Below are 110,427 nucleotides of genomic sequence, written 5' to 3'. Positions count from 1 at the left end.
CCCCCAGGTTTTCTGTTTTCTCCCTGTGCGCACACCTAGATTGTTTTTCCATTGAAGTCAAAGTCTATCTACAAGGAATGCCCTTTTACAATAGCCTGCAGCTCTTATTTCTAATAAGAAAGAGAAAATTATTTTTTGTTAGTAAAAATATGCATTGTTTGTTTGGAGCATTAAGTAAACATATCAAGGATTCTGATGTTTTGTGGTAATTTGTATTTCTCAGGTGATATTGCACATTGCTGCCATCCATGCAAAATTGTTCCTTTTACAGTATTTTCTCTGATATCACAAATGTGATGAATTATGATTTACACATTTCATCCTTTCCGTTTAGGTGAATCCAAAATTCAATTTGGAGCTTACATCTAAAACTCTGAAGCCACTCAGAGCTGGATGTTCATCATTGCTCTTTGAAGTGCAGAATGCTTTCTTCAGTGTGAGGCCTCACCCTGGCCTTGCCTTTCACCCACCCCTTTATCTCCTTGCATCCTGATTGGTTGAAAAGCAACCAATCCAGTTTTTTCTTTTTTTAAAAAGGATATATTTTTTTTAAGCAACAAAGTTGAAATGTTGGTGCATTAAAAAAACAATCTTGCAAGTTTCTTAAGTCTGTCTGCTGCAATATGGCTAAGAGAAATTTTAAGAATGGACTAAAAAGTGTGTTGTGTGTGCGCGCTAACCTCAGCAGTAAGAAGTAAAACCTTATTTTTTAAAAACAACAACGTTACAACATTGGTGCATTAAAAAAAACCCAAAGGCCTTTGCAAGTTTCCTCAGCTGATCAACTGATGAAACAGAAAGCCCGCAGGAAAAACGGACATTTTTCTTGTGCAGATAGCAAAGTAACACCACTTGGGTTCACTTCCCTTAAGTGCGGAATTACAGAGGCCCAAAGTGGATCAGATCCGTGTGGATCAAATTAGCCAGAAAAACCTGTGTGAGTGTGCATGCAGAAAACACCAGGGCATATCATTGTCCTGGTATTTTTTTCATGCAAATGAAGCCTCTTGAAGCTCTGATCTCTTCTGTACTCTTTCTTTTGTCACTATGGAACTACATGGGCTTACTCCAAACAGCCTCTTGGTCTCTAGGGGAGTTCTTGTGCTTTTGAAACAGATCTTTTGCCCTTCAAAAATTGCTTATACATGCATCTCTGAAATTACTTTGCAAAAGTTAAATTCTACATCAGCAACAGAAGTGAGAGATGAAGTCTAGTGTCCTGCTTGGCTTTATCAGCTTTATCTGTTGGGCTTCAGGTTGGTAATATGAATAGAAAGGAAAAGGAAAGGATCATTTTCCTTTTAAATCCTTTTCAAGTCATAGTGTCTGTTTTGTTGGGCCCATGGATCCTAGGAATCTGGGCCCTGGACTTCCTCTCCAAGGTCTGGCCCTGATGGCATCACTGATTTTCCTGTCCAAAAGTCACAAATTTTCTTAGCTGACAGATAATCTCTTTAAGAGGGTTTATCAATTATTTGGCTTAGCAGAGTCACTGTATATGCAAGTTGGTGGCTCACAATATTTTTTCATGTATCACTATGCTGTAGCATGGTGGTTAAGTGGTTGGGTTGCAAATCAGCACTCTGCTGGTTCAAATCCCACTACTGCTATGAGCTCAGCAGGTTGCCTTGGATAAGCCACTTGTCTTAGCCCCAGCTCCTCAGCTGTATTGTTGGAATAATAACAACACTGACTTTGCTCTCCTCTATGAGTGGGGCATTAATCTGTATAGAAGAGCAGTTTATAAGCAGTTATTATTTCACAGTACAACAATTCTCACTGTCATGATGACAGTCTTCTATTTTCTCTGAGCAGTTCAGCTCCTGATTGAGCTTCAGCCTATCTGTACATTCTTATGCTGTTACCCTTATAGTCCTTTCCCCCATGTATTGGACTATGTTAATGAGTCCCTTGGTGGTGGAAAGTGCCATCAAGTTGCAGGTGACTTATGACAATCCCATGAGGTTTTCAAAGGAAGAGACATTCAGACGTGATTGTCATTGTCTGTCTCTGTGCAATGACCTGGATTTCCTTGGTGGTCTCCTGTCCAAGTATTTATCAGGGGTGACCCTGCTTATCTTCCAGGATCTGATGAGATCAGGCCAGCCTGGGCCATCTGGGTCAGGGCAATGAAACCATTAGCCCCAGACAAAGTAATGTAGCCTAGACAGAAGGTACTTGCATAAATAGTACAGGTGGTTAATTCATCCTTCCTTTTTTATTTCAATCACCCCTCTGATCATGCTACCACATGCAAGATGTGTCACAAGGCAATAGACTGCAAAAGTAAAAGTTCTGCAAGGAAGAAAGTAAAACAAGACATATCATCTCCCACTAGCAGAATCACCTGATATAAGGAATAAGTCAGGTATGGTGTTCTGCTACTGTGAACATGACTACACAGGAATCAAAGGAGCTGAAGGGCTGCTACTTGCTGGAAATTTGGTTCCATGGATGTTTAACAAGTGGATGCCAGTGGGTGGCACTGTTTTACCATGTCTGTCCCAAAGGCAGGTGACAGTCTGTACATTCAAGCTCTGCTTCTTCTCTTTGTGTGTGCAGAAACAGGACTGCACAAGGAAAGAATGTGAATCATGCAGTAGGTAGAGGCTGCCATTTCCAGGACTGCAGTTGTACTTTTTCAGCCTCTGTGCTCATGGAGATTGTTGAGGGCTTCTCCATATGTCTCCTGATTCCAGACTAATTTTTCTGCATGCAGTTGCGCCCTCTTGAACACAGCTGTGTGGAGAATATGGAGAGGGAATACAGTCCCATGCACATTGTCCCTAAAACAGGAAAGAATGTAGTGATGGTGTTCTTTTGCTAGTGCTTACACTCTGATTCGGAGATAATGGTGGAGAAGCCCGTGTTGCTTCCAACCTAATCCTAAATTTATTTATTATGTGGAAATAAGACCTATGGATTTCAGTGAAACTTATTTTCACTAGCTGAGACTATAGAAATCTACTTCAGCGGAGTGTGGCCCTGAATATACTTTGCACATAGAGAAATAATATTAGTAGTTCTATTGCTCTCTCTCTCTCCCTTTCCAAACCATTTCCTCCTTTTCCTCTTCCTCTTCCAAGCAGTACTTTAGAATGCTGTGATCTATATGCATTTTTTTGCTGGCCATACTTCTTAGCCTATGCACACTGGCAAATCTCACTGGAGTTCAGTGAGACAGACTGGAACCAATGTAAATCAATGCACCTCAGTGGGAGCCAGTGGATCAGATCCTCACTGAAACAGATCCATGGCATGCTTCAGTGGATTTTGCCCACCATCTAAGGGGGCAGGCTGGTGACTCTGAATCTGCAGTGGGCCCACTGCATTTTCTTCTCTCATCTTGTGGCAATATCATGCCAGTGGCAATGGGGAAACAAAGAAGCACTATCTGATATGTAAGTGTACATATATAGAGAATTATCTATAGATTCTATTTCTATTGTATATTTTATTCTGTAAATGTTGGTGTAAATTTTGTTAAATGACAAACATATTCCAAAGTGATCTGTGAACTATTTTCATTCTCAGTGCTGTACAGCTCTATTTTGTTGTATATTTGATATATTTATAATTTTTTTAGTGTATGATTGGTGACCACACCCTGCTGAGCTGCCCACATGGGGATGGGGAGCACACAGGGGCACTGCCTTCATTCTTTTTGTGGAAATATAGCAGTATTATATTGTGGCATTTGCTAGGCATTAGACTGGGGAAGTGGTGGGATTAAATGTTAGATGCCTTGAGCAGTTGCTCCATCAAGTTTGTGTGTCTGTGTTTTAGGGATTGTTGTGACTACTATTGTGTTTATGTTTGTTATATTAGGGCTAGCTTTTCATATAATCTGATCACGTTCAAGGCCATTCTGTAGCTTCTGTTGTTACAGATGTTCCCTGTCTGCTGAGTAGGGCCTGTGGGTGTCCCCAGATATAGGGATAGTTCAGGCAGAGATGAAACCGAACGGCATGGTTTGATGATGATTGTGCTGTACCTCATAGCTATAAAATTGAGTCGAATCACACGTGCTTTTGAACTGATAAACAGAAAAGGGTGGAATGAATGAGGAACTTCTGAAGTTAACATTATCACCTCGACTTGCAGTGCAATCCTAAGCAGAGTTACTCTCTCCTAAGCCCATTGATTTCAGTGGTCTTAGACAGGTATAAAGCTGCTTAGGATTGCATTGTTAGTATAGGAAAAGTATAATATAGACTACTAATTAAACATAAGCAGTTGTTGCATAACATAATAATAATATAATAATAACTGTGTGCTTATATACCACCCTCCGAGACAGATTAGTGCCACACACAGAGCGGTGAACAAAGTCAGTGTTATTATTATCCCCACAATATAACTGGGAAACTGGACTGAGAGAAGTGGCTTACCCAAAGCCACCTTGAAAGTTCATGGCAATAGTGGGAGTTGAACTATGAGAATACTGATTCACTGCCCAACCACTTAACCACTATGCTACAGCAGCTCTCTTCTTCAGATGTCCACACTCTGCAAAAAAAAAAAAATAATAACATCGAATGACAATGGACCGAATGAGAGTTTAGGCCTCTCCCTCAGTTCCTATCTGCCCATCTGAGGGAAAGCTGATTTGTTACAGCACAGACTACAGCTTCTTGAAGCACAAAGGCCCAGAAGGGAAAAACAACATTCCAATGACCCTTCCATCAGCATGGCCTATCGGGAATATATCCAAAGCACCTGGGAGCTAGCCCAACATGCAAAATGAACCCATTTGTCCAGGGTTACTTTTCCTTACAGTTTTCTATCTTCTGGCCCTTTAGGCACAGTCAGGTTTCTGCCTATTTATATATAGTCACATAATACCTAAGCTGTTGAAATGGTTGCCTTGAGCCAATCACAGTCTTGATAAGCACACTTAACTCTATACTGTTAATTCCACTTGTCCAGGAAGCACCTTTAGATAACAGCACACAGGAGATTTATACCCCAATGCAAAGAATGTAACCCACATGAGTAGACTTCCATGTGTAGATCTTCTCTGGATCAGCCACTGTAGGTGTAAATTGGATGTACATTCAGATACTCGTTCAAATGTGGGTGCCATCTATCCAAATTGTATTGCTTTCAACTGAATGCATATGCAGGTGCACATCTCTGTCCATAGTGTAGTGCAACTCATCACATGTGGCTATAACTGGATTGGGCTGACAGAGTCCAGGAACAAATAGATTGGAGTTTTATCTATTCATGAGGATGGCTTGAAAAAAGGCCTTCATATTTAAACCACTGCATATTTTCTGATTTAGCTAAAGACCTGGGCAGAAACACTCTTAGTGGTGTCAAGGAACCTGTGATTTTAAATGAAAACTGCAAGCTTTGATATCTGATCTATAGTTGATATAAATCAGAATCTAGTCTTACAACCATTTCTAGCTTGTTTTAGACTCTACAAACTTCATCACTTGGTGAGCATGTTTCATAATTTATTTAAATATGTATCCAAATGAAAAGGTTCTAAAATTGGTTTCAAATGTGAGTGTTGGATGAGAATATGGCCACCAATAACTTGAGTTCATCACATGCTAAAAGCAAAAATACTTGTCTGAAAATGTGGAAGGTAGGAGCATACTCACAACCTGATTCTATGCAGTCAGGTGTACCTAAGTTGGTTAAATGGGCTTAAGCACAATTAACTCTGCATGTTCTGTCAGTCACATATCCAGTCCATCATGCAAAGGTAATTGGTTAGATTTCACTATACTACAAAATGGTCATCTCAGCTTCGTTCAACAGAGCAAGAGCAGAATGATCAGTATTTGTAGTTCTAAAATTGTGACACTGGATTTCCCAGGGGCTGAGGAAGGTGCCACTAATCATCTCTCCAAGAATACCTGGAGCTGCTTTAGTTTTCCTTTTACCAGCTGACAGTTTATTCTCTTTTCAGAACGATTTGATGATCTAGTAAACCCTACCCATACACATAATTGTTTTGTGCTGCTGCAGCTAAAGCAGAATCTGTAGGCTGCTTGTAATATAACATTCTGCAGTTTCCATAAAATATCTGGCAAGATAATGCAACAACATTTGTTTTATCATCAGAGAGTACTAGATCGTCTTATTCTAGCCCTGCTTTTTAGGCTCAGGTGCTATTGGTGGTGATCTTGGAGGCAGCTACAAAACAGGAACTCTGATTTTTTTCCTACTTTACTCCCAATAAATCCTCTTTGAATGGTTTCTCCGCTCCAGCTGCACAGTTTTTTCTTCATACCGATACTAACTTTAGCCCTGTTCAATGGGCACATTTGTGTAGTGAGACTACAGGTCTATGGAGCAAAGATATTTTCGCAAAGGAAGAGCTCACAGGTGATGTTAAGTTGATCTGGGAATAGAAAACATTGTAGCATATACACTTCAGGAGAATAGTAGAGGTCAGGAGACTACATTTCCCACAATCTACTGCTGAGTTCCTGATCCTTCAACAAAATTGTCTATCTTCTTAGTAAAACCTGAAGCAAGAACAGGATTATTAGCCTGAAGAATGGATACAACTGAAAAAGAAAAGGGGACAGAATGCATTGGTTGTTAAACTCCTAGTGGGGCTTGGAGATCTTCTGGAATTACAAGTGCTCTCCAGAGATCAGATGACAGAGATCAGTTTCCCTGGAGAAAAGGACTGCTTTTGAAGGTGGACTCTATGGTATTATACCCTGCTGAGATCCCTTCCTTCCCCAAGCTCCATTCCCAAATCTCCAGGCATTTCCTATTCTGGAGTTGACAACCTAGCACAAAATGCTTCATGGGCCCACCTGATTAAAAGGGCCCTGAATCCCCCAGGGATGTCTCTAGCTACAGTGAAGAAGCCATTTGGGGTGGGCTCATTAAGTTTTCTGAAATGTTGTAATGCCAAGCCATGGAAAGCACATGTTTCTCATAAAACTTTATGGAGAGTGGTGGTGGGGGAGCATAGATCACAATGGTTTGTTTGATATATAATCTAACTTGTGTATCTACCCTATGCACCCCCTGTGTCAGCAGGAGAATTCTGTTGTGTGGAAGAAATAATGTAACAATCTATAACACCCTGCAATTAAAATAATTTCTTCTTTACCATACAATGTCTCTGGGGTCTCCTTTCTTGTTTGTAATAACAGAGCACATAGGCACAATCTTCACAGACTGTCAACGAAGGATGAGGTCTGGAGCAAAACTGTCTGACTGAAATATATTTGTGCAGCACCTGGCATATTCCAGCAGCATTCTTTAAGTATCGTTGCTGCTATGAAGCACACCGGAATCTGTTTGAGTGCAGTGGCTAAGTGAATGAGCTGTGATCCAGGGAAGTGGCAGGTTCAAATTTCATGTCAGATTGCAATTCACAGGATGCCTTTAGGCCAGGGGCGGGCAATTGTTTTGGCTCGGGGGCCACTTTGTGGGAGCGGAGGTTAGCGGAGGGCCGCACCTTTTAAAACGATTGTATTCATTAGTTACATTTGCATTTCAGAAAAGGTATAAATTGTATCATAAAAATCAATAAATATAAATTAAATAAAATAGTGGTAGTTTTATTCAATTTATTTATTGTGCTAATTTCATATCATCTATAGCTGCAAGCACATTTAATTTTAGAATCAGTTTAAAGAGACAAATGTAGGAATGAAGGAAATGAAGGAAATCTTGGTTCAAGGCGGATTTTTCTGACTGTCTTGGCGGGCCACAAAAAACTCTGTAGCAGGCCGCATGTGGCCCGCGGGCCGCAATTTGCCCACCCCTGCTTTAGGCAAATCACCCTCTGCAATATGGGGAGAACAATACTGGCCTGCCTTGCCAGAAAGGATTACTGAGGTATTGCATGTGAAGTACTTTCAACACTCCAAGTATGATAAAGATGCTAAGTAAATAATAAATATATCCCGCTACTTGCATTTGTTGCCCTTATGCCAGAGAGGTGGAATTGCCAAATAAGCAATCTGGAGAATCACTTTCTCTTCAATTTGGCCAATGTGATTTGTGAGATAGTACAGAAAGCAAACCTCCATCACACCTGATAGAGGGGGCAATTTCCTTATCAGCAGTGACATCAGATGCAGAGGCAAAACAGCTGACTGGCCAGCAGTGCCCCTGCTGGCCAGTCAAGAGCTTGTATCACCTGCCTCTGAGTCTCTCTCTCAGACTCACCATGTTAGTCCTCCTACCCTTCAGCTGCTGATCAACAATGGCTGAGTGCTACCTCCTGCTCCATGTTATCAGCTCTACTGGCTAATTTAAAGGAAAAACAATTCTCTGGGCTGTTACCATACTGGGATGATTGTACAGACACAGCAAAAGTACCTCCTCTCATGGAAAACTGAGATAAAGGGGCTTGTGTGTCCGTCAGAAATTTCTGTCTTCTTGTTGGGCTTGGCTAAGCACATGTAACAGGAATCCCAGTTCCTCTACAATGCATTGCTGCTCAGTGCATAGTGGCCTACAGTCAATAAACAGTATCACATACACTGGCTTCTGCAGAAAGACGTGGTAAGCCACTTTGGCCAGTATGACTAAGGGTATGTATATGGCCACACCCATTTAGAACACACAGGTTATCCACCACACAAATACGCTTGTTCTGGTTCAGCCATAGTCATGCTTTAAAGGGAATTATTTCTGTTATGATGATATGGAAGAGGATGCACATTAAAATGATAGATCACATCTGTGCTCTAGCACACATTCCATTTATGCCCACGGTTCCTAAAACCAACAAATGATACATGTTTAGAAGCCTGCAGCCACATGCAAAACTTCTTAGCTGCACTGGGGCAGCTAATTTGAAAAAAAATGTGGTTTCCCTGAATGGGAAAAGGTTTGTATATATGCTCTTCCCTCTAGTATTAATAAATGCTATACATGACTGTAATCTTTAGGCTACAATTCCTCAGCATTTGGCTGGCTCTAAACCATTTTGTATTTGAGGAAATGGGATACCCCTATTTTAGAAAAAAAATCTATAAAAAGGGCATGCTTCTGACTACTTTCATTCTTCTATATCTGTTCCAGTGCAGTATGCCAGATGCTATGAGGCTGAGAGAATTGTTTTTCTGAGTGGCTAATAATAGCTATGGTTGCCTGAAATGAATTAGCAATTTTGGATTCCTGTTCAGGTTTCAATCCTGTGCTCACTTACCTAGGAGTAAACCCTAATGAACTAACAGGATTTATTTACATGTAAACATGCATAAGATTTGGTTACATAGGGCAATTCTGTCATATATGTTCATCACTTGTATAGATCAAGCTAAAGTCAAACATTGTCATGAAGATTTGGGTTTATGAGTCACATTTTCCTGCAATCATTTTCTTATGCTAAAACACAGAACAGGGAAGTACTTCAGAAACGATTTTTATCCCCATGATAAACTGATTGTTTAAAGCCTAGAAGTGATGCCACTGACGGTTACGTACAGCTGCCAGCTGCCTTTCTGCAAGATACACAAGCTCATTCTCAAAAATCTTCATACTTGACATAAGGAATGCATGCCAACATCCTCCACAGGAGTTGTTCAGGAAGTTCTTTGATTTTTTCACTGGTCCTGCCAGACCAAAATACAGATTATTTACTGTGCAGAATTAAAGTTGTTTAACAGCGCACAGCAGTAAGATACAAAACACAGGCATGAAGGATATTGGTTCCACTTGGAACAAAAAGTATACTGCAAGCATAGTGAATGTAACTGATTGGAGTGGGGTTTGTTCCTATCATGGGAACTTTAATGTCTCTGGGGCAAGCCTCCTATATATGGCTGTAGCTCGGTGGCAGAGCATATGCTTTGCATGACGAGTCAGTCATCTGCAGTTGAAACCATTTTTGGAGAAGTGCTGCCAATCAGAGCAGACAGTACTGAACTGCTGATTTGACACTGCATACAGCAACTCTAAGGCACTGAATTTCAATAAACATTATTATAATTATTACTTCCACTCATACTTGTTCTATGCTACAAATATATTTTGGTTTCATTGAAATCTCTCCTGGTTTTAGGCAATTTAATTACCATCTTATGGTGCTTTCGAAAGAACAACGGTTGTTGGGGTAGAACCAGACACACTGCACAGCAGGTTTTTAAGTGTTTTTCAGCTTAATTGGCTTCTTCCTCCAACAAAAACACCACTTAAATTGGAGTAAAGCTGAAGGAAAGCTTCAAATTTGCTGACCCAAGTGGCTGGATCTGCACCATTACCATCTTGCCTTGGCTAGCAAAGGGGAAGGAGGTGTACAGCTGTGTGACTTCCTAGCTTCTTCAGTGTCTGGGGAGCTACTGACATGGATGTGATGCCATGCACTTAGTTTGGCTTTTGGTACCCTACAAATGCAACAGAGGAGGATCTCTTGTGCCTTTAATAATCGTGTAAATGAGGGATTTGAGCCTGGGGTGGTTTGCGCTGCAGAAAGAAAGAATGCCCCGGCAGAAACTGTTATGCAAGCATCACATACACAAGCATGCGGCATTGTCTATACTTCCCATAATTATCAAAAGCCCCTGGGTTGGCTGGCATCAACAAGATGTCACTCAAATACTCAACAAAAAGGGGTTCACTTTTTCATAAGCTGCTGCATAATTCAGGTTCTTTATGACCACTGCAAAGTCCTATTACACCTGTGTGGGCCAGATGTGGAAACTTCTACAGCTCTTTCAGAGCAGCTTTCCCCTTCACATCCCCTAATGGTTTCAACCTCATTTAGTCACAAAGCAGGAGAGGAAATGTGCCTCATTTCCAATTTTCTTTTTCCTGCCATGGAAAGAGTAGCATTTGGGGGCTCTCTCTCAAGAGTTTCTTGGGGGATAATGAATTTTGATTGATAACAGAGGTATTTAGTCTTCACTGGATTTTTGTCAGGCATTATATTGGAGAGTCTGGTAATGGAAGTATAGTTCAGGATAATAGTTCCAAAGTTTACTGTGACAACAAACACTTAATTGGAAGATTGGGATGCTCACAGTGGAGGAGACAGTGAATGGGGAATATTCAATTTTTGGGAAATCATTCCACATATATGTTCTGGAACTGAGGGCATTTAGAAAGTACCTCATGTACATAAAAAATTGAAGGGAAGATACCACCTCAGCTATGTATTACCTGAACAGACAAGGAGGTATAACAATACTTTTAAGGTTTTGCGGCTGTATTTTTGAGAGGTGTTTCAGTGGCTAATATTGCAAAGCTGCAAGGTAGGCTTCCACGCCCACATTTATTACATATACCTATTTGGGGAGAGCTGCAGATATGGGCAAAGCAGCACTGTAGAGCTTGTTCTCTGAAGAGGCTCATACCCTGCTCCTTAGTAAATCAGCTCGTTAATCTCCTAAGTAGGACTGCAAAAAGCCACAACAATGAAAGGGTTGCACTCACTATACTTGATGTTCATCAAGTGGTCCACATATTCTTGCTACCTAGGCTCCATTTTGTTCTAAGAGGCAGCAGCTCAGAGGGAACTGGAGGGAGATTCACTTCCCTTTCATTTCTGCATGATTAGAGATGAGAAGCCATTAGTGGTTTCTCATGGGAGAAGCCACTAAGCTTCTGCAACTGGTCTATGCATGCACAGTTCCCAAAGTGTGACTACATAATGGGATCTCTTCATGAACATCTGTTACAAATAATCGTAATAATTTCTAATGTCTTTAACATGTCCCTAAGTATTAAGGTTACCCAAGCCATACTGAGCAATTCATTTTATGATGTCAGAGCATGTAAGTTAATGGCAGGCAAAGAGCTGTGGCAAATCTTTCTTGCCAAGGCTACTGTGACATCAGAGCAGATCAAAGTAGAGGCAGAAATTTCAAAAGTGCATGAAAGGTTTGATGATGCTCATGGCTGAACTGCTTGTGATACTGACAGATCCTTCTCTAGTTAGATAGAAGAGTTCTGCCCTTTATTTCATCTGGCCATGCTAGGGCCACAGATCAACAGCAGACATGAAGTCCTGGATGGACTCTAAGGAAGTAAGAAGATAGATGGTGGTAATGGCAACAAGAACAATATAAAACAAAATTCTAGCAATGGAGGGGAGATTACTTCATCATCACCTAGCTTTGAAACAAGATATGAAGCACATTGCAAAAATTGTAATCATATTGGTGGCTCAATCAAGACTTTGAGCTTTGAGGGGTCTTGCAGAATTTGTCACAGGGGGAGGTAAATATTGCAGTGACGTTATAAATAATGATACATCTCTTAATTTTCTTTCAGCAAATGGCCTTGGATTAATTGCCGCTTCCTTGCCTAACATCTCACTGGCTTGTTGTGAGAATAAAATGAGAACAAACTGCAATTTGCACTAAGCATTAGGAATGGGTTTGCAAAGATATCAAAAAAGAAAAACATTATCAAGGCTCTATCCCTGCCTTAAATCCATAGCTGAAAATGGCACTAGTTTTGTTTTCCTTGTGTATGATCCCAATTAAAGCACAGCTGCATCCCTTTCAGTATCCAACAGCACCTGCTAACTGCACTGCTTTTATATGGATATTATCAATAACAGATTTATTTATAGTCCATAAATAGTCATAATGAGTCACTTTTCAGGTTTCAGTATGTTACTTGCTCCTATTTAACATTTCATATTTTAGGTGGTGGATGTTTCTTGAAGTTAATCAAATTAAAAATGGTGGTTTTGGTAGAAAATCAGTGCTTAATCAATTTATCATACCAATGATTTCAGCCCTAATTATAACAGTAAAGTGGGCTGTTTCTTTCTTTAGTCTCAGGGGCCAAGTTCTGGGTCTTCAGCAGCAAATAATGTTGGCTGGTGGAGCAGTTCCACATGTGCTGAGAGCATAATTGCAATTCTAAATGCAGAGCCAGTGCCTGACTCGACTGTTAGTTCATAGTTAGCTAATTTAATTTCTTCCATTTTCCAGGCTCCTTCAGCCTAAGCTGATCCAAGAGGAATCTTTTCCATTACATATATCAGGGCTGCTCTTCATTGACCTGTTTAATCACAAACTTTAAAAAAATCCCACCACTTGCCCCAGTTGAAGGAACGAGGAGAATTTGGCTGAGGTGTCACATTGGAACAGGCATGAACCAGTTGGGTCATGTGACTCCACAGAAAAAAGAGAAGCAGAGGGCACTCTGGGCAATTCCAGACATCATCTTTCAAAACAGACAATGACAGGACAATCTGGACTACTGTTTTTTCAAGTTGCAGTCCACAGACAGAGGAATGTGAGGGGCATTTGCTCCAGTTTTATGGGTCAGCATAACTTTCTTGAGTGTGAGGCAGGGAGGACACTCCCCCTGCAATGTCTCTGACCACTCAGGAGCCCCTATCTGTCTAGAAGAGCAGTATATAAGCTCAGTTATTATTATTATTTATATACCACCCTTCAGGACAACTTAATGCCCACTCACAGTTGTTTACAAAGTGTGTTGTTATTATCCTCAGGACAATCACCCTGTGAGGTGGGTGGGGCTGAGAGAGCTCCGAGAAGCTGCGACTGACCCAAGGTCATACAGCTGGCTTCAAATGGAGTGAAGAATCAAACCCGGTTCCCCAGATTAGAGTCCTGCCACTCTTAACCACTACACCAAACTGGTTCTCACCAGCTCACTGGTTTCTGATTGGCTATTGTCAATTAAATGGGCTTCAGTAGTACATATGCACACCAAAGGCCCCAATCCCTACACTTGTGGGGAGGGGGAGAGTGACTGGCCTGTGTTGATAACAGTGCTAGAGTTACAAGGATGAAGTATAAACGCACATAGATATTCTCAAAACACTTTGTTGTTTGTGCAATATTTCTTGAACATATCCAAGAAAAGACCTTTTGATCTTTCCACACATCTTGTCCCCCTCTTCCAAAATCTGGAATTTCTTATTGGCCGCTTTGTTTCCCTAGGGAAGGCTTATGCTCTGCCTTTACTCCTCCCAGTGTACTTCTTCATTAGAGCAGAAAAGAAATGATACAAAGATGAAAAATAAAGGGAAAAGGTTGTATCCTTATACTGAAAATTGGTTAAAATATGATAGGATTTGCATCCCTGAGAATTTCATCTGTTGAAAAAACAAGCTGCTAGCCAGAAGCCTTTTGAGAGCTGCTGTTAAACAAATTTATGGAATAACTGGGATAGATGAACTAAGAAGTATATTTTAATATCCCATCAGCAGAAACAAACTGCTGCTCCCCTTGGAATTATGTCTCAAAGGGCCTAATTATACTTGCCAGCTCTTTGGGGCAGAATGATCAAAAAAAGATGGGGAAAAATACATCTGCTGGTCAGAATACATTGGACTAGTCTCTAGCTGGTACTAGTGAGCACTGATACCAAAAGAGCAATGACATAAATTCAGCTTGGAATCTGCAATGTTCTCTGCATATCTATCTATTCTCTTAGTCCATGTTGTATATTTTAGGATGCCAATGAAGTGTTATTGTATTATCCATCTGTCAAATAATTAGCACTGTGAGCAAAATGCCAAGAGCTCTCTCAGATGCTTGAAGTCAGATCTATGGAAAGCCAGTGGCTTCAGACTTCACTGCTACTTTCTCCAAGGACTGGGGTAGGATCATTCCCCTGCCTTTTCTTTCTGAAGTGTCAACATTTTTCTGAGATTTTAGCTGTATTGCAATTAAATGGATAATCAATTTCAGTTTAGTTTGCAGCCAGGAGCCCTGCAATAACATTGTAAGAGCTACGCATATCATTGCTATTAAATGAGTGTTTAAGAGAAACTGTTGTAGGAGAATCTTGGCATTTCTTTCTTTTCAAAGTATGTTTCTGGGTGTGTTAATTAATGGGGGAAATCAAGAAGAGCTTTGATGAATCAGGTACCTAGCAACTCAAAAAACAACTGACAGATCAATAAGGAATTAAAGATGGAGGAAGTTACTTTAAAAGAGACTCTGGATTTTAAATATTGCATTATCATAGGCTTGGATTGTGTTTCAATATTTTTTGATTTTGCAATTGGATATATTCTTGCATAAACAAAAGCTAGAATAATAGATTTTTTTCCTTTGCATGACTTCTTTTAACTAGACAAAAGGCCCAAATTGATCAACATAAATCAACTTTGAAAAATTAAGTTCTGCATTGTTCTGTTTGCGTTGCCACTTGTGACCAACACACACTGTACTGCCAAAGATCCTGGGCATTTTTTCACCTATGGCACTAAAAATAATTGTTTTTTTCATGGCTGTTTTTCAAATATAAACCCTAATTTTAGAATGGCTCTCTTCTGCATTCTTCTCTGCATTATCAGCGTGCACACTGGCTCACTAGTAGTGCTTGAGAAACTCCAAACTGCTTTATATCGCATCTGAAAAAACACTTGTTCCTACCAGAGGGGTTCCTACCAGTCAATGTTACCAACCCCACATGCTGGATTTGCATTCACACCTACAGTCGAACTGGGCACTATGCCTGTTTCTTGGGAATCAATATTTGCAGAATTCAGTGCGACTTATTCCCAAGGCACTCTCCTGTTGAACAGCTACGCTGCAGAATTTAGCCACCGAACATTGGGTGAAAACATGGCAAAGCGAGGCTCCCACTCTTGCTCTGGGAAGTCAGAGAGAGGTGAACCTGCCTCCTCCGGCGCTACTGAGCTTTCCTGCCCTGCCCTTACCGGTGTGAGACTTGCTGGTGATCGAGGGCTGAGCGACCTCCCGCGCCCCCATAGTAATAGAAAGGCGCCACTGCGCTCAGCCGAAAGAGAGCACTGGTCTGCCGCAGGTTCTTCCGGCCAGGCGTGTCCCACTTCTGCAGGGGCAGGGACAGAACTTCTTGTGGGTGGCCTCCAGGTGCTCTTCTCCGCCCCCCCCCCCCCAGGCTGAGTCTGCAAGGCGACCGGGTGGCGCACGGACCTCTTCCTTCGGGGTCATGGGACCTACTGGCTGGGGCTGGGGCTCTGGGCTGGTGCTGTCTATTAGCCCGCGGCAGCCTTCCACCTCCTCGCGTCTGTCTCTGGCAAGTTCGCCTGCGCTTGCCACTGTTCAAAAGACAGAGCGTCAGTTCTGTCCGCGGAGCGAGGGGCAAGTACAAAGGTGGAAGGCGTCGTGCTGCGCGACCGCCTCTCGACGGGGAGCGGGAAGAAGCGCAGCAGCGCCGACGGGGTTAACATTCAGCTCCCACTCGGCTTGGAAGCTCGGCTGAGCCGGGCTGGGCGGGCAGTCAAGAGAGCCGAGTATCCGGGCAACAGGCGGCGGGAGCCACTTGCTGGAGAGCCGCCGGGGTTGTCCTGTTGGTGCTGCCCTCCAGAGAGCGCCCCCCTTCGGGCAAAAGGCGAACCAAGCTCCGTTGGCGTCCATCCCCTGCCCGGCCGCACGTCGCGCAACAGGGCGCCCGACAGGCGGAGGAGGCGACGCTGCGGCGGCCCTGGAGCTGGCCCCTCCCGCCCGGCGGCTGCCCCCTTGCCCCCGCGAGCGATGCCTGACCCTGCGGCGCCTCCCCGCCTTGAGAGGCCAAGTCGCCCGAGCGGCGCGCGCCCACTCCCTCCCACAGCCCGAAAATGATGAGCGTGCTCCGAGTCGAGTCGGGTTCCTCCCGCTGCCTCGCAAGAGCACCCGCAGGCCGGCCAGACCCACCACCGTCCGCGGCTGCAGCTCCTGAAAGAGCGCAATCCCGCCTCGATCCCATCGCCTTCGCGGGGAAGCGGACTCCGCCCGGATCCTGAACGCTTTTTCCGAGAAGGCGGAGGAGAGCCCACGGGAGGAGGAAGCCAAGCCCAGCTCGGCCCCCGGTGGGAAGGGGGCTGGAAGGGAACCGGCTCAGCCCAGGAGCAAGTGCCGATGATGCGCCTGGCTAGATCGCCTTGCCGTTGCCAGCCTCTCACGTCGGAGAAATAAACACGGCTGCGTTCCCGGAGCGCTGGAAACGTCCATGATTTTTGTAGACGGCTTGGACCCTGCCGGAGAGGGAAAGGCGAAGCCACCAGGCGACAGTCCTGGAGCAGCAGAAACCGAGTGAGAAGTTGGCTGCAGGTCTCGATGTGGGAAAGCCGAAGGTGTTGATGCCACAGGGTCCGGGAAGGTCGTCCAAAGTTTAAAACCTCTGTTCAAGTCAAGGGAAGCTCTCCTGTCCACTTTGGAAAGATTCCAGGCGGCGTTTGTGAGCTGCTGAGAACCAGGAGGTAGAGAACAGAAAGAGAGATTAGTTGCTGCTGCTGCTGTGCTCAAAGTCTCTGTTTGTTTGTTCCTACCTCTTTACCAGCCTTGTAACGTTTTTGGAGCCCTTGCCGAAGACGCACGGTGCTGTTGCCATCTGGTTCCAATCTGCGTAGCCAGAGGCAGAATCCTCCAGGCATCTGGGTTAGCCAGCCAGGCCAGCTTCCTTTCACTCCAGGTCTTGTCTTCGGGCGCGGCTGTACTTGTTGCAGCCTGGTGGTGCTCCGAAGAGGTGAGAAGTCCTCCCATCACTGCCTCGCCTCCGGTTTCGAAACTGAATGCCAGCCCTGGCCGATCTCTGAAATAGCTGGTGCAGCCAAAGGGCAGGCTTGCCAGAGGTCAGGAGGGAAGAACCCTCCCCCAACTCCTTAACAGCAGAAGGGTGTTTAGAGGGCACCTCTGGGCCACCTAACGTGATCTATGATTAGCTCAGTGTGTGTCTCATCTTACCGCGGGCGCAAATCGGGGAACAAGCCACCCTCCAAAACATGCCTGAAGGAAGAGATGGGCAAAGGGGAAGAGTCGGACAAGATCACTATCAATGTTGGGGGCACCAGGCATGAGACATACAAGAGCACTTTGCGCACCCTGCCCGGCACCAGGCTGGCCTGGCTGGCTGACCCTGATGCCCAGAGCAATTTTGACTTCGATGGGCAAAGCAATGAGTTTTTCTTTGACCGCCACCCAGGCATCTTCTCCTACGTGCTGAACTACTACCGCACAGGCAAACTACACTGCCCCGCAGACATCTGTGGACCCCTTTTTGAGGAAGAGCTCACCTACTGGGGCATCGATGAGACTGACGTGGAGCCCTGCTGCTGGATGACCTACCGCCAGCACCGCGATGCTGAGGAAGCTCTGGATATCTTTGAGAGCCCTGAGCCTGGTAGTGGGGTGGCTGGAGAGGAGACCGAGGATGAAGGGGCCAGGGAGATGACTCTTCAGTGCCTGGGCATGGATGATAGGCCGCCGGGAGCTCCTGGGGCTGCTGGAGGAGGAGGTTGTTGTCGCAACTGGCAGCCCAGGATGTGGGCTCTCTTTGAGGATCCCTATTCATCCCGGGCAGCCAGGGTGAGTTGGGGAGCAGTGGGGGGCCGCTGCCAGACTGTGTCATGGGGTACTGCAGTAGCACAGGCTTACGGAGATCTGTTGATTCCTTTCCCTGCTCCCAGTTTTCGGGGTGTGGAGGATACATGGGCTCCCACCATTCAGTCATACCTCTCTCTGGAGTGTGATGGTTCCCCACATTTGACTGACTTGAGATGCAGTATTTGATTCAGATTTCATCCAGTCCCCAAGGTCTTTGAATAGACTCTTTCTTTCCCCTTCTCACCACATGCTGATGACCTTGCTGTTCTTCTCTTGCTCCTGTCATCTGACTTTCTCTGCTTAGTTTCTCCTGCTGATGCACTGAGGATAGGAGATGTTTCAGTCCTCCATTACACTGTTTGTGTATGTGCACATGTGCATAGGTTTGATTGCACATGGTTTTCTTTCTTTAGGTAGACTCCATGAGCTAAAACATCTCATCCAAGGTGCTGAAAGGATGAGTCTCAAGATGCAAATTGCCTCTGGGGTCGGCTGTCAGCACCACACAACTCTCTGTAATATAGCACACGCCCTGTAGTGCAACACACATCCTGTGCTTGGGGACCCAGTGATATATTGCAGCCATCTGCCCCTACCCCTTGGATTTGCAAGTGTATGCTTGAATGCTTTGGGGGTTCTTTTCCCTCTTCTACCTGCTGAACTCAAGATCTAACATAGTTTTAGGAGAGTCTAAGAATGGCTAGCCAATTTTGTATCTTATGTCCTGAATTTACTAATGGGTATACAGAGCACATGATCCCTTCCCCACAATATACACATGCATATACAGGCATAGATGCATCCCCACATGCATGCATGATACTGTACACACCTGCAACAAAGGCATAAAAAAGAAACCATGGAAGAAGCTGGGGGCCCCCAGAAAGACCTTTTTACAAGCCAGAGGAGGGGAGGGTTGCCCTGCCTCTCACTGTTTCCACTGTCCTTTCCAGTATAAACATACGATAATCAAAAGAAAACCTTCCCTTAGATTGAGGCAGCTGAGAGGCTGCCACATGATCTTTCCCACTCCAGTAGTCATTTATTTTTCATCTTCAGAATAGAAACTTGAAGGCCAGTTCTCCTGCTTTCTGCTTCCAAGTTTCAGGGCTCAAAATGAAGCTGAATGGAAATCTGCACAATGCTTACATTTAGAAATTCTGCTTCCTTTTCGAAACACTTTTTTATGCATACTAATGCAGACACACCCACTACTTTCCCATTCAAACCCATACAAATTAATACTATTCACTTTTTTCATATGCATAGCTCAGAGACATAATTCACAAACTCTTCACTTTGCTATACAGTGAAACCCTGCTTTAAAACTCAAGCTATTCACATATCTATCTCTGTAGTCACAACCTAGTATATAATTGCTAGTGTACATACCCATAGCTCTCTATCTCACATGCATGCACTTGGGATGCAAAAGAGTTGTTGGCATTTAGAAGTGTAAAAATGCAAGAGAACATTCTGAGCTTTGCTTGCCTTCTGGCAGAGTTCATAGCAAAATACATGTGTTGGGAGGGAGGGCAGTTATTGTATTAAAAATGCTTTTTTCCACCCAAACAGATAATTTAGGCAGCCAAATGTTTTCCAAAAAGACACATTCCAAAGATGGAATTACAGACTCCTCCTGTGTCTCAAAGGTCTTAGATTTCCAGCATGGTGCTCATGTATGAGAGGGTCCAAAATAGACTTGTTGAAAACAGCCTCCAGGGATTTTCCCATTCTGCAACTGGCTGCTTCTTCTCTTGGAAAAAAAACTTTCCTCAGCCATTGACCTCAATGACATGGAGACTTGATTATTATCACATTTAGGAAGCCAAAGAGCTGTCCTGTTGAGAAATATATGTAGCAGCCATGTTGAGGACAAGTTCCCCTGTTTCTTTCCTCTTGAGATGGGATAACCTCACAATTTTTTTTGTAACAGATCAGTACCTGTTTTAGCAAAGGTTTAAGTCTGGGGGCGGGGAAGGTATTGACATGGCCCAGTGTCAATGTAGCATCTGGTAGGGTATGTGAATCTCCCTTTCCTGAATCCCAGGCACAGGGCTGCACCACAATGGCTTTCTAAGGGTCCAATTAGACAGGACATGAGCGATCCCTGATTAGGATCTCCCACTGTTTTTTAAGCTAATTAGTAACCCAATGCAGCTGCAGAGAAGATTGTGGCAGGCTCACAGGGAAAGGGGTTGTTTAACCCTTTCCTCTCATCCTTCCAATGATTCAAATGGCTTCTTCCAAGCTGCAATGACCTCTGTAAGTACTGTGCTGTACCTCTCCCCCTCCCTGGAGTTAATTGCAACTTGGGGGGACTGAAATCATGGAAGAGGCATGGTAGATGTGAGTTAAATACCCCTTCTCTAGGCTTCAAAGCAGCTACATGGGATAAGAGTGAGATATCGTAATCTCTGACATCTAATTTATTTCATTAGTTTTGTTATGATATTAATTACTTTATACTATTTATCTAGTTTTACTCCAAGCTTTCTTAATAAAAGGAGGTGGAACATCTGAATGGCTTTATCTAGCTGGCATAACCTGGCAGCTGTACTCTATGGGAAGGCAGTTGGATGTGGAAGTTTGGCTCTTCCCCTCTCTGAACTCTCATAGAGCTGTGATAAGTATCCACATGTGGCTTAAGTTCAACTGATTTCAAACTCTAGTGAAGTTCAGCAAGGTTATCTCACTTTGTACAGCATAAGTACCTAACACTTGTGCTTCTAATATTACATGCTGGAGTTGACAAGGATGTTTAAACAGTTCATAAAATATGAATGGGCTGTCTTGAAAGGTGCCCTTGTATTTCACTAGGAGGAGCACAAATAACTCTTTTTCTTTGTGGGCTCCTGCTATGAATAAATTAGTTTTTTTGACATCTCCCAAACACTCTCACAAACCATTTTTCTGTCTTTTGTGTTGTGCTGAGGCTTCACTTACCAGAACTTGGCCTTTCCTTTTCTAATCACCAGAGGAGTAAATTAAATATAACTTAATTTAAAGCATCTTCTTATTAACAACTGTAAATCAGGAGAAGCTTTAATTTAAAATATTTGTTGCATGATGTTTTGGCTTGCTTCATCAGGCCCAGAAAACATTTTCTAAATTATAGTGTATTGCTAACAGGCTGGGTCCTGTGGCAATTTAGGATCTTTGTCTTATGGCTTGTGACGTCATTCAGTCTTGCTGCATCCATATTTTTAGTTTAGGGATCTGGTTTTTTGCAAGTCTGTGTCTCCAGACTTGGAGAGGAAAAAATGGCAGGTGAACTTAGAGAGCAATCCTAAGCAGGACTACTCAGACTCCAACGCCAGTCTATTCTATGGGGCTTACTCCCAGAAAAGCGTTCTTAGGATTGCACTGTAGTCAGTATGATTGATACTAAGTCAGAATGCCTGTGCTTTACATGCAAACAGTATTGGGTAAATGATGGTCTCTAGATACACGGACAGGAAAATGCTACTCCTGTTAACTGGTTTCCTGATCTTGTACATTGTCTTTACCTGCCACTGCAAAAGCTGAAGCTGCATCCTAACCCTGGAAAGTAGGGCAGATGTATCCTCACTATTATATAATGCGTTGAATCTGGGCCCACCTTGTTCAGGCCCTTCCTCCGGCCGGTCTAGTAGGACCCTTTCTATCCATAGCCTGCCTCCCCTTTCCAAATCCTGCCCTCCAGCTTTCTGTTCTATAAAGCTATGCCAGACAGCCTGGTTCTCCAGTAGCAAAATGTGCTATTCTGCCAGCCATTAGTGAGAGTTTGGTTCCTACTTCCTACTGTGATACGAGCCTCCATGCAATCATTCCAAGATTGAGGCTGTACTTACGGTCTTTTCACACCTATATGGAAAGTAATTCCAGACCATAAAGAAGAAACTGAGTCACAGTATAGTGACAGTTTTGTTTTCTCTGAAATTGCACAGAAGCCGTTTAGAAAGTTCCTTAGTGCAATGTATGCATTGCTACAGAGGGCCCTGTGGAGAAGGTAGGCAAGCCAATGAGAACAGCAAGTTAACAGGAGAAGAGGAAAGGCCTCACTGGCTCCATATTAAGATACAGAAAACACTGTGTGGCTGGCTTTGGAGTAACAGTAGGAACCAGTGCTTTATGCAGGGAAGAAGTGCTACACCCCTGCAGTGATGAACAAAGGAATAACATGCGGGAGACTTGCACAAACAGCTGTAATCATGAAACACTGTAGCATCTGCTTAACATGGGCGAGCAGAGTTTAAAGGCTCCAAATGAGAGCAGAACTTCCACTGCCTGTTCTGCCAGACATTAATCTTCATCACTCACATCTTATTTCTCTATGAAAAATAGCAACAGAGCTGAGTGGGTCACCAGAAATTCACCCAGAGGCTCTTTGGACATAACAGATCCCCGATGACAATGGTACTGGCATTTGCAGGGATAACATGGTCTCTCACAGAATGGACTCACTAGGACAGAAAGCTTGTCTCAGCGGAGAGCCTGCTCAGATTACATGGACCTCAAGCAGGAAAGAGAAGAAGAAGCTCCAGTAAAGCCACCTCAGGATGGCACTTACCACTCTCAGCCCCAGGCCAAATAGACACAGTTAGAATGAGGTGTTTTTTGAAAGTGCCACACGTTACATATGTATACAAGAGATGACATAAAAATGAGACAGGAAAGGTGCAGAATGTCCACTAAGCAGGCCAGGCATGGTATGTCATTGTGGTAGCTATGGCTCCTGCCATCCAGATGGACAGAAGGACAGCCCCAGAAACAACACTGAGTACAAGAAGGGACTATATGTGCAATCAACATGAAAGTGCATGATCTTGAGATATGGGAGTAACCTTACAGTGGATTTAGGGATTCCTGCCGAATGTGTTGGGCAGTGGGTGGATCTGAGGAAATGGATGTGTAAGTATGCTCTCAGCATAGCGTATGGCTTTAAGAGACCTAGTTGCTAAGAGGCAATAGTCAATTTTTGATAAGAGTGATGTGAGGACTCAGCTCTGTCTAGAATAGATGCCAACTGATTTCCATACCCTGCCCCAGATCCCAGATGCTGTGATACGGCTGTGATTACTTAGTGATTTGGGCTGTACACACTCAGGGACAGTTGTTTAGTGGTGAATTAATTGGAATTCAACTCCGAATAAGGAGATACCTTCTTTCTGTGTCTTTCCCCAGCCACCCATCTGGAGCAACCCTGGCTTATTTATGAATGTACAAGAACAGAGTGGGAAACAATTTAACCAGATCAATTTACATAGAAAGTAATGCTGTACAATGACTAAATGGCTTCAGTGGTCACTGTGGCTACCCTTAATTTCCCTTTCAGTTGAAATCAGATGTTCAGAAATCTATCCCTAAGCGATTTGCCCAAGATAATGCATGGAATCTGGATGAAGCAGGAAACAATTTTGCTTTCTTTTTCAAGCCTAGCAAAGAAGAATTGGGAACTTTCGAGTCTCCAATAAAGGTTATTGGAGGAAATCCATGACACTTCACTGCAATACATGCAGGACCTCCTCTTGTACGTTGGAGAAACACATTGGTGGTTATCTGGTAGAGGCTTCAGCACTCAGTGGCCCATCTCTGTTTAATTTCTAGCTACAGTGGTCATGATTTATACATTGTCCTTGCTTTTGCTTGGTCATAACATGCTAAGAAGTTGCAGCAATGGTACCAGAGCTGAGTCATAGCTTCACATTTCTAAGCTCATACATAATGCTAGCAATGCCATAAGCAGCACTTGAGCCCAGCTGCTCCCCCTGGACTGTATGCTGCTTCTGACATTGCCAGTGGAGAGGGAGCTATGCCCCAGGACTGATATCGAAGGGGACCCGGGGGAGCAACGTTTGGGCTTGCATTCCAGCACCAACATTGCAGTTTCCTAGTTCTAAAAAACTTGGTACGTTAAGCAAGTTTAGGAGCTCTGTTTTTCAGTTGCAGTGAACTTTCATACAATCTATACAATGTATACTTGATATTTTTTATTCATGCATTGATTAATGTGGCCAAAGAAACATTTATTTATTTTGTTTATACATTGCCTTTCTCCCCAATGGGGGCCCAAACAGGCTTGCATTGTTCTTCTCCATTTTATCCTCACAACAACCCTGTGAGGAAGGTTAGGCTGAGACTATGATTGTCCCAGGGTCACCCAGCAAGTTTAAAGGAGATTTTCAGGATTAAATTGATAGTGATCCACCAATGGAGATCCAAGGTGGGCAGCACTGGGCAAATCATTTTTCCCCCAGGCCACCAGCAACCATTACAAAAAATAATCAGATGTTTTCCTAATCAAAAAAAGGTAGTGGGGTAGAAGTTCTTAAACTGTAACGAAAGTTTTCGTGACAAAAAACAAGTTTTTCAAAATCAGTCTTACGGGGGTGAGTGCTTTGGGGCTGGGTAGTATACTTAGCATAATGAGGAATCTACTATCCAGACTTTATAGGAATCAACACTACTTCATTGATCCAAGTAGAGATTGCTGATGGGTTGGAATTGTGCAATGGGACTGGGTCCATTGATCTGTGAAGCATTCTGAAACTAGCATAGGATTTATGACCTCCGTTTGCATTTTAGTGAATGAAGAACCGCCATAATGGCTAGATTTCACCTGGGACTAAGCAGTAGAAATAAAAGTTCTAAGAGGCCATTATATTTTGTGGTTACATGTTTATCATCAGGTCCATATAAATGTAAGGTCATTTTTCAAAATGTCAAAACATCCAGTGGCTCCCAGGGAAATGATGATGATGATGATGATGATGCTTGTGTGCTTGTTCTTATTTCACATTTGTCCCAGTTACTAATTTTCTGAAGCATCCTGTGTTCTGTGGGGCTGTAACCAAGAATATGAATTCATCTGTAGAAGTTGAGTGGAAAGCCTAAGGAGGAAAGGGATTGGGGTGATCAAATAGTACCATAGCCAGGGAGAATTAAAATCAGTTATTTTTCAAATAAATAAATACTTTGATTTTTTTTGTTCACATCTGATGTTTTAGTTATTGATGAATAAATAATCCCCTACATGTGTTGTTCAGGAGAAACTTATATTTCTTTGTACGTTTAATAGTTCTGTGGGCCTTGATCTTACTTGAATCCTTGCATATATACAGAGAATGATAACCAGAAATCCATTTATTTCACAACAGCCCCAAACACGTATATATTTTGAAGCACAAGTTTATGTAGACTGCATTCTCAAACATTTTGGATTATACTTGTAGGCGGTATGAAGGCCCTATTTATTTCCAAACCAGTGTTTTAATTATTATAGTGTTCAAATAATATGTGAATTATTATAGGATTTAAATGAAAAGCAGTCTTTTCTTGGTGTTTTAAATAATAATTTAAAATATTGACGTAAATCAGTTCACCATGTATATAGCCTTTCTTCATCTGTTAATGAATCAAAGCATGGATAGCCATCCTATGTTACTGGGTTTTAATTCCTGCCTGTGTATAAAGAAAAATGTACACCAATGAACCAGGAGCACAAACACAAGCAGAGTTCCAGCCAGGTAATTGAATCCTTCTTGTTTAATATTAGTATCAATGAAAGGTGTCAGACTTGCCTTTGGGATGTAGCGGAAAGCAAACCTTCCAACAAGTTTCAGTTCAATCAGTGACTTGGCAGATTTCAGACTTATCATTGGAACTGAAAAGAACTTAATGAGAAGGAAGTTGAGTCTCCCAGCTTGCTCAGTCCTTACTTAAGCTGGGAACATGCTAAAGTGATGATATTCCTACAAGAATATAGAATGTAGAGATGAGCCCCTTTCCCCAGCTGTGTTCCTTTTTATATTTGCTTATATTCTTGTCAATGGTTTTTCTTCTCCATGTTTTATTGTTGGCATAGTAGATTCAGTTGCATCATGTATACATATTGTATTGTCTCTTATACACTGCCTCTTTATTTGTGCAGTGTTCATCATATATGCCGTGATCTGGTTAGCCCGGGTCAGCCTGATCTTGTCAGTTCTCAGAAGCTAATCAGGGCCGGCCTTGGTTAGTAATTGGATGGGAGACCTCCAACACCAGGGTTGCAGAGGCAGGCAATGGCAAACCTCCTCTATTAGTCTCTTGCAATGAAAATCCTGTAAAGGGTCACCATAAGTCAGCTATGACTTGAGGGCACTCTGTACCACCACATCATATATACACATACGCAATATATAAGGCTGATGTATTGACCTACATATAATGTTGAAAAATACATAAAATTTATGGGGATAATTTGATGTGAGGAAACAGAAAATGGCACTAAAATAAGTTGTCATGGGTTCGATTTACACAGGGAGAAGTGAAACCAAAATGGAGTTTTGGGAATCAAAACAGCAGGGACAAGAAATCCCTAATAAAAGATAAAATAGATAAAGTCTTTGTCTACAAGCTCCGTGTTTTGTGAGACAAATCTCCCTGTATCTGTAATGTTTGCCTTCACTTTCTCATCCAACTTTGGCTATGAAATTATCCCGACTGCCCACTTGGATTTGCATAGTAGAGCCGGGTTGAAAGTACAGCTGGAACTGAAAAATAGGATCCATTCATGAAGAATATGATTCACTTAGGTAAGGATTTTGAATTCTGCACTGATGGACTTCAGGATGAAGATGATAAGGGCCATGTGAATTGTGCAGTTTATGATACCAGTCGTATCTTTTTGAACATAGCTATGTCTATCCCTAGGGTTGCATCTTCATTCCTTGTCATTTTTGTACTGATTAAGAAAAGCAGGTGAGAAGGAGAAAGGATGAAATTCATTTTAAAGTTCGTTGCATCTCTATTTAGATTTCTTCTTTTACCATGGCCTGTTGACTCTAACCACTGAGATTATTTTCGCTTCTCTTCAGGTAATTGCCTTTGCATCGCTTTTTTTCATCCTGGTATCCATCACAACATTTTGCCTGGAGACGCACGAAGCCTTCATCATAGATGTTAATGTAACTGAGACAGTGGTGGTGGACAACAACACAACAGCAGTTTTTGTGATGCAAAAGATGGAGACAGAGCCAATTCTCACTTATATTGAGGGAGTCTGTGTGCTGTGGTTCACTCTGGAGTTTCTAGTGCGCATCATTTGCTGCCCAGATAAATTGGTCTTCATTAAGAACCTTCTTAACATCATTGACTTTGTAGCTATCTTGCCCTTCTACTTGGAGGTGGGACTCAGTGGCCTGTCATCCAAGGCTGCGCGGGACGTGCTGGGCTTCCTGCGAGTAGTCCGTTTTGTCCGGATCCTCCGGATCTTCAAGCTGACTCGCCACTTTGTGGGGCTTCGGGTGCTGGGTCATACACTCCGGGCCAGCACCAACGAATTCCTCCTTCTCATCATCTTCCTGGCTTTAGGGGTTTTGATCTTTGCCACAATGATTTATTACGCTGAAAGGATCGGAGCCAAACCATCTGATCCCAGTGGAAGTGAACACACACATTTTAAGAATATCCCCATTGGATTCTGGTGGGCAGTAGTGACAATGACAACATTGGGCTATGGTGACATGTACCCTAAAACCTGGTCTGGCATGGTGGTTGGTGCTCTTTGTGCCCTGGCTGGGGTCCTTACTATTGCCATGCCTGTCCCGGTGATTGTCAACAACTTTGGAATGTATTACTCATTGGCCATGGCCAAGCAGAAGCTCCCAAAGAAGAAGAAGAAGCACATACCTCGTCCGGCACCACTGGAATCTCCAACATACTGCAAATCAGAGGACAACTCACCTCACAACAGCGTTCAGAGCTACAACAGCCCCCTAGCAGCAGCAACAGCAGTAGCAGGGGTGGGGGAGAGGAAAAGATCAGGTGAGATACAAGATTCCAGATGGAACCAAAGCTGGAGAGAGGAATTGGTAGAAGGAATCTGGTTGTGCCTTAATGCCTTGTGGAAGTATAAGGGCAGATTCTACATCATGTATGTCCCAGCATTAAATCTTAGATCACTGCTGTCACAATGCAGAATGCATCATAAAACAGAGGTTGACTCAAACCCATTTTCTCAGTACATTCATGTATTAAAGGTTCATTAAAGGTTTTTCATTCATGGATTGGGGAATTGTAGACTTCTAACCAAAGTCAGTGATCATGACAATAAGGAAATCTCTTTCTAGAAACTAGAAACTGAGCCAAATCTACTTTTATGTAGAAGTGGTAGTTTTATTCAACAAGCAAGTCTGGTCTAATTAACACCTGCTTGTACTGCCAGAATTAGGGCTGGAGTTGGATTGTGGGCAAAAGGCCAACATAACAATGTTCTGCTCAGCAGTCTTTCCAGTAGCTGATTTCCTGAATTATTAAAGGTTCTTTAGATTGGTTTCCATTCTGTTATTTCCTACACGCTCTCATATCAACCCAGAGTGGTTTGGAGCCGCAATGGAGAACGGAGGTCTGAGTAATTTACGTATCTGCTTTCTGCCCTCCGACAGTAGCATCCAGAGAATTTGTACATTTCCCTAGAGATCAGATGTATAAAGGCTATCACCTGATTAAAGATGACGTGGTTGATAAGAATGAGGATTTAACCAATTAATTAATTAATTAATTTACAAATGAATGAAACAATAGTTCTGAAAAAGAATCACATTTTTCGTTTTGTTTTTAGATGGTCTGCACATGTGTCACAGTAGGCATAATCTTACAACAGGCATTCTGTCATGTATGAGAGAAAAGGAATGCCTCTTCTGTGATGATTAGCACTTGCAGTTTTTCTGACTGCTTTGATAAAAAAAATAATTTATTTTAAAAATGTAATGGCCAATCCACTGTGCTCCCTTTTTAATTGATTAAAGCTCCAGAACTGATTATCCATATACAGCAGCCCTAGTTAGCACATTTTGCTGTAGAAGAGTCTGCTAGATAAGATCTATATTTGCATGTTACATTAAAACCATAAAAGAAGAGTCACTTGCACAACTACTTCCCATAACATGAGAAGCCACCCTTCTTGTGTTTTATTATTGCATCACAGTGTCTTTCTGTGACTGGGCTCTTTGAATGATGTTCTTTGTTCTTAGCATTGATCTACTGTTTGACCTTCCTGGCAGCATTGTCTAAAGGGATCTTTGGCATCCCAAAGTCAGCCATGCAGGCCTTAGCTATATATAATGTGCTAAAGTGGAAGTTCATTTATGCAGGTGATTTATTTCCAGTTGGCGCTGTTCCTTTTAATTCCTGCAATTGGTAGTTGTTAAGCTACATGTCGTTGCTGCCCAGGGCTGTGACTCTCTAGGGTTTCTCACTGTAGGCTGTGGGCTGGCAGTGGAAAGTGCTCTGAGGCCTCCATGGGGAGCCTGACTATACAGGAGAAGAGTGCGTGTGCTTCCTGTTTGCCAAAAGAGAGGCAATTTTTTATTAAACAGTTTTCCAGTAAATGACTCCTGAAAAGACTGGAGTAGGGTGTGGTGTGAGCATAACTGAGAAGAATATTGATATCAGTGGGACATCAAGGAACTAGCTTGAATGTTTTTTTTCTCCAGTTACATAACAAAAGGCATTCCAACTGTATTAAAAGTTGAAGTTCCAGAACAGCATAGTCTTCCCCATTGCAGCTAGATTAAAAAGAAAAACTCTTAAACATTCTAGTTCAATTTTTTTCAAGTTTGTTGATGACCAGATGAAGCATTTATTCAAATACATCAAATACGCTCAACAGCAGGTTCATAGTAACCATTGTCAAATGTCAACCTTGCTGCCCAAATGAAGGATGTTGATTGTGAGTCTTCTCCTAATAGTAAAGAAGTTGGCCTCATTTATACTTATGAAAGCAGCAATACTGGGACATCTACAGACCAAGCAGGGGCTCTATATACTTGAGGAATTCCTCATATATGCATAAGATATGATTTTGTAAATTAATCAAAACAAAAGACCTCTTTCCCACTCACTCACAAAATGGTCTGATGAGGATTAAATATGCTCCAGGGTTACAGACTGGTGAGAACAGTAGAGTGTCCATTAAAGCAAACAAAATGAGGGAGGGTTAACCTGCTCAGGCCCCTGACAGTTTACTGAATTCTGGGGACGGAGATTTTGGGAAATGGAAAGGATTTCCAAATCGTGTTTCCCTCCCAATTCCTCAACTACCCCCCACCCTGCCCAATTTTTCATTCTCACAAATAGCAAGCTTAGGCCTGTGCATATCAGCTGGTCAGCAAAATGGATCCATCCATATTTAAGAACATTTTTGCATGTTCAAATAAGTCTCCACTTATGGCAAAAACCCATTAATTTGTATTTTTAAAAGGAGGGGAATGAATGAATATGCATTTCTCTCCAGGTGTCTCAGAATGGTGAGGACCATTGAATGTTAATGGAGGGAAGTGAGGAATAGGTTGGGAAAGCGACATGATTGAGATCTTAGCAGTCTATAGTATCCTAGAGTGGGGAATCAGGTGCCAAGAATATATGCAGTGAGCACACATCCCGGGACCTTAATTTCTCATACACACCTCTTTGAAGCCAAAGAGTTGAAGAGGATTATTAGGACTGGAGGAAAATTACTTCCTCCAATCCTAATTAATTCCCCCACCCAAAGACTCTTTCAGTTGGGAAAAGGACAGAGTTCTTATTCCCTTTCAGTTTCCTGGAATGAGAGACAAAATTATGGTCGGGGTATATGTGTCCCTCAACCCCAGTCCCTCCCCAGATTTCCCATATGGCATTCATGGTTAATTTATCCACCTTCCTGTGCTGTATTGATCAGGTTCAGGGCTAGAACATCCTGACCACAAAGTAATGTTGAGAGAAATTGCCATACAGCACTAGACTGCTGAGGCTTAGGGCTAGATGAGCAGGAAGCTACTCCTATCACTCCAGAGTTCAACAGCCTCTCTATAATTTTTTCCCCCTAACATAAGATGCAAGAAACTTCTTGCTGCAAACAACATCAGGGAATCCCAGAACTGTGATTCATGGTGACTGGACAACTCTCTTTTTAAATTAAGACATGGAGTGAGACGAGACTATAAAATAATGAGTTGTTTTGGAAAAAAAGGTTTGTTCTAGCATAATATCATTGGAAATGAACATAATTTTAGCAATGGTATAATACAGTGATACCATGCATAATGTTGCATGGCCTGGGAAGATTCTCAAGTAAGTTATAGGCTATAAATCCCATCTGGTATCATGATAGCATCAACATTTTTCTGCAGAAACCCCCTCTCCTCCATTCTTTTTACATACTTGTGTGTTCTAAGGCTGAAGCCTTCCACAGCAAAGGAAGACACACTTTCTTCTGTAGTGTGCAGTATTTGTTGGGTTCACTATGGACAATTATAAAGAAGATAAGTGCAGAATCACAGTCTAGAAGATGAGAATCTGACTTCAGTGTATGTTGGAAACAGTGCAAGGTTGTGACCAGACTCCCAGATGATGTAAACTGCTATATAACCAGCAGTATATCCAGAATCACCAAAGCACTGACCTTTTTCTCTTTACACTGTGGTCACTTATGCCTGGCTTTCTCCAGGTCCTTTTGCCTTCCTTGGGGACTGTTCCTTCAGGGAACTCTTCACTGCTCTGCATCTGGTATTTCAATGGCTCTCTCTTAAGCCTGATCTACTAATGCAGCAGAATGAAGTGGCAGAATATTAAGGTGGTAGAATGGACAATACCATTACAGACTGCAGATGAAAGGTTATAGTTTGTCTGTTCCTTCTCCGGGAGTGGCCCTATCACCCCAGTACTTAACAGAGGAGAAGGACAGATGTCTGGCTGGAGTAGCCCACCCAGCAGCAGCCTGTGGACTGCAGAATTTGGCCCAACCTTGCCAGCCAATGCAGCAGGACATTCTGCCCTCCAAGGAGAAGGCCCAGCCAAGATGCCAGCAGTACACCTGATCCAGCAGGACCAGATAAGGGAGGGAGGAATGAAGCTTCTTGGGACAGCCCTGAGTCTTAGTGTGCCAACATGAACTGGTTGTGGGGAAGCAGGGCAGCCATTTAAGAGGGTAAAGGGTGAGGCTGGAGGCCACAGCTGATTGGCAACAGTTCACCCCCCCCCATCAACCCTGGAGAGTGGGGCAACCCTCCGGGAGGCAGAGGTAGAGGATGGGGTGGATATACCTCAGGGGAAAGAGGAAGGGGGTCAGGCCTGGGAGGACGTATACCTAGTTCTCCTGCTTGCTAACAATACAGAGAAGGCAGTTGCGAAAGACCGAGGGTGGTGTTAATCCCTTCCTGTCTCAAGTCTGAGGCCTAGCAAGGCACCCATGAGGAGGCACTGAAGGTTATGTTGGCCTGGATAATGCAGTGGACTCTAGATTAATTATTCCCTGAAAATTCCTGCAAATCTTTTCTTTAGCCATATAGAATGTGGTCTACCAATAGAATTAAAAACGTAGACCTAACATCTAGTAAAGTGGAAAATGTCCTTCAAGATCATCAGTTCTGTTCTTCTCCACACAATTCTTTAGCCAGAAAGACAAGTAGTAGAAGAGCCAAGGGAGTCTCTTCACTGGCCTCAAGATTCTTCAAGCCAGAAGGGGAATCCGCTGCTACTTTCCTGAATGTGTCCTAATTATATTCCTGTTGTCATAGCAGTGCAGACCTGGTCTCCTGGTCTCTCATGTACTGAAATCCTTCGTCTTCTTTCTCTTTCCAAAGATACCAAGCAGAATGGCGACGCCAATGTGGTGCTTTCAGATGAGGAGCAGGCCCTTTCATCATCGCAGGAAGAGAAGCTGCCCATGAGGCGCTCAAGTACCAGGGACAAAAACAAGAAAGCAGGCACCTGCTTTCTTCTGAGTGCTGGAGATTTCTCTTGTGCTGCTGATGGTGGCATCCGGAAAGGTATGAGTGAGACCCATAGACATGCACCAGTGGAGAAAGGGGAGGTTGTGAATGAAGGAACAAGTGTATATGCATGAGTCCAGGCAGGCCATTTCCCAGTCACTGCCATCTTTCCAAAGTGAATGAAAGGCTGCAGATCTTTTCCTTTATGTAGTAAGGTAGCTAGGTTGCAACCTAATGAATGTAGGATTGTGCCATTGTAGCAGCACCAGAGCTGTCCCAGCTTCTCCATCACATTTCCTCCTTATTTCTGACAATCATCCTTCTCTCCCACCTACTGGGGCAAGCACTGCTGTACTGCAAATAGGAGAAGGGGTGGATGATAGGATTTGGAAGGGTAAGGATAGGAGAAGTCACTGTTGCGTTGCCTCCCGCTGCCATGAGAGATTTACAGTGCTACCTAAGCAGAGTCATACACTCCTAAGTCCAGTGGATTTAGAAGGGTGTAGTAGGTCTGCCTGGATGGCACTCTGAGGATGGTACATGAGCATTCTCCGAGTTGCAACTGGACAGTCCTCATCTGAGCTATCCACGTAGCTCCCACAGGATTGCTGCTGTTCATCTTTCACACTAGAAGTGATACCCACTTCTCACATTCCAAGAGTTCATCAGAAAAAAATATCCATGGCCAAAGTAGTCCCTGGGGCACCTTGTGCTTGTGAGCTTCTGGTTCCTCTTCAGCTGTTTAGGCTGTGTGTCGGGCTCTTTGGAAAAGATTACCTGATAAATTCAGGTAGGATTTTACTTCTCATTTATGCATTTATTATTTTATTTATTTACAAAATTTATACCTCACCCTTCTGCCCTTATCAGGGTGACCAAGATGGCTAACATTAAAAACATACATAATAAAAATATCTTTAAAACCATTAAAACCAAACCTAACATGTCATTAAAACAAAAGCTAAAATACAAAAACATTAAAACGTAGGGTGGAAGGAGGCATCACCTCCTTTTCTTTCAGTCTTCGTAAAGCCTTGCGGGCTCTTGTTTTTCTTTTCATTTATTTAATTTTTTTTCTTTGAGAATGTGTGTACCAGAGGGATTTTTGGTTAGTAGTCCTTCATTTTTTTTTCATATGGATCTGTGTCTGGCTGATCCATGATGTTGCTTTACTACTATTTTAGTGCAGTCCTGAGCAGATGCAGAGGAGTTAGCCGTGTTAGTCTGTGGTAGCAAAATCAAAAAGAGTCCAGTAGCACCTTTAAGACTAACCAATTTTATTGTAGCATAAGCTTTTGAGAACCACAGTTCCCTTCGTCAGATGCCTGATACAGAGACTGGTCAAATACAGAAGAGCAGGAGAGAGAAGAGGCAATTGCCTCTTCTCTCTCCTGCTCTTCTGTATTTGACCAGTCTCTGTATCAGGCATCTGACGAAGAGAACTTGATTCTTGAAAGCTTATGCTACAATAAAATTGGTTGTCCTAAGCAGAGTTTCTCCCATTTAAGTCCACTACTGGTATATTTCCAATTTCTCTGTGTTTTCTCCACTTGGACTCACAACTGTAGGAAATTTAGAAAATGTACTGAACATACTCCTGGGGACATGGGTTGACTGCATGAATAAGTATGTGGAAATGCACATTTTTTAGCATTCTAAAACAAACAAAAAAGAATAAAGCAGTGATAATGAAGGCCAGATCAGACAACAGGATGATAATAAAAAGTGTTGGTATATATACAACTATATAGAACATCTCATGAAGGTTAGTATTCGTTTAATAAGTTGCTAACTTTCACACACAAAAAAGCTGAAATGGAGCATTAATTGGAACAACATACAGAACAACATGAACAACACCTGTCATAAGCAGTACATTCAGTTATACATGAAAACAAATAGTGACAATGTATATTTTGTCTCCTTGGTGGCATCACCTCCACCTTTCCTCTATATCAATAATTAACATTGCTTCTGGTGTTTCCATCTGACAATCTAGCTAGTTACAACACTGCTTAAATCAGTAGTGCTCACTCCATGGCTCCCAGAGAGCCACGTTTGCAATGACTATCAACCAAAAGAGCCACATTTACTTCCATCCCTAGCATAATACCTGCATTTCAAGGATGCTCACAGCTTACCCATTCTTCTGGTGGCAGATTTTTCAAGGAGGGCACCAACTACCAACCACAGGCCCATCGTGCAAGGGCCTTGCCCACTTTCCTGAAGCATGTGATAGGTGCCACAGTGGAGAATGGTAGTAAGATCCACAGGTGGCATATGGAAGAGCCACTGAGTGCGTGTCATTGACTTAAATCCTTTTATGCTTGGCTTTAACTCCAGAATCAAGCTAACCATACAATCCTATACAGAGTTACACATACACTCTTCTAAGTCCATTAAAATCAGTGAGCTCAGAAGACTTAGGCTTAGGATGGCACTGTAAATGTATTTACTTGGTACCTATCCATTTACCTTACTCAGAACATCATCTTGCCTAGTTACCTTCTTCAGTTTTGTTCTTTGTGGATGTTATTCTATTCTAACAACTTAATCCCCCCTTCCCATCATTTCTCCTTCAAGGCTTTCAGCAATTGAGGCATATTTTCCTTTGAATTATGTGTCTTGCTGAAATCTTTTTGAATGCAGTGTGGGTAAATTCTGCTTTACACTACCATGCATGGGAGAAGAAGAATATATATAGGTGTGTTTTATCAAAGTCCACAGCTGTATGGGAGTTCTTTTAAGATAGTTTGGAAAAGGAAATCAAATAGGACTGAGTCATTAGAATGAACCAATGTGACTCTTCTTTGCTGAGGGTCTTAGCTGCTTAAAGCTGAAGCCCTGTCAGCCCCACTTGCCATGGGAAGGCATGGCGATGCTATGGACAGAATCCAAAGAAATGTGAGGGAAGCTTCCAGGCATGCACTGGAAGTCAATGTTCTTTCAAAAAATATTCTTTCAGGTATGGATATTCAGAACATATAAACAAAGTGAGACAACATAGTATTTCATATTCAGGTTAGACTGCTTACCTAACAAAAGTATCTGGTATCTGGATGAATTTTATTATTGTTTAGTTTAGCCCCGAGGTAGCATGATTTTCAACATTAATAGCAAAAGACAATGCAACCATTATGGTGTTAAGTGTCACCTCTGGTTCCAACTGGCTTCACATTATGGTCTTGTTAATGTCCTGAGCCATGTGATCAAACAAGGCAAAAGAAAAGTCTCTTTCTTGTAACGACTCTTGAAGGAAGTATATGAGGATGGACATTTTCAGGTAGATCTAGTTGCGCAAGGATCTGAAGTACTGCTTCAGTGCCTACTGATGCCTGCAGTTCAAATCTGCAGTTCATCCCATGTGATCTCCATAGGTGATACCCCACAAAGAACAAATGAGGATGTCCCAAGGGGGAAAGGGCAGATATCCTGATCAGGACAATTCCTGTACATCTAGTTAGGTACTGTAATGCTCACCTGGGATCCTGGGAAGCTGCCATGCAAACAAGTACTATGAAAACTAACAACTGATAGAGGAGGTTTCACGGTTTAATGGGATGGCAAGAGGAGCAGAGACGTAAATACAATGATATTGTAATTTGGGACTGGCAAGTCTGATGGGGGCTATTTCAGGTATAAAAGTACTGCTATTGCTAGGATAGTTCATTTATTTCTGCCATTTGGAAAGGCTCTGATTGTGGCTTTGGTGAATTTACATACCCATATTTAATAATAATTAGCAAACTGTGTATATCAAATACAGACAACTCTATGGTGAATGTGTAGGCTTGCCTTGATTGGTGTATAACATAAATGCATTAATTCATACTTTTGAGTACAGTGGGTAGTAAATATCATGTAAGAACACAGAGAGAGCACAGAGTTCAATCCCTTATAAGACTCATGTGTTTCTAACAACTGTGCAGAGTTGTCAGGTGCCGCTTCTCCTGTCATCTCATGCCGAGCTATTGGAAATGCTAAAGCCCTATACCTGATTGACTGTGGCAGCCCTAAACTTAAGCTAGATGATATTTGCCTTACTGTTCATATAAAGCTGTGAAAGTGAGTAATTGATCCTTAGGCTATAAAGCACTCTTCATTTGTTCATGTGCATGGTTTTCCAGTGTAAACAGATCACAGTACATCTTTGCAAATCCATGCTTCTGTTCACTGAATACCAACACACGAAGAGCATGAACCTGTGAAGTATCATGAAACTAAAGCACGATAGCAGCCACCTTCCTGATGGCACAGATTTCTTTATAAACAGCCTCCACACAGCTCCTTGGCAACAAACAGACCCATTTTTAACCAGTTAGAGTGACCTCAATCAGCACCTGTGGGTACTGCATAAAAAACAGCCTAGCTAAGCTGAACTGATGGCAGTTGTTTGTTTCAAAGATCTGTTTGCCACATTCTCCATTTAAAAATGCTCAAGGCTGTTCACAACAATCCATTAAAACTATAAACAATAACCATAAAAGCAACAAAAAGTCTAATAGCAATGCATGAGCAATCTCTAAAAGCAGCAAATGAAACTTGGGATAAAATGCCTCTCAAGATAAAAAGAGGGAGAAATAGTAATCAAAACATAAAAGACATTCCTGGACAGCAAATAAACCCAACACCACCTCAGTAAACACAGCAGAGTTATACCAAGACTTCAAACTCAACACAATATCTGGGTAAATAATATATTTTTGTCTGGGACCTAAATCTGAAATGCAGTGCCAGGCAACCCACTGATGGAGGGCGTTCTATAGCCAAGTGGCAGCACAGATAAATTCCTGTCCATGGTCACCCACCTTACATCGAGATCTGTTGCAGATTTTATCTGGTAGGCACGCTCGTAGGCAATGCTTCAAACACCCTGGTCCCAGGCCAGCTGGGGCTATAAAGGTCAGAACCTGTACTTTTAACTGTGAACTCAACAAAATGATTGAGCGCAATCCTAAAACATAAAAGGCAAACCGTGTTGCCAATGACTCACTTCTTATCCCTGCGCAGGTGCAATACACAATGATAAGAAGCAAGCCGGAGGCAAAACTATTTGCCTCCCTGCTACCTCCTCAGGGCCTCCAGAAGCCCAGAAAGACCCAGCGTGGCTGCAGGAAGGCCTAGTGCCGGGCCTTCCTGCTGCCTTTGGGCTTTTGGAGGCTTGGGAAAGACCAGCACGGCAGCAAGAAGACCCACTGCCATGGCCCTGGGCCTTCCTGCTGCCTCGGGGCCCGCTGTGGCACGGGGCTGCCCAGACAGTGCAGAGCTGTCTGACTCGGTGACCTGCTGTGGCATGGGGCTGCCCAGCCCAGTGGACCGCTGCAGCGCAGGGCTGCCCAGCTCAACAGCCCACTGCAGCACGGGGCAGCCCAGCTTGGTGTGGTGTGGCCCGCCGGCCCGCTGCGAGGCAGTCCGGCCCACCGGCTATGGGGCAGCCCGGCCTGCTGGCCTGCTGTGGGGCAGCTCAGCCCACTGCGGTGCAGGTCGGGGTGGCCTGGCCTGCTGCAGCATAGGATGGCTGGGTGCGGCGGCCCCCTGCTAGAGCCTGAGGAACTCTAGAGCTCTACAGCCCACTGTGGCCTACGGAGCTCTGCCGCTGTGGAGGAGCCCGCTGCTGCAGCAGGAAGACTCAGTGTGGCAGTGAGGCTTAGGGGGTGGGCAGGGTTCCCACTGCTAGAGCCCATTGTATTAAATCACAATGGGCTCTGGCACTAGTTTATATATAATGACAGTGGGATTCTTGTGAGAGGGGGTCTATTTTAAAACAAAAATTGAGAAAAGACAAGGGGCGATAATCTCTGTCACACACCCTCCCTCCACCTTCCAATACATCATAATCAGACACATAGTTAGTTTGGCAGACTGTAACTATCATGGGGGAAAGTGTGGCATTTGCCTTTGCCGCCACCCCCACCCCCTCACTGTACTGCCTGGAGAAAAAATGTCCTGTCCTGCAATGTTATTTACCAGGTGACGTTATTTATCTCCATACTAAGAAAAGCTTCAGTGCTATTGCCACATATTAAGCCTCTGTTAAAGGAACAGAACTTTTCTTTCTTCAGGCTTTTAGCAACCCTCGCGGCTTGCTTGTATTCCTTCCCTCCCCCAGAACCAGTAATATAGTTGGTGTAATGAGGCTTTGGAAAAACAGCTATCAGCTCATTCCTCTTTACTGGCAAGATCTGTGTGTAAGTTTTACTGATTGCTAGGTGCTGCTATCAGTTAACTATCTACTACTGAGTCACGCTGTCTTTCCTTTCTCCCTCCCACTGGCCTTCTTGAACTTTAAGACAGACCAGGATGTTCCTTAATATTACCAACTGTTGTTTATTTTTCAGTTTGAATTTGTTATAGGAGCAGTATTAAAGAAGAGGATATTTTCAGTTCATTTTTAATTATCTGCTGTTTTAATGTACAGCCCTGAAAAAAGCAATCTTTTCAAAATAACTGCTCCATTTGTTTCCCAGATTTGTCCTTGCAAGCAGTGCACCAACAGTATGGGAAGCTGTTGGTCAGACATAGCTTGAAGCACAAAATTGAGCTGCCAGATCTTTATCCTGGTCATTACTTCTCATCTGCATTGTATAAAATATAAATGCTGAAAAGGTTGGACTGCCATCATGCAGCATGATTTCCCCAGTTCATCTCTGTGGCTTCTGTGCAGTCCCACATGGGACTGTGGATGCACAAGCCAGCTGTGGAGAGAGATTCCCAAGAAATTTTCAGCACTTTACCCACAATAGAGACTGTGGAATCAGCAAGCAGGCATGTACTTGATGCAACCTTTAGGTCCAGTGTCTTTTATCTTCAACTCTGAGCCTTTGCTTGGCCCATTGAAGTTGACAGCAGACCCAGCATTGGTTTGGGGGCAGAAGCCCCCACCAGCCTCTGAAGAGGGCTTCAGTGTGCATTCAGAGTTCAGATCTGATGCCACTTTGGATCCATTGTCTGCTGATGAGATGGTGGGGGATCAAATGCCAGTCTCTTCACCAGAAGACCTCCACATTTTCTCTGAGCAACTCATCAGGATGGTGAAATTCCTAGAGCTAGATGTCATATGTGCAGATCCAAAGCCCCTGGATCTGATATTGGAAGTCCTGTATAATAGCAATGCAGGTTCAGAAGGAGACTGAGATTTGGAAGAGCAGCTTTGAGGGAGCCAGATAAAATCCTTAAAGATAAAGATGTCTCTCTGTGGACCAAACTATGATATTCCCCATTACTATGTATGGATGTAAAAGCTGGACAGTGAAGAAAGCCGAGAGGAAGAAAATTGATTCATTTGAAATGTGGTGCTGGAGGAGAGTTTTACAGATACTATGGATGACCAAAAAGACAAATAAGTGAGTACTAGATCAAATCAAGCCTGAATTCTCCCTAGAAGCTAAAATGACAAAACTGAGGCTATTGTACTTTGGTCACATTATGGGAAGACAAGATTCTCTGGAAACATCAATAATGCTAGGAAAAGTGGAAGGCAGTAGGAAAAGAGGAAGACCTAAAATGAGATGGCTTGACTCAGTAAAAGAAGCCACATCCTCCAGTTTGTAGGATCTGAGCAAGTCTGTTAATGATAGGACATTTTGGAGGTCTTTCATTCATAGGGTTGCCATAGGTTGGAGGCAACTTGACGGCACATAACATATACACAGGTTCAGTGGTTTTCCTTATGGTACAGGGATGAGTAGACAGAGAACCAAAGTCTGGGCAAAATCAGCTTCTTGTGCTCCTTCTGCTTGCAAATTGGAGAATGTGTATGAGGTCAGAGAAAAGAGATGCAAATTCCTATTTATGCACCCACCTGCAAACTCTCTTGTGGCAAAGGTTGTTGCTATCTAGGTAGAAGTGAGGGCCTCATTTCTCCTAGATGGACAAGAAAGGCTAGAAATTGGGTGGAATGGGCCACAATTTTCATTCATCTTTGGAATTGACATTTAGGATAGCGAACTACAATGCAATCATGATCAGGTACCAGTTGTTTCTCTGGGACCGTGTGACAAAGAACTGTTCAGTACTAAGACTAATTAATCTCTGGACAGAATGAGAACAATAAGACTACTGTCAAATCAGTAGGCCTGACAGCTCAGTCTGTAAGCCAAGCTATTCTCCTAGGCAACGGTATCACCAGCAATACCAATAGCCATATAGATAACAGACAAATTTTCAGAAGCCTCTTTTCAGGCTCCAGTATGCCACATGACAGCCAGGAAGGAGTTCTCAAGGTAAGTGTAGGATTAAGCAGACTTCTCATTTCCCCGCTGATCAACCTGCCAAAAACAAACCTTTCCCATGACTATATGGGGATCTCTGGTTTCTGAACTAGAGATGGGCACGAACCACAAAAAAATGAACCATGAGGTTCGTGGTTCGTGGGTTTTCACGAACCAGGAACCACGAACTGGGGCAAGTTTATGAACCAGTTTGTGGTTCGTGGGGTTTAAATGCCCCTTTCCAGCCACTTAGCAGCGGCAGGGAAAGAGGCATTTGACAGTTTAAAGGGCACTTTCCTGCCTTGCAAGTGGCAGGTCCCTTTAAACTATCAGCGGGCAGGTGGGGGGAATCCCCCCCACCGCTTGCCAGATGATAGTTTAAAGGGATCTGCCCCTTTAAACGGCCCAAGCCCCAGCCCCAGCCCCCAGCCCCACACTTACCTTGCCCAGCCACCCTGCGGGCCTGTGGCACCTTCCCCCTCCTCCCGCGAGGGGCGGGAAGGCCGTTTTTGGCCTTCCCACTCCTCGCAGGAGGAGGCGGAGGATGCTGCAGGCCCACAGGGTGGCTGGGCAAGGTAAGTGTGGGGGTGGGGGCCCAGGGGGGGTGGGGGCTGGGGTTTGGGCAGTTTAAAGGGCCCTGCCACTTGGAAGCAGCAGGTCCCTTTAAACTGTCAGCTGGCAGGCAATGAGGGGGAGATCCCCCCCGCCAGCCGATAGTTTAAAGGGACCTGCCGCTTCCAAGTGGCAGGAAAAGTTTAAATGGCCATTTCCCCTGGGGAAATGGCCATTTAAACTGCCTGTTTAATACGACCCAAATGAACCAGTAGACCAGTTTGTGGAAGTTCGTGGAAATGAGCTTCCACAAACCACTGGTTCGTGAACTGCAAACCATGAACCACCCTAGTTCATGCAGTTTTTGGTCATAATTAGATTCGTGCCCATCTCTATTCTGAACAGGCTTGCATCTTATCTTAATGCCTGGTAGGCTACCCAGGATGCATGGTTCTTTCTAGTTAAAAAATTTAATATTTAAAGTTTGCCTCATTACTGGCAGAAAAATTGTCTGTTACATATCCCCCAGTTCCCCCACAGCATTAAAAGAGGAAGTTTCTTAACTTCTTAATATGGGTGCCATTTAATGTGTTCCTGATGCTTTAGTTTATAGTGGTTTCTATTCTACATATTTTGTGATTGATAAGAAAGATGGAGGAAAGAGAACTATTTTAGACCTAGGGGTTCAATAAGCACTTGAGAGTCTCCAAGTTCAGAATGCATTCTGTTTCTGATATTTCATTGTTAGAAATAAGTTCTTGGTTTGCTGTTTTAGATCTGAAAAGATGCCACGTTCCGTATTTCCATCCAGGAGGATTGTAGAAAATACCTCTGCTTCCATTGTGGTACAGCCCCAGGGTATTTACAAAGTGTATTGCTGTAGTGGTTGCATTCCTGTGTTTAAAGGGTTGTACTATTTTCCCCTACTTGGATAATTGGTTCGTCACTGCTCCCTCAGTGTCTCAGTTGAGTGATTGCATACAACTGGTCATCTCCATCTTAATGAATCTGGATTTGGTAGTCAACTGGCAGAAATCTAAGTTGCAACTTGCACAGTCCACAGTACTCATTGGGGCTTTATTGGACTTGGTAAAGAATAAGGCCTTTTTACCTCAGGATAGGGCAAGCACCATTCAAGCAATAGTGTCCAGATTTTCCTCCCTGAAGTTCCAAATGACATGGGCCCATAAAGAGGCTCCTGGGCCTTATGACTTCATCCACTGTGTGGTAACTTTGCCAGGCTCTTCATGAGACCCCTTCAGAACTGGTTCCTGTGTACGTTTAATGCTCAGCGGAACCCCCAGTGGGTGAAACTGCTCATACCCTGAGTTGTTTTGCTGTCTTTCAGTTAGTGGTCCCATTAATCCAGCCTATTCCAAGAGACTGAGTTTGGTACCCAACCCCATTATATAGAGATGTTTTCTGATTTTAGCGGGATGGGAAGCTCACTGTCAAGCTATGCATGATAGTGGTTCTTGCATTTAGATGTTTGGAACTAAGGGTCAAACCACACGAGACAAAGTACACTTGAATGACACTCAAATTACACTCAAATACACTCAAAGTACAAAATACACTCAAATTACCCATGTAATTCAAGTGTATTTTGTCTCGTGTGGTGAGACCCTGAGAGCTGTCAGATATGCATTGATATCTTTTGCAGCTTTTCTTCAAGGCAAATGAGTACTGATAGCCACAGACAACACCACGGCAAAATTCTGCCTGAACAAACATGGGGGAACAGGATCTCCAATTCTTACTGCAGAAGCTTCTTGCATCTGGCATTGGGCGATCAACGGAGCATTTCTCTGGCAGCAATACATATTGTGGGTGGTCCTAGCACAGCTGCAGACACCCTCAGCAGAACCATAAACCATGAACCCCCAGCAGAACCATCACCATAAACCATGAATGCACCCTCAGGGTCTCTTACTTATGCCCTATTGTTCATCACTGGGGATATCCAGGGGCAGACCTCTTCACTTCCCTCTTCAACACCAAGTGCCAATTTTTTTTTTTTTGCTACCTAGCAGCATCTGACCAATTCTCTACTGGGGATGTTTTTCAGATCTGATGGAAGGGGGTTTGTTTTATGCATCCCCTCATCTCAGTTCTGATGAAACTCAGAGCAGATCATACAGACTCCAGCCTGATAGCCCCATTTTGTCCCAGACTGATCTATTTCCCTCTCCTGTGGCAATTAGCCAGGGGAATATTTAATCCACTTCCAGGGGTAGATTTAATTCACTTAGGTCCCCTACGCCACCATGACATGAAATTTCTGCACCACGTGTGGTTGGTATCCCATTAGGGCTGTGGTCATCCATGGTGCTTCTGTCATTCCATAAACCAGCTACTTCCAGGTCTTATGTTGTAAAGTGGCAACAATTTACTGCCTGGGCATCAGATGAAGAGATTCCACAAGAGTTCTGCAGCCTAGCTAGGATTTTTTATTATTGACTGCATCTCAAAGATTCAGGACTATCTGTGACATCTATCAAAGTTCACCTCATTGCCATTTTGGTGTATCATGACAAAATTGAAAGTTCCATTGTGTTTTCAGCTCCAACATTAAATACATTTTTGGCAAAGTTGGTTTAATTTGTATCCTCCTCTTTCCCCTCTGGACCCACAATGCATTTATCATTGGTGTTGTCTGTTTTGATGTATAAAGATTTTAAACCAATGGCTACATCTGACTTCTTGGTACTTTCCTTTAAAACAGCATATTTGGTGTCTGTTGGCAAGAGGGGGAAATGTGGGCCCTGAGATATGACCCACGATTCACAAAGGTTCATAAGGACAAGGTAGTGCTTAGACCAAGTCTAGATTTCATACTCCAAATTGTTTCCATATTTCATCTGGCAGAAGACATTGTCATTCTTGTCCCTATCAAAGTGTGCTCCAGCGGCAAAGCAGACGTGGGAAAAACAGAACTACATTTGTTATTCTACAGATCAGCCCACAACCATCTCCTGATGGTAAGTGAGGTTACTGTTCTCCTATGTGGGACTTTGCAGAAGCCACAATGGTGAAAATAAGGTTGCACTTACTTGTAACTGTTGTTCATCCAGTGATCTTCTGTGCAGGCACACATCCTTCCCTCCTTTCCCCATTGTGGGCGGTTCGCTGCATGCCTGTACTCTCCATGGCAGCAAAGGAATGACTAAAGGAGGAGTGCCCTCCCTTCCTCAGTTATGCAGTGGTTTAGGTGAGAAAATGCTGGCTTGCATCACAGGGGAGGGGAGCTCTCTGCACACTTTGGGAAGCACTGGACATTTCTTGGGAATCTCTCCACAGTTGGCTTGTGCATGTGCAATCCCGCGTGGGCCTCTAGAGAAGACTACTTGATGAACACCCGTTACAGGTTAACACCACTTTGTCTTCCACACCCTGTTTCTCTGCCTGGCCCCTCATCCACCACCACCCTTCCTGCCTGCTGTGATCAGAAGGGCTCTAATTTTGTCCTACAGCCGGCAGAGTTGCCAACAGCCTAGAGAAAAATTTCCTCTCTCTTTAACAGAGGCTTAGATGGGCAGCTGAAGCTTTTCATGGCATGGAGGTAAGTAACATCACTTGGTAAACAGCATCCCATTCAGCCTCTATTAAAGGGACAGGACATTTCTCCTCTATGCTGTTGGCAATCCTACCAGGCAGTGTGAGAAGGAGACAAGTTAATTAATTTAACTTTGCCTTTCTTTCATTTTCCTGCTTCCTCCTACTACTCTTCCATCAGGCACTGGTACTATTCTTGGTGTAACCCATCTTATGTTGGGACACAGTCTGCTTGCTGTGTTGTTGTTACCCTCCAACTGAAGGCCAATGCCTTAGCATGTGCAGCCTACCCCTATGCATGTTTACTCAGAAATTCTATTCCGTTCAAACAGTCTTATGCTCAAGCATACGTGCTAGGAGCTGACAGTCCTAGTGGTGAGATTAGCCCTGTGCTAAAAGTTCTGGACATAGTAAAAAGTAATAATAAACAGTTTGTAAAATAATTTGTATCATGATTAGATAACTAACCTAAGGTACATTTGATAATTCTGTAATCTTAGATAATCTAGGATTTAAAGAAAGGAATCTGAACTGCAAGGATCCTGAGCTTCTGCTTTCTGACTGCACACATCTTTTAATGCTGTGAAAATCCTTCTCAGATGAATAAGGCTTCCTGTTTCTAAAACTTGAGAAAGATAAAATGCCAGGACTTTCACCAGCTGGTAACCCTGGTGCTCTCTTGGCTGCAGACTCTGCACCACGCCAGTGAACAATATACTGTTCATATCCAGCAGGTTTGCCAGGCATTTGTTCCATAGGGGTGCAGTTTGCCCTTGTGTGATTTGTATAATTAAGTGTATTCATTTACCTATTAATCCTGTCATCATCAACACTTAGTGAGTCATGCAATAAACACGCTTAATCTTGTACTCCTTATTCAACTGAGAGGAAGAAAATAGGCTTCAGCTCATCGTCATAATGATAAACCCCTGATATGTGTCTCTCGTTACTGTGGTATCTCAGAATATCATATTCTGTAATGGACTCAGCTGCAATGCATTCAGTTGTGAAAGGAAAACCCAGATAATGCTAATTATGCTTGTAGGAAGCCATACAGCACTTACTTCAAGGACTAAACGTACTTAAGAAGATGCAAAATAAGCCAGGGAATACAAGCAGCACAGCATATTCTGCAATTTCCTCTTCTCCACCATTGTTAAAAGGTGCAGGAGCCCTGTCCTGTTCTGCATGTGGTCACCCTTGGGGAAGTTATATAGCACACTCAGGTGCTGTGATTTCCTGTACCCCAAGCTGGACTTCTGCAGGTCTTTAATACCATCCAGTCAAACCCTTCTTGGGTACAAGTTTGTTGGGAGAGAGGCAGGCAAGAAAGGAAAGTTCCTTTCTGTTTTACCTCTCACTTTCATGCCTATACATTCTCCCTCTTCTGTATCTTGAAAACTGAACAGAAGGAAATTGTGGATTGGAATATGAAGGCCAGGCACCATTCAGAAGCCTGAATCTGGGCCAGGGGTGGTGGTTGGTTTCAAATGGAAGGCTGTGTGAACATTAAGTTTCTGCAGTGTTTACCCTGGAAGAACAGTTTCATTATGGATAAAATGCCTTCAACATACACAGAGAAACAAGCACAAAAGAGAGAGCCTAGAACAGCATGTTCTACATTTGATCACATGAGTTCCGATTGCTCTTGCATCAGGCTAGAGCAGTCCTGCATAACTTGTAGGCTGTAGCCCGCCAATTGCAACAGTCTCTTGGCCATGGAATGTGGCTTGTGAAATGCTTAACAACGACTCTGTTTCTGCAGTCTCAGGCAGGCAAGGAAACCTGGTGGGCTACCATGGATAGCTGGTATGTAGGGCTTGACTTGGTGGGTTAGAAGTGGTGCAGGCTTGAGCCACAGCTATTCCATGCAGATGCTCCTTTGTTTCTGGCTACTAAGTGAAAGTAGGGTTAGCTTCAAAAAGGTAAGCAGCAATCCCCTGTTAATATAGCAATCAACTGGAAAAAGCAGTGTGTACTACTCAGCCCCTTTAGCCTGGGTTTTGGCTCAGCCACAGCCAGCTTATTCATTACTGATGAGACAGCTGTGGCCTTTGTAATTCAGGAAGTCAAATCACATTACCCCAGCCAGCCTTCTCCTTCACCAGTCCAGCCTCATGCTTCATAAACAGTGTTCTCATATTAACACAGCATGTTTGCAAGGTAACCAGGAATGGAACTGATACATTGATTGATTTGATGACTTTCTAAAAGACATCTTTGGCTCTGGACAGAAGGATGGGAACACTGAAGAGGGTTTGGAAGCAATGATCTGGATATACATAGCTAGATGGATTCTGATATTTGCGTACAATGTGGTATGCTAGTCAGCTTGGGGCAGAACCTGATTTGTGCTTTAAACCAAGGACAAGCCTGTTACTATCTGACAGCGGACCAAGCGTTCCTAATCAGCTAGGATACTATTGTTTTAGTCAGGGTTTATTAGAACTGACATGTAGTTATGCTATGCAGTTTTTAGACTTGGCATTATGCAACTTGGTATATAAAGCATGACTAATATTCCTGCTGTTCTGAGAACAAAACCAGATTTAGAGAAAGAGATACCTGGATGCTTTGTAGAAGACACCACACAATGGGAAAATCAAGGCTTTCTCTCCCCCACCCCCTTTTCTTCCCAAGCATGTGATGATAGATCTATAATATTTGCACCATGGAAATAAACATTCCCCAGGGAGAGCGCCCCCCCCCCCCAAAAAAACCCTTCATGACAGGGAACATTCACATTAATGAGAAACTTGCAGGAAATGCATAATCATCTTCAGTTCAAGACTGCAGTCTTAAGATATATTTACTAGAAAATGGTTTCTACTGAAATCGATGCCTTACTTCTAAGTTAATATATTGAAGATACGAGTATAACGCAGACTTAGATTTGTTTATAGAATTGCTGATATGCAACCTGCAGAACACACATTTACTATTAAATATACCAAAAAGTGAGTGATGATAGTTGCTAGTTGCTACTATACTTTCCTCTGGCTCTTACTTGCTATTGGAGGTGAAACTCTATACTTTCTCTGCAATAGGCAGTGGAGGGTACACACAAAAGTCCCAGGAAAGGAACAGGCAGGTGCGGTTGCAGTGCAATTCGGGTCAGACACAGCCTACTTAGTTATTATTGCCCTGTGGTCTCATTTTATCTTTTACATTTGTTAGATATTGCATGTGCTATAAACTCACTTTAAAGGAGAGTACAGAGTTATTGATTCTGCACATAGTTTTAGTTTTCTGCTTGTGGCACTTTGTACCAGTCTGGATGATGGTCTATTGAGAGCAATGATCTCATATCATCAGTGAGGGTCTACCTTCTTCCTGAGTTAGAATTCCACCCAAGAACTACCCTTACCTCCCACTCAGTCCTTTTAAAGGTTAAAAACTCATTTTACAGCAAGCAGGAAACTCTATATTTTGATTTGAAAATAAAATCACTGCAAGGCAAGTTCTTTATAGAATTAGATAGTGTACAAAAGTCATTATTAAGGCAGTATATTGCCCTGCTTTTTGCTCCATTGAGGACTCAGTATGGCTTACAAACATACCCAAGTAAAATATAAATAACAAAATAAGTAAAACACAATTCAAATAAACATACAAAAAGCACAAAACCACATTGTAGCCAGGTTCTGGGTTCAGTGGGCTCGTTCCTTTGAGGTTCAGTGGGCTGTGAGCTAAGAGCCAAAAGCCTTTTTGGTTCTTACCAGTGATTAGAAGATGCAGCTGCCTGCAACCAATCATCTACAAATATGTCAGATGACTGAATCTGAGTAGTCCCAGAGGAGCTGACCTAGAAAAAATCATAATTCCATAAAAGAAGCAAGAAATGCTAGCTCTGTGTGTTTGTGTGTGAGAGAGAGTGCTTGTCCATTGCTGACCACCCTCAAATCTTCAGTCTGTGCCCCCCCCCCCCCGCATTACTATGATACTTGGACTTCTTTTCATGCTATACTAGATGTGGAATTGCAGCCATATCCATGGATTTGAGTCCAGTGGCACCTTAGAAACCAACAAGATTTTCAGGATATAAGCTTTCGAAAGTCAAAGCCCCCTTTTGTTGGTCATTAAGGTGCTACTGGACTGATGTTCTGCTGTTCTGCAGACCAACATGGCTACCTACCTGAAACAGACATATCCATCGGATGATGTTGAAGTCCAACATACACTTGCTGGGTGTTCTTAATTTTTTTGCAAATTTCCCTCCAAAAAGACCATGTGCATGGAATTTTTCTCTCTGACTGTTTACTCCTATGCTTCCATATTAGGTACATAGAAAGAACCTCGAGCACTCTGGGCTGAACCTCTTTGTTTCTGGGGATGTCAGAGTGTGCGAAGGGCTTCTGTTCTGACTTGCAGAAAAGTAAAATCTCACAGAAGATCATTACGTTTTCATGTTCCAGCACCTCATAGTGCTATTTTGGAGTTCAGTGAGGGAAGCAAGAGGGGGACAGAATGTCAGCAGATACTATCCTGAAATGGATGTTGTTCTTGTCAGCCATGCTGTCTTTTCTGTTTGCACAAGCTGACTACTCTTTCATCGAGTCTGTGTGTTTACAGGCTCTTTGATTTGTTTTGCTAATAGCAATTGCTACTGGTTTGACTGACAGCACAATCTGTGCAGATTTACTCTAGCCTAACTACATAGAAATCGAGGGGCTTAGACTGGAGTAACTCTGGATAGGATTGCCTTGTCAGCTGTGTGAGAAAGAGTGCCTGCCTTGTGGGACTCCCAAGACTGTCCACTCTGTAACACAGCCTGCCTTCTGAAATTGCCAGATGCCTCCCTGTAGCTGCTGTGCAGGTGGGCATGTTAGTTGTCTGTAAAGTGGGGATCCTTTGTCCTATGTGACTGAAAGTTGGTAGGGAAAGGTCACTTTGGTGACAGGTACAATTCTTTGGACTTCATCCCAATTAGGTGAAGAAAAAATAGGCAGTAATATATCCTGATTTTAATTGCTTATAAAATGGCAGGTAGGATTCCAAGGATAAATCCCTGAAAGCTGTATCTTAAATTGGCTGAAAAGCAGTGTTACAACTAAAAACATGTTTTCCATTGAAATCCATGAAATCAAATAGAAAGAAATCTAATTTCTTTATTTGCACGTAACAATGCAAATAAAGAAATGAACAAAACATTTTTAAAAGAAAATATCTGAAAATAAACATGATTTTTCTGTGCACACCCCCATCAAGTACCACGTAATGGGAATAAAAACAGTCTTGCTGAATCAGATGAACAGTGCAGTCTTAAAGAGAGTTACATCTTTCTAAGCTGTTTGACTTCAATGAGATATGCTGCTCTGTTTGTCTTGTCCTGATTTGTATCAGATTGATCTCTTTCCTGATTTTGTCTAATCCTTCAAAAAGTTTTTAGATTATGATGATGTCGGCCTTTCTCACTGGGACCCGAAGTGGATTACAAGTATGATAAAAGTAGTATAATTACTTAGGCAGGGGGACTCATTGTATAAGAAAAATATTTTGTTTCTTAATATAAGTTTTCCACTTCTTAGAATTTTTCATTTTTCTCCAAAGAGCCTCTGAGTGAATTAAAAATGGGAAGTAGGGATAGAGAAAATGGAAAGACAAATTGTTAGCCAGCCAGGAAGTATAAATGTCAAAGCAATAATTGGGCTGCCCAGAAATCATCTGCTCTGGTTGTTTCCCTGCATTGCCAGCAAGACTCCTTTGTGCTTACTGTTAAAATAAAAACATCACTAAAGCTTTGCTGATAACAAAGCAAAAGAGCAGTTAGATCAAATGCAACCTTAGTACAAAAGGAAGACATTTTCAAGCAAACTTGGATTCCTGGTCCTTTGACCAAGAAAGACAAAATACATCTGTAAAGCAAAATGCACCTAAAAGACAGCAATAGAATATGAATACTTACGTTTATGTAGTTTTGGGAGTGGGGGAGGAGAAAGTGAGCATCCATACATTGTTATATGTGAAAATTACATAAATACTCATTAACAAGGGTGTTGAGGTGAGGGGGGAGTGTAAAGTATCATATGAAAATTGCACACATGTCTATTTAGCTGTAGTGCATGTGTTTGGAAATGTGTATGCTGTAATTTCCAAATGCATATACATGCAGCAAAATAGACATTTATGAGATTTTTACACAAGATGATTTTAAATGATGCTTTACATGAGTGAAGCAGACATCACCAATCATATTGTAGAGAGTTTTCATATTACCTTCCTCCAACATAGAGCTCTAACAGAAAATTAGAGGGAGCACACTCATACAGCTGCAAGTCATTCAGTGATTCATCACCAAATGATATGACCCTGAATAGTACACATGCATGTGTGCTTCTGATTAAGGATTTTACAATGTAAAAAGAAATTGTAGAGGATCCAGTGCTGTATTGTTAAATTCACAAGGAATTTCTGGTTTGGCAATTAACCATTCCATCACACACACTTTGGGACACCCACCTTCCCCCCTGAATGAGGCTTCATGCCTTCAACTGTTGTTAAGCACACCTCAGGCAAAAGGATTATAATAACCCATAAAAGAAGCAGATCTCAGATCACAGATCTCACTGTGATGTCAGTAGCAGGGCAGGCACAAGGAATAGGGCAAGAATCTGGGAATTATATTTGTCTTCCAAATAAAGGGTGTCCAAGCAATTAAGCTTGGGACCAAAACTCTAGCAGACATTTAATTATCTACTACATGTCGTGAGAACTCAGGCAAGCCAGCTTTCTACAACTAAGAGTACAATCCTATGCAGAGTTAATCCATGGGCTTAGACTGGAGTAACTCTGTTTAGGATTTCACTGTAAGTGTCCTGTTTATAAACTGAGAAACACCTGCACAGTCATTTCCTCTTGTCCAATTAGTTAACTTCTCTGTAGAAGAGGAAGTTGTGTCTATCAATGTCTGGTCCACAACATCTTAGAAGAGAGAGGGTCAGAGCTGTGTGGTCTAAGTATAATATTTAGGGACCAAATATCTGGGGCCAGGTCTAATTGGAAGCTCCCCATCATATTTTTTTATATTTATTTATTTTATTTGATTTATACCCTGCCCTCCCCCGCCCCTGGCCTGGAAAGCCACCCTCCCTTAGCAAAGTGGACAAAATTCATCTCCATATATCATTTGGACTTGCAGATTTACATTTGTCTTTGAGGAGTTTAAAATATTTTTTAAAATTTATACCTCACAATAAATTATAGAGCTGTTGCCAACATTGGAAGTTCCAGCCAAAATAGTATTGTGAAAGATGATGACCTATTGATGTCCTTTTGTGTTACATTACATACTCAGCTCTGTTAACTATCCATTTCAAGCACTAACAGGGGGACTAGTCTCCGTTCTCCATCTGCGCACAGCTGCTCCAATGATAATTATTTTTTTTAAAAAAAAATCTGGGTGCTAATTTGATTTCCTGTATTTCAGCTATTGCAATTCAGTGAAGCTATTCTCAGTTCCATCTTCATTTAATTATTATAACTATTTTAAATATAGTATTTATTGTTCTATCCCAACAAGACCTTCCTGTATGATTAATAGGAAGAAATCAGATTACAAGATTATATAATAATGTCTTCAGATGGGGAAAGATAAGGTGAAGAACCTCGCTTGGGATACGAACTGAAGATACTGTCTTACTAGTTTATCCTAGATAGTGGATTGATTCCCTAGGGGAGAGCGGTGGGTTCTTTATCAAGGCAAAGCTCAGGCAGGGAAATGTTATTCAACAGCCTTCAGGGATGCTATTCTAGGATTACATTGCTTTATCCTCCATAGTTTTCAATCCATAGTCTGCTTTTCCCTTGAGTTGCTCATCATTCAACATTGAGTTGCCATTTAACCTTGGCTTTGAGAGGATGGGTACGATTTCAGATTTCAGTGTTTATGAGGGATAGACGTCTACACAAGTGGGGTGCAAGATTCTTAGCAAACTTTAAAACTCTTCTGGATATATTGAAAATGAAATTGCAAAAATCCAAAACAATATATAGAGTTCTTGTAGTTACTTTTACATACATATTGCAATAACTATAGAAGTGTTGTTAAGCTCAGGTTGGTCAGTCATCCCCTTTAAGCAAGAGGTTTGGCATATATATTTAGTATATATGCTCATTTAATTACAACTCTCATCAAGTTGTATAAAGTGTAATGCAATAGTCGGCGCACAGCCATAGAGTTGGCCTGAAATATTCATATTTCTGAGAAACTTTCACATGCGGTCTGAAATGTGGAGTGGCTGTACAAAGATGCTAATGTATAAAGATCCAGATCTGGTGTTTCTTTTCCTAGCCTAAAAGAGGATAACATGGTGTGACTCGAACAGATACTCTAACCCCTTCTGTAGTTGATTGGACATGAGGATGTCAGTTCCTACTGATCCTTTGTCTTCTCCCTCTGACTCAGCCAAGCTACCCTATGTGCTTTCTGGGCGGTTTCTCCAGCCTTTAGAAGGCCGAGTGAATCATCATCGTTCTTCTTTTTGAAACACCTCTGGATCCTTCAGCACACAGATCTCATTTTCTCCCTTGTTATATTTCCTTTTAAAACTATTCATGTCTAAGAATAAATGAGAGGGAAAAGGTATATAATGGTGTTTCCAATACCAGGTCTCTTAAGTACAAAGAACTGAAAAGATAACCCTCTCATCTAACTAGCTCTGACACAAGCTTTGGCCATGAGACAGAGAGACAGACATAAAAAGAAGCATTGGTTGGAACACTTCTTTGACTGTTTGGAATATTTTACTGGGAAAGAAACTGAAAATCCTTGTTTTTGCAGGACTGTTGAATCCTCAGTGACTGTCACTAGAAGCTGGGATTGGCTCAAGCAATTTTCCTGTTAGAAATGTTAAACGGGGAGAATGTAAGCTGGGAGAACCTGAAACTTTGCTGTAATCCTGCTTGCTTTGTATTTGGTGTATAAAACTTGTCCAAGACATCCCAGGGTTTCGTCACGGGCTCCCTGCTGTACAAGCATCTGAAATGGTCCATCAGCAGAGATGACTCCTTGTTGTTGTATTGACCTGTTCGTTAGCTGGCATAACTGCTGTTCTCCTATAGTCACTTAAACGGTTCCTGGACTTTGTCACAGATGGATTTTATTAATCTTAGATACCTTCCTGCAGATGCTTCAGTATGCAAGTGCCAACTATTGTCTGCAGATCTTATTTTTTTAAGAGTCTACTGTGTGTGTTCCAAATGTTTCCAATGTTAATTTCCCTTCCCATAAATGATATTCATGGAATTGTTTTGAGATTTGAATCAGTGGATGTTGTGAGGAGAATTTTTTACTTCTTAACCAAACAGCCCATGGATGTGTATAACAGGAAAAAGGCAGAACCATTAGACTGGAGAAGTGATTATGTTTTTTTCCAGTACTATTACTACATCCCAGACAGTATTTAGTAACATGATCTTCTGTGCTGTACACATGCCTCATCTTGTCAAACTGTACTAGCATCCTAATAAAGAGACCTGGGAGCTGAGATTTCGTTTTGTGTGTTCCTTCTGTTGCCTTTTCTTTTATTCTTTGTTGCAAACATTTTTGTATGAAGATCATTTGTATGAAGATCCATTCCTTGCCACTTGAATTTGACCTATTTCCTTATGTCCTTCTCTCCCCACAATGGGCTTAACTATTTGAGAGAAGTGTGAAACCCAAACTCAAGTTATAGAAAAATGTAAGCATTTCTTCTGGTATCACTTCTAACTGTTTTAATTATACTGTTATTTGTTTTATCATTGCTTGCCATGAGCCTCCTCGTTCCGGGGTAAACATGTAACCCTACTCCCCAAAATTAAAAATAAAAACTTAGAAACTGAAATGTTTATTTTAAAAATGCTTTAAAAACGTTTACCTTCACTGCCTGTCATTTATTTTATTTTATGTTTATTTTGCAGACGTGCTCTTTTGGAACACTCAAATATTGGGTTACATTTGAGGTTCCATCATCTGGCATCAAAAACCAACCAAGCTGAACTGCCACCTGCATGTTTTGGCAGTGGCACATCATCACTCTAGCAGTTTATTCCTCCCAAAGCTACGATGTCTGATGTTTGCAAAGCCAGGAGGTCCTTTTATATAGCAACCTGAATACAGCTCACACAACTTGTAATGTGACATGACTGCTTGTTTGTGTTCTAAATGCAGAGTCTCTCTCAGCAGGTTGGTTGCATCATAGCCGGAGCCTATTCAAACAAAAGGGACTGACCACTGGGGGACATTGGTTTTAGATGGTCCCCACTGCTCCACCATTTTAAGTGAGCTGAAGTTGCAGATTTGGATAGCAGATTCCATAAGAGGCATTATTTTCCTGCATCTAGCCCCTTTTTCTAGCAGTTAAAAATGTACAAACAAATGGGGGAGGAGAGCCTTTTGGGCTATTTTGATCCAGCTGTTAAAATGTTTTGGGCCGGCGCTGCTCCCCCACACAAGTGGTGCATGAGTTTGAATCTAAGTTAAGAGAACCGAGGGGAGAAGGGCCAAGGGAGGGGGCTAGCCATGGGTGACTGCAAACCAAGGAGCTCCAGGTTCCACTGTAACGTAAGAGGTACTGTCTGTGTCATGCTTTGACTGGGAAAAGTTTGGTTTTAGTTTGTGCCTTTTCTGCACACCCTAAGCAGGAACTTGAAATGCTGCAGATGGAATCAGAAAAGAGCTCTCCCTCACTCCTGAAGCTCCACTTTTGACAATAACAGTAGTGGGATCAGTCCTTGGTATATTCTTCCTACCCCCTTCTAAGGCCATAAGTCTTGGAAAGCTGCCCAGTTTGTCTGGTTACTGGCACTAGCCTTGCTCTTCTGAAGCCAAGGTCCTCAGTGAAATTGGAAAGAAAAACAGCATCAGTTCCTGAGCTGTCCATGCTTTCTGGCTTATGGCCAAGCATCAATTACAGATAAAACCTCTCTGGAAGACATAGAGAGAGACTGTATAGTTCTCACTGTGATGGGGTGGGGGAAGTCATTTACAAGTCCGATTGGCCTGAAAGCTCCTCTGCTGGGTCCCTAATGACATTGACAGCATTGCTGGAGCACCAAGAATATTATACAGCAGGGTCTGTTTACCAAATTGCTGCTGATCACTATGAGCAGTTGCAACTGCCTGTGTTTGAGAACAAAAAATTGAAGTCACTCTTCACTGGGTTCCTGTTTCCCCAGTAAGGCTGTGATTGTGGTAACTGTGGCACTGATTTAATGGCAGGTAAGTCATTGCTTTTCTGCCTGACATGTAGTTGTGAAACTAATATTACTGGGCAGTCCAGATGGGTGAATACTGATAGAGACATCAGAAACAAGTGAGTGACAGTTTAAAAGAAGAAATATGTTGGGCTAGATTGTGCCAGAAGCCACACCTTCTGCCTTGGAAGCCTGCTTCCCCTACCACCAGATTTGTTTATTTATTAACATAGCTGTATTCTGCCTTTCCCTCAGAAAAGGTCTAAGGTTGTTCTGGCTGTAATGTCTCAGTAGTCAGACATTCAGCACATGCGTAGTCCCATTTCTTTCTCCAGCCACTGTGCTAGCTAATGCACGTGGGATACTTGGAATCTGGTACCCAACTCCAGGTTCTAATACAGTGGGGGGGGGGAGGCAATTCACACTGGAATGTCAAGAGATGGGACCTGCTTGCTCCAGGGTAGTGGCCACCACAGTACAACTATAGAAGCAATTCTGTGCATGCAGGATTGGTAAATTAATCCTACCAAACAAATGGGAATGATTTCCATGTATATATGCAGGAGACTGGGGTGCAAATTATTGGACCGTGCAATGGAATAGTGACTGGCTAGCCTGAATGTATAAAGCCTCCTCTTCCCTACACACAGTGTTTTTGCAACAGACTCCTTAGTGGTACTACCATTCTTCCTGCTTCTAATGCCCTATATTGTTTCTTTTTTGAACTTCTTGCTGATTTTCCTGAGCCTTGCTCTCTTTGCCTGCCCCACCCTGGAATTTCTTCTTTACCCTTCACTTATCAAGACTTCTTTTAAGTTGTCTATTGGACATCCCCCATGCAGGAACTAATGTCCATGGACCTTACCAGATCTTGAATTTTAGACCTCCATATATCTAACTACCCATATCATGGAAGATATGCTCCCATCACCTCTTTGCTGATTAAGATCAAGTGTAGTGTGTTTGCTGTCTTGCTATGTCCCACAGATACTCTCTGGCAGAAATGTTCATTGATGATGCAAAAGAACCAAAAACTTACCAGGTCTGTCTGATTATTCAGCTCTGTCTGATCCAGGAGGATCATCAGTGCTTCAGTCCATATTTGCAAACTGGCTATTATGGAGCTGTCCTTAGAGACTTTCTTACCTTCCCTACCCTGTTGAATTTGATGACACACTGGCAGAAAACCCTTTCTTTGCTTCCTTTATGCATTTAAATTTCCTCCCTTCTACTAGCAAATTTTAATGCTTCAGTTAAACCCCCAACCCATAAGCCTTCTGGTTTGGAGGAGTTTAAACTGCAAAATTGTCATTTACATAGGCAGGACAAGGATTTGGGTGGGATGCTAACCAAAAGTTAGTTTGGTACAACTGAGAGACTGGGATTAATGGGCAAGTGAGTATATTTGGGGAAATAGCATTTGAGTGTTTGGAGGGCCACTGTAGGGTCAGGTCCCCTTACCCTCCCGGCAGAAGGCAGGGATCCAGTACTTAACTTGTGCATTCAGCATGTCCATTTTCATGCATGCATCTTCAGAGTGACATTGTTGCCCCCCCCCCCCAGGGAGCATGTGTGCCACATGTGTTCCCAGTGTGCCTGCCGGTGGCGGGCAACCTCTGGGAGCTTGCCACCTCCTACCAATCACTTGTGGATTGGCAGGTGCCTGGGAACCCTAAGGGCCAGTGTTGTATGTGTGGGGCTTTGGGAGGGTATATGTTCACATGAAACTGGAGCACAGTGATGACACCAGAAGATTCTGATGTGCTATGTTAAATGGTTCACTTGTTGGAATGCTTGGACAAAGGATTCATTGTGAGCTGTTCCTAGATATGTATTCTGTGTACCTGATCTGAAATTTGGCATGGACTCTGGCATTCCAAGCATGTCAACTTTTATGCTGGAGAAGGAAGAGAGACAGACTGAAAGTTCAATAACTTTGCTCCAAATAAACTTGGTGTTTGTGGAAAATAAGACTAGAGGTACATGTGTACTACTCTGTTAAATGTGGGAAGCCATCCCCCCTGTCTCTTACACACACATGTGTGTGCAAGAGAGAGAGAGAGAATGGCATCTGATCTGCTTGCTCAGGAGTATATGCAAATGGAACAATCAGACGGAAAGGCCTAGTTGTGGTAATTTCATGTCTCGCCCTACCTGCTTCCTACAAAAAATGCACAGTACAGGTAGAAATCGTATACAGTTTCTGTAAAGCTCTCTTTTAAATCATCTTAATTTTTTCTTGTATAACATGACAATATCCTATATCTCTGGGGCTGGCTTGGAGAAAAAGTGTGGCTTGACCATACTTGAACTGTGCATGCTGGAGAACACTTGGATTGGATGTTCCTGATTGGCAGCTGTTATGCAGAATAAGGCAGTAAACAGGTGGCGGAATTCTGAGGTGCCATTTCTGGCATTGTGGGGGTAGGCCATATTATTCCTTGCATAAACTCTTGCATGTAGAAAATGATCAATATCACAGTGGGGTTCAATGGCACCTCAGGGGGCAGAGCACCCATCACATAGAGATCCTCCTTTTGCCCACTCTCATGATCAGCTTCCACAAGCCCTTTATTTTATTCCCTTTCACACACAGCTAAAGAGTGCTGTTTGTTTAAGCTGAGGTTTGGAGCCTGCTTGGTGTTGCTCTCTGCTGCCTGGTCCTCTCTGTCTCCAATCCAAGTCCCTTCTTTGAGAGCTACCTTCGCTCTTCCCTTGAGCCAGCTGCCTGCAAGAAAGCTTTCCTTTGCCCCACCCCTGGCAGCCTTCTTTCCTTGCAGTCTGTATGTTTGGGTGGTGCATGTCAGGTGATACCGGGAGTGCATCTGTACCCTCCAGGACAGCACCGGCCATGACTGTTTCCACCTGGACAGGTCAGCCATCCAGGACCTCTGTGAGCAGCTCAGTTTGGCACTCCCAGTCCCCAAGGCCATTCCTGTCAAATAGAAGGTATTGCTCTTCCTCTGATTCCTGGTCTCCAGCTCATTCCAAGGTGTGGTGGTCAAGGTCCTGGAGGTCTCCCAATCCTCTGCGAGCCACTGTCTACTGCTTCCTGAATGCCATGCTGGGCCACCTCCGGGATCACATGAGCTTCCCCCCAAAAGTAGACTGAGCTAGCCCTATCTGGGCTAGGTTCACCTCCCTCACAGGGTTCCTGAATGTCATGGGCATGATGGACTGCATGCACATTGCCCCCTACACCCCTTGGGAGGAGCTCCCGGTCTACTGGAACCACCTCCACTTCCACAGCATCAATTCCCAGGCTGCGTGCAACCCCCAGGGCAACTTTGCAACCTGGCAGCAACATCAACTGTCCCCCAGCATAGGGTCTGGGAAAGGAGTCCTGGGATGGCACCCCGGCCTCACCCGAGCCAGCGGAGGAGCACAGTGACAGGGTACTGTGGTGCATGAGGGGGTTCGTGAGTGCTTTTGGTGCAGTGGCCACTGAATGGTGAATAGTACCTGGGAGATCCCTGGGGCTGCTGCTCACCTGGCAGCCCAGGACTGGGGACTAGACATGGGCACAAACCAAAAAAATTTAACGAATCCGCGGTTCGTGTTTCAGTGCCACCACTGATCCCGAGGTCGTGAACTGCAACAAACATTTTCCGTTACCGAACCAGTTTGTGGTTCGTGGGGCTCAGAACGGCCCCCGTTGCACTTAGAGAGCCCATATTCCTGGGGAGTGTTTTGCAGGCTCTCCTACAGCCATCACCCAAGTTTGGACAAGATTGCAAAAGGGAACTTGGAGTTATACCCTCTCCAGTCCAAGGCCCCCAGGAAACTCCCACTTGATACAATTAGAGCCACCGGTTGACATTGGCCCAGTGTACAGAAGGTGGGTGGTGACAGTGGCTGCCAGGCCTGGCGGGCACGGGGAGGTGGCAATGAGCCACCTCCCCTTTAGGGGGCAGGCAGTCTGGCTGCTTGCTGGCACCACCCCCCATGTGCCTGCCCACCAAGCCAAAGAGTAGCGTGCTGGTATTCCCGGCGCAGGCCGGAAGGTGGGTACTGCCGGCAGCTGCCAGGCCTGGCGGGCACGAGGAGATGGCAACGAGCCACCTCCCCTTTAGGGGGCAGGCAGTCTGGCTGCTAGCCGGTGGCACCTCCCATGTGCCTGCCCACCAGGCCAAAGAGGAGCATGCTGGTATTCCCAGCGCAGGCCGGAAGGTGGGTGATGATGGCGGCTGCTGGTCCTGGTGGGCATGGGGAGGCGGCTGCCGGGTCTGGCGGGCACAGGGAGGTGGCGATGAGCCACCTCCTCTTTAGAGGGCAGGGGGTCTGGCAGCTTGCCGGCGGCACCCCTATGTGCTCGCTCACCAGGCCAAAGAGGAGCATGCTGGGATTTCCGGCACAGGCCGGAAGGTGGGTACTGCCAGTGGCCCCCATGCCTGGCGGGCACAGGGAGGTGGCGATGAGCCACTCCTCTTTAGAGGGCAGGGTGTCTGGCCGCTTGCCCGCAGCACCCCCCCATGTGCCCTCCCACCAGGCCAAAGAGGAGCACACTGGTATTCCCGGCATGGGAGGGAAAGCACATGTCAATCAGACATGGGCCTGATCCCCCAGCAACTGCGGGTCCTCACCCGAGGGTCCCACTGAGGAACAGTGTGGCAGCAGCCAACAGTACCCACCTTCCTGCCTTGCGGGAAAGGATGGGAGGGAGAGAACATGTCATGTGGGGGGGGGGGTAAGTAGGAAGATCCCCCTGCAACTGCCTGGCCTCACAGGAGCGCGTGTTTATTCCCGGCGAGGGCCGGAGGGCGGGTGATGTCCCCTCTCTTTCTATTTCTGTCTCTATTTTTTTCTACATACAATTCTCCCAATATATACCATTCTTTCACTGTTAACAGACATTCTCTAAGGTGTGCACATACATTCGAGGGTATTGTTCATTCTACTGATACATTCTGTAACGTTTGTATCTTTCTCTGTTTTTGATTTTCAATCCTTTTATCCATGGACGGGTTGTGTTTGCATGTCATTTGTAGGGGAAATGGCAAGATCCCCCAGAAATTGCAGGGCCTCACCTGAGGGTCCCGCTGAGGATTTCTCTGGCGGCAGCCAGCACCACCCACCTTCCTGCCTTGACAGAAAGGATGGGAGTTGCGGGACACATTCCCACCCAGCTGAAAGGGGTCCCATCAGTCCCATTGACAGGGGAGTCACCACACTGTGCAACCAACTGTATCTGTATATGATACAATCGGCTGCGCGATCGCAGCTGAGCTGCCCCTCATGACCAAAAAGGGAACAGCAGCAGGATAGTCCCTCGTGAAGTGGGGGCTGACATGACCCCCACCGTCCTGCCTTTGCGGAAAGTAGGGGATGGACAGGACAGGAGACATTGCTTGGACGGGTCAGAGTGGTTCCTGAGAGGGGGAAACAGAAACAGGACAGCAGTGGCAGCAGCTGACATCAGCCACCTTCCTGCCTTTGCGGGAAGGACATGAGTCGAGGGACCCATTCCCCCCTGCTCAGAGGGCTCAGCATTTGCGATGGATAGGGGCACCGTGCAGCTCAACTATATGTGAAACAGCTCCTGAGCTGTTGCACAAGTGCCCAAAGGAGGCTGCCTCCAGCATCACCCACTTTCCTGCCTTCACAGAAAGGAGGTGTCACGATGATCTGGCTGTGCGAGGAAGGCCTATCAAGGTCTCAGAAGACTGTTAGCAGTGAGACTGGACCTGGCTAAACCTGACCCAAACGTGCCAGCCCTCATTCGAGATTCTCACAGGACTCAATGGGCAAGGGTGCGTGGTGACAGCATGGAGAACCAAGGGGCGAAATGGTTTAGTAGCCTGCGGAAGCCCATGCACTCCACGATGGATGGGGCAAGCCATGTAGGGCAATCGTCTCTGCCAAGACACGAAGGCCCGCCTCCTGAGCCATCAGCCTCAAGGTTCTAAGTGGCACTGTCCCAGACCCCAAGGGGACAACCTCCACGAGTGTGGCCTGCTGGAGCACTCTGCTCCCACCAATGTCACCCTCAGGGCAAACTGACCCTCCCACTGACCCCCGCTCAGAAGAGCTGGTTGCCCCCTTTCTCCCCCCAATAGATGTTTCACTGGGTGAGGAGGGAGACAGGCTCAGGTGGTGCTTCTTCAGGTGCCGAGTCAGGGCCATCAAAGACAGGTGCTTCGGGTTTTTGCCCCTGCGCACCAGGACATCACAGGCATGAAACCGCACCACACGGGGCTCATTAGGAAGGGCCCAAAAATGCCTCCATACGGAGGCATTGAAATGTGGACCACTAACTGTCCCAGGGGAAGGAGGATGAACGGTTACAGGCTGCGCTGCAGAGCTGGCCATGGATGACGGGGTGAGGGGTAGACTGCAGGCGGGGACACCACTGAGAGTTTGGGATGGGGACGGGAGGGATATTTCATAACACACAAACCATTCCTCCAGGGATCCATCGCCCACCCCCTCCTCAAAATGTTGAGAGAGATTCTCTCCCCCCTGCAGAAAGACCTCTTTGGCCTCCTCCACAGCCCCCACAGGTGAATTGGGGGGAGCGGGAGGACTCTCTACTGCCCCCAAGCCACACCCAATACTGCTTTCCACAAGTAAACCAGGAGGACTGCCATCGCACTATACCCCACAACCACCCTTGGTGGCCAACACAACAGGAAGACTCATTGTGCCACCGAACTAGAATTAAGGAGGACAGGAAAGGAGATGACTCTGTGTGCCCTCCACTGCAGTGCTCACTGAACTTGGCCCCAGGGCCTGGCAGCAGCACTGGAACCAGAGGGAAGGAGGGACTAGAGCCCTAGCCCACCACTCCCAGATGCCTGACCAGATCAGGCACTAGTAATAATACTGTGAGACCCTCAGCCGAGGTGCCCACTGAGCTTGGCCCCAGGGCCTGGCAGCAGCCCTGGAACCAGAGGAGATAGATGCCTATCCCACAAATCCAAGCTCAATTATACTCTCTCTGTCTCTCTCCCCAAAGGCTAGCAAGTAGCAAGCAACAGCTCTGTCACACTCCACTGCTAGCTGAAAGTGAAACCCAGCCTGGGAGCCCAGTGCTTTTTATAAGCGGAGGTCCCATAGAGCAACACAGGAGGTCTGTGGTTGGCCGTAAGAGCTGCCTATCAGGGTTTGTGGGGATAAGATTGGAGTGCCCGTGGCTATAGAACGCCCCCTCCCCCTCCCTCCCTCGGGTGTCTTCTCCCAACTTGTAACCGCTTTGCAGCTCCATGGTTGGAAGGAAGACCTGCCAATCAAGGTAAGCTGGGCTTCCATTTGGATTTCTAGGGCAACAGAAGGAGCACAGACAGAGTTCAGGCATTCCCCCAGCTCTGTTTCCAGGGGAATTGATTGATGGCGCCTGACTGTCTGGCTTCCCAAACCGCAGCCAAACACACCGAACCAGGCTTCTTCCGAACGCTGGTTCATTGGCCGTGGACAATCACAAACTGCCGGATCATGATCATGCAATTGCCAATTTCGTGGGTTTTTGAAGTTCCTAATGCGGTTCGTGCCCATGTCTATTGGGGACCATTCCTGGGGCTGTACTGAGGGGTACCCATGGGGGGAGGGGTGACCAGGGGACTAACAGGCAGGGAAGAAGCAGTTGCTTAACACTGACTTTATTGATTTGCCAAGAGTGAAGATGGTAAGCTTCCAAGGTGCCACTGGACACCTGCTCCTTTTGGCAGCAGAGCCACATGAAGGCACGGGGGCTACTGGAGCCTCATCCCAGCCCACAGGCAGAGACTATTCCCTCGGAAGTGTGAAAGTGCAGCCCTGTAGGGAAGTGGCTACTGTCATGCAGAGGCAAACAGACAGGGAGGAGTTTATTGAACTGCCAAAAGTTAAAGAGGATGTCTGGATCCATGTTGCCAACTTCTCTTGCCTGAGAAGGGAGCTGGGTCTGTCAGCACAGCAGCCGGGGCTAGGAGGGAGATTCCTTGTGCTGCCCTCTCAGAAGCCAGGTTGACTAGTGGGCTGCCTGGGGAACCACTCTTGGGCTGGCTTGGATGGCAATTGAGAAGGATTACTGGGGGCTGTAACAGTCTCCATGGGGAACTGGGGGCTGTTCCTCAGTCTCCATGACAAGTTGTGATTGGCCTGAAGGGAAAACAGACTCATCTGTGGTGAGGGGCCTGGCCTTATGTAGGCCATGGCCAGGTCTGCCTTGGCTGGGAGGGTGTCCACGGCTGGGCTCCGCCATCACAGGTGCTGCTGGCAACCAGACCAGGGATGCCCCTCTTGAGGGGAAGTGCTTGCCATCCACACCTGGCAGCTTGAAGTTCTGATCCTGTGAGGGAGACAGTTATGGGGTTGTGTGACCACCATTGCATGGAAGTTATGGGAGCAAGCACCCAGTCACCCCAACCCACAACCACACTCTCTCCTCTGGCCAAGGAGAGAGCCCAGCTGAGGGAGTCTGGATGGAGATCCGACATGGGCTGCTGGAAGCCCTCCCACACACACAGCTGTGTTGGCATGGGTCCCTGGGCAACTGCAACTGTGGCAGGCATGGGCCTTGCCAGCTCGCGGGCAGGGGCTGTGCCCCCATGGTGAAACTCAGCCACAGTGGCCAGTGTTTGGGGGGCATGGGTGAGGGCAGGGGGGCCCAATGTGAACGACCATGTCAGGGCAGCCACCTCCCAAGCTCCTTCTTACCTGTTGGTGCACCCCCCACCTCTCCTCGAGTCAGGACCCAGGAGATGGGAAGCCTGCAAGGGAACTCAGGTATTAATTGTTAGTCAGACATTCAGGACATAGCTCTCCTCCCATATGTGAATGCAAAGCACTCCCCAAATTTTGTGATGTTCCCCCTGTGCACTCTTGCCCTGCCACTGTGAGCACCCTCTCCTACCTGGCACTCTAAGTCCCCACAGCAGGGGGCTCTGCAGCAGTGCCTCTGGTCGCCTCCCCATTTGCCTGGGGTCATGGGTGCCCTCACTGGAGGTTATGTAGGGTGTGCAAGGAGCTGATTGGGTGTGGGGAGGAGGGCTCGGTCACTGTGGGGGCATGAATGGATTGATCCCCATGGTAATCGGCATCCGTTTACCAATTTCCCACCCATACTTGGGCAGGGTGTCCAACTATCCCCGTACAATGGGAGCCTATGGACTATGCTTTTGTTTTTCGCGGTGTAACTTTCTACTGTGATAGGGGGTGTTCCTGGGCCTGAAGCAGTTTAAGGCATCGACTAACTTTCACCCCGCCTCCAGACCTGCCCCCCTGACTGACAGCACAGGGACTTACACTGCAGTTATGCCTGCGCCCAGCCACCAGCAGAGGGCCATAGCAGAGTGGTACCATGCTGCCACACCGACGTAAGGGGGGGGGGAGGTTAAACTGGTGTAAGTCTGGGATATGCCAACGTGGCTCTTAGTTGGCTCCCTGTGTGCTTTTGGCTTTCTCTTTCAAGATTGCGCTGTAAGTCTTCATCCCCTTCCAATATGAAGATATGCCTTTCCCCTTTAAAAAAATGCCAGTGGCATGGGAGAAGGAATGGCTGTTGTGGGGGGGGGGGGATCAGAGTCAGGAAAATGGCTGCCATCTGGACTGGAAAATCCAAACGTTTGCATCCACACAACATGCAGCTAAGTTTTACTGCAATCTTTCCCAAACATTGGATCACTGCGGGTTCAAGAAAGATGGGAGAAAAGGTGGGGGAACCCAAGAGGTACATAAATGTACTGCAATGCAGTGGGGAAGGAGGAAAATAACCCATTTTCTAACAGTATTGAACCAGGGCAGATCTCATGTGAAAATGCCTGAATATTCTAATTGAATATTCTTGAATTGTACAGGTTTGGTATCAACTGTATATGTTTGTTGTTATACCAAGTAGTCATCACGTGTAAGGCTTTAGCTAACAGTCTTTTTATCTGTTCCTTTGAGGGGCTGGGGATGGTGGTGAGGAGGGATTAGAAAGTGAATCTTTTTCTGTTAAGAAGTAAGCATGGTTTTCCTTGAACTTTCCATTCAGCATGTGTCTCAAAGCCCCTGGAAGAAAGGCCTTTTCCTGATTGGAATTGCTTAACTCATTGTCTCATGGAATAAATCTATCCCAGACAATAAGAGGGGGGTGAATAAAGATTTACTAAAGTGGACAAAAGTCTTGATTCAGTTCCTAGGAAAGGAAGGGGGTAAGTGAACCAAGCAAAAATAGGATTAATAGCTTTTGAGAATGTTTGAATTTTACAGAGTGCATTTGAAGATGGAAAGGGGGAAAAACAGGTGAAAAGACCTGAAAACCTAAAAGGCAGAAAGAACCAGCAGATGAAAAGAGATAAAAAGCAGGACAGGCAGTAAAAGAAAATGAAAGGGAGAAGCAAGAATAAAGGACAGAAAGAATGCTCAAATCCCAAACTAGAACCTTCAATCAGAGCATGCCTGGTTTGGAACTTGTGAGCTGTTATTGAATATAATAGAAGCAATTTAATAAATACAAGTACTATTAAATTGGATTCATGAGGCAAAAAACCAGCCCAAATTGTGGACTAGGGATCCAACCAAACAGATGTCAAGTTTGTTTTCCCATTCTCAACAGAGCACAGCTCAGTTGTTTTTCCAGTCCAGAACTAAAACATCAGAACTGAACACAGATGCTGTGGTCTGATCACAAAAGTGTAGCAGAGAAACTGAAATTGTTGCCAAACAGCTTAATCCTTTCTTCGATTACTGGTGTATGTGAAAAGCTTACAGTTTCATTTTCAGTCTTTTTTAACATGCTTAAAAATGAAGATGATTATGAAGCATTAACCAAGTCAAGCGCCAGGAGTTTCTTGGACAAACATGTCCATGTGGAATGCCAGTAGTGATCGATGCATGCTCCTCTTGTAATTTTCAGTTGCCAATTGCAAGGAACACTGCAGTTTTGGGAACTTTTCTTAGGAAACTTACAAATCTTTCATGACAAGAGCTATCTACAGCTGCTTGTATAGATCTTTGGCACAATTGGGAAGAGCTCACTGTAATCAATTCAGCTCCCTTAACATGGAGTATGCTTGTGAAGAAGGAAGTGCGGCTGGGATTTTTCATAAAGGAATCCAATCTAGACCTTTTCCCCCATTCCCCTTTTGCTTGTTTGTTTGTTTGTGGATGAACCTTTCTCCATAATTCCTACTACATATTATTTTTCTTATAAGTTTAATTGTTTTTTTACCTGTCATTAGGCTTTATTCTGGTGACAACTATTTTAAAATATAATTGTAATGTAAGGAGTGTATGACCCAAGCACAGTTAGGTTGTTGTGTAACATAATGCAATTATTTAAATACTAGAAAGAAAGCCTGTTGTGGGGAAAAATACAATGGGCTCTAGAAAGGAGAGAGTGGGCAGCAGGCATTCCCTCCTCCTCTGTCGCTGATCCCAGCCAGTGAAGGAGGGGGGTGGACATTGCCACCTGCTCCACTCCTGATCCCAGCCGGGTGAAGGGGAAACGGGCATTGCCTTCTGCTCTGCACCTGATTACAGCTGGGTGAAGGGGGGCAGGCACTGCTGCCTGCTCCAAGCCTGATTCTAGCTAGGTGAAGGGGGTGGTGGGCATTGCCACCTGTTCTCTGCTGGGTGAAGGTAGGAGCAAGCACTACCTCCTGATCCTCGCCTGACCCCGACAGGCGAAGGCAGGTTGTGGGCTTTGCTACGTGCTCTGCTCCTGATCCCAACTGGGTGAAGGGGGTGCCAGCATTGCCACCTTCTCTGCTCCTGATTCTGGCAGGTTGAAAGAGGGCGGAGATTGCTGCCTGCTTGGCACCTGATTCTGAAAGGGTGAAGATGGGGTGGACATTGCTGCCTCCTCAATGCCTTATTCCAGTAGGTTGAAGGGGGCGGGTATTGTCACTTGCTCCACTTCTTGTCCTGGCTGAGTGAAGGGAAGAAGGGAATTGCCTCCTGCTCTGTGCCTGATCCCACCCAGGTGAATGGGGTGGGCATTGCCATCTGCTCTGCTCCTGAACCCACATGGGTGAAGGGGGGTGGGCATTGCCACCTGCTCTGCTCCTAATACTAGCTGGGTTAAGGTGGGGGTGAGCCTTTCAACCTGCTCGGATCCTAATACCAGCTGGCTGAAGGGGGGTGGGCATTGCCACCTTCTTCACTCCTAATACCAGCTGGGTTAAGGTGGGGGGTAGACATTGCCACCTGTTCTGCTCCAAATACCAGCTGAGTTAAGACGAGGGGTAAACATTGCCACTTCCTCCATTCCTAATACTTTAAGCTGGGTTAAGGCAGGGGTGGGCATTGCCACCTGCTCTGCTCCTGATCCCAGCTGGGTTAAGGTGGAGGTGGGCATTGCAACCTGCTCAGATCCTAATGCCAGTTGTGATAAGGAGGAGGTGGGCATTGCCACCTGCTTCGCTCCTAATACCAGCTGGGTTAAGGTGGGGGGTAGACATTGCAACCTGCTCAGATCCTAATGCCAGGTGTGATAAGGAGGAGGTGGGCATTGCCACCTGCTTTGCTCCTAATACCAGCTGGGTTAAGGTGGGGGGTAGGCATTGCCACCTGTTCTGCTCCAAATACCAGCTGAGTTAAGGTGAGGGGTAAACATTGCCACTTCCTCCGCTCCTAATACCAGCTGGGTTAAAGCAGGGGTGGGCATTGCCACCTGCTCTGCTCCTGATCCCAGCTGGCTTAAGGGGGTGGGCATTGCCACCTGCTCTATTCCTAATACCACCTGGGTTAAGGTGGGCGTGAGCATTGCCACCGGCTCTGCTCATTATACCAGCTGAGTTAAGGCGGGAGGTGGGCATTGCCACCTTCTCCGCTCCTAATGCCAGTTCTGATAAGGTAGAGGTGGGCATTGCCACATGCTTCTCTGCTAATACCAGCTGGGTTAAGGTGGGGGCGGGGGTAAGTATTGCCACCAGTTCCACTACTAATACCAGCTGGGTTAAGGCAAGGGTGAATATTGCCACCTGTTACACTCATAATATCTGCTGTTTTAAGGTGACGGATGGCTATTGTCACCTGCTCCACTCCTAATATCAGCTAGATTAAGGTGGGGGTGGGCATTGCCACCTGCTCCGCTCCTATTACCAGCTGTGTTAAAGTGGGAGGTGGCCATTGCCACCTGCTCCACTCCTAATACCCAATGCAAAAAAGGCTGCCCCCACCGTAAATTGCAAAATAAAGGAAACTCCACGGGGGTTGTAGTCAGTACTATATGCAGTACACCATGTAAACTCTCAAAAAAAATTAATTTAATCACTGTTTAGCATCTACAAATAACCAAAGTTACAACGTTCAATGTATATTTACACCATTCAATGTCACAATATTCAGAACAACATTCAAAGTATCCAGAATAAACCTTCAAAGTAAATTAACCAGTGTCCCAGTGACGTATCTTCTTAAAGGTCACCCAAAAACCAGTGTCCTCTTTGTAGTCAGTTGAGATGTGATGTCACAATAAAATGACTGCGGGGATAAATGTCCCTCCAAGTTTGTTCCAACGCAAGCTACTTGTCCTAAACGGAAAAAAGAAAGAGACACGCCCAATCTGGGGCCGGCTGAAGCTCAGATTTCATCAATGCCTCATCAGGAGCGTCAGTCTCCGTGGTGTTCTATTCTTACAGCATGCATTTTAAACATCTGTAAACACAAATACCTTTATGTAGCCAAACCTTCTCCTCACATTCAATGACTTCAGTATGGGAATTAACTTACTCACTCATGTGCACCTCTTAGTACTCCCAATCGCGGTAAATCTTACACTTCCCACTGGTAACGTGCGGCGGCCGTATCTTCTCAGGCGCGCCCCGTGTAAATCCAACCCAATGCTCTTAAAGACTACCCACTCAGCTCATACCCTAAACTTTAAAGTAACCGCCGCTTCCTGCTGCTAAACATAAACTAAAGAAAGCAATTCAACACCAGCTCATTGTTTAACCCTTGAGGTTTCACGGTGTGCAAGCGAGTGATCCAAAAAGCCTCCCTGCGTAAAAGAGCTACCTGATCCTTTTGTACTACTTCCAAAACAGCAACCCGAAGAGAGTTGCTCTCATGATCACACTCTATGCAGTGCTGCACCAAAAGTGCTTCTAAGACCCTGTTCCTGATCCTTGAAAGATGTTCCAACATCCGTACCTTTAATGGTCTGCCCGTGCACCCTACATACAATAACTTGCACGGACATTCAATCAAATAAACCATCCCTGCAGTGTAGCATGAGGCAAAATGAAAAAACCTCAATTTCTCTTCTCTGACCCCAAGTTCATCACCTTCCACCATGAGATTACACATGGCACGCCTGCCACATTTGAAGTTACCTCGAGGCAGGTGTGCCTTCTCCTGTCATCCCTCCAGACAGGCATGAACTAAAGTGTCCTTGAGGCTAGTAGTTTTCCTAAACCCACACAGTGGTCGTTGTTCACAGCCCCTAATATCCTGAACAACAGTCCAGTGTCGGTCCACTATCTTCTTAATGGGGTTGGCAAGTGGTGTATAGTCTAACGCCCACTTAATGCTGCCCACGGTGTCCCGGGTTTTACTCTGGAATAACCCTGTTCGATCTACTTTCTTGACACCCTGGAACGCAGCATCAAGGGTTCTTTGGGGATAATTCCTATTAAGGAAATGTCAATACAAGGTCTTTCCATCTCTTAAGAAGTCCTGGAGGTTAGAAGAATTCCATTTAATACGCAGTAGCTGCCCATATGGGATATTCTCTTTCAGATGTCTAGGATGAAAGGAATGGAAATGCAGATACGAATTACGGTCCGTGGGTTTCGTGAACGTTCTCACCTTAACTTTATTGGAGGGGTCCCTGTATGTGACCACGTCCAGAAAATCAATGTGTCCTTTGGCAAATCGCCAGGTGTACTGAACCTTAGGGTCCCTATCGTTTAACCACTTGCAAAATGGTTCCACCTGATCCTCTCCACAAAATAAAAAATAAAGGTCGTCAATGTACCTCCTGTAAAAGGTGATACATTTCCTGAAAGGGTTTGTCTCGCTCATAATGAAGGTCTTTTCCCACCGTGCCATGAAAAGATTAGCAATGGACGGTGCAGCTGAACAACCCATAGCCACACCGCTTCTTTGGAAATAGAATTGTTCCTGAAATTTAAAATAATTTTTCTCTATTACTAAATCCAACATCTGTAATAGAAGCGGTGTGGATAGGGAGCAACTGTCCATATTATCCCTGAGAGAATCCTCTACCACCTCTCTTGCTGCCTCAGGCGGAATAATTGTATATAGTGAATTCACATCCATTGTTAAAAAAACAACGTCCTGTTCTAAAGGAAAACCCTCTACCTGCCTAATGAAATCCTTAGTGTCACATAATAAAGCGTCAATTTTCCGAACTGATGGTTGCAAAATCACATCCAAAAGGATGGCCAGAAGTTCTAACACGGAACCACAGCCTGACACGATTGGCCTGCCAGGTGGAGGAAAAACCTGTTTATGCACCTTAGGCAGTACGTAAAATAACGGGATTCTGGGAGCTTTCACCTGCAATGCATGATAAAGATTATCCTCTAACTCTCCCATCTCTCTTGCCTCATCCAACACTATTTTTATGAGGCTCTGTATGTGGTTAGTAGGATCTGATGGAATTTTAAGGTAACTCGAGGAGTCCTGTAGTTGTCTATGGACCTCATTAATGTACATCTCCTTATCCATGACCACTATACCGCCCCCCTTATCTGCTGGTTTAATAATCAAGGTGGGGTCGGTACGTAAGTTCCTTAGGGCTTGTCTTTCCTCAAGGTTTAAATTGTGCCATACTCGAATGGGTCTACTCTCCAAAGCTGTTACATCTCTTATAACCAAAAATTCAAAAGTGTCTATCCGGTGGTCAGATACAACAGGAATAAAGGTCGATGTGCCCTTAAGGCGTGAAGGCACTGGAAAGGCAGCACTGCTAACTGTTAAAGGCGATGACGCAAAGAACAACTTCAACTTGATCTGGCGAACTAATTTGAAAATATCTACGCGAGTTTGCAAAGGTCTATACGGAGGAGTGGGAACAAAACCCAAACCCTTGTTGAGTACCAATGACTCACCTGAACTCAAAGGACAGGAAGCCAAATTGAAAACTAAATTTTCAGCTTTGGTCTCTGGAAGGGTTTCCTCTTGCCTCTCCCTAAAAAAGCAGAGCCTTGTTGCCACCAGTTCCACTACTAATACCAGCTGGGTTAAGGCAAGGGTGAATATTGCCACCTGTTAGACTCATAATATCTGCTGTGTTAAGGTGACGGATGGCTATTGTCACCTGCTCCACTCCTAATACCAGCTGGATTAAGGTGAGGGTGGGCATTGCCACCTGCTCCGCTCCTATTACCAGCTGTGTTAAAGTGGGAGGTGGCCATTGCCACCTGCTCCACTCCTAATACTAGCTGGCTGAAGGGGGGTGGGCATTGCCACCTGCTCTGGTACTAATACCAGCTGGGTTAAAGTGGTGGTGGGCATTACCACCTGTTCCACTCCTAATACCAGCTGGATGAAGGGGGGTGGGCATTGCCCCCTTCTCCGCTCCTAACATCAGCTGGGTTAAGGTGGAGGGTGGGCATTGCACCTGCTCTGCACCTAATACCAGCTGGGTTAAGGCACAGGGAGAGCATTGCCACCTGCTCCACTCCTGTTCCCTGCCTGGGCTTCCCACCATGGCATGTTTTCTGGAGCGATATGGTGAGTTATCTGAGCTTTCCTCTGTGGCAGCACCCTCTGGTGGTGCACCAGGGTATAAAGTGAGTTGTCTGAAACATGCTTACTCAATTATATAGTTAGATACAAATTAAATTATGTTAAATTGCACATAAATATGTGCAAGTCAAGGCTAACAGCACAATTCTTAACTGAGTTACTCCAGCCTAAGCCCATTGATTTCAATGGGCTTACACTGGAGTAACTCTTCTTAGGATTGTACTGTCTGTCGCCTATTCTTCCAGAGGCATGCCTGGGGACCTGAATTTCCCATGTGTTGCTCTGCATGGTTTGCCACTGGTGTAATGTGATGCCCGTATAGTTAGACCAAGTTTAACTAAGCAACTGAAACCTGCCAAAAATGAGATCTGCTCTTGTAACAAAATTCAGTCTGACCATATGAACACTACTTCACACAGGTGGCTAACCATATGGCAATGGCCATGTGCCTTGTGTTTCCATGGCAACATTATCAGACACATATGACTTGGGCCTCAGTTATCAGGCCACTAAAATTCTATTTAGCTTATATTCCAAGAAGAATTTTAGAAGAATTCTATCTTAATTATCTCACTGCCTGATTAGAGCCACTAAGAAAAAGACAAAGAATCTTTTAGTTTCTTGTTTCGGATTGGAAAGAGGCAAATATAAGCAGATTCTCATGTTCTACTTAAGGTGTTTTTCAGCATTTCTTACCTTGTTGTGTGAATGAGCTTGTAAAAGAAACAGGCCCTGGTGTGATTTTCCTTAAAGGAATGACAGCCAGACCTCCTGCCCCTTCCTAAAAATACACTCCAGAGGTACAAGTCTTTCAAATTTTGAAATTTTTATAGAAAATTATCAAAGTGATAAGTGCTAAGAGCAAAAACAATTTTGTGTGAGAATATCATCATACAAATTCATTAATAACATGAAAGTAACATATCTAGCAGCAGTCAATTACACTCATTCATGAATAGTCCAACTGGTGAAAAGTCCATATAAATAATTCTAAATTTCTTATAGATGTTATTTTCTTATATAGATGTTATTTTCAGAGCATCGACCCATAGGGGACCAGACTGTTCAAACGATGTATCCATTGGCTCTCCAACTGTAGCAATCTCCATGTGCAATCTATCTGCACTGTTGTTCTACTGAACATATAACTGACACCCTTAGTTCACCGATTGGCCAGTACTTAAGGATTAAATGCAACTCTACTAATATGGAGGATTTTGAATTAGATATGAAATGGTTAGATAGATCATTTTCCTCCCGGGGATATCCCGAGATGATCATTGCGGCTGCAAAAGGGAGGGCAGGCATTGTTTCCCGCAAGGACCTTTTGACACCTAAGAAACATTTATCTGACGACAGAATAAAATGGGCGCTAGATTATACCCATCTTGCCCCTTCCATTGGTAGAATAATTCATAGGCACTTAATGTGACATTTCTGCCTGTGAAGTTCCTCCAGCAATCGGTTACTGAAGAACGAGGAATATTAAAGATCTGTTAGTACGATCAGAATTTGGAGGGGGGGCGCTTTAAGAGCTTCACCATAGGGGCATTTTCCTTGCGGTGGTTGCAATGTATGCCAATTGATGGTTAGGCTAAATGAGATAATTAATCGGTTACAGGACGGACTTTGTATTCCAAAACCTTCTCCACTTGCAGGACATCTAATATAGTATATGTTATCCAGTGTAAATGTCCCCTCATTTATGTAGGCAGTACCACCTGGCCCTTGAAGGTAAGGATACAGGAGCATATCTCATGTATCAGAAATAAGGCAGCTGAAGCACCGTTGGTGGCCCACTGGCTACAACATCAGCATGCATTGAGTGAACTAAGGTGTCAGTTATATGTTCAGTAGAACAACAGAAACAACAGTGCAGATAGATTGCACATGGAGATTGCTACAGCTGGAGAGCCAATGGATACATCATTTGAACAGTCTGGTCTCCTATGGGTTGAACAATGAAATTGATTACTCTAGCTTCTTATGATGACATCTTTGTATTTTTGAATGGCTATTTGTATGCCTTGTGTTCTTGGTTAATTAGCAATACTATAAGGCTGTTTTCACTGTATCCCTAAATATGATGTAATGATTACTGTAACTTTAAATGGCTGGATACTTAATGTATGTCAGGTGAATTAGTCCCACGGCATTGTTCCGTCGGATTTCACCGACTGAGTGATACGTTTGAGAATTGCTGAAGGCCAGTAAGTAATGTTTCTTATAACTCCTATGGAGTTTTTGTGTATTTTCATGAAATAATAGACAAACAGCATTCATTATTAATTAATTTTTATTATAGTCTATAAAACTATGCCTGTGAGGAAGTCTTAGTAAGAAACGGGGATTGAAAATCTGCTGGCTTGAACCCGTAGGCTGTTCTTTGAAGAGAGATTCAGCTCCAGGTTTTTCCCACCTGCTTGATGGTCGATGCTCTGAAAATAACATCTATATAAGAAAATAACATCTATATAAGAAATTAAGAATGATTTATATGGACTTTTCACTAGTTGGACTATTCATGAATGAGTGTAATTGACTGCTGCTAGATATGTTACTTTCATGTTATTTATGAATTTGTATGATGATATTGACTCGCACAAAATTGTTTTTGCACTTAGCACTTAGATAATTTTCTATAAAAATTTCAAAATTTGAAAGACTTGTACCTCTGGAGTGTGTTGGTAGTAGTAGTTGAGCATATTGGAGGTGCCCTGGTTGGTTAGCCCTTCCTAAAAATGGGCAACTTTAACTGTACTTTTAACTGGTTTCTAAATCAACTGATAGCAATCCTGAATAGCAATTTATAATTGTATGGCTTGTTTTGATCATTTTCTGTTGGTTGTTTTTATGATTTTATTGTATTTGTTTTTATTTCTACCTGTCTCAAGCAGAATAAAAAAGAGTCCAGTAGCACCTTTAAGACTAACCAATTTTATTGTAGCATAAGCTTTCGAGAATCACGTTCTCTTCGTCAGATGCATGGAGGGCAGAAGAAAACTGGTCAAATATAGAGGAGGAGAGGGGAAGGGAGGGGAGGGGAGGAGGAGGAGAGGGGGGATGTAAACAACTCCTTTGATATGGAGATGCAGACAGCTCCTTTTGGTGTGGGGATCAGTTCGCTTGTGTAAAGGTTCAAAGGAGTTTGCCGTGTTAGTCTGTAGTAGCAAAATCAAAAAGAGTTCAGCAGCACCCCTAGACTATCCAATTCCACTGCAGCACAAGCCTTTGATAACCACAGTCCTCCCTGCCAGATGCATCTGACAAAGAGAACTGTGGTCCTCGAAAGCCCACGCCAGGTGCCACTGGACCCCCCTGACCGCGCCTCTGTAAAGGAAATCAGTTACCTGTGATAATGAGATAACCATTCATAGTCCCTATTCAGTCCCAGCTTGACAGAGTCCTCCATGCATCTGACGAAGAGAACGTGATTCTTGAAAGCTTATGCTACAATAAAATTGGTTAGTCTTAAAGGTGCTACTGGACTCTTTTTTATTTTGCTACTACAGACTAACACGGCTAACTCCTCTGTCTCAAGCAGAGGCACTCTAAATAAACAAATAGTATTTCAACTTTCCAATTGCTGCACTGCTACATGCATATGCACACAAGGGCATGGAAATACTGTTTAGAAGACAGAGGGGCTCTTCCTGGGGATTAATGATCCTCTGCATGCATGCACACAAAGAGCAGAATGACCTGTGCAAACCACAACATCAGCAATATGCAACAAGAAGTATAAACCCTGGTACAGCAGGAAGCCAGTGTAGGCAACAAACATAGGTAAGCTTCCCTATATGAACCTAAAGAAATGGGAGAACATATGAAAAGACACCGACCTGAGTACCAAACACATTACACTTTTAAAACAGATAACAAACAGTGCAATCCTATGCAGAGTTACACCGGTCTAAGCCCATTGAAGTCAATGGCCTTAGACTGGAGTAACTCTCCATAGGATTGCAATGAAAATGTACCAATTGCAATCCTCAACTTGCCAACTCTTAATTTTTTTTTTAATTTAATGTTTGGGCAGAGCCTGAGGGCAAAGCCTAGAATGGGACCAGGGGTGTCCAAGGCTTGAAGCCCAGTGGTTCCTGGCTGGACAAGAAGAAAAACATAACAGAAAAGTTATCTATTCACCTAAGTGTACACCTTTTTAAAAATGGTCTTGCCTCCTGGCTTGGCCAAACTATTACAAACTCAATACATTTTAAGATGGAATATAATTTGCCATTTTTTACTTAGGCAAAGTATGCTATTGTTTTTGGGGAGGAAGGTAAAAGAGTCCTCATTTATTGGACAAACATCATTCATTTATTCCCTGCCTTTCTCCCTATTGTGCGGCTTACGTCCTTTTCCTCTCCAATTTTACTGTCACAACAACCCTGTGAAGTAGGTTAGGCTGAGAATGTGTGACTGGCCCAAGGTCACCCAGCAAGCTTCAGGGCAGAGTGGGGCTTAAACCCAGGTATCTCAGATCCTAGTCCAACACTCACCCATGCACCACACTGGCCTTCTCTCTTTAAACAAAGTCTAGGATATTGTTCACAGAATAAACCTTCATAAAACAGATTGATGTGTTATTCTATGCATCTTAATTGCTGGATGGACTTCCAAAGTCATTGCATAGAAGTAAAACTTGCATCAAACACTGACGATATCAATTGCTGTAAAATTTTAGAGACTATGAAATTATTTAATGGAATCAAGATGGTGGTGACAATACAAGGGAAGATCATATTACTTCCGGAAGCAGTTCTCAAAATTCAGCAGCCCATTTTTATTGCAGAGTCTTTGTGGGCCTCCAGCTCTTCCCTGTTGCTGGACAGAGTCTTTGCAACATGTGCATGGCAAGTTTGGCTCATGCAGTGGAGGCTTCCATCCTCAAAGCAATACAATGAAAACATAGCTACACTCTGAAAGCAAGTTTAAGTAACTCATCTATATTGTCTGTACATGGCTTACAATGTTAGGTCTCAGAACATATCTGATTCCATAGGACCACAACTCAATAGACCCTGATCCAAATTCTAATCAATTGTACCCCTTAATTGGAAAGGACTTTATGTAGGAGAAAGCAAGTAAGTTCCTAACTTCTAGGTAGAGGCTAGTTGAACCGGGGCAGGAAAGAGCTTTGAAAAATTTTCAGAGCTACTTACAGAAACTGAAAAATACCACACAAAACCTGAACTTCTGGTATTTAACTGAAAACCACCATCAGGGATTATTATCTACGGGTCTTTATCTTTGAAAAATAGAGTAAAAACCAGTTTAATTTTATACCAGAAATAATAATGATAGCTGCATTATGACTGTACCTCACTTGAAATTCAACCAGTTCCCAGGACTGATCTCCTGGTTCCCTGCAACCTGGCTGGTGCTCTGTAGTGATATGGAAGCAAGGTGTTTGTTGGATGTGGCAAGGCAACTCTATGAGCTCTTTCTCTTTAAAAGAGGGAGAGGCCAATTGTGTTTCCTTGCCATGAGATGGAGAGTCCCTGCCCCCATTGCTAGAAAACTGAGAGGGCTCCGTTTTTGTGTTAGCCAGAGAGACATGAGAGAGGCTCCCCCTCTGTCCTTACAAAAAGCTTGCAGATCTCCAGGAGTACTCCCCCCACCCCACCCCCCACAGTGATTTCCCCAGACCCTAATTTGAGAAACACTGACTTACGGAAAACTCTCAAAGCTGCCCAAGATGAATTGTTCAGATACTTTGCCAGACATCACTGGATCCCCCTTCTTTCAGGTCTCCATAAAAGGAGAAGCAGAAAGACAGTGCTTCATTTCATACATCTTCCCTGTGCCTTGACACAACAGAGATGGAAACTAGAAACCAGGCCAGTAGCTGGACTCCTTGCAACCTGAAACTATATAACTTTGTTGAAAACAATAATGGGCCACAGTCCAGCTATAATTAGTTGGTACTAAATTCTGTCACTTCTTATAGGAACAATATTATCACAATGCATTCTGTGTTACTAGTATTGGAACTTATTTCATTCCTCAATGAATAATTGTAAGTTCTTAACCAGGTCTGGGACATTTCTTCAAATATTCAGTGAGGCTTTATTGCAGCTGATTCATAGAAATTCTAGGCCATAACAGAAGCCATAGCAAAAGCAAGAGTCATTTTAAGATGCTTACTAAAGTTCAGGATGAGAATGAACGGTGTATATTTTTAGCCAACAGGGTAGCCGAGTGGTATTAAAATTCAGTCTGTGTTACAGACACTTGGGCTGAATCAGTATTCCAGCATGTGTCTCTCTATACTAGCATTTTCCATTGAGTGTCTGAAAAGCAAGAGTTACCATGGAGACCCAGCTCCACAGCAACAGAATTTCCTGTCAGAAAAGGGCTACACAGGTAGAAAGATGGCCCAACAGAAACCCAAATAGCTTAAGGCATGTTAGATGGTTCATCTCCACAAAGCAAACATCTTTAATAACCCCCATCCGGGAGATACAAGCTAAGTTAGAATTAGGATACTTGGCCTGAAGATCCCATGAGGAAATCGGATTTGAAAATAATAAACTGAATGTGTATATTTCCTTAAGACCTTGTTTCTATTTTGTTCATTCCTCCCTTATGCCATCTCTTACTAGTTCCAAAAGTTCAAAGACCCTGGTGAGAGGGTATCCAAGGCCTTTTTGGTACAAATGTGAGGTCTACATTAAGGAAAAATATTCAGAAGAAATTAGAAAAGACATAGTCAGAATTAGAATAAAGACACATTAAAACAATAGAGACAACGCTGAAAGAGACCACTAGGGTAATTTAATCCATTTTCACCCTGAGGCTGAACATACAATATCAAAATCCATGACTTTAATCAGCATTACCGGAAGTGTTCTTTCCTTTCTTCCACTGTCTGATTTTTCAGCTCATCTAGTTAGTTAGTTTTGTTTGCTTTTCTAACTGAAAGTAATCAATTAAAATAAGACTCAAATAACATGGGATGGTGACAGGCCAGTGTTTTTCAGCTCCGGATTACTGCCCCAACTGCATATTCAGGGATGGGATTTAGATAGGGGACTGCTGAGCCTCCTTTACTTGCTAGTAGTTACTACTTTACTTCTGCAACCCTTCCCCCCACCAGCCCCCCCCCCCCCCGCTTCCCCACTGGGCTCACTCCCAGTGTTTAAGCCTGGCTAAAGGAAAAATACCCCAGAGGATAGGCTGCAGAGGAAGCATCATCCCCATTCTGTATGCTCCTTTTGATTTTTAAATTGTACCCCACTCTCTGCCTCATACACTACTGAGTAGAAGAAGAACATGCCATCAAGTTACACCTTCTCCTTCTGCTCCATAATGCAGAGGGTGGGGTGCAATTTAAAGTCCAAAAGGAGCACACAGAATGGGGGTGATGCTTCATCTGCACCTGAATTTAATAGATAGGTCTCCGTCTCCTGCTGTCACATATTTGCCTGCAAAACCAGCACATGTGGTTTCTTTTTTGACAAAGGAGAAGAAAATGCCAGTGCTGATTTCCCTCCTCCTCCCCCCGCCTCCCCTGGCCTGTTACAAATATGTGCATAATCAGGGCTTTTTTTCAGCTGGAACACAGTGGAACAGAGTTCTGGAACCTCTTGAAAATGGTCACATGGCTGATGGCCCCGCCCCCTAATCTCCAGAGAGGGGAGTTTAGATTGCCCTGCATGCTGCTCTAGCGGCACAGAGGAGAATCTAAACTCCCCTCTGTCTAGAGATGGGGGGCGGGGCCACCAGCCATGTGATCATTTTCACCAAGGGTGATTTAAACTTAAAAAATCCCCCCTTATTCCAGCTGACCCAAAGTGACGGTATTGAGTGGTCCTGAGTTCCACCACCTCTTTTTCTCAGAAAAAAAAGTCCTGTGTATAATTATATACTCAAATACCCCATCTACAGTAACAAATGTGCATATTTATTTCTCCTCTGTGCAGTTCTCCTGCACAAATAGCTTCCCTGGAATGAATGGGAACTGCAGAACAACAGCACAATTCCCTTTCATTGTGGTAGAATTGGATAACTTTCCATGGATTGTACCCTTAGTTAGATTTGTATCCTGCCTTTCTTTAGCATGCCTCACTAATCATACTGATTACCAGTTGCTTGGTGCCCTATCCCTAAAGTTCCCATGACTCACTCTTTGGGAAATGCTATCCTAATTGCAAACTTAAACAACCCTTAGCTCTGGCAGTACTTGTCCAGTCTATTAAAAGACTTCAGTAGAAAATTATTGCCCATTACTCACAACTATTTGTTGTACTGGCCAGCAGTTACACACCCGGAAAGCAGTTTTTGCAACTTAAATCCATGTAAGATATAAAAAGGTTTATGTCACAGAGCAGTAGATACAATTATGAAGTGCAGGCAATTATACAGCTGCCTTGTTTGCTCCAAGGCTGATAATTTGATATGAGTAGGGGCTGGGTGACAACAAAGGGAGTCTTATAAGGATCAATATCCTGACCTTCATGGAGGGTATTTACATTTACTTGGGCTTCATTGTGTTAAGCAGGCTCTTACAACACAGTTCCTTGGAGTTTTCGAGGTTACAGGATATACAGGTTGCATCCACATGGCAAGGACTTCCCATTTTCCATTCTTACAGATGCCAATGCAACAATCGAGCATCCACATGGGTGTTTTCTGCACACTTTCCTCTTTCAGCTGCAATTTTTCTATGTATTTTTCTCCCCTGCCATGCCACTGGGGTGCTTTTGGAGAGCTTTAAAAAATGGTAATTGCTATGGGTTTATAGCAGTATAGCAAAGACTAAGCTAAAAATAAATATCCTCAAAAAGCCCTCAAGTGGTACAGCAGGAAAATGTCACCTGTGAGGCACTCTCTAAAGGAAAGTAGATCCAGAGGGGTTAGCCGTGTTAGTCTGTAGTAGCAAAATCAAAAAGAGTCCAGTAGCACCTTTAAGACTAACCAATTTTATTGTAGCATAAGCTTTCGAGAATCAAGTTCTCTTCATCAGATGCCTGATCAAAACTGGGCAGATACAGAAGAGGAGGGGAGAAGAGAGAGAGAGAGGAAAGAACATATATCACAAAGAGACAGAATGCAATTAGCGTGGAGGCAATCAAAACATTCCTTTGCTTGGAAATGTAAACATCTCCTTTTGGTGTGCAGTCAGTTTGCCGTATTAGTTTGTAGCAGTGAAGGTATCCAATTCCTATGTAGTATAAACCTTCGATAACCACAGCTCTCCCTGCCAGCTGCATCTGACAAAGAGAACTGTGGTCCCCGAAAGCCCACACCAGGCATCACTGGGCTCCCCCAGATCACGCCTCTGTAAAGAGAATCTGTTACCTGTGATAATGTGATAACCATTCATAGTCTCTATTCAGTCCCAGCTTGACAGAGTCAAATTTGCATATGAATTCCAATTCAGCAGCCTCCCGTTGGATTTTGTTTTTGAAAGGTTTCTGTTGAACCACAGCGACCTTTAAGTCTTTGGTGGAATGTCCTGGTAGATTGAAGTGTTCTCCCACTGGTTTTTGGACGTTTCCATTTCTAATGTCAGATTTGTGTCCATTTATTCTTTTGCGTAGAGGTTGGCTGGTTTGTCCAATGTACAGAGCAGAAGGACATTGTTGGCACATAAGGGCATATATCAGATTGGAGGATGAGCAGCTGTAAGAGCCAGAGACAGTGTAGTTGATGCCATTGGGTCCTGTAATTGTATTCCCTGGGTAGATATAGGGGCAGAGCTGGCATCTGGGTCTGTTGCAGGGCCTGGTACCTGTGCTGGTGACTCTGCTGGCCGATTCATGATTGTAAGTGAGAAGTCGTTTAAGATTGGGGGGCTGTCTGTAGGCAAGGAAAGGTCTTCCACCCAGGACTTCTGAGAGAGAGGCATCATTTTCCAGGATGGGTTGTAGCTCACTGATGATACGTTGGATGGGTTTGAGCTGGGAGCTATAGGTGACAACCAGTGGTGTTCTGTTGTTAGTTCCTTTAGGTTTGTCCTGGAGCAGACTGTTTCTGGGTACTAGTCTGGCCCTGTTGATTTGTTTCTTCACTTCATTTGGTGGGTACTGTAGTCTCAAAAATGCTTGTTGTAAATCTCTTAAGTGTGAGTCTCGGTTGAGAGCATTGGAGCAGATACGGTTGTAACGTAAGGCTTGGCTGTAGACAATAGACCGAGTGGTATGTTTAGGGTGGAAGCTGGAGGCATGTAGATATGAGTATCGGTCTGTAGGTTTCCGGTATAGGGTGGTATTTATTCGTCCATGTAGTTGCACAGTGGTGTCCAGGAAGTGTACCTGTTGTGTAGAGTGGTCCAGGCTTAGGTTGATAGTAGGGTGAAAGTTATTGAAGTCCTGATGAAATCTCTCAAGGGCTTCCTTCCCATGGGTCCAAATGATGAAGATGTCATCCAGGAATCTTAAGTATAGTAGTGGTTCCAGTGGATGGGAGCTGAGGAAGCGTTGCTCTAAGTCCGCCATGAATATGTTAGCATATTGTGGTGCCATGCGTGTGCCCATGGCTGTGCCATTAACCTGTAGATATAAGTTGTCACCAAATTCGAAGTAATTGTGAGTGAGTACGAAGTGACAAAGTTCAGTGGCGAGGTTTGCTGTGGTTTTGTCCGGGATAATATTCCGTATGGCTTGCAATCCATCTGCATGTGGGATATTGGTGTACAAGGCCTCCACATCCATGGTTGCTAGGATGGTGTCATCTGGTAGGTTGTCAATGGACTGTATTTTCCTGAGGAAGTCAGTGGTGTCCCGTAAGTAGCTGCGTGTTCTGGTGGCATAGGGCCTGAGGATAGAGTCCATGTATCCCGAGACTCCTACTGTGATGGTGCATTTTCCTGCAACAATTGGGCGTCCTGGGTTACCCGCTTTGTGGATTTGGGGTAGTAGGTAGAATCTTCCTGGTCGTGGTTCCTGGGGTGTGTCCGTATGGATGCATTCTTGTATGTCCGTGGGGAGTGTTTTTAATATTTTATTGAGTTCCCTTTTGTATTGTTCCGTGGGGTCAGAAGGTAGTATTTTATAGAATGTTGTGTTGGAGAGTTGTCTTTCTGCTTCTTGTATATAATTTTGTTTGTCCATGATGACAACTGCTCCGCCTTTGTCAGCTTCCTTGATTACGATGCCAGAATTATTTTGAAGGCTGTTTATGGCCTCTCTTTCTCCACGGCTGAGGTTCTGCTTTAGGTGTTGTTGTTTGTCAATTATCTCAGCCTGAGCACGTCTACGGAAGCATTCAATGTAAAAGTCCAATGAGGAGTTACGGCCCTCAGGGGGTGTCCATGTGGAATTCTTTTTCCTGGAGTTTTGTAACGATGGTTGTGTATTGCTGGGTTGGGGGGGTGGGGGCTGCTGTGATGGTGTCTGTTCAGTGCTTTGTTCGTCGTTTTGTTCAGCAGAGTCGTTGAAGAATTCTTTCAGTCTTAGGCGTCTAAAATAGGCCTCCAGGTCTCCACAAAGTTGTATGGTTTGTGTGGGTCTGGCTGGGCAAAAGGATAGTCCACGTGAGAGGACTGATTCCTCTGCTGGGCTCAGCTTGTAACTGGAAAGATTGATGATGTTGCTTGGATCCAAAGTGTTTTTGCTCTCTGTTGCAGGCAGGAGTTTTGAGAATTTCTTCTCCTTCTTGTTCTGTAATTCAGTGAATAGATTGCAATAAATAGTTTCTCTGGTTGTGGCAAACATCTCCCAGTTCCCGGTCTGTGCAGAGGGAGTGCACTTCATGGAAGAGTCTAGTTCAGAGATCTCTTGCTTGATCCATTGTTGCTTGCTGTACATCAGTCCAATGAGGTGAATTAAGAGTTTCCTGGATAAGGTGTTGCATAGTTTCTCACTGTAGTCTGTGTAGTAAGTGGTACTGATGTGCATGGGACCTTTGAAAATGCAAACTTTCCCATCCAGATAGCATATTAACATGCTTAGGCTGCATTCTGTCTGACTGTGTAACTAGAGGATGAGTAAGTAACCTCTCAAAAAACTTTGCCAGACTGACCTCAGTATGCTGTCTATCTAGCTGCCTTCACTGTGCCCCAACTTCTTCTCTCCTTCCCTCAGTTCTTTCCCCATCTCCTTAGGAGCAGAGGCAGATGATATTCTAGGAGCAAGAATTCCCAAAAGCCCCCTATCAAAAAAGGGATCAAAACTGTGACATATAATTGCAAAGGGGTCATCTGTGTCTAAGCCACAAGTGTGTGTGTGTGTGTGTGTGTGTGTGTGTGTGTGTGTGTGTGTGTGTGTGCGCGCGCGCCTTCAAGTCACAGTCAACAAGCAGACTTCAATATAAATCCTTCCCACCTTATAACTTATTAGTGCACTCACACTGGAAGAAATTGGGGAATCAGAAAAGCAGCCATAAAACAGGTAATAACATGCATGAGTGGAGGGATCTCCACTTGAAAGAACACCTCTTGCAGACAAATGCATGCAATTGAATGCTCATGCCTTTTATTTAAAAGAAAAATAGCTGTGGTAGAAGGAACTCAAGTGGAGAAGTCGGGGGGGGGGGGAGTTCCTTGCCCTCAGTTTCTCTTTCCCATGTTGCTTTCTTTGGAACCATTTCCTAGATAGGCTTACAAGTATGTTTACTTTAATAAGGATGCTTTTGGGGGAGACTGCTCATATGTGTGATTTGGAGTCAGTAGGGTAAGCAGTAAGGAGCACCCTTTCACTTCTCTAAAGTTGTTTTTCAGTTTACAAAATGCCACTGGGGCTCATATGTATACCCAGCCACTTGCATAAAATGTGTAGTTAGAATAAAAAGAACAGACTTCCTCCACTGAAAAGTCTTCTTTTGAATCCTCTGGAGTTTTCCCTTCAGCAAGTTTGCTCCCCTTCTCCCTTATTCTCTCTCATGTATCCAGATGTACTTTTGAATGTTCTGGCTCTCGTGAGAGTTCACTATAGTTCACAATAATCTGCAGTCTATTTTGTGGACTAGTTTTATGTTTATATATAATATGATTTTTTTTAAAGGAATGATTACACATTATATCATTAACCATGCCATTGTATCCTTGAGTTATGCTGGCTTCAGGAGGCTAGGACTGGTACTGAATTTCCAGTGCCAGAACAACTTTATTGTCTTCACCATCGTAACTCAATGTATTGATGTAACTCAAAGTAGAATGGCAATCCTTCCTTCCCTATCTAACAGAAAAAATGTACTTCTGGATTAGATCGGTGGTCCATCTCATCCTGTCTCATACAGTGGCCAACCAGTGAAGGCCAACAACAGAGCATAGAGGCTGAGGCCTTTCCCGTAACAAAAGCATTACAACTCCCATTTGAAGGAGCTTAGCTGATAGTGGTCATTGGATGTTGCATTCCTGATTATGGATAACTGTAATACAGAAAGTCCTGTGAGTTTTTCCTGACAGTGTACTTTTCATGAATACCCCAACTTTTTACACAATGGAGACCCAAAGCACCCTACATAATTCCATGGCAGAGTGATGATTCAGTGCATTTGTACACTATTCATAGGACATTGTCAGAAATTGTTTCTGTGGGATCATTTTGGTATTCCCACCACTGCAGCATATGATGCCTTCTATGCATGGCTCAGCTGGATGTAGTATTGTGGCTGGTGGGTGGCAGCCGATTTGCTAGTGATGCTGTGGAAGCAGCTGCTTTTGCTATGTTGTCTCTTTCTTCCTTCTGTTATGATTGTGCTTTGGAGTTTGTTATTTGGGGGACAGGAGTCCCAGTTATGCCAGCATAAGCTCTGGCATAATCAGAGTCAATTTAATTATACCAGATTGCCCTGCCTGTTGTGCGAAGCTGTTTTAAGTTGCTTTGATTTGGATGACAGTATAAAAATTGTCCTCATAGCCACTTTACAACAATATCTTTTGTTCATTTCTAGGTAGAGATAAATCTTCAGGGCCTTTAGAGTAGCATGAAATGGAACCAATTATTATTCATCTTATGTTTCATTGTTGTCTCTAATTTTGTTGATTTAAGTTTTTCCAGAGGGTCAAGATGTAAATGTTACCTCATCTTCCAAGCTGGTTTAATTCCCATCATTTTTGTGCCACCTGGAAAATTCCACTTCCCAAATATACATAAATCTATATGTCTGTCAGTAATGTTGTGTTACCTGTACATAAAGGTCAACTTTTCTAACATCCTGTTAAGCACTGCAGGAAAGGTGATAGGGTCTAGAATTTTCCACACTTTAAAACATGGCAAAATTATGTTCACCTTTCTCCATTTTCTCTGTGATATGTCTGTCTTTAATGAATTCTCAATATTTCTGAGATTTTTTTTCCATCAGTTGTTTCAGCATTTGACTCTAAACTGTGATTTAAATCAGTTCAGATGTGACATATTTTGTGCTATTTTGCTCTCATGAACTGCATCTCTTTTCTCTTTTTGCTTTATGTTAATGTTGCTTATCCTGGTTTCAGCTTTTCATTTTTTCTGATGAGGGATGGAACTTGAACTGATTGATTCATTCTTTTAGATAACAATCCACCTTTCCCATTATATAGTTGACCTCTAACATGCTTTAAAATCAGCTTCTGGTTTTCATTGTTCCTTGCCAATCTAATTTGTTCTCTTGCTATTTTCATTTTATACCAAAACAGCAACAACAAAAAACAGCAGTTTCTGTGCTCTGGAAGTACACAGAGGTTAGTATTTCTCCCCAAGATCCATTTGAGGGAAATTGGTCCTGCAGTTTATGCCACACTGATTGGCTAGTATTTGTTTCATCAGGACCCCTATTTCCCCTGTCCCTTCAGATAAAGCTAACAATGTTTTACATAGTGTGTTTTCTTTTCTAAAGGTGTCAAAATGTTTTTAAAAACTCTCCAGGGACTAGTATGTTTGATCTGTGCTTCCCTCTGTAGATTTAAATTTAATACCCCCAGACTGTGAACTAGCTACTCAAAGGACAATGATACCCTCTCAAGAATTCCTCTGTCCTCCATTGGCTATAGTATTGACCAACAATACCAAAAACTTGCAAACTGAGTTTCAGTTTACTAGTTTAGCTCATTCTCTCTCTCCAACCAGTGGATCAGAACAGATGTTACAATGGTGCTTATAACATGAAACTTCATAAATAAACTTTGAACAAAGACTCTGGAGGGTTTAGCATTAAATTCTATTTTTCTGTGGGTACAGGAAGTTAAACCTTTTCATTTTTCTCTAGTTACTTTTATTCAGTTCCTAGTTCTGTAGTTCATACTATTCATCCTAAATTTAGCTCCTTTATTTTGGAACAGTACAGCATACTCACCTTCAATACCTACAATGTAATAAAGTAGAACTCAGACATTAAAGGCCTTCACTTCTAAGCAGATGTGACAAGGCACACATGGTTAGAAATATTTAAGTGACAAAAGAGCTTTGAAATATCTCACATTACAGAAAAAAACATTTCAAAAGCAGGACAGAAGGAACTTCTATAGATGCATTTTGAATCAAACTTGCTGCCAGTGCTGATCATCTCTGTGCTTGCTTCCACAGGAAAGGGGTGTATGTCAAGTGATGTGTGGGCATAAATTTATATAAGGAAAGGAAAATGAATTGAAAAAGCCCACACCATTCTCTAGTGTAAAAAGATTTTCCATCAAGTTTCTTTCCTCTGCCGTTCTGCCCCCCGCCCCTTTCTGTGGATGGCTGTGATATTATCTTACTGGGCATCGACATAAGCCTTTGCTGCTAAAAGTGACAGGAGTTTCACCAACCCTTTGAAGATTAGGGTTTTTTATGCAACAAGAGTTATTCTGCTAAAGCAATAACCCGGATTACTAAATGGCTGGAAGAATGCTAAAATGGCTTTCTCAAGTTGCCAGGTATACTACCTGAATTTTAAACTCTTTCTGGAACTTCTCATATCAGACATGGTTAATCAGCAGCAGCTGAAGCTGTCTTAGCTTGGTGACTTTGTCAGAGCTCACAAGCAACATTAAGATTAATTCATATGTGTTAGGAACTTGAGACTTCAGCCCCCAAGCCTGCTACCACTGAAGTGACCTTGATGATAGTAGTGGACACTGTGAGGCCCTGAGGCCACACAACAGCTGTGGCTGTTTTCTGCTTTAGGTGTGTGTTTTGCTGAGTCACTCCAACAACTCATCCTCCACACACACTCCCCACAAGCGCTTATCTTGTGAGGTTGCAGGACAGCCTCCAAACAGTCCCTAATAAAAGCAGTTTTGGAGGGGAGGTTGGGCACTTTCATCATTGTAGCCTGAAATTGCCCACCTCCCTTTCAAAAACATTTTTTTTACTGGGCACATTCAGCCCGTTTTGCAAGGAGGCTTCTGTGGCTGAACTGAATGTGAAAGAGCTTTGGGGGAGGAACTGGGCAGAGATGGGCAGCTTCTTCAGAGTGCTTTAAGCATTCATATGCCAAAGAATGGGGAAAAGCAACTCCGTTAACCTGCAGCAGAAGAAAACACTAGAGAAACTGCATTCCCAGTAAGCATGCAGAAAAGGCAGTAATAAAAGTATTCATACAATTTACAAAGTAGACATGAGGAAGCCTGAGGAAAAGCCTCCAGAGTTCTGTGGGTGGGCTGTGTCTATAAGGACATGTGGAAACAGCCTAGGTCAGCCAGTCCTGCTGATTAGTAGCATGCAGTTGCTGTTACTTAGGTAAATGGTCGCAGCCCACCTTGTGCTCAAGGATTCTGGGGAATAGGGCTTGTTGCTAAGACTAGAAGTGGCACAGCCAGGGGTGGGGTGGAAGTCCAGATACCTGGAAACTCACTGGAAGGAAAATGGTGGGACTGCAGAGACTGCTTGGCATTATTTAAGACCCAGCCAGGCAGGGCACTCCTATGCCATTTCTCTCAATATAAAGACACAAGAGCTGGAGTGCAGAAAGAGGCAGGGAGAAGAAGAGGTAGATATGAAGTACTGGCTCCTGTGCCAAGAAACATGGAACAGGAGTGCTCATCAGAAGAAGAGAGAAGACTTAGTGCAACATGACCAGTTAACCAAGAATAATTTCTGATACAAATAACACAAAAAACAGCTTGTTAGAGTCAAACTAGACAGGGCACAATAACCCTAATCATGCCTGCATGTTTGTCCCTTGGTGAGTCATCAGTCTTAAACACAACATTTTATCAATGGAGGCAGCTCCCATATTCATCTATAAGTCATAGTATTTATTTATTTTATTTATAGTCTGCCTTTCTTGCTAAGATTCAAAGCAGATGACAGGATATAAAGGAATGCAATCAGACAGCATAAGACAACCAATGAATAATAAAATAAGACCAGGTCCATAGAATTAAAAAACAGTGTGAACCAGGGTTGCCAGTGTCCAGGTGGTAACTAGTGATCTCCAAGACTTAGAACTAGAGATGGGCATGAACCGTGATGAACTTTAGGCCAGTTCGTTTGGATCATTTGGGGGGTTGTCACTAGAGGCGTACCCCCCTTGAGTTTCCCGCTTTGGGTTTACTGAAGCTCAAAGCAGCACTTTTCTTGCCATTTGCAAATGGCAAGAAAGATGTTGCTTTCAAATGAGGCCACTTTTCAGCTGATATGAGGGGGATCCCCCATCAACTGAAAAAAGCTGCTGGCATTTAAAAGCAGCAACACTTTTCTTGCGCTTGTATTGCTGCTTTTGAACGCCGGCAACTTTTTTCAGCTGTGGGGAGGGGGTCCCTCCTCCCTCTCCCCACAGCTGAAAAAAGCGACGGGCATTTAAAAGCAGATTTTTTCAGCTAATGGGAGGGGATCTTCCTCCCCTCAGCTGAAAAAAGCAGCCGGCATTTGAAAGTAGCTTTTTTCAGCTGATGAGAAAGGAATGCCACTCCCGTCAGCTGAAAAAAGCTGCCCGCATATGAAAGCAGCAGCACTTTTCTTGCATGACAAGAAAAGTGTTGCTGCTTTCAAATGCCCTTTGCTTTTTTCAGCAGAGGGGTTTGAAAGCTTTTTTCAGCTGAAAGGAGCTGCTTTCAAATGCCCTCTGCTTTTTTCTCAGCTGATGGTAAATATTAGGATAAAGTGGAAGACAGAAGAATGATGTAAGGGGCTTTAGGTCCCCATTGAGGAGAAAGGTGGGGTATAAATGAATTTAATAAATATAGGTGAAGATGAGGTCATATAAAAGGCAGGTTGGATGGTAGGTGGGAAGGAGAGAAGGAAAAAGGGACAAGGTAGAAGATATGGAAGCTACCAGGAAGAGAGGACATTGTGGGGAGGGAATACAGAGGAAAATGAGATGCTCCCACAATGTCAGATAGGCCTCCAGCATATCTGTCATGCCCTCAGATGTATTGTGGTTGCGAAAGTATGGTGTCTCTGAGTCCATGCAGAGTAGAATCAGTATTCTGTTACTTTGTTGCTAACTGCTTATCTTCCAGGCAAGGTGTTTTGGTTACCAGTTCCTGCTGAAGCCTGGGAACCTGACCTTGGACTTAATACAGATACTGAGCAGAGCTCCTTTCTCCCCCCTCCCCTGTTCCCAGGCAATGCACGCCAAAACCTCCAACAGCCTCTCCTTCCCACTGGCGGGGGTGGTGGTGGTGATGGAGACAGTGTCCTATAATTGAACCTGCTTTATTATCTTTAGGCATTCTGGTCAATTCCATTGTTACAGCTTCTTGAACCGATATTTTTCTTAATAAAATCATCTTTAACTCATACACAAGAGTGATCCAGTGAAGTGACTGGGGAAGTATCTGGCAAGACCTGACACGCAAGTCCTTGTGGGTCCCCCACTTGCTTCTTTCTAATCTCTTCCCTATGCTCTCTTGGCCTGACTCCCACCTACACAATGCAAGCCTGCTTCTCATCTGCACCCCATTGTGAGCACTCAGCAGGGGCTGTTTTCCCGGCTCTGTCGTCTTAAAATTCCAGTGGGCTGAGAAGTGCATAAAATTTAAATTTGTTTTCAGATTTGTATTTTCCTGTTGCTTCAGGACAGCTGCAGTTGTGGGGACCAAGCATTTTGGCTCAAATGTTGTCAGTTGCAGCCTGACAAACAGCTCTTGATTCCTGCTGTTTTTATATTTCACCATCTGATCCTGGGGATGGTGGTGGCATTTAATCTCCATTAGTCTTTAAAATATATGCTAACAAGATCTAGCTGGGTTTTCATGGCAAAAGGTGAAAAAAAAATCAATGTGGGAGATGGTGTTATTTCTCCTTTGAAGGAGTATGTGCACACATAGCAAACAATTTTTTTTTTTAAAAAAAGTAGTCATGTTGAACTGTGATAGCAAGAATGTAAAGATAACTGCAGCACTTAACATGAGCATTCAGTCCATAAGGATCAACTGAACTGTGGAAATATAAAATTGTGCAAAGAGCATCCCTAATATTTTGGATGCATTAATTAAAAACATACTCATTATCCTTTCTGCACTGGTCTCCTGCTACAGCACCGCCGGGCAACTTCTTCCTCTGAATTTGAACTATCTTTTTGTTTTGTGGCAGCAACAGTGGCAGTGAAGCTCCCTCAAGGTGCCACTGGGCGTGTACATATTGTTTTACAGGCCTCTAGTAATACCAGTGTGAAACCATGAAAAGACATTTGGAAAAAGTTTTAAGAGAGAAAGGTGTTATCTACACACATCTAGAAAATGCATAGGACTCTGGAAAGGCTCGTGTGAAGATTTAATCCTTATTCACTTGACCCGGACAAACCATTTCTAACGAGAAGCAAACAACAAAGTATACTCTTGGCTCAAGTGAACTGTCAGCCAAAGCCAGGAGCTGAAACAGGAAGATTTTTGCAAGCAAATAGTAGAAGTGCCTGCAAGACTGGCAAGGCAAGGCATACAAGAGAATCAGAAAATAAAACAGACCACAGACTAATCAGAAAGCAGGAAAAAATGGTGCCAGTCTCTTACTGGATCAGCTCTGTTTCCAAAGTTCTGCTTCTGTTATAGTGCTCAGCATGTTGTTTGTTATGATAGCAGCTTTTCAAACAGTAATGATACAGTGACGTCAGAGCTAGTTATGGATCTCTACTATGGTTCCTTAGCAACAAAGCAAACTAAGTGTATGTGGCATGAGTCTTTGGGATGGAGATATGTATACATTTATGCTGCAAGGAAGCAAGCAAGCAAGAAAAAAAGAGTGGTGCAACTGTGGAACCTGGCAACCATTTTGTGCATCCTAGTCTACTGATTAGCAAACTTACATTTCTCTTGGCTTTCTACTGAGATCCATGCCTGTGGGAAACTTGCTGGTTACATGATAGAGGAAGGCTGAGAATAGTAGTTAGTTTGGGCAAAATGGATGCAGGGACAGCCTTCCCCAAATAGAAAAGCAAGATGACCAGAGAGTTGCCATCATGAATAAGATGGATAAGTATCCTATCTTCTCCGTGCTGTTACCTCACTGGGGTGGTCACTAGAGGTGTGCCCCCCTTGAGTGAGGAACACAATTCTGAAACAACTGCCCACATTTCTGACTGGCGGGCCTATGATGCTGCCTTTTTGGCTGTTCTAGGATATTAAAAGTTGACAACATGTTAGAATGGAAGTGTTTAAGAACTGGCAGTTCCCTTTCTTGTGTTCAGCTTGATTCAGGACCTCTCCTTTGCTGAGCTTTCCTAGTCAGCAAACTCTGGCTCTTATTTGTAAAACGAAACTGGCTCATCTGATTCAAAACCCCTTTTCCTCTAAACCTAGTATATGGGTTGAACGCACGATGCTGCTTTATACTGAGGTCCAAATACACGATACATGTAACATGTGATTGCCATGGGGACTTACAGCAAAATACTACTTGAGTTCCCTGTGAGAACTCAAAGAGCTGCAGTAGCTCCGTTTGGATCATGACTGTGGCGGGGGCAGGGCAGGGAGATCTTCAGCATCTCCATTGCACTGTTTTCCAAACTCTAAATAGCCCAAGGGACATTAATTGCCCTTGGGAGGGAGGAGGTTGCATGTGCAAGTATTCAAGGGCCATTTTACATTGCAAAAACAGTGCAGAAGGAAGGATGAAGCCCCTCCAACAAGCACACCGTGGTCCCAATCTGAACTGGGTCACCTGCAAAATTTCAGAATTCCCATGGGGAACTTGCAGTTGCCATATGACTACTAGCCCCCCTGGCAATTGCCCATAACCAGTTTGGTGTAGTGGTTAAGAGCACGGGACTCTAATCTGGAGAGCCGGGTTTGATTCTCCACTCCTCCATGAAGCCAGCTGGGTGACCTTGGGTGAGTCACAGTTCTCTGGAGTTCTCTCAGCCCCACCCACCTCACAGGGTGATGGTTGTGGGGTAATAATAACACTTTGTAAACCACTCTGAGTGGGCATTAAGTTGTCCTGAAGGGCGGTATATAAATCGAATGTTATTATATAAATCGAATGTTATTATAACATGTTGTTCGGTTCTACAGACCTTTGCTCTGTCAAGGTCAGTATTGTGTGCTGTCACTGGTAGTGGCTCTCCAGGATCCCAAGCAGAGATCTTTCACAATGGCTACTACATCTCCTTTTAAAGGGAGATGCTGGGGCTGAAATTGGGACCTTTTGCATTCATAGCAGATACTCAGCCATTGAGCCCTCCCCTGCCTGTGATTACTCAGTGGCAATGGAAAATCACTCTGCACATGCTCAGATTAATCATTCTCTTCATTTAGGCCTATAGGGCAGAGAAACAGCATATCTGTTAGTGCACAATATGGAAGGGCAACTTCTGAGGTCAAACACTGCTGAAAAAGACTTGGGCTCTAACTGATGGATCTCAAATTAATCACTAAAGCTGGACTCCTCTCATTTCTAGTTAAGAATGTGCAACTGAAACTACTTCTTGTAGAATAGTTTCCATCTTAGGCCGAATCCACACTTCCTTTTTGTTTCCGCACCTTTTTCACAACTGCGGTGCTGTTCAAGCAGATACTCACATGTTTTCCCATTCCGTGTGTTCCCCACCATCACCGCGCCACAATTGCATCTCCTTTCCGTACCACATGATAATGGCGGGAATCTGTTTTTGCTTTCATAGCGCATTTGCACAATAAAGAAAGGTCGGTATACTGTAAAACCTACTTCTTTTCCTACTTCATGCAGGAAAAGAAACAGATGATGGTCCTTTATCTTACCATCAGTTACTTTCCGCTCTCGGCTTTGAATGTAACTTGGTTCCCCCCTATAAATACTCTGGCTTTTCCCTGGCTCTGCCTACATAAGAGTCAGAATATCGGGATAGCACAAAATAAACTTTTTTTTTTTTTTTAAAAGGGAAGTGACGTGCGCCGTCAATGCTGACGACAGAGGAGGGAACCACCCACTATAACGCTTTACTCAGTGGCGTGTGGAGAACTGATTGTGCCACAAAGACACACTGGGAGAGTGAATGTGATGATGCACAGCATGGTAGCAGAATGAACCCAACTGCCATGACTGCTCAAGATAAGCGGATGGTGAGTGTGTGTGGATTTGGCCTTATATTCCAGTATATCCCTATAGTTTTGGTTTATTGCTGACTGGAGAAGATAAAGCTTCCCTGTTCTTGGATGGAACTACACGAGTGTCCCTATGCTAATTGACTAGGTGGTAATTACAGGTGCCACAGCAGGCTTTACCTGCATCTTGCTGCAACGAGCAAGTGGGTCTGCATTTCTTCGGTGGTATGCCACAGTAACTGAACTCAAGTGAACAGAAAGGACGGCACACTGGCTGCCAATCAACTCCACTTCTTGCTGCCAAGGGCTACAATTCAAAGCAGCTGCTTCATGTTGATATGAGAGCAAACAGCCTTCTAGCATCCTCACATATAATCAAAATGGAAGCAAGGGATGTGAAAATGGAGTGTGCAAGATAATTTGACTAAACTGAAGGGCACCTGAATTTGCTTGTGATGAGAGGAGGAAAAACAGACATTTTTGTTGAAATCAGTCACAGGAGCTCAGTTCTTATGTGGGTGGGCAACTCCTTTTCCTCCAACTGAAGAACCAATGCTTTAAAATGGTATTGTACCCAAAAGTTGATAGGATTTCAAAAGATCTTTTTCTTTTGCTATAATTTATAATTGTGATCAGTGTCTATTACCTTCCTCAAAGCAATTGAAAAATCTTTTTTCTTCAGAGGAACAGTTCATAAAATTTTCTCCCATTTTAAAGAAACTTTAGCTTGGTAGCACTCATAGCCCTGTTGTTATACCATTTCTCAGTTTAATACAGGGCTTAAAGAAAGAACTTTGAGATGAGTGCCATAGAGTCAGTATGGCATAGTGATGATGACTGGCAGATTAGGACCTGGGACCCTGGCATACTTAAACTCATGTCATTTGGCAGTTGGCACATGGTGGGCCATTTTTTGCAGGGGTTCATTGTGCAGATCACCTAATTTTTCTCCATACCATTGCAGCCTCCATGCGGAGTGATTTAATGTGGCTTCTCCATAGAAGATGCAATGTGCAAACTGGCCCTTGGCATCCAATGAATAGCATGCAAGTGTTGCTTCAACTATAGATGTCCATGTCATCACCTTGCACAGTTAGTTTTTTCAGCCATTTTTATTTGCCTAACGTATCCATTGCCCTAGAGGCCCCTATGATGTGGTGTGCTTTGTTTATTCCTTTTATCTGCTTGGAACAAACTATGATCTGGCTTACAAGGGAAAATATGTTAGGATATTTCAGTACAGAACTATTGTTCCCTGAGGAAGTATCAACAGTTGCTAGGGGAAGTGGGAACTTCTCTGGGAATTTCTGTAGTGCAAACTTTAAACAAGTCATAATACTGAATTGCCGTCTCTCAGGTGGTTACATGCGCAACCACGGCACATTCAACTCCCCATCCCACACCAGCCAGCTGTTTCTGCCACTATGGCAATTGTGTCTTCCATCCATCTCTATTTAGAGATTGCAATTCCTGTTATAAAGTGGGATTAGAGCTGCTCCGTACATTAAGCAGCAATCCGTTTTACTTTAGGTCCACTGGTGTTCTGCCAGTATTTCCTGCAACACACACACAAAGTATGGGTAACAGATACACCGCCTTATCATCCTTGACATATATCATGGAACTATGATCAATCAGGCCATGGAAGGTGGGAATATGTCAGTGAATGTGCTTCAGACTCCTTGTTTCTGATGTATTAGTTTATGACTGGCAGTCTCTGACCCTGTATTGAGAAAATGTCCTGAATGCAAAAAAAAGAAAATTAAGAAGTAGTTGAAGGCAAAAGGGGAGCTCTGGTAAAAATATTTTTCACCATAGACCAGCAATATAACAGATAGTACTCGGCCCTAAAGAGAAAACAAGGGCAAGAAATTGATGGGTACCCCCAAGAAAATGCCCATTTAAGGCCACAAGACTAAATTGGCACATTTGTTGTATCACTATCAAGCCACAAAGATGTAGTGTGTATCTTTTCTGTAATCTGTCAGGTACTTGAAAATAACTCTCTAGTTCAGAAAAATAAATCAATGCCTTTGCTCAACATTCAATTGGAATTAAAGTATTAGGGCCGTTTCCACACAGCTTACCTTATTCTGCAAAATAGCAAAATCTCGTGTGAAATCTTGCAAGAAGACGCTGTTATCGCGTCTTCTCGCGCAATATCAGTGTCTTCTCACGAGATTTCACGCGAGATTTTGCTATTTTGCAGAATAAGGTAAGCCGTGCAGAAATGGCCTAGGTTAAAACAATTTAATGGTGCAATTCTAAGCAGTTTTACACCCATCTAAGCCCATTTAAGTCAATGGGCTTAGAAGGGTGTAACTCTGTTTAGGATTGCACTGAAATTCTACTATCTACACCAGTTTCTAACTTCAGTTCCCAAACATTGCCATCACAATAAAAACCAGAATGAAAAACATACATAAATCGAAAAGGAACAAATTAATTAATCCTTCCTGTTAAAGTGGTTGGTACAAAGTTATATGAATGCCAGCTCAGAAATTTAGGAAACAAACTCATGTTTCAGCTTTCCAGGTTTCATATTTGACAGCACAATCCTGGAGTGGGGGATGGGGGGGGAGTGCATAAGGAGCCAACCAAGCATCCACTGGGGTTTCTTTGAGATGCACAGGCAGAGCCTCTGGTGGTGCTGCATACAAGCTGCATGCAGGCAGAGAAAGGGGCAGAGCCAAGGGCAGAGCAGAAGTTAGTCAGCTGCTGCAGCCCCCCCCCCCCAGTGGAAAGTTACACTATCAAAAACCATGGAGTAGCTCATTGGCAGTCATGTAACAGAAAAAGCCAAGCACTACCCTACAGGCACGGCCCTGCCCAAAAGGAATGATGGAGCACAGGATGCTTATAGCTGCAACCAATTTCCTCACTCTGCAGCAGCGGCCAACCCCCCTTCACACCCAACCACAGTTCCCCACATCACTACATAAACCCCAGCCAGCCAGGATAGAGTACTTAGCACTACTGGGGGAGCACTTAACTCTAACACCCAAGGTGGAGAGCAAAGTCCTAGCTGTGTGGTTAGCATGTCTCATTTCAGAACTCTGACTGGTACACCACCTCTGGAGGTTCAACTCAAAGGGGCAACCACAGACTGACAGGTGAGTAGGGGTGGGAATCCAGCGGTCCTGGCCTGGGAGTATGCACCTGCTCCCCCCCATTCCCCTTGCACATGCCTGGGTGTTGCTACGTCAGTGCTGGCTACCACAACCAAGGCCAGCAGTGTATGTATATAGGGGTGACCCAAGCCAGGCCCACTGGCACCACTCCCCATGTCAATTCCTCACAGGATTGGTAGGTGTTATTGAGATGACTACAGTATGCATCTTGTGTGTGGGAGGGGTGTCCCCTGGTAAACAGAGCTCTCCCCCATGGAGGTGGAAGGGCAGACCCTGCTGGGGTCCCACAGGCATCTGTTGCATGATTGCGCAGGTGGTGATTCAACAGGGAGACCTAGGAACATGACCAATGCAGCCCCTGCCACTCTGCTCAGTCACTTGATCCAGTACAGCTCTTGGAGAATCCTGCCTTAGACAGTCTTCTCTCTAGCAAGTCTGCCTCATTTAGATGCATGCGGGGCTAGGGACAGCTCAGCCTCTCTCCCCCATGGCCTCAGATGCAGCTCACAAAAACACAGGTGCCATACTGGACAGAGAGACATTGGCAACCCAGTTCATCAGACCTCTTCACAATTTGCAGTTCATTAAAATCTGGGGTGTTCTACAGCATTGTCCCTGTCTGTTAGTGAGCAGATGAGACTCTCTCCACACCCCTCCCTGCCCCACCTCTTCCCCCATCTGTGCCTTCCTCTTAGGGTTGCCCCTTCACACGTTGGAGAGGGTGGCTCTAATTTAGGGGATTGCTGTTGTTGGTCTTTCTGGTGCCACTGGCTGTTTTGTTTAGGTGCAGAACATAGCAGAGATCCAGTGGCACCTAGAAGGCTGGCCCCACATATTGGTCGCCACACCTTTCCTACACACACGCTCTGCTGGCTGCTGTGTCAACTTGCACAGGAAATGGGCTGGAGAGTGGTCTTAACTTCTTCACAATTTCTCATAATTTCATTATTGCTTGTAAAAGCTCTATTTAATGGAACACTGTAATCATATAATCATAGAATCATAGAGTTGGAAGGGGCCATACAGACTATCTAGTCCAACCCCCTGCCCAGTGCAGGATCAGCCTAAAGCATCTCTGACAAGTATTCATCCAGCCTCTTCTTGAAAACTGCCAGTGAGGGGGAGCTCACCACCTCCCTAGGCAGCTGATTCCACTTTTGAACTACTCTGACCATGAAAAAGTTTTTCCTAATATCCAGCCGGTACCTTTGTGCATGTAGTTTTAACCCATTGCTTCGCGTCCTACCCTCTGCTGCCAACTGGAACAGCTCCCTGCCCTCCTCCAAATGACAGCCTTTCAAATATTTAAAGAGAGCAAACATGTCCCCCATCAACCTCCTTTTCTCCAAACTAAACATTCCCAAGGCACTCAGCCTTTCCTCGTAGGGCTCAGTCTCCAGACCCCTGATCATCCTCATCGCTCTCCTCTGCACCCTCTCGATTTTGTCCACATCCTTTTTGAAGTGAGGCCTCCAGAACTGCACACAGTACTCCAGGTGCGGCCTGACCAAGGCAGTATAGAGAGGGGCTATGACCTCCTGCGATTTCGATGCTATGGCACCTTTGATACAACCCAGGATTGAATTAGCCTTTTTTGCCACCGCATCACACTCCTCCTACTCCTCCCAATTTGGTATCATCAGCAAATTTAATGAGCAGCCCTTCCACTCCTTCATCCAGATCATTGATAAAAATATTGAAAAGTACCGGGCCCAAAACCGAGCCCTGTGGCACCCCACTGGACACCTCCCTCCAATCTGATGAAACGCCGTTGACCACCACTCTTTGAGTGCGGTCCTCCAACCAGTTCCCTATCCACCGAACTGTCCTATAGTCCAGTCCACAGTCTTCCAGTTTGCCCATCAGAATGTCATGGGGGACCTTATCAAAAGCTTTACTGAAATCCAGATAAATCACGTCAACAGAGTTCCCCCGATCCAGCAAGCTGGTCACTCGATCAAAGAAGGAAACCAGGTTGGTCTGGCAGGATCTGTTAGGAACAAAACCATGCTGACTTCCCCGGATCACTGAGCGGTCCTTCAGATGCTTACAGATTGATACCTTTAAAATCTGTTCTAATATCTTCCCAGCAACAGAAGTCAGACTGACTGGCCTGTAGTTTCCCGGGTCATCCTTCCTCCCTTTCTTAAAGATTGGGATAACATTCGCTCTTCTCCAATCTTGTGGCACATCCCCAGTCCTCCAGGAGGCCTTGAAGATGATGGACAGGGGTTCTGCAAGTTCTCTGGAAAGTTCTTTCAGCACTCTTGGGTGCACCCCATCCGGCCCAGGGGATTTGTATTCATCCAGTGCAGCCAGATGCCTCTCCACTACCTCTCTGTCAATGTCAATTAGCCACTCAGGTGTCCTGCCACATTTTCTACTATCTCTAGATGTGCCTGAGTTCTTCAGGGAGAAAACAGAGGCAAAAAAGTCATTAAGCCTGTCTGCTTTTTCTCTGTCCTGAGTTTCTCCATCTACTCCCAACAGTGATCCAATTGCCTCTTTTACCTTGTGTTTGCTTCTCACATATCTGTAGAAGTTTTTCTTGTTGTAGCGAGCCCTCCTGGCCAGACCCAGCTCGTACTGAGCTTTGGCCTCTCTGATGGCTGATCTGCAGTACCTAGTAACCCTCATATACTCCTCTTTAGAGGTCTGTCCTTCTCTCCATTTCCTGAACATTTCCTTTTTCTCCTTTAGCTTATTCTGGAGCTCTCTGTGCATCCACATCGGTTTCTTGGAGCCCTTACCATGTTTCCGTCTTGCTGGGATAGTGAAGGCTTGAGCTTGCAAAAGCTCGTGTTTGAGAATGGCCCACCCTTCACTCGCTCCTTTTCCTTCCAGCACACTCCCCCATGGAATGACTCTCATCAAGCCTCTGAGTTCATCGAAGTTGGCCCAACGAAAATCTAACCTACGAGTCTGGCTACTAACTTCCTTGGCTCCCCACAGCAACTGGAATTCAAGAAGGACATGGTCACTTCCCCCTAAGGTCCCCACCACCTTCATCTCATCTACCAATTTTTCCCTGTTGGTTAATATCAAGTCTAGTATGGCCGAACCCCTTGTAGCTTCCTCCACCTTTTGAAAAAGGAAGTTATCGGCCAGGCAGGTCAGGAAATTGCGTGATTCATGACGCTTTGCTGAGCCTGTCTCCCAGCACACATCGGGCAAGTTGATGTCACCCATAATTACAAGGTTCTGATGTCTGGATACTCTGCCAACTTGTTCAAAGAGGGCAGCATCCATTTCTTCTTGCTGGTCGGGTGGTCTGTAGCAGACTCCAACAACAATACCCTTTGTCCTTCCTCCCTTTATTTCTACCCATATACTTTCCACCGGGCTGTCCGCCCCATTCTCCATAACTTCTTGACATACAAGCCCTCTCCTCACATACAACGCCACTCCACCTCCTCTTCTACTCTTCCGGTTTTTCTTGAACAACTCATACCCATCCACTAGCACATTCCAGTCATGGGAATCTTCCCACCAAGTCTCAGTAATTCCTACTATGTCATAGCCCTCTGTTTGCAATAGAAGCTCAAGCTCTTCTTTCTTATTGCCCATACTTTGGGCACTGGTATATAAACACTTGTGGCCTTGTACCTTTGTTTGACCTTTCCTACCCAGGTGGGTCCCCACTGTGTTCACCTCATCATTGAAGTCGCCATGTCGATCGTCCCCTGCCCCTTGCGGCATCAGTTTAAAGCTCTCCTGATGAAGTTCTCCAGGTTCGTTCCAAACATTTTCTTCCCTGCCCTTGAGAGGTGAAGCCCATCATGTCCTAGAAGGCCTTCTCTAAGAAAACCTATCCCATGGTCCCAGAACCCAAAGCGCTCCTGCTGGCACCACAATTTCAGCCAGCGATTCACCTCAAGTATGGTCCGCTCCTCTTCCTGTGACTGGAAGGATAGAAGAGAATACCACCTGAGCCCCCAATGTCTTCAACTGCCTTCCAAGGGCTTCGTAATCCTCTTTAATTCTTGCAACAGTATTTGAAGCCGTGTCGTTCGTTCCCACATGAATCAGCACAAACAGGTACTTATCAGCAGGCTTGATGAGTTTTGGTAGCCGGTCGGTAATATCCTGAATTCTGGCTCCCGGCAAGCAACACATCTCTCGGAATAGGGGATCTGGCCCAGAGACATGGCGTTCCATACCCCTGAGCAAGGAGTCCCCGACGACTACCACCTTCCGTTTTTTTCCACTTCCATGAGGCCCCATGTCTTCTGCACTCCCTCTTCCAGATCTTTGCGGTTCTCTTTCCACTGTCACCTCTGTCTCCATCCCTAGCATTTCAAAGCGATTCTTGAGCTCAAGTGGACCAGAGCATCTTCTTCGTTGACGCCTTTGGGTTTGTACTGTAGATCTGAGAGGAGGCTCAGAAGGGAGATCGGCTCTTTCCCCTCCTCCTTGACTTTCCTCTTCTTGGCTGTGTGGAGCCCCCAGGCTGTTGTCAATAAAATTGTCTCCCTCCTTGATCTCCTGAAGAGTGGTGATCCTTTCCTCCAGGCTCTGAACCTTTTCTTCCAAAACTCTGACCAGCTTACACTTCTGGCAAGTGAACTCTGTCTTCTCCTCTGGGAGGAAAACAAACATGGCACACTCCATGCAGGTGACTGCGAAGGGGGCTTCAGTAGACATGATTGCCTTCCAAATGTACCTAGAGTACTAGCAGAACCAGTATACGAGCAGAGTTTCAGGTCCCCCAGGCAGATCCCCAGGCTTCGGCTCATGCCAAAGGCTCGCGCCTCTGGCAAGGAGGAGCCTTTTGTACCTAGCCCAGCAGGGCCCCAGGACACTAGGGGGCGGGGCTTGTAACCACGAGAAAAAGCAACCAGCTGCAAACAACAGCAATTCACTCAGCCCCCAACAGCCTCACAACAGCAATTCACTCAGCCCCCAACAGCCTCACACAGAACTTAACCTGAACCACTCTCTAGCAAGCTACCCAGAACCACTCGCCCTCAGCTTCTCACACAGTAGCTAGGAAAGGCAAAAGGCAGAAAGACAACAAACCCTTACCTTCTAGCTTCAGCTCTCCACCATGTGGAGAATGCAACTATTTAAGCAATGAATTTATCCACCACCGGTGAATGGTATAAAATTAAGTTTATGTATAAACAAGTAATTAAAAAAATTTAATGCACAATTTATCTATATGTAAACAACAAAAAATACTGATGTGAAATGATAAATAAGGTTTGGTTGGTTCTGGCTAGCTGTATCACTCAATCTTAGACAATTCCCCTTTATGACAGCCCCTGTTCCACAAGGCTTTTGTCTATGCAGTTCTCAAGATCCCAACCATAGCCTTTTTGGTGCTCTTTCTCTCTTTTCCACCAATGGAAAAACAGGCTGGCTCCAACCATTAGTATTGCCACTGAGAATTGTGAGAGGCATGATAAAATCATCACTGGAAAGACTAGGGGCCACAAATGAAATTTCTAGGTGCCATGGTGACCCGGTGCTTGGGATTTATCAAGTCCTGGCTTAAGTGACATCTGCACATGCACAGATGTTGGACGGGGAGAATTCCTTTTTTGGTAATATTAATGTGTATGCATATGTATGTGTTTGTATGTTATAGGTTCAAAAAAACATATATCCTAGTGTTGGGCTCCCCATCCCCACCCTTTATGGATTTTTTGATCCACATGGGAGGGCCACCCATTGAAAATAGATATGGTTTGTTTCCATCTCCTTTTTTGAGATTTGCTTCTTCTCTTTCTTTGTAGTCTGTAGATGTGCTGCCACTTTTCCATTCTCCTGCCAAATTACCTGATCTTGTGGCTCATCTTTTCTCATTAATTTCAAAGTATTAGGGAAAAAACCTGAACTATTATTGCATTAATGGGTATATACATTCTCTCATTATTTATTAAAACTCAGCAGCACCAATAATTTGATTGAAAAGCATAACTGAGCCTGGTACAATTTGAGTGAATTACTCTCGTTAGAAGAGATGTTTCATCAGATCTTACAGCTCAGATTCTGGAATCTATTATTCCTGTTAGCTAAGGTCAAATGATGATAAGATGGAACAGCATGTTAGGAAACACCAAGGGAAAATTCCTATACAGTGTCTGCCCTCTGCTGGTCTATATTAAAAGAATATATGTGCTGTTCTAATGCTGTTTAAGCTACTCTCTTGCTTTTCAGTGGACTAGGAAGGATTAATTATATTAGCTCTGTTTCAGAAGATAATAGAACTCAGGGAACTGATTGCTGATTTATAATGTTGTTAGCTGCACACAGGTGGAAAACAAGGTTTCCTTTGAGCAACAAAGATTCTGGCCATCAAGGTAAAACAGAAAGTCAGCAAGTGATTTGGATGAATCTCTGCAGCCACTTGGTCATTAGATGCCATTTGATTAAAGCTGTTGTGCAAATACCAATCCCTTTAAACACACACAAAGAACCTTGACTTACACTGTTCTGATAGGGAAAGGATTTTCTCTTCCAAGAGAGGTAAAGAAAACACATGCTATCACCACCACTTACCCACCCAGAGAGGTACAGGAGGAAATACCAGGAAATAGCTTACATTGCTTCAACCTCCATTTATTCCTGGAGTTGTTATATGAACAGAAGAACTGATGTAGTTAAACACTTCATTACATATGGAAATACATTATTGCTTTAGGACATATTTTCAGTGGTGCACTATTATCTAACAAGATTTTATAGTTACACACATTTCAGTTTAATACTGAAAACAATTATGGTGGAGATAAGCAGTTGAAGGATTAACAGTTTCTACATTGTATTAAATTAAGACAGTCTAAAGGTGATATAAAATGACAGATTACAGATAGTGAGAATCTGGTCTGAATTCCATTTAAGCTGTGCATGTTCTTCTGCCATGTCATCCTCCAAATCCAGTAAACCAGCTCAAAATAGAAATTAATGGAGGTTCTGTCAATGTGATTTGAAAATAGATTCATGCTAACCATTAATTCGTTTCTATGACACCCAGTCTAACTTTATATTCTTCTTCCTGTCTCCCACACAGCTAGTTAGAACTTAAGCTTCATGAAAGTAACCTATATTGTAATGTGAAATTATTGGCATTGATTTCTACCCTTAGTACATCTCAAAGTAATTCTCAGTGTAAGATTTCAATACAAACTTGTAGCCCAATCCATTATGCTAGAATACTCACTTTTAATCCTAATGGGACCCTACCACCCCAGCTGTAAAATGTATAGACACTTCCCATTAATCCTAATGGGAAATTTGGAACGTGTTAAGGACCAAGATGTTACTACATTTCAGTCTCAATAAGACTTGACTAATCAAAGAACCAGTCACAGACGATTACTTTCATCTTAAATATAGATCAAGATGGGTAGCTGTGTTAGTCTGTATGTAGCAGTAGAAAAGAGCAAGAGTCCAGTGGCACCTGTAAGATTAACAAAATTTGTGAAAAGTGAACTGTGAGTCACGAAAGCTCATATCCTACCACAAATTTTGTTAATTTTAAATATAGAAGGGTTATAGTACAAATTACTGTTGAACCAAGCCATTGAATGCTATACCAGTATTAAGAAAAGTAGGATGCAGAGCGCTAAGTTTAAATATAGGAAATTGGAGTTCAGATTTATGTTCAGCTACGACAGAGGCTACTTTTTGTTTTAAAATACTCCTGGGAAAAGGCAGGGGTAAGATAAAATGACATCTTTATATGAAGAAAATTCAGTTCCTTTCATTGGGTGACCAAGAAGCAGAATTTAGAATCGGACTGTGTAGATAAGAACAGGCTTAATACTTTATAGCTGGAGTTATCCAGGGCAAGGAGACAGTTTAACCCTCATTCCAGGTTTAATACTATATAAATGAGTTAAGTAAAATGCTCTACTGGAGCCGGACATTATAATGGTAGGAAAAACTGTCCCCACAAAAGACACATTCAGAAGGATACAAGCCAATATTGTATCTTTCTCTTCCCTTTCCCACCAGCACAGCTTCTGCGATTGATAGTGGCAGAAAACATTCCTTACATTCTTTTTGGGACTTGAAGGTTTTGGAGTAATGAAGGAGTGCTGGGCTTAAAAAATCAGACCTATTATTTCCCTTGATCTATCAACTGCAATATCTTTAGTGATAGATGGAAAAAAGATAAGTGGAAGAATTTTTCAGCTATAAGTTCCACCATCTTATTCATCCCTGAGGCCATTTGCGGCTAACAAAGCAACAGCTTGACTAGCTTTTCTGACTGGGGAATAACTGTACCAAGGAACTGTGCATGAGGAGTGGTGGATAAAGGACTAGAAATCCCCATTCCTCTCCCACCTACCCCGATCTTAAACAAACAAAGATTGCCATACCTAGGCCCCTTTCCTCAAATTGTCCTCAAATCTGAAGCTTTGTTCCAAGAGGAAATTCAAATTTTATCAAGTAGCAGAACTATTTGTTTCTTTTCTAGTTATGTATCTATACCAGATAATATGACTATGCCTCTGAATGGAATCAGAGGGAAAATCTGGAGTCTGAGCTAGAGGTGGGCATGAACAGCAATACGAACTAAAAAAAACCCCACGAACAGCCCAATCGGCTGTTAGCGAACAAGCCGTTTGTAAGGCGCCATTATAAATGAACAAGTGGTCGTCGCAAGCCTCGTTCGTTGTGTTCGTCCGCTGTTTGTGGAGCCAGACAGTCAGGCACCTTCAATCAATTCCCTTGGCATCGGAGGCAGGGACTGCCTGAACTCTGTCTACACTCCTTCTGTTGCCCTGGAAACCCCAATCAAAGCCCAACTTAGCTTGATAGGCAGGTCTTCCTTCCAAGTGTGAAGCTCCAAATTGGTTACAATTGGTTACATGGGAGCAAAGACCAGGGGGGAGGGAGGGGGAAGGGGGTGTTCTGTAGCTATGGGCACTCCAATCTCATCCCTGCAAACCCTGTTAGGCAGTTCTGACTGCCAACCACAGACCTCCTGCTTTGCTCTATGGGACCTCTGGTTATAAAAGGAAGCGTGCTTCAAGCTCTGGCTTTCAGTTTCAGCAGACAGTGGATTGGGAGAGAGCTGTTGCTAGCATTTTGGGAGAGAGACAGGGAGAGTGTATTGGAGCTTGAATTTTTTTTGTGGGATAGGGATCTATCTCCTCTGGTTCCAGGGCTGCTACCAGCCTCTGAGGCCAAGCTCAGTGGGCACCTTGGCTGAGGGCTCATACTGATTATTATCAGTGCCTGATCTGGTCAGGTTTCTGGGAGTGCTGGGCTAGGGCTCTACCCCCTCCCTCTAGTTCCAGGGCTGCTGCCTGGCTCTGTTGCCAAGCTCAGTGAGCACCTTGGCTGAGGGCTCATTCTGATTACTATCAATGCCTGATCTGGTCAGGTTTCTGGGAGTGCTGGGCTAGGGCTCTACCCCCTCCCTCTGGTTCCAGGGCTCCTGCCAGGCCCTGGGGCCAAGCTTAGTGGGCACCTCAGCTGAGGGCTCACAGTGTTCTCTCCTTCTCATTCCTCCTTAATTCTTATTTTCTGTCACAACGAGGCTTCAGGCCAAGGGTGGTCGTGGGGGGAAGGGCAAAGATTATCCCAGTTGCCACACGGGAAGCAGTACTGGGCAGGGCTCGGGGGCAGCAGAACCTCCTGCTCCCCAAGATTCAGCTGCGGGAGCTGTGGAGGAGGCCAAAGAGCTCTTGCCGCTAGGGGAAAAGGATCTCATTACACTTTTTGAGGAGGAGGAGGAGGGCCAGGGGTCTGTGGAGGAATGGTTGGGGTTCGATGAAACCTCCATCCAGTCCCCATCTCAAACTCTCAGTGCTGTCTCTGTCTGCAGTCCACCCCACACTCCGTCTTCTAGTGCCAGCTCTGTAGCGCAGCCTGTAACCTTTCGTCCTTCTTCCCCTGGAACAGTTATTGGGCCACGTTTCAAGTTTTCCGTATGGAGTCACTTTTGGGCTCTTCTGAATGACCCCGTGTGGTGCAGTGCCATGCCTGTGATGGCCTGGTGTGCAGGGGCAATGATCCGAAGCACCTTTCGTCGACGGTCCTGAGTAGGCACCTGAAGACGCACCACCCGAGCCTGTGGTCTCCGTCCTTGGCCAGCGAAACATCCAGCGGGGCGGGGGAGAAAAGAGGACTACCAGCTCTTCTGACCAGGGATCAGTGGGAGGGTCACTGGAATCCACCCCAAGCAAGAAGCCTTGCCCCAAGGCTGCTGCTGGTGGGAGTGGAATGGTCAGGCAGGCCGCCCTTGTGGAGGTTGTTTCCTTGGGGTCGGGGACAGTGCCGCCTAAAAGTGTGAGGTCGAGGGCTCAGGAGGTGGGCATTCGCAGTGTGGCAGAGACTATTGCCCTACAAGGATTCCCCGTATCCGTTGTGGAGGGCGTGGGCTTCTGCAGGCTGCTTCAGCATTTCGCCCCATGGTTCTCCATGCCATCATGGCACACTGTTGGCAGTCGAGTCCTGCCTGCCCTCTACCAGTCTGCGCAAGACATGGTGCTCAGGGAGCTGTCGGCTGCCAAAGGCCATACTGTACACTTCATGGCAGACCTCTGGAGTGGCTGCCATCATGGCTACCTTGGCATCACCACCCACTGATGGCAACCAGAGGACCTCTGCCGCCCCAGGCCAAGAACCAGCACCCGCAAACAGGTGCCATGCTTGACACCGGGATACAGGGTAGTTCTTCTCCAGGCCCACGGATGGACGATGTTCATACTGGGAAGAACATTGCCACCACAATAAAGACAGCTCTGAGGGAGTGGATGGCCGGGGGTGGGGGGGAAGGATTTGTCTGTGGCTTCATGGTGACGCGGGAAGCTACATGTTGGCAGCCCTGAAAGAGGCATCCCTCCTGGGCCTGGTGTGCATAGCACACAAGCTGCACCTGGTGATGAGGGATGTTCTCGGGCTAGGGAGCAAGCAGAGGGACAGCTGGGATGAGGGAACTTTGTGGACGCACAACCTGCTGGACAGCTGCCAGTGCATCACTTCCCACTTCCCACTTCCCACTTCCCACTTCTCCCGCAGCATCAACTCTTCCCGCGAGCTGCTCCAGAGACAGGGTGAGGGGGGACCCTGAGCACCACCTCTATCAGGACTTGCCCACCCATTGGAACTCCACCTATGAGGAGAGGGAGGAGGTGGGAAGAGAGCCACGCCAGGAGAGACCCACCGAAATGGGACCACTCGATCTCTGGTCCTCGTCTGTGGGCTGTGTGGTTGGCCGCAGCACAGTGGGTGTGTCTCTTGCAGTGGAGGACTCTGCAGTGTGCTCAAGATGTCTGGTCTGCTGCCTGGCTCTGGGGCCAAAGCTACTTACTGATATCACCTGTCCTGCAGCTGCTCAGGTCAGGAAGGTGGGTCATGTCGGCGACAGCCTCCGCTTTGACACAGGAGGGCAGCAGTCTGCGCATTCCTTCATCCGGGGTCCTTAGTTTGGGCTTCACTGTATCCCGTCACCCGGGGTCCTTAGTTTGGGCTGACCATTCTGCCGGCTCCACCGTGTCTGGCTGGAGGGACCCACAACTGCATCAGCCTTTGCTGCAATGCCATCTTCTGTAGGGTGCTGAATAGACTGCCATGTCCGTGACAGCAGGCCAGTGGGTGATGCTAGGGGCAGCCCACAGCTCCCCACATGGGCACCTACCTGTCTGCCCACAATCCCCTTTGCTGGGGGAACTGATGTCTCCCCCACAACGGAGGGGAAGGCCTCATCCTCCACTTAGACAGCCAGCACGTGAGCCTCTGCTTCTACATGTTAGGGGCGGGCCCCACCTCCCACCCTTGGTTCTTTCTTTCCAACTTTCTAATGATGGGATAACCCAGATATTTATGCAATCCACCTATCCCCCCAATATCCCTGTACACAGTATCTGTCTCTCCTGTCAATCCAATACAGGTATTCCATATATCCATGCATCCCTCTATCCTATACACCTATCCTATGCAGCTATGCACCTGTCTATCGAGAAACCTATCTATCCCATG

At 44.2% G+C, this 110,427-nt stretch overlaps 2 protein-coding genes across 4 annotated transcripts; one reads left to right on the top strand and one right to left on the bottom strand.

Moving 5' to 3' along the window:
• Positions 1 to 7,570: 7,570 nt before the first annotated feature.
• Positions 7,571 to 17,269, bottom strand: LOC129330372 (uncharacterized). The gene is made up of 3 exons (XM_054980402.1): positions 17,173 to 17,269; positions 15,593 to 17,016; positions 7,571 to 9,551 (listed from the first exon to the last, which is right to left on the bottom strand). The coding sequence occupies exons 1-2, from the start codon at positions 17,267 to 17,269 to the stop codon at positions 16,088 to 16,090; spliced, it is 1,026 nt and encodes a 341-aa protein (XP_054836377.1). The 3' UTR covers positions 7,571 to 9,551; positions 15,593 to 16,087.
• On the top strand, positions 17,021 to 55,266 carry KCNC4 (potassium voltage-gated channel subfamily C member 4). 3 transcript variants are annotated; one of them, XM_054980821.1, is made up of 4 exons: positions 17,021 to 18,200; positions 27,059 to 28,007; positions 32,807 to 32,992; positions 55,153 to 55,266. In XM_054980821.1, the coding sequence occupies exons 1-4, from the start codon at positions 17,550 to 17,552 to the stop codon at positions 55,191 to 55,193; spliced, it is 1,827 nt and encodes a 608-aa protein (XP_054836796.1). In that variant the 5' UTR covers positions 17,021 to 17,549; the 3' UTR covers positions 55,194 to 55,266. The 3 variants fall into 3 exon arrangements, with proteins under 3 accessions (XP_054836796.1, XP_054836799.1, XP_054836800.1); XM_054980824.1 differs by lacking the exon at positions 55,153 to 55,266 and adding an exon at positions 54,032 to 54,737; XM_054980825.1 differs by lacking the exon at positions 55,153 to 55,266 and adding an exon at positions 53,657 to 54,737.
• The last annotated feature ends 55,161 nt before the right edge of the window (positions 55,267 to 110,427 follow it).

The sequence above is a fragment of the Eublepharis macularius genome, chromosome 5 (assembly GCF_028583425.1).
Source record: "Eublepharis macularius isolate TG4126 chromosome 5, MPM_Emac_v1.0, whole genome shotgun sequence".
NCBI lineage: Eukaryota > Metazoa > Chordata > Lepidosauria > Squamata > Eublepharidae > Eublepharis > Eublepharis macularius.
Note: the sequence above shows the minus strand (reverse complement) of the source record. Positions and strands in the feature narration are given on the sequence as shown.

Excerpts from the sequence above, each read along its gene's own strand:
- LOC129330372 (XM_054980402.1), bottom strand. The coding sequence starts at position 17,269 with ATGCCTGGAGGATTCTGCCTCTGGCTACGCAGATTGGAACCAGATGGC. Across the intron at positions 17,017-17,172 it reads CCAAAAACGTTACAAGGCTG|AGGTTTTAAACTTTGGACGA; the intron begins GTAAAGAGGTAG and ends TGACTTGAACAG.
- KCNC4 (XM_054980825.1), top strand. The coding sequence starts at position 17,550 with ATGATTAGCTCAGTGTGTGTCTCATCTTACCGCGGGCGCAAATCGGGG. Across the intron at positions 28,008-32,806 it reads GGGGGAGAGGAAAAGATCAG|ATACCAAGCAGAATGGCGAC; the intron begins GTGAGATACAAG and ends CTCTTTCCAAAG. Across the intron at positions 32,993-53,656 it reads TGATGGTGGCATCCGGAAAG|CCAAGCTACCCTATGTGCTT; the intron begins GTATGAGTGAGA and ends CCTCTGACTCAG.